Source organism: Mauremys mutica, chromosome 2 (genome assembly GCF_020497125.1).
Source record: "Mauremys mutica isolate MM-2020 ecotype Southern chromosome 2, ASM2049712v1, whole genome shotgun sequence".
Taxonomy (NCBI): Eukaryota; Metazoa; Chordata; order Testudines; family Geoemydidae; genus Mauremys; species Mauremys mutica.
In genome coordinates this window covers 214117704-214261882 of record NC_059073.1, presented here as the reverse complement: position 1 = coordinate 214261882, position 144179 = coordinate 214117704, and the positions used below count along the sequence as shown (strand labels likewise).

The 144179-nt window shown below is 44.0% G+C and overlaps 4 protein-coding genes, 1 long non-coding RNA gene and 1 other non-coding gene across 15 annotated transcripts in view; 4 read left to right on the top strand and 2 right to left on the bottom strand.

Moving 5' to 3' along the window:
* The window catches only part of LOC123364193 (C-C chemokine receptor type 5-like), a 13921-nt gene extending 13302 nt beyond the window's left edge, over positions 1 to 619 (top strand). For all 3 annotated transcript variants that reach the window (XM_045006093.1, XM_045006092.1, XM_045006091.1), the window contains one exon: positions 1 to 619. This exon is cut by the window's left edge and continues 977 nt beyond it. In XM_045006093.1, coding sequence (XP_044862028.1) covers positions 1 to 108 — 108 coding nt within the window. In that variant the 3' untranslated portion in view covers positions 109 to 619.
* A 29244-nt stretch (positions 620 to 29863) lies between these two features.
* Positions 29864 to 29935, top strand: TRNAC-GCA. The gene has a single exon. It is a non-coding gene; the product is annotated as a tRNA-Cys (tRNA).
* Positions 29936 to 44009: 14074 nt separating this feature from the next.
* Positions 44010 to 46478, top strand: XCR1 (X-C motif chemokine receptor 1). The gene has a single exon (XM_045003269.1). It carries the CDS (start codon positions 44118 to 44120, stop codon positions 45159 to 45161), a length of 1044 nt encoding a protein of 347 aa, XP_044859204.1. The 5' UTR covers positions 44010 to 44117; the 3' UTR covers positions 45162 to 46478.
* A 13281-nt stretch (positions 46479 to 59759) lies between these two features.
* On the top strand, positions 59760 to 141025 carry FYCO1 (FYVE and coiled-coil domain autophagy adaptor 1). Of its 5 annotated transcripts, none has more exons than XM_045007322.1 (18): positions 59760 to 59886; positions 61686 to 61790; positions 72731 to 72837; positions 76226 to 76351; positions 79744 to 79850; positions 81507 to 81650; positions 82296 to 82389; positions 83759 to 86389; positions 87947 to 88039; positions 88832 to 88950; positions 91479 to 91646; positions 94614 to 94763; positions 96115 to 96320; positions 96704 to 96848; positions 134455 to 134550; positions 136598 to 136808; positions 138909 to 139018; positions 139431 to 141024. In XM_045007322.1, exons 2-18 carry the CDS (start codon positions 61733 to 61735, stop codon positions 139504 to 139506), a joined length of 4641 nt encoding a protein of 1546 aa, XP_044863257.1. In that variant the 5' UTR covers positions 59760 to 59886; positions 61686 to 61732; the 3' UTR covers positions 139507 to 141024. The 5 variants fall into 5 exon arrangements, with proteins under 5 accessions (XP_044863257.1, XP_044863259.1, XP_044863258.1 ...); XM_045007324.1 differs by having other exon boundaries at positions 59765 to 59886; positions 61606 to 61790; positions 96115 to 96314; positions 96758 to 96848; positions 139431 to 141025; XM_045007323.1 differs by having other exon boundaries at positions 59765 to 59886; positions 61606 to 61790; positions 96115 to 96314.
* CXCR6 (C-X-C motif chemokine receptor 6) lies at positions 104031 to 110791 on the bottom strand. 4 transcript variants are annotated; one of them, XM_045007326.1, is made up of 3 exons: positions 110709 to 110791; positions 107500 to 107574; positions 104031 to 105546 (listed from the first exon to the last, which is right to left on the bottom strand). In XM_045007326.1, the coding sequence occupies exon 3, from the start codon at positions 105521 to 105523 to the stop codon at positions 104492 to 104494; it is 1032 nt and encodes a 343-aa protein (XP_044863261.1). In that variant the 5' UTR covers positions 105524 to 105546; positions 107500 to 107574; positions 110709 to 110791; the 3' UTR covers positions 104031 to 104491. The 4 variants fall into 4 exon arrangements, with proteins under 4 accessions (XP_044863261.1, XP_044863262.1, XP_044863263.1 ...); XM_045007327.1 differs by lacking the exon at positions 110709 to 110791 and adding an exon at positions 110546 to 110672; XM_045007328.1 differs by lacking the exon at positions 107500 to 107574 and having other exon boundaries at positions 110709 to 110744.
* On the bottom strand, positions 116354 to 133627 carry LOC123364857. Its single transcript, XR_006577315.1, has 3 exons — positions 133350 to 133627; positions 116613 to 116714; positions 116354 to 116474 (listed from the first exon to the last, which is right to left on the bottom strand). It is a non-coding gene; the product is annotated as an uncharacterized LOC123364857 (long non-coding RNA).
* Positions 141026 to 144179: the final 3154 nt, after the last annotated feature.

The following is a 144179-nucleotide window of genomic DNA, read 5'->3' as shown; positions in this document are numbered from 1 at the left end:
ATCTACCTCTGCAAACACTGTCCAGCTCTTCATGGTGATAAATTAGAACGGTTTAGCTCCACATACACCCCTTCCACTGCAGAGCATGATATCTCCATTGGTTTGTAAAGTGCATTAGAAATGTATCCAGTAAAAGTTTCATCCTCCTTTTAACTTAAAATGTTGTGGAATTAATCAATTTTTTATGGTCATTGTCCTTAATTTTTTTGTGGCATTGCAATATTTCTCATTCTCTATGCAGTGAATGCTACCAACTCCACAGGAAACCTAAATACTGCTTTTTGATAAGCATCCACTTCAAACATGGAATCCAATGCAGTAAGACTTTGTTCTCTGGATGTTGGCCAATGAACAAAGTGTCAATGTGATTTCCTCAGGAAATATAATTCAAAAGATGGTGTGAAGAGGGCAGAGAACGAGGTATGTCCTCTCTCAAGAACCAGTTACCTACATGAAAAGACCACAAGAAAAACTCTGGGAGGAAGGCAGCTGTCGGAGAGTGTATTGGTCATTTATATGGAGCTTGATGTGCCTTGTTTTACTTCAATATTTTTCATTAATGGGCATTTATGACAAAAACAGCTTTGCAACAAAATAAGAATAAAAGGATCTAAAATTATCATGAATTTTAAAAATTAGTGGTTTTTTTCATAATATAATCAACTACTATATGGTAGGGGGAGGTTTATTTACAGCTATGCTGCTACCTTATTTTTCCTATAGGGCAGGAAGACCTCTTAAATCACCATGAAAAAGAGGTTTTGGATAAACAGGGGAATAAAAGTTTGTGCACATTTCTGTTGAGGGATATGACTGACCTTCTGTTAACCAGAATTGCAGCAAACAGGCCTATGCTATTAACCAGTGACTATCTCTTTAAAATAATCCTTTTCCCTTGACTATTGCATTACATTACCTTATTTAGAATTCAGTTTTACACATGTAACTGAAATATTCAATTACTTATATCTTTAAGAGCTAACTTTCTTTAAAGGGGCTGTGACAGAGTGTGAGTAATCTTAGGCTGACTCACCACTTAGTAAGCTTCCCTACATGGGGCAAATTAGGGAGATAATTAGCTAAGACTAAATGATTAACCAATTAACCAGATGGCTCATCTCATCAGCTGAGGACAGCTAAAAGAGAGATAGGAAGAGAGGAGAGGGGTAGGCTGCAAGACAGGGCTTGCGAAGCTCAGGGTCTCAAAAAGGTAAGATCTCTTCTCCCCACCACCATGGTATGCCTAGGGAGTGTAGTACAGAGATAGAGAGACCCTGGAGCACGGGGCCTGGTGCAAGACCTGAGGCCTGAAGCACAGTTAGCAAAGCCAAGCCATGTCTTGAGCCAAAGTCAAGCCCTGTGATAAAGCAAATACCTGCTTACAAATTCACTGTCTGGTACATGAACTTGGCAAAAACATGTCTGACACTGCTAAAACACAGATGCTTCTAAGAAGTACTGGGTACTGGGTATTCATGAAGGCTAATACAGGTACACCCCAACATAGAGTTATAGTATAAACAAAATTCTTGGGAGATGGTATAGGAACACACCAACCCCCAGTAAAGACAAGGATAGGAGGACAGAATGATGAGTGGAGATGTTTTGTTTGAACCAGCATGTAGTGTCAATAACATGTTGGTAATACATCTGGAGTGTACGTAACTTATTTGTATCAATGTATAAAAGAGAACTCAAAGAAGGGGCACCTTTGTCCAGCCAAGGGGGCAGCAGAAAGTCCTGCTGCTGACTGAGCTGAGTCCATTATCACGGGCATACATGTGTTAACATACCTGTAGACACGGATCCAGGGAGCTAGGCCCGTGCTTCGTCAGCAATAAACCTGGCCGAGTGCCTTCACCCCGAACCGAACCTGTATTTTTTCTGGGTAGTGCTATCGACATCTGCTGGTCCAGCACAGGTAGAGAAGACACACATGCATGCCAACTGACAACAGGGAGAATGTAAGAACCTTGAGCTTTGAGGAACTTGTTCTGTTGTATTCACACTGTAAATAAAACATTTGGTGTTGAACTTGCCATGAGTTCTGTGTGAGAACTGTTTGCAGTAAGGAATTCAGGGTGAGGGAACCCTGTCCTGTGACAGCTCCTCAACTCAGCCTCCTCTTTTGGGAGTGAAACTCTGGAGGTAACCGAACATGCATCAAGTTGTTAGAAATCTATTGGCTATTAATTGCAGGAAAAAGTTGCACCTGCAAAACAGGATCTTGTTTCTGAAACAATAGCTTCCCGACAGTTGATAAAAAAGAATAAACCAAATACAGCAGAGTGAGAAATATAGATCAGTCTTGATGTTTGCAGCATATTAAATGGTTGTGTTTGTTGATAAAAAGAATGGCTAGAAATGAATGGCACAGGAGGGAGAGAGAGGTAAAATGGTTTTGTGGGCTGGAAAGGTCAACAGCTCTCTGGCTTTTTTAATAACTGCAAGAAAATGGGAAAGTGGAAAAAGATTTAAAATGCCAAAATTTCACAGAGAAGTCTGTTTAAGCCTTATATTCTTCTACAGTTTTTCTGTAGCAAAATACTGCATGTAGCAGTGCAATATATTTTTGCTTACCAAAAAAAGTTAGGAAAAATTATCGTGTATGCAAAATTCTCTTGTCCTATTTCCCTGTCAGCCTTTCAAGCAGAAATTAAACATGACTTATTCTCATGATCTAAAAGAGAATGATAAACAATTCCTCTGATGTACCTTGTACCTTCCAAATCAGTGCACCATTATTTTCCAATAGTATATTACCTTTCTTAATCCTCTGATGGGCTAGTAGGCCGTTGCCTGCTATCCAGCCATGGAATGCTCAGGACCCTAATTCCAGCAACCATTGGTGCCACAGTCAAAACATATTGTTTACTGAGGGTTCACCATCAGTACTGTTAGGAGTTGATGCATGCTGCACTAAACTCTCCTGGGCTCACAAGATGAAGAAATGTTATGGGATACCACAGAAAGGCTGTGTCTACTCTACAGTGCTTACAATGGCACAGCTGTATCGATGCCGCTCTCACGTTGACATAATTACACCACCCCAACGAGCGGCGGTTGCTATGTCAGCAGGAGAAGCGCTCCCGCCGACATAGCGCTGTGCACACCGCCACTTATGCTGGCATAATTTATGTCACTCCGGGGGTGGAATATTCACACCCCTGAGTGCCATAAATTTGCCGACATAAGTGGTAGTGTAGACATGGCCTAACTGACCATGGACTTGGAGGCCTGAATATATAATGGGAAAGAGAAAACCTGGAAATCAACAGATATCTCCCAGAGAAAATTTTTAAGACCTGACTCTTCCAGGCTTTACATTTAAATTGTTTTTTCCCCCTATTAGAAGCATGTTTCTTGGTCATAAATCATCTTTTCCTCCACATGAACCAATGTGAAAATTTCTTCCAAAAACAAGAATTTTTGCACCCAAGTGGTATTCAGGCAAAGTTAAAAAGAAGTGCTGGCTTTATTTGGGATTTGGAAATGTTTACTCAGCTAGAGTCCTAACATTTAATCCCACATTGTCCTTTGATGGGCAATGATTTTTCCCATAGATGTCACATGCACCTTGATTTTGACACCACAAACAATTCCAAATGAGAGTGATGTTATCTACACAAGATGATAGCAAAGTAGGAGTGAGAAGAAAATGGATGGTGTTTCAGCAAGCGCTTGCTTAAGCAATTACACTGATCCTGCAAACCCTTACTCATTCAAGTAGGCGTTACTCATGCAGACAGTCCCACTGACTTCAGTCCATTTGCTTCAAATGGCACTACTCATGCATGTAAGTCCTGCTCAGATGAGTAAGAGACAGCAGGGTCAGATCTTAATACCCGAGCACTTAAATAATGCTTTACAACTTCCCAGCTGCCTTTCCTCAGTCCATGACTGTTTTTGAATTCTTTCAGAAGAACAAAATAGTTAGGGTATTGCTTTGACAAGCTAAAATCTGTCAGGATCTAAAGGGGCTTTGGAAGAAAAAAAATATTTTAAATAGTGTACAAAACAGTGCACTAAAAGAATATCAAGGTTGCAAAATCCAGAGCTCAAAAATTAGGACATGCCAGAATTATGGTTGCTTGTGCAACCTAAATCCAGCCCTGCTGTGCATATGCATTCTGACCATCTTAATTACATGATCACATATTATTTTTTTCCACAGGACTCCTGCCATGTCCAGTGCACAGAGTAAGCATGCTCTGGGAATGAATCAGGGTTGTGTAGTGAAGGAGGCTGTTGTCTGTAGGACCCCGCCTCATTTGATGCGGAAGCGGGAAGGCATATAGTGAATGAAGCAGAGGACTACAGGAAGACTGAGAAAGGGGAGTCTCATGGTTAAGCTTGTTGAATGCTGCTCTGGAGAACTGGTTTCTATCCCTGTGTCTGTCATAGAGTTCCTATAGGATGCTAAACAACATAACATATGAACATAAGAATGGTCCTACTGGGTCAGACCAAAGGTCCATCTAGCCCAGTACCCAGTCTTCCGACAGTGGCCAGTGCCAGGTGCCCCAGGGGGAATGAACAGAACAGGTAGTCATCAAGTGATCCATCCCCTTTCACTCATCCCCAGCTTCTGGCAAACAAGCCTCTTAAACAAAAATTTCACAGGTGGCCACTAATTGTGAGTTCCTCATTTTCTGGGTGCCCAACTTGAGTCTCTGAGGTCCAATTTGTACAAAAAAATAACTGCATTAAAATAAAACAATGTAAAATTTAGAACCTACAAGTCCATTCAGTCCTATTTCTTGTTGAGCCAGTCACTCAGACAAACAAGTTTGTTTACATTTGCAGGAGATAATGCTTCCTGCTTCTTGTTGACAATGTCACCTGAAAATGAGAAAAGATGTTCGCATGGCACTATTGTAGCCAGCGTCGCAAGATATTTAGTGCCAGATACGCTAAAGATTCATATGTCTCTTCATCTTCAGCCACCATGCCAGAGGACATGCATCCATGCTGATGATGGGTTCTGCTCGATAACGATCCAAAGCAGTGTCGACCAACACATGTTCACTTTCATCATCTGAGTCAGATACCACCAGCAGAAGGTCGATTTTTTTTTCTGTAGTTTCTGCATCAGAGTGTTGCTCTTTTAAGAGTTCTGAAAGCATGCTCCATACCTCATCCCTCTCAGATTTTGGAAGGCACTTCAGATTCTTAAACCTTGGGTTGAGTGCTATCTTTAGAAATTTCATATTGGTATCTTTTGTGTTTTGTCAAATCAGTGAAAGTGTCCTTAAAATGAGCATGTGCTGGGTCATCATACAAGACTGCTATAATATGAACTACATGGCAGAATATGGGTAAAACAGAGCAGGGGACATACAATTCTCCCCCAAGGAGTTCAGTCACAAATTTGATTAACGCATTTTTTTTTAAATGAGTGTCATCAGCATGGAAGCATGTCCTCTGGAATGGTGGCCGAAGCATGAAGGGGCATATGAATGTTTAGCATATTTGGCGTAAATGTAAACAAACTTGTTTGTCTGAGCAATTGGCTGGATAAAAAGTAGGTCTGAGTGGACTTGTAGGCTCGAAAGTTTTACATTATTTTGTTTCTGAGTGCAGTTATGTAACAAAATAAAATCTACATTTGTAAGTTGCACTTTCACGATAAAGAGATTGCACTATGATACTTGTATGAGGTGAATTGAAAAATAAGATTTTTTTGTTTATCATTTTTACAGTGCAAATATTTGTAATAAAATAATAATATAAAGTGAGCACTGAACACTTTGTATTCTGTGTTGTAATTTAAATCAATATATTTGAAAATGTAGAAAAACATCCAAAAACATTTAATAAATTTCAATCGGTATTCTATTGTTTAACAATACGATTAAAACTGTGATTAATCACGGTTAATTTTTTTTAGTTAATCATGTGAGTTAACTGCAATTAATCAACAGACCTAAAAAATATTAACACCTCTGGAGCAACCCCATGATATTTTAATGACCAATTTCAGTGAAGTTCAGACTGAGCATTCTAGAGAAAAATCACACTGACAAGTCAAAGTTCAGAAACTAAGTCCAGAACAGAAACATTTTATTGTAAAACCCAGCCCTTGTCAACCTGAGGAACTCTTCCCATGTGACTCTAAGACAAAGAAATGCATCTTATTATGAAACTGTGAATGAAGCAAGATTATCAAGGTTATCAAGATTAGCAGTTTTCAGTAGAAAATGAACAAGCAAGAATTATTGGTATATAAAAAACCACTGATCTATTTCCCAACCAAAAGTCTAGAAACAAAGATTTTAGTTAAATGTTGTATACATGTTTAAATATAACTTTTCTGTGAAGATTGACTGCATATTGTGTTTGCATACTGATGGATAAGGTGGCTATGTTCTGATTTTCCAAGATGGCAATGGTAAGCAAAATTTAAATTTTGGAATCAGGAAGGGGGCCAGGGCTCTCAGTGGGAGAGGGGCTGGATCTTTGAGTCATGGATAAGGGAAAAGGAGAAAAGGGAGGGAGTCACAGGTCAGAGGATGGGTGGAGAGTATCAGTTGGATGTGTGAAAAGGGCACAGAGGACAAGAGAGTGTGGAAGGGGAGGGGAGGAAGCTGGGATACATAGAGATGACATGGAAAGGCTCAGAGGACAAAGAGGTGGGCAGGGCTGGTGATAGGAAGGCATGGAAGGAAGATGCAGAGGACTGGGGAAGGTATTGAAGTCAATGGGACTACTCATAGGCAGGAGTATTTGCAGGATGATGGCCTAAATTAGACTTAACACAGCAAGGGTTGGGGAGAGGGAGGAAAATGGGGAGTAAGGAATACAAATACATATGTAACAGGCTTGTCCTGCAGCTGGGATCCAGGGTGTAGGTGGGGGTGGTTCTAAAGAGAGAGGCTGGGGAAAATGGCAATTGAAACCCAGTGTTCTTGTGGTGGGTGGTGCCACCTGGTGCCAGCTCTAGGTGCTGCATGATGAGGGCTCTGGCAGCATTAAAATGTGTTCGATTTTAATACAATGTGACTTCATCTCATTCCTTCAGCTACCCCTGATGTTATATCATCTTAATGCCACCTTAATACCAGCTTACTGCAGAAGACACATCACCGCTGAAAGACACTAACAGACTGATATAACTGAGTGCTTTTGCAACCCCAGTTCTTGCAGATAACCCACAAAGCCCTCTGTCAGGTTTCTATAGGACATCAATCCTCTCAGCTACCCATCCCCTGTGCAACACCTGCTCTTTAGTCAAGCAAAGCCAAGAACTTTCCTGTGAGTCAGCCAGCAGAGGGCACCCAGGCAGTTTGCATACCATCTAACTGCAGCAGGTGGCATATACACACTTGTAATGATCTTGGAGTTTGTTAAACAACAAATAGTGAAAGAGAAAGGAATAAAGCTTTTACTAATGCCACTCTTCTGCCAGGGGCAGTCGGCAACAACTAAGGCTGGGTTCAATATCTAGGGGTTCCTCTTAACAACACAAAACAGAACTGGCTCAAGCCCCCAGCCAGTAATCTGGAAAGTAGTACTTCCCCTCTCACAAGCACTGATTCTGTGTATAAAATTCCTTTTAATACAAGGAAAAGGGAACCAAGGATTCGTTTGTGGAAAACACCACAATCACATTCAAAAGCACTCAGCCTTAATCATAACCTGATCCCACAGTGTGTTGGGCAGTGTCCTTTGCCTCACTTTCCCACCTTTCAGTGGGGAAGTCCAACAAATAAATGTCCATTTAACACATCACTCCCCTCTCCCTCCACTGTACCCCACTCTCACTTGACTCTCCTTGGATAATAAGGACTTAGAGGGGTGTTAACAGGGGTTCACCTCCCATCCCAGAAAGGGCAGGGAGCATCAATCAATGTCTCTGTGGTCACTGTGTGCCTCCTCAACTGGCTGGTCACATGTTGCTGCTGGTCACACGCTGCCACTGTTGAACACTCAGTGCCGCTTCTGTGACGCCATCTTCTGAGGTTCCACCACTTAACCTAGTTCTTTAGTGATTTCAGCTCTTAGTGATTTCACTGGGTAGCAGGGAGCCTCACTACCATACTGCTTCTGCATTAGCTTTCCTTTCACCACTGTCCCTCCGCCAGGTCTAAGGCATGGCCCCTAGACCTGCTTATCAGCATTTCATTTCTGGTAATCACCAATCAGAAACAATGACTCTCAGTTGAATCTAATTAGCTCTGTTGGGAGAGAAGATCAAATGGTGTCTAGAACTCTTTAGGCAGCATCCACACCACCAGGTAGAAACACCTGTCCCCACCCCCTTCTCTTTCACTGGGATGTGGCATTCCTACCCCCCTCTTAGTGAGTAAGGTTCAGTTTAGGGTCACCCCCTCATTCAGGCAGGCTAAGTGTAACTTTACTGCCCTTCACTCATATAATAACAATAACAACATTTCATTAACTCAGTCCGCATCTACTGCCAATGTTTTGGAACTTTCCTGGGATTGCTCTTAGATCCCTTCAGTTAAGCCAAAATGTGTCCCTTGGTGTGTCTGGACTACATAAAACCTTGGATGCAGGTATTCTTTAATGGTAAGCCTTTGGCCCCAAGTATTAGAGGTGTGATTTCTCAGGCGCTCTCTATCACCTGGGTTAAGAGATGGAACTCACTGACTTAGTACTAGTACTGTGCAGTGCGCAAATTTTGGGTTACAGAGAATAATAATCTGTGACTATTAAATAATCGTTTGATTGCCAGATAAATAAATCAGTGCCAACTTTCTCATAAGGTCTCTGGGGAACTGGGTGAGGGCTCAGTAGCTTTGCTTGTTGGCTTGGCTTGTGTTTCAAGCATGAAAAGCAGTTTCCTGCCGCATTAATAATGTTGTGATTGATCTGTGGCCAACACATCACCTCTTGTGCTCATTGCTTGCACTTCTTAATTCTTTATATAATGATTGTAATGACTAAACATTCAACACAGGATGCTTGATCCAAAAAACTCTACTGCAGAATGGGGATTTGGGACCAGGGGTGCTTTTGAAAATCCCACTAGGCGCCTGCCTAAATACCTTCAAAAATCTGGTCTTTTGGGCCTGATTTTTGGAGACGCTGAGCACTTCACCTCCCATTGACTTCAACTAGTTACCAGCACTTGTGAAAATCAGTCCTGTTCATGTCTCTGGGATTCAGTTCCCCATTCCATAGAATGGGGATAATAGACCTCCACCCCCCTCACTCTGCCAGTCTCTATTTGAAAAAATTTATGAGAGGCAATAACAGCAAGTAAAACATTGAGAAATGCCTGATATTGGCTATTGCTAAGGTGCCTAATAATACATAAGCACTGGACACCAGTTAAAGGTAGTATGAAACATGCCCCAAAGCAGCTCTATTCTGTCTTCCCTCTTCCTGTTTATTTACTTGTTTCTTTTTCCTTCTTTTCTCTTGCTCCTCACCATCTTGCGATCTATCTTTCTTTTCTCCTGGCCTTCCACTTCTGCCCTTCATAAATAAGTCTGTGAGTGTGCAGGTGTAGAGAAAGAGACTCTACTAGAAGAATACTTTTTCAAAGAGTTGGTCCTTGCATTGAGACCTGAATGTGGCAAGGTAATGTAGGGTCAAATTTCTATCACCAAGAAAGTTTTGATCCATTTTCCTGTATAGTGCAGTGTATGGAAAAAAACTGTGTAAAAATTACAAGCTACCACTTCAATTTGTGAGGGGTTTTCTGGTGTTGCTTGACAGCTAGGTAGGTCTGTAGGGAAGCATCAGCCTGAGAAGACTAATGTAAGCTGAGTTGAGTGGTGCTTCTCTGTTTTAGGGAGCAACCTGCTTTGTTTCTTTGTGTTTTGGGGTCCTTGTGGGTTTGTTGTTCTGAATTCTAAGATATCAAGTAGTGTTATCCAGCAACCTTCCAGCAAGAGGATTTTATGTTTTTATCTCACTTCTCGGTTTGTATGCTGTGAACTTCACAGTGATGCAGCAAATCTGTCTTAGTGTCCGTAGTTATCTTAATGGGTTGTGGGAGAATAAGCCTGTCTTGGAGAGAGCCTGGACCCACAAAGGACCTTGTAGATTATAACTAGGATTTTTTTATTCAATCTGGAAACAGATAACCTGAGTTGTTTATACAGACCTGCATGTGTTAGCTCTGGACCTCATTTTCATTGGGGCCAGGCACATCCAGCTCCTGCTAACTTCCGTTGGAGCTGTGGGTGCTCAGTTGCTCTGACAATCAGGGCCTGTGGCTTTGTTGCTCAACAGGCAGGCAGCTGAGTGAGCTCAATATTCATTCCAGCATATTTATGTTTTGCAGTGCCATAACAAAGGTGAGGCGAGTGAAGCACTGGCCTCAGTCGCCCAAGGCTGAGGGGTGCAGAAAAGCCCCGGAGCGTCCCTGCCGGAATGGCAACAGGACGCCAGCAGGCAGCCGGCTGAGGCAGCCAGCTGCTGCACATCAGGAGGGGGAGGAGGCACACATGTGCTTTGCAGTCCTCCCCTCCCATGGCACCCACCTGGAGGAGATGCTGAGGGGGCTTCTGGTGGGAGACAGACAGGATCGTCTGCAGCCAGTGGACCTCACTCACCTGAGCAGCTGCTGGGGCTTTGGTGAGTGTACTGTTTGACCCAGTGATCCGTCCCCCCCCCTGCAGCCACCACTCCTGCAAACTGGGCAAGGGGCAGCCCCATCCCCCACCCCCAGTGAGGCAATGGTGAGGGGCAGCAGGGGAGGAAGGAAGCCACATGTAATGGCAATCCCCTCCCCCCCAGCACCCACCACTCCCTCCCAGAGCCCACATCCCCTCTCCAGCCCCCAAACTCTGTCCCAGAGCCCGCACCCAGCCCTCTGCACTCCCTCCCAGAGCCTGCACCCCTCCACCCATCCTGCACCCCACCCCGTGCCCCAGCCCGGAACCTGCACCCAGCACCCAGACTCCCTCCCAGATCCTGCACCCAGCCCTGAACACTCCCTCCCAGAGCCTGCACCCCTCCACCCATCCTGCACCCCACCCCATGCCCCAGCCCAGAGCCTGCACCCAGCACCCAAACTCCATCCCTGAGCCTGCACCCTAGACTCCATCCCAGAGCCCAACGTCTCACCCCCAATCCCCTGCCCCAATCCAGGGCCTGCACCCCATTAATCTTCCCCCCACCCAAACTCCCTCGCAGAGCCTTAGGCAGGTGGGGGGCAGAGTTTGAGGGGGAGGGGTGGGCTCTGAGTATTCTGGACACCACCAACATTTCTACAAACCTGGCACCCCTGATACTTGGAGGGGGGGTGAGGAGGCTAGTGGCGAGTTGGTGGATGGAGGGGGGCAAATCTCCCAGATTCAAAATCTGGGACTGTTGGTCCTTTTTGCTGCTTTTTTCTGGTCTGGGGGTTGTCCCAATACTGCAAAGAGGGTGTTCCCAAAGGTAGGCGCTTGCTTCTAACCTCCGAGGCCGTCAGTATGTCCGCTCTTCTCTAGTCAGCTCACTTGACAAGTTTGATTGTCCTTGGTCTGGCTCCCAGCCCCTCTCCAAGGGTTGCAGCTGTCTGGAGGTGCTGCCTTCCACGCTTTCCTCATTCACACCTCTTTCATTCAACAGGGCAATTGATTATAAAGTGGGGGGGAAGATCTTATTCTACTTCTAGCAAAAAGACATTTTTCTTTTACCTTAATTATACTACCTTAGGGGCCTGCTATAACATATTACCAAGGTTCAATACAAAGTCATGTAAAAGTTATACAAAAATGCATAATGCAGAGATTTATCTACAACTGCATTGTTTGACTGCTGTGTGCAGTAATATAGTGACCCCTGGGTCTTTGAATGAGGCTTTATACTTGGGGGGGGAGAGAGGGGACGAGCGGCAAGTCGGGGGCGAGCAGGTGGGCAAGTGGCGGGTGGGCAAAGAGGCGAGCAGTGAGCCAGCAGGGGTTCTAGGGGTGGGCATGGGGGTTTCTGGCAGGGGAGGGAGAAGGTGAAAGGAGGCAAGTGGTGGGTTGGGGACTGACTAGGAGGGACGCAGCAAGCCAGCGGGGGATTAGGGGGTGAAGAGGGGTGTGATGGTGGGGCCGAGCGGGGAGGGGGCAGGTCCTATTTTACTGCTGTGATCTGGTCACCCTATGCATGCATCTTCTTATATGGAGGGGGGAGGGCACAATTTTATATTCTTGCCTCGGGCGCAAAAATAGCTAGTTACGGCTCTGTGTTTAGGAGCCAGTGTTCTACCAAGTGTGCCCCTCCCCATGAAAAGGAACAGCTACTCTACGTGTCACTTGTGGGAAGCTCTTTAGCAAACCATTAGTAACAGCAATAACAGTTATTCCAGTTCAAGAACTGTTGAGGTATGTTTGTGAAAGATTATAATTTACAGAGGCTCGCTCATAAGGGACTGAATGTAGGAATTTTGAGACATGCCCTGGAGGCAGGGTGGTTGAGAACAAAGGGTAGCTGTGCAGAACAGTTCACCATGCACACTCTCTAGTTTGTTAATAAAAGTTTTATTCCTTTCTCATTCACTGGTGTGTTGATTAATGAACCCCAAGGTCGTTACATGGTACCAGAAGTGCCAAATGAATTCATTTTGAGATTAACTCCCATGCTTGCAACTGAAAACTGAGCAAAGGGGAGCACATGCAGCAGCAAACAAAGATGAAAAAAGGTTTTTATACTTATTTTATGAGCACAATAGTAGCCTGACAAGCTTAAGAAAGGAAGAACGCCTTGGAAAGAAATGGATGTGCTGCAACCCTCATTCAGTCAACAATTTTCAGGCAATGTTGCAGAGAACTGGAAAAAATTTGAACTTAGAGGTGAATTGTAATTAACGGTGATATGGGCAGAGAAGAAAAATGATAAAGTGAAATCATCAATCTTTTTGCTTCTTGTGGGGAAGGAAACATTGGTTATTTATAACAACTTTAAATTTGAATAAGGTGAAAGCATGAAGTTAAGTAAAATACTGACCAAATCTGAGGAACATTGCATGCCAGAAAAGAATGAGACCTTTGAGACCAACATGCATGTAAAAATCTGATGACACCATAGAGCAATATGTCACAGAATCAAGAATATTCAGTGAGACCTGTGATTTTGATGGGTTGACAGAGTCTCTGGGCAGAGATAGAATCATTTGTGGCATTAATCCATTGTCTTTAGGTGACAGACTCCTCTGTGAAGGCGATTTAACTTCAGAAAAAGCTCTTAAGCTACGTAGGACAGCAGAAACTCAGAAAGCACAAGCCAAAGAGCTGAATTCACCAGAAGGGGTAATTCACATATTAAATACGAAGGTCAGTTCAAAACATGGAATCACCTGCTATCAATGCAGCTGCTGGGAGGAACTGGGCACAGATGGTTATGTGGAAAGTGTGGATTACAGCATGGCCCCAAGCAGTGTTTTGCCTTTGTCATAAACATGGAAAAAATAATAATTTTGCAAAATACTGCTGCTCCCAAATGCGGAAAAGTCAAGTGCATGCAGCTGGAGACAACCTGGTTGAGGAGTTTTATGCAGAGATGCTGGAATAAAGTAAGCTGATGAGAGGGACTGGATACTGCCAATGAAAGTGAATGAAACAATAATTCCACTCAAACTGGACACAGGTTAATATTCTGTCTGAATAAGATTATTACAGACTGTAAATAAGTCCGAAACGGACACCACCAAATATAAAATAATTGGTTATTCTGGAACAAATATACCAGTGAATGGGAGGTGCATTGCAGCATCAGATATAAAAACATCATGTACAGGCTTCCATTCATTGTAGTACCAAAGGAGAGGACACAAATTTTAGGTCTGGCCACCTGTGAAAAACTCAATCTGGTAAAATGGGTGATCTCACTACAAGAGCATACTGGGCCTGGCTATGAGGCACTCATTCAGGAATATCATGATCTGTTTCTAGGGTTGGGTTTCTTGCAGGGTGAACATACAGTCGAGATAAATAACCTAGTGCCTCCCCGTAGGAAGGTGCTATTTGCACTTCATGATAAATTTAAGATTGAGTTTGCAAGGATGGAAGCAATGCAAGTATTACAAAAAAATGAGGAACCAACAGAATGGGTGAGCTGCCTAGTCACTGTGGAGAAAAATAACAGCCAGCTACACATATGCTTAGAAACGAGAGACCTCAACAAAGCTACAAAAATAGAACATTTCAAACTGCCAACCAGAGAAAAGAGTATGGCTCAATCTGCCAATGCACCATAGTTCAATAAATTGGATGCCTCCTCAGGATTTTGGAGAGCTAAAATTAACTGAAGAAAGTTCAACTATGCACATTTAATACCCCATTTGGAAGATACAAATTCTTACACCTACCTTTTGATATGGTTTGGGCATCAGAAATGCCATACATATGATTTATGAACATATTAATGGGGTTGACACCGCAATAGATGACATCATCATCTGGGGCTCAATTAAAAAGGAGCATGATTTTGACTTTGGGAAGTCTTAGATGCAACTAGAGCTGCAAACGTGAAACTAAAGCAGTGGCTTTGAGGAAACTCCTAGAAAATAAAAACGTATGGTACTAGGATGCAGAATGAAAGGAATCATGAGAAGGTTTGAAACAATTGATGCAAGAGCCAATGCTGAAGTTCTATGCAGCAGGCAGGCCTCTTAAAGTTTTAGCAGATGCTTCACAGTCTGGGGGAACAGTGATTTTACAGAAATGTGATTGTTGCAATTGGTGGCATAGGCATCCAAACAGGGCTGGCTTTAGGCCTATTCCACCAATTCCCCCGAATCAGGCCCCGCGACTAAGAGGGCCCCGTGCCCTGGCTAGAGACCCTTTTTTAATTTTTACTCACCTGGCGGCGATTTGAGACTTCAGAGGCATTTCAGCGGTCGGTCCTTCGCTTTCTCTGGGTCTTCGGCGACATTTTGGCAGCGGGTCCTTCAGTGCCTCTGAAGACCTGGAGCCCCACATGTTTTTTTACATATGTTTTTTTTTTTAAGTCATCCCTGCCAAGGCCACATCGAAACTGTTTGAAATTGGACTCCGCATTTTCTAAAGCCGGCCTTGCCCTTAGGAACCCTAAAATTAGGGCGGGAACCCCTACCCATAGGAACCCTATCCCTAGATCCAAGTGCCTTACCCATAGGAACCCTAACCCTAGCACCATGTGCCCTACCCTTAGGAACCCTAACCCTACGGTGGGATGCCCTACCCATAGGAACCCTAACCCTAGCTCCAAGTGCCCTACCCATAGGAATCCGAACCCTAGGGTGGGAAACTCTACCAATAGGAACCCTAACCCTAGATCCAAGTGCCCTACACTAAGGAACCCTAACCCTAAGGCAGAGAGCCCTATCCATAGGAACCCTAACTCTAGCTCCTAGTCCCCTGCCCGTAGGAATTCTAACCCTAGGGGGGGAAGCCCTACCCTTAGTAACCCTAACCATAGTTCCAAGTGCCCTACCGATAGGAACCCTAACCCTAGCTCCAAGTGACCTACCCTTAGGAACCCTAACCCTAGAGCAGGAAGCCCTCCCCATAGGAACACTAACCCTAGCTCCAAGTGCCCTACCCATAGGAACCGTAACCCTACCTCCAAATTCCCTACCCTTAGGAACCCTAACCCTAGCTCCAAGTGCCCTGCCAATAGGAGCCCTAACCCTACCTCCAAGTGCCCTAACGATAGGAACCCTAAACCTAGCTCCACGTGACCTACCATTACGAATCCTAACCCTAGGGCCGGAAGCCCTACCCATAGGAACACTCACCCTAGCTCCAATTGCCCTACCCATAGGAACCCTAACCCTAGCTCCAACTGCCCTACCCATAGAAACCTTAACCCTAGCTCCAAGTGCCCTACCCTGAGGAACTCTAACCCTAGTTCGAAGTATCCTACCCATAGGAACCCTAAGCGTTGGTCCAGATGCCCAACCCATGAGAAGTCTAACCCTAGCCCCAAGGGCCCTCACTAAATGAACCCTAACCCTATGGCAGGGTGCCCTATCCATAGGAACCCTCACCCTAACTCCAAGTGCCTTACCCTTAGGAACCATAACCCTAAAGCGGGGTGCCCTACCCATAGGAACCCGAAGCCTAGCTCAAAGTGCCCTACCCTTAGGAACCCTAACCCCAGGGCGATAAGACCTACTCTAGGAAGCCTAACCCTAGCTGCGAGTGCCCTACCCATAGGAAACCTAACCCTAGGGCGGGGCGTCCTACGCTTAGGAACCAAAACCTTAGCTCCTAGTCTCCTGCCCGTAGGAACCCTAACCCTAGGGCGGGAAACCCTACCCATAGGAACCCTAACTCCAGCTTCACGTCCCCTACCGACAGGAACCCTAACCCTAGTTCCAAGTGACCTACCCTTAGGAACCCTAACCCTAGGGCCAGAAGCCCTACCCATAGGAACACTAACCCTAGCTCCAAGTGCCCTACCCGTAGGAACCCTAACCCTAGCTCCAAGTGCCCACCCACAGGAACCATAACCCTGGGGTGGTGCGCCCTTCCCATAGGAACCCTAACCCTAGCTCCAAGTGCCCTACCCTTAGGAACCCAAGTGCCCTACCCTTAGGAACCCTAACCCTAGGGTATGGCGCCCTACCCTTAGGAATTCTAACCCTAGCGCCAAGTGCCCTACCCTTAGGAACCCCAACCCTAGGGCGGGGCTCCATAACCATAGGAACCCTAACCCTTGTTCTAAGTACCATACCCTTAGGAACCCTAACCCTAGAGCGAATAGCCCTACCCATAGGAACCCTAACCCTAGAGCGAATAGCCCTACCCATAGGAACCCTAACCCTAGCTCCAAGTGCCCTACCCATAGGAACACTAATCCTAGGGCGGAAAGCCTTAACCATAGGAAACCTAACTCTAGCTCCAAGTGCCCTACCTATAGGAACCCTAACCCTAGCTCCAAGTTCCCTACCCTTAGGAATCCTAACCCTAGGGCGGGAAGCCCTACCCGTAGGAACCCTAACCCTGATTCCAAGTGCCATACCCTTAGGAGTCCTAACCCTAGGGTGGGAAGCCCTACCCATAGGAACACTAACCCTAGCTCCAAGTGCCCTAGCCATAGGAACCCTAACCCTAGGGTGGGGTGCCCTACTCATAGGAACCCTAATCCTAGCTCCAAATTCCCTACCCTATGATCCAAACCACTGGCTGATGCGAAAACCAGATAGGAACAGACTGAGAAGGAGCTTTTAAAAATATTGTTTATCTGTGAGAGATTCAACCAATATCTTTATGGCCAGTCAGTGGATGTTGAAAGAGACTACAAGCCCCAAAGCGTTATTTGGCAAACCGCTACATCACTGTATCAGCAGGGTTCAAAGAATGGTGATAAAGCCGCAAAAGTATGATTTCGTTTTGACCTGTGTGGCTAGTAAATTCATGTTTAGTGTGGATGTACTTTCTAGCGCAGTGACTCCCTCTAAGAAACCAGGAAAGACTTCACAGAGATATATGCAAGCCTATGCAAATCTGATTGTAAAGTCTATTCTCGTCACTAACAAAAAACTGCAACAAATAAGAAAGGAAACGGAGAAAGATAAATCATTGAGGATCCTTAAAGAAATGATAATTAAAGTGTGGCCTGAAGAACTAAGCAGTTGCTGACCAAACATAAGTCCCATGCGACATTCTGATTAATTAAGCTGTAGAAATGCAGGCTCGGCGGATCTACCATTAAGTGAATACGTGATTGGTTAAACAACCACAAACAAAGAGTAACTATTAATGGAATAATGTCAAATTGGAGGGAGGTCTCAAGTGGGATTCCACAGGGATCTGTTCTGGCTCCGGTTCTGTTTAACATTTTTATTAATGACCTGGATGTAGAAATAGAGAGCATACTGATCAAATTTCCTAATGACACAAAGCTGGCAGGTGGGGATGGTGCAGCAGTTTCCAACACTTTGGGAGATAGAGCTAAAATTCAGTGGGATCTTGATAAATTGGAGAATTAGCTATAGATAACAAAATGAAATTCAACAAAGACAAATGTAAGGTAATACACTTAGGGAAGAAAAACAAATGCACAAGTACAGAATGGGGGATAACTGGCTTGGCAGCAGCACTGCTGAGGAGTTGTGGTGGATCACAACCACAACATGAATCAGCAATTCAATGCTGTTGCAAAAAAAGGCAAATTCGATTTTAGGTTGCATTAACAGATGCATAGCATGCAAGTCATGGGAGGCGATAGTATCGCGGTACTCAATGCTGGTTATGCCTCAGCTGGAGTACTGTGTCTAGGTTTGGTTACCGGTATGTAGAAAGGATGTAGAGAAACTGGAAAGGATCCAGAGGCACGCAACAAAGATGATCAAAGGGATGCAATGTAAGCCATATGAGAAAAGGGTGAAGGAATTGGGTATGTTTAGTTTGGAAAAGTGGAGGTTAAGGGAGGACATGATAGCAGTCTTTAAATACTAGAAAGGCTGCCGTAAAAAAGAAAAGTTGTCTTCTCTTGCCACAGAGGGCAGGACAAGTGGCAATGGGTTCAAACTACAGCAAAGCAGATTTAGATTAAATTTCAGGGGAAACTTCCTAACTGTAAGGACAGTGGAACAGACTGCCTAGGGAGCTTGTGGAAGCTTCTGCAGTGGAGGTTCTAAAAAGGAGGCTGGATTGCTATCTGTCTTATGTTGTTTAGAAACAACAAATCTGGCATCTTGGCAGATGGGTTAGACTAGAATACCCTTGTGGTCCCTTCTAATCCTATGATTCTACGGCTCTATGACTTGCTAATGTGCCTGGAGAAGGGGTATTTGAGAAAAGTGAGTGGTAAAGGCTCACTCCAGAGTGATGTGATGGTAACCTCTCCTTTCTAGGTATATGGACTGTAGTTTATGGAAATGTACTATTTGGTTTGAGAATCTGATATATGTGTTATTAGCTATCTGGTAGCTGTTTATAGGTGTATATAAGAAGTAATTGATAGTTTTAGGAGGGAAGATGTAGAAATATGTTTGTAAAAGTTTATAATTTAGAAAGGCTCCTTCATAAGGGACAGTATTATGGATTATGAGAATATCATCAATATAGGGATATAAACATGTCCTAAAAGCAGGGGGTAGAGAACAAAGGTTAGCTGTGCACAGGAATCCACCAAAGACACTCTCTAGTTTGTTAGTGTAAGCAGGGTCTGAATGAGCTCTCTCCTGACATCTATTGATGAGTTGGGGGAAAAGACTTCAGGAAGAGACTATGTTTGCAGAGACTCACATACTCTGCCTAGGTATGCGGCAGGATGGGGCTGCTTTGCCAAATGATCACTTTTGGCTTGTGATGGGTTATAAATCACTTTAGCATTGAATGCCAAGTTAATGAAATGTTGGTAACTTTATTATATGAGTAAAGGGCAGCAGAATTGTACTTGCCTGGCTGAATGAAGGGGTCACCCTCAACTGAACTGCACTAAGTAAGCAGGGAGTAGGAATGTCAAATCCCAGTGAAAGAAAAGGGGTGGGGACAGATGTTTCTACCTGGTGGTGTGGCTGCTGCCTAAAGAGTCCTAGACACCATTTAATCTTTTCTCAAACAGAGCTAATTAGACTCAGCTGAGAGTCATTGTTTCTGATTAGTGATTACCAGAAATGAAATGCTGATAAGCATGTCTAGGGGCCATGCCTTAGACGTGGTGGAGGGCCAGAGGTGAAAGGAAAGTTAATGCAGAGGCTGTATGGTAGTGAGGGTCCCTGCTACGCAATGAAATCCCTAAGAGCTGGGGTAAGTGGTGGAACGTCAGAAGGTATCATCACAGAAGTAGCACTGAGTGTCCAACAGCAGCAGCATGTGACCAGCAGCCCCAGAGGAAAACAGCAGATGCAGCAACCGTCAGTCAGTCGAAGAGGCACACAGTTATCACAGAGGCATTTCTCAACACACACACCCCATTTCTGGGGTGGGAAGTGAGCCCCTGTGAACAATCGTCTGAACTCTGGGTCTTCACTAACCAAGGAGAGCCAACTGTGAGTGGGATGCAGGGGAGGGAGATGGGAGTGATGTGTTAAAAAGGTACTTTCATTTGTTGGACTGTCCCACCACAAGGTGGGAAAGTGAGGCAAAGGGCACTGCACAACGCACTGTCTGGTTAAGTTTTGCTTAAGGTTGAGTGCTTTTGAATGTGATTGTGGTGTCTTCCACAAACAAATCCTTGGTTCCCTTTTCTTTGTATTAAAAGGAATTTTATACACAGAATCAGTGCTTGTGAGAGAGGAAGTACTACTTTCCAGATTACTGGCTGGGGGCTTGAGCCAGTTCTGTTTTGTTAAGAGGAACCCCTAGATATTGAACCCAGACTTTGTTGTTGCCAACTGCCCCTGGCAGAAGGGTGACATTAGTAAAAGTTTTATTCCTTTCTCATTCACTAATTTGTTGTCTAACGAACTCCAAGATCATTACAAGTGTGTATATGCCACCTGCTGCAGTTAGATGGTGTGCAAACTGCCTGGGCTCCCTCTGCTGACTGACCTACATGAAAGGTCTTGGCTTTGCTTACCTAAAGAGCCTGTGTTGGGCAGCAGATGGATAGCTGAGGGGACAGATGTCCTATACAGTGGTTCTCAATCTTTTTTTCATTTGTGGACTCCTTTGGAAACGTATATATATTTACGTCTGTATATGTAGTGGAATTCTATTCATTCAGTTTTCAGTCTAAGTCTTTCACAGGCCCCTTAGCCATTGTCTGCAGACCCCTAGGAGTCTGCGGATCACAGGCTGAGAACTACTGCTATAGAAGACTGATGGTGGGGTTTGTGGGTTATCTCCAAGAACTGAGGTTGCAAAAGCACCCAATTATATCGGTCTATTAGTGTCTTTCAATGGTGGTTTGTCTTCTGCAGTAAGAACATAAGAAAGGCCGTACCGAGTAAGACCAAAGGTCCATCTAGCCCAGTATCTGTCTACCGACAGTGGCCAATGCCAGGTGCCCCAGAGGGAGTGAACCTAACAGGCAATGATCAAGTGATCTCTCTCCTGCCATCCATCTCCATCCTCTGACGAACAGAGGCTAGGGACACCATTCTTACCCATTCTGGCTAATAGCCATTTATGGACTTAGCCACCATGAATTTATCCAGTCCCCTTTTAAACATTGTTATAGTCCTAGCCTTCACAACCTCCTCAGGTAAGGAGTTCCACAAGTTGACTGTGCGCTGCGTGAAGAAGAACTTCCTTTTATTTGTTTTAAACCTGCTGCCTATTAATTTCATTTGGTGACCCCTAGTTCTTGTATTATGGGTATTACAGTGGTATAACATCAGGGGTAGCTGAAGGAATGACACAAGGCCATGTTGGATAAAAACCCACCACACTTTAATGCTGCCAGAGTGCTCATCATGCAGCACCTAGAGCTGGCACCAGGTGGCATGACCTACCACAGGAATGTTGGGTTTCAATTGCCATTTCCCCCAGCCTCTCTCTTTAGAACCACATTCACCTACACCCCGGATCCCAGCCGCAGGAGGAGGGAAAACTCATTACATATGTATTTAGTTACACTGCAGTGTCTCTGCAACCCTTACTCCCCCTTTCCATGTCCCCCTGTGCATCCCAGTCTCCTCCCCTTCCATACTCTCCTGGGCCTTTTCAAGGCATCCGACTGATACACTCCACTCATCCTGGGACCCCCTTCCTTTTCTCCCCTGCCCTTATTCCATGACTCACCAAAGATCCAGCCCCCTCCCACCAATGGGGTAGCAAGGCCACTGAGAGCCCTGCTGCAAGAATAGGGTAGGAGTCCCCTTCCCGATTCCAACATCTACAATTTTGCTTACCTTTGCCACCTTGAAAAATCAGAACATAGCCATTTTATCCATCAGTATGCAAATGCAATATGCAGGCTATCTTCACACAAAAGTTCTATATACACGTTTACAGAACATTTAACTAAAATCTTTGGCTTCTAGACTTTTGGTCAGCAAACAGATCAGTGGATATTGATGTACCAACTCTTCTTGCTTGTCCATTTTCCTGAGGGCATTCTGTGCCAAAAAATTAAAAATTCTGCACACTATATTTTAAAATTCTGTAAATTTTATTTGTCAAATGTGGTGCCTCCACCTGTGGTATTGGGGAGCACAGGCTGCTGGCTGCACAGAGGTCGGAGATCATTGTGCAGCTCCCCCCTATGAGACACAGACTCAGCGGTGAGACTGCACCCATTTCTGACACAGCACAAGGATGGGGTCTGCCCCAGAAACACCCCAGGGCCCTCCCCCTCCATGCCAGTTACACTAGGTGGGCAGGCAGACTCAGCAAGACAATATCCAAACATGGAGGGGCTTAGTGTGGGGAGATTCAGATGTGGGTTCTGTGTGGGGCAATCTAAGTGTGGGCTGCTCAGTGGAGGATCCAGGTACACAAGGAGATCTGGCTGCGCAGGGGCGCTGTTGGGGGGGCGGGGGTTCTGGGTGCAACAGTAATGGGACTCTGCAGGAGGTCCAGGTGAAGGTGTTTGGGACTCAGCAGATGGGAGGGTGTCTGGGCAGGGGGGGATAGAGATCAGTTGGGGGGTCTGGATGTGAGGGGCTCCAGAGGCTTGGGGAGTGGGGCGGGGATCCAGGTGCAGCTGGTTGGGGCTCAGTGGGGTGGGACTCTGGGAGTGGGTGGCTCATTGGTGTGGTCCAGGTGCAGGGGGAGTGGGGCTCATTGGGGGAAGGGGTTCTGAGTGTGGGGGGTGAGACTCAGTGGGGGGGTTGGGTATGAGGGGGTCTGGATGCACGGGGGTTGGGGAGCAGCTCCCTGTACAGGGATCCCTCCCCCTGCAGCTGAGGAGCGATGGGTGCAGGAAGTGGGGGAGGGGTTTGCAGAGCTTCCTGCAGCTGTGGAAGAAATCTGGGGGTGGGTCTGATCCAGTCCTGGATGCTGTGCACGGGAAGAGGAAGTCCCGCCCTCCCTAGGCCAGCCGGGACTAGCAGCTGAGTCCAGCGCAAGGGTAGGGGCCACCAGCCAGGTCTTCCCCAGTCCTGCTTCCTTCCCCACAGTGATTTACCTTTCTGCCAGCTACCCTGGGCACCCAAATGATACTGCTGGGGAGAGTCACTCTTGCGGCTTCCCTTTGTTTCCATATCAGAAAGTCATATTTCTGCAGTGAAGCAAAGAAATCTGTGGAGGACATAAATTCTGCACATGCACAGTGGCACAGGACTCCTCCAGGAGTAATTGAAAGAACTGCTAGTCTTGATAACCTTATTACTTGCTTCATTCACAGTTTCATAATAAGAATCACATGGGAATGGTCCCTCAGATTGACAAGGGCTGTGTTTTACAATAAAATGTTTCTGATTTGAACTTCATTTCTGAACTAAATTTTGACTTCTCAGTGTGATTTTTCTCTTAAAAAAAAAAAACCTCAGTCTGAACTTCAGTGAAATCGGTCATTAAGATATCCTGGGTTGCTGCAGAGGTATTAATATTTTTATTCTGAGCAGTCTGCTTCTTCTTGAGCACCATCAAGTTTAAATATCTTGGGGCTCTCGGGATTAAAAACATTTCAACACAGTTACTGCCAAATTTTTCCGTGACTTTGTCTCTGGTAGCTGAAGATGTTTTGGGCATATCTGCTGTTGTGATAGCGTTAAGAAAACCATCAGTTTTTGGCAGTTTTGCAATTTGCTTGTTAGTCTCCTTTGAGTTTCTTGCACATAGCAGCTCCACTCCGTAGTTTAGACATTTTTAAACAGTGCGTAAATTTCTAGCAATACAAACAAATACAGCATTTATATGTCAATTCATAAACTAAGTGGCAAAGCAAATCCAAAACACACATGTAATTAGTCAAAAAGCCCAAGTGCTTGAGTCACCATTGTCTTAGTCCAGTTTCAAGTTGATGCAATTCTACTGGAATTCAATGAATGGGGTTAGACTGCTGTAAAAAGGGAGTAATGCAATGGGGAGTCAAGCCCCAAATCTTTATATTTAAACTCACAATTTTGCCCATGGAAAAACTTGTAATTTAAGCACAAACAGGATTTGCTTTGCATTTACCAGTCTTGTGACTTGGCACCAAATACAAACAAATGTCACAAATATATAGCCCATTCTTGAATATGTGGTCTCTCACACAAAAAATACAAGGATCCATATAGCCGTGCAATTAAAAAACAAAGCAAAAAAACTATTAAAACAAATATCTCCTCAGCACTATTTAAAGGTCATGATACAGAGTCCTTTTTACATTATTATGTAAATCAGGCCCTTATGGTATGCCTACTTCCATATCATAAAGTTACCTGACCTAGATCAAAAGCTACTTCATAAACTCTGTTTAACTGACTGATCAGACCAGGTCAACAATGGTTTTCCATCGCAAAATGTTCCATAGGAGCTAGAGTGCACTTGTGAATCTAGCCTAGTGTCATAAATAAACAGATCAGGGTTAAGGTCTCTTTTCCCTGGAAAGGGTTAACATGTAGTACCTGGTGACCACCTGACCAAAGGACCAATCAGAGACGAGATAATTTCAAATCTCTGTGGAGGGAAGCCTTTGTCTGTGTTCTTTGTGAGAACTCTTTGAATCTAAAAGAGACCAGTCATGTCTCCAAGTTCTCCTGGAGTAGTTTCTACTAATTAATAGTGAGTATTAATTAGAAAGGCGAATTAGTCTTATGATTTGATTTCTATATTTGCAATTGTGTGTTTGCTAAAGGAAATGCTTTATTCCTGTTTGCTGTTATTGCTTTTACTGAGAAAGGGGGGAGGGGGAATTCTCTCCAGAGATTGATACGGTTATCCCCTATGAGTGTCCAGCTTGGGCTCATAGAGATTCTGTACTTTCTTTTTGTTCTCTTAATAAATTCTTTTCTTTTCTTTGGACTTGGTTAATTCCTTCTCTTGTGGAAATTCAGGGGAAGGGGAGGGGGGAAGTGAGTCCCTCTTTGTGTTGAGTCAAGGATTTGACTCGGTGTATATCTCTCCAAAGTGGCTAGGAGAAAGGGAGGGGGGAAGTGGGCTGCTTCCCTGTGTGTGGGAGATTCAAGGAGTTTGAATCAAGGTATCTCTCTCTCCGGAGCAGGCTGGAGAGAGGGAAGAGAGGGGAGGGGGAAGGTTCCTCCTCTGTGAGATGATCTGTGTTCCCCAGGGAGTGTCTTTGAAGGGAGACAGGGGGGAAACAGGGGTGTCCCGGCCCACGTATTGACCGCGGTGGTGGCAGCGAAGGAGACCTACCCTAGGATTGTAGGGTGGGGGAATACATGCTGGTCCTCACTTTGAAACCCCCCAGTTTCAAGTGAGGGTGCAGACCAGGACATGGTGGCAGCTTACTAGATCTAAACTAGGATGTTAGTTTAGAGGGAAACCAAGTCAGGTCCCCACATTGGAGCCCAACAGTTCCAAGTGGGGGTGAGACCTTTGACATGGTGGCATGCGGGTCCTCACCTTGAAAACCCCCAGTTTCAAGTGAGGGTAGACCCATGACACCTAGTTAGGAGAAACTCTTTCTAACAGAGTAAAAAGAGATTCATTCTGACCACCTGCCCTCTGCAAGCCTCCCCCAGCTCCCTCCACCAGGTCCAGGGACCCATTCCCCATCAACCCTCCCTAACCCCTGTATCCTTCCCCGGCCTCCTCGTCCTCCACCTCCTGGGGTTAGGGACCCCCTCAACCCTTCCCCTGGAGCCACTTAGCTCAACCACAACAGGACTTAGGCACTCCCGCCAGGCCCCTACACTTTGCTCCTCCAACTCTTCCCAGCCCATACCCTCTACCTGGCCCCCCAGCAACCTCTTCACCTTCCAGTCCGCCCTCTTTCTGGATGAGCTCCTCGCTGCTGAAGCAGCAGCCCCAGTGTGAGTCCAAGGTGGCATCCGGGACAGTGGCTTGGGGCTGCCTGGGTAGCAGGGCCCATGGGCATCTGGTGCAAAGCAGCAGGTGCAGGCTGGGTACCAACATGTAGCCATGCAGATTGCTGTGCTTGTGGCCAAAGCCCGGCAGTGCCGCCAGGAGCAGCCCCAAGCCACTCAGTGCCTCGGTGGCAGCTGTGATCTTACCCATGCCAGGGAGAGAGTGATTACCCTGCAGCCCGGCAGGGGGCCACTTTCTGATCCTGGCTAGCTATAGGTAGACTGTGGTGTAACTACAACGGTAGAGCAGCCTCTGCTGGTTGAGCCCCCATAGCCTCATGGGCCATGGACCTAGAGTTACCACCTGGCCTGTATTTGACCAGACTGGCTGGTTTTGGGGTTTTTTTTTTAATGGATTTGCTAGTTGCCAGGAAATTAATTTAATCTGCTGGGGTTTTTTTTAATGTGGATCTAACGCTTGTTGTATAATTACAGTTGTTTTTGCAAAGTATTGTGGCTTCATTGGGAAGGATTTCCTCTTTGAAGAGTCTGCTGTAAGGGCTTTACTGAACCACTGTCAACAGAGCACTGGGTGCCTACTTGGTGAGTAAAGCGACAATTCTATCATGAGCTCTGCATCTGTGGGCCTATATGCTTGGATGGAGCCCAAGTGGAATCATTGGAGCTGTATAATGCCACAGACCTGTATAGGCCTTATTGCAGGATAAAGGCCTAGGAGAAATCTGACATTCTGAAATCATAGTTCCACAATCATGTGGAAGTACTAATGAAAAATATCTTATGATCTCTTTATAAGAGACTGTGGTTACCAATCACATCGTTCTATAAGGAACTTCTGATTCTTGAGGAAGTGGTGGTTGAGATGGTACAACAAAGAGAGTAAGTGTTCTTGTTCTACAGCAATGGTAGAATTTTCTGATATAAATTACTAACCATGTTACTAATGCAAACAAGGCCTTGAATAGTAGGCAGTTGAAAAAGAAGTACTTAGTTCTGGAAATGTCCAAGGCAAAACAAACTCTTCAATTCTGCCTTCAATTTAAAATGTAGAATCTTAATGCATTAGTGTATAACTGCATTTCTAGATTCTCATTTGAAACATCCTCTGGTTATAAATCAACTAGTTTGAAGGGTTTCATCCACTCATTGAATCCTAAAATCAGGTCATTCTGATTACCGTTCTGTTTTTCTCCCTCCTCTTCAAATTCAAAATTACTTTCAACAGCTGGAGAAGGAAGGCAATACTTTGTATAGTCTGAAAGCCATTGGGAATCTTGGCCTCTAGTTGGTGTAGGGTATTGGTCTGTGGGTGTCTACCAGACTAGAAGGAGGTGTGTGAGTTGTGGTGGTTGTGGGTGTCTTTTTGTTTGTATTTTTTTTTATTTGGTTTGCTAACATGAGCTCTTCCGCTATATTTATTGTTAATTCTTGACTGTGTGGATCCTCTTGGTGGTCCCAAAAATTAAATGAAAGATGACAGACAGTAAGCTCTCTAGAGCAGCACCTGTAAAGCCCTGTGTGCACAACATGGCACAGCATAAATGGGGACCATGATTTGCAGAGGCCCACCCTAAAAGTCAACAGTTGCCACACACTGGCCTCAGTGATACCACAGTTCATTTTCTGGCCTAAAGTCAGGTGGGGGGGAGCATACTGTAGTATCTAAAGGGGCTAATCAAATTCTGGATAAACTTTGTGTGTATTGCCTGTAGTCTGAGAAGTGCAATGTAAAGAAATATAAGCATCCATCTCCAGTTTGATACTGAACTTGATTCTCCTTCCCCTGGCACCAGGAAGGATGATCTCATGTTAAGGCACCAGACTGTGACTGTGACTTGGAAGATCTCCGTTCAAATCAAGACCTAAAGAGTTCTCTGTGGCCTTGGACAAATCACTTAATCTTTCTCCCTCGGTTCTCCATCTGTAAAATGGGGTTAATGTTTCCTTTGCCTCATCTACTTTGATTGCAAGCTCCTCAGGGCAGCGGCCGTTGTTTAAGTATTTGTATGGCACTCAGTGCAATGGCCCCTAGTCTTGGTTGGGACCTTAGGCATTAATAGAGTACAAATAATGTAAATCAGGAATAACTCAGGGAGTTGCAGTGCTATCAACTAGGTGTGAGAATAACTGAGTCTACTGTCCTTAAAATATTACAGAATAGAATGTTAAGTAGCTACAATGTAAAGAGAGTGCACAGTCCTGGCTCTCTTACTCTTTTGAGACATTGTAAACAGAGAGAAAATGCAAAGGGAAACTAAAATGACACAGAGATTAGAAGGAAACATTTTAAATGTATTTTTGCTTTTTTCCTACATCTTTTCCTTCCTTCCACTAGCTCTACATTTAGCCTTTTATTTTTTGTAAACATGGCACAGCTAAGCTGGTGGATTTCACCTACTTGTGCTTCCTCCTTTTTAAGGTTGCAGCCTTCCTAGTTTCCTAGGACAGAGCATCAGCACTTGTTAATAAGGGGAGAAGGCCAAATTCTAATTAGCCACAATTACCTATGTGCCACTTATTTGAAAAAAAAAGAGGAGAGAAACTGATAGCCATCTGTGTGGGTTTATATGTAGGAACTGCACTGCTATTGGTTGGGAAAACGTAAATGATCAAAATATGCTATTTTCAGTGATGCAGTTCATAACTGCCCCTTGCAGCGTTTGTCCTTTGTCTTCAGGAAGGGCTTTATTTCTAACTTTTTCCTGCCACTGCCTCCCCTTCCTCCCCAAAGACCACTACCTGGGCAGCAATCTGGAGACACTACTCCAGTGTATAACTTCAGACATGCTATCAGGTTTTGTTGCCCTTGACTCACTGGCTGCATCAGCTCATCATTTTCAAGTAGTCTACCTCTCTTGCAATATAACACATGAAATAGCAACTGTGGCAATCCTAGTGTAGCCATGGCTCAGGTGTCTCTACCACCATATCATCTAAACCAGCTCAGAGAAAGTCCATAGGACACTGTGGTTAAAAACCCTGGCAGCTAGTCCACGCTAGCACTTTTACCATATTGTCTCCTTGGTTCCTCTAGAAAACTATCACATGGTTTCTCATTGCTTAAATCCATGGTTGTTCATGGAGTTCTGTTGAAATGGCATCTTCTTCTTGATGTTCTTTTCAAGACCAAAAAATTTGATGCTCAACAGGTATCTTGTGGTTGTATAAACTTTACTGATAAGCCTGAATTTCATTAAACTTAAAATGGGGGAGAGTTCTCAATTACCTTTCTTTAAAGGTAAAAAATGTGATCATTCACATTTAATGGCATTAAGAATGTGCGAAAGAACACAATAATGCACTTACCTTACAAATTGACTTATACAAACCTTCCATTAAATAACTTCTAGGGATAGTGATTATCTGAATGTGTAAAGTATTTGGTGAGCCCTCTGAGAAAGAGTCCGACCTTGCAATGTTTTGCAAGGTACCTATATTTCATTTCTTCTGAAAGTATATGGGCCCTATAGCTAACTGGTCTGCAGGTTTTCTGTGTTTAAAAATAAAACAAAGTTGATTTGTTCAGTTCATGTTGCCAAAAAACCAACAGTTAATAACTAAAATTGTTCCTTTTATGGTTGAATCGCACAGCATGTATGTTCCCTTTGAAGACAATGGGCAGTTGAGGATACATAGTGCTGCTGCCCCTTTGGCCCCAGCAATCAGCTACTGCTCAGGGCCTTGCTGGGTTTTTTCCATTATGAAAAATCAATGAGAGTCACATTCTTGTTTGTTTATAAAAATGTACCTAGTCCTGTTTCCCTGAACCCAGTAGAAACAAACAGGCAGTTTCCTTGCTCAGAAATCCCCCACATCTGCTACACTGGTGAGCTTTATGCTCAGGACACTGTCCTTTTGCTTCTTCTCAGGATCACACTCACAACCTCTCCTTGCAACTTTTTGCCACTAATGCATGTGTGCTGCACAGCCACTGTCCTAGCACCTGCTTTTACCCTCAGCCCACACAGCTTAGCTCTGAGCTACCATGTGCCTTGTAGCACTCTGGGGGAATGTCCACACTGCAGCTAGTAACAAGCCTCCCTGCCTGGGGTAGACAGACTTATGCTAGCAATCTAAAAATAACTGTGTGGGTACTGTGGCACTGGCAGCAGCTCGGGTTAGCCACCTGAACTCACACCGAGGGGCTAGTAGGCATATGGGAGCATAGCTCAGTGGTAGAGCATTTGACTGCAGTTCAAGCGGCCCCTGGTTTAAATCCAGGTGCTCCCTTTAGAGCTGTATTAATGAAAATATAGTTTGGGGGTTCTAAGCCCTGCTAACACAAATCTCTCCTCCAGGCTGTGAGTCTTGCTTTCAGCTGAAGTGTAGACATAGAGTCAGTTACAAAAAGAGTCTCAATTGCTCCTACCACTGAGTCTGAAAGAGTGCTTGCCATGCTCCTTGACTTTAAAGAGGTCCGTGATTGTCTTTGGCGCAAATACTCATCTGAAGGTAGCCATCAACACCTTGAAAACATAACAGTATCAACTACCATGATCTCATCAAAATGTGCAGTATTCTCTACTGCACCAGGTAAACAGGTACATAACCATATGCAGTTTACTGCACAACACAACATGATCTGTCAATGGATCCTTGATGACACCGCAATTTAGAAGCAAAATGCAATGATGGCTATGCCCCAAATGGCTTCTTTGGTGGGGGAGGGTCCTTCTGTTGATTCTAGAGAAGGCACCTAGGCAAGGGGAGCTGTGTGATGGCAGATCGGGTGTGATGTGGGAATGCTTTATGATATCATTAGTTCAATGCTGCTCTTTGTACCCAGAAGTAAAGGTATGGGGAGAAGAACAATATAATAATCAGAGAAAAACTAAATTCTAGATTTAATTTTTAAGTCCAGAAAGGGGAAGCTGTTATGAAACAGGACCAAACCACCCTGTAGTCTTTTTAACCTTCAGAAAAAAGAAGCTGAGGATGGAAAAAACACCATATCAAATCTTCTTCCTCATTACAACAAATGTCATTTTATATCTTTGTTAACAAACCTGTTGTACTGAACGGCTGCTATGGTAACATTGTGATGATAACACTGTAGCTATGATTGAAAAGTTATTCATTCTAAGACCTTATCCTGCAAAGAGCTAAGAATATATCACAGGGTGACATTGGCCTTTTAAGAGGGAGTAGGGCCAGTGCACCTGTGCCTTGTTAGCTGCCTCCAGATTGCTTTAAAGAAGGGATCTGTACCTAGAGGTGAGAGAGACTTGATGAAAGGAAGCCTGGGTGATTTGGGCAAGGGGTAGCAGACATGGGACTTTCTCTGCTTGCCTGGTGACAAAGGGACTTCTTGACTCAGAGCTCACAGGGTATGTCTACATTGCAATTAAAACCCTTGGGCTTACAGGGCTTGGGCTAAAGGGCATTTAATGGTGGTGTAAATGTTCAGGCTTGGGCTGGAGTCTGGACTCTAGCACCCTCACCCTGCAATGTGGGAAGGTCCCTGAACTCAGGCTTGAGCTTGAGTCAGAATGTCTACACCACAGTTAAATAGTTCTTACGCCTGATCCCTCAAGTCTGAGTCAGCTGTCATACACCAGCTGTGGGTGTTTAATTGCAGTGTAGACATACCCCCAGAGAGCAGATGGCTGGAGGAGGTATCTAGTGAAGGCTGTAAGGAGCACAGAGTTCTCTGTAGGCTCTCCCTGGAAAGAGGGAGGGATTAGCAGGAAGGCAGTGGAGGGGCTGGCCTGCTGACCTTCCTGAGCCAGCAAGTCATGGCCAGAGAAGGCAAGAGAGGGCTGAAGGCTGAGCAGAGCAGAGCAGAGGGAGATGCCTGCTTGCTCTCAGAGCCAGAGAGCTGAAGCTGGGGCCCCAGAAAGGGCTGAAGGCTGGGAGAAAGATGCGGTGAGGGTCACTGGGATGGCCTTGGAGAGCTGGAACATGGTGATGTACTGGTGGGACTATGCTTGTGGGAACTGGTTGCATGGGACTTATCATAATACATTAACTCTGTGAGGGCTATATTTATTTTCAGAGTCTGTTTGGACTTTACTGGGGACTCTGATGAAGGGGAAATCAAGGCAGGTGCACCAGTCATGCTGCAACCTGCTGGCAGAGCCACTCCAGTTGACAATGTGCTTAGCTCTACACACTGGAAGTGTGTGACCCTCTCCCCTTTGATTTTCATGGGACTTCTTACAGTGCCACCATTTCCACTCATACGTCCCTACAGCTGAATTGCTACAGGGCTAACAGTAGAGCTGGGCACAATTTTTCAGCCAAAATTTTGTTTACCTGAACTTGCATTTTTTAGGTCCAGCAAAACATGTTGTGGTGATTTCAGCAAATTGTTTAGGTGGGGGGGAGTCGGAGATGTCAAAATGGTTCACTTTGACATCTTTGAAACAAACATTTGAATTCTTCAGGCTACATTCACAAAGCGACCTAGGTGCCCACTGCCAATATTTAGGCACCATTCACAAGCCCCCACTGAGGTGGTGGGGATGCCCCTTTATGGCCTACAGCCCAATGGTTACAGCGCTCACCTGGCGTATGGGAGACGTAGGAGCAGGGACTTGAGCCAAGGTCATCACCTGCATCCCTGTTGGTGACCTAACCACCAAGTTATTGGCTGTTCTGGATGAGGGTGTCTGTGAATCTCTCCCACTGAAGCTGTTTTGCTTTGTTTTGTGAATGACACCGATGGTGCCATGTGAATCTAGCCCTTTTCCCCCAAATGTTTCATTTGATTCGAAGGGCTGGTCTACTCGGAGACTTAGTGCGTAGCAAGCCAGGTTGTGAATGAACAGTGCACTAGCCTAGCCACGTGGCAAGCTGCTGCGCAGCAGGCAAATGTGCTGTCCGTTCACACCCTGGCTTGCGACACAGTACGTTTCTGTGTAGACATGCCCTACATTTAATTTATCATTTACCAGAAATTTTGAAAAATGTTGGTGACATGAAACAACTTTTGTTTGTTTTTTTGGCACTGCCAGTGATCTGAAAAATCAGTTACTAGCCCAACTCTAGTTGGTAAAAAGCCATAGAGTTGGCAAAGCAACAGAACACAACTAAGTTCCTCCATTTAACTGGTGACATACTGACCTAGATGATGTGTTCACAAACGAACCCCATTCAACAGCAGATTTTGCTTTAAGAGGCACTTGCGGTTCTTAAATCTGTGAAATGTTGATTAGAGGGAGCTGAAGTCCAACTAACTTTCTATGTGATTATGGCTCTTGAATGATGGCCTTTTTTGAAAATTTTACCTGCACTCAGATTCTGCTATTATGTACAAAATCTTTTTAATATAAAGAACTGTTTCTTGACCAATGCACATGACAGCTTGCAGATCTGAAACTGTATTGTCCTCTGTATGCTTTCACATCTTCATTGGTGGTTTTTATCTTTACCCAATTCCTTTAAGAGGCTTTGCACTGACTATTTGTAGTGTTGTACCTATGTTGGTCCCAGAATATTGTATTATCTTTATATGTTGGTCCACTCCCAGAGAAACAAGGTGGGTGAGGTAATGTCTTTAATTGGACCAACTTCTTTTGGTGAGAGAGACCAGCTTTCTAACTTACACAGAGCTCTTCTTTGGGTCTGGGAAAGGTTCCCAGGGCTTGGCTACACTCAAAACTCCAAAGTGCTGCCGCGGAAACGCTTCCGCGGCAGCGCTTTGAAGTGCGAGTGTGGTCGCGGCGTCAGCGCTGGGAGAGAGCTCTCCCAGCACTGCAGGTACTCCACCTCCTCAAGGGGATTAGCTTACAGCACTGGGAGCCGTGCTCCCAGCGCTGGGGCACTGTTTACACTGGCACTTTGCAGCGCTGTAACTTGCTGCGCTCAGGGGGGTGTTCTTTCACACCCCTGAGCGAGAAAGGTGCAGCGCTGTAAAGCGCCAGAGTAGCCAAGGCCTCAGAGCATCACAGCTAAACACAAGGGGGAACAGATTGTTCAGTCTAAGGAATTAACATGTTGCAAGAGACAATTCAAGGTTAAGTGGGCAGTTAACAACTCTGTAGTCATAGGACAAAGGAGGGTTAGTGGGTAATAGATTGTTGTAATAAGCCATAAATCCAGTGTCTTTATTCAGGCCATGATCTTTAGCATCTAGCAAAGTTATGAATTTAAGCTCCCAGGCTCATCTCTTGAAGATGTTGTGCAGGTTTCCTTTGAGGACAAGGACTGAGGGGTCAGATACAGAGTGATCATTTTTTTTGAAAAGTGCTCACCCATGAGGCATATGGTGTGTTTGTCTTATCATTTTTCTATGTAAGTTCATTTGAGAGTGCAATGATTCTCGTTTCACCCACATTGTTATTATTGAGGCATATTGTGCAACTATTTAGTCTAAACACCTGATGCTAAACACCATCTTGTATTTAGCTGTGACAACTCTGAGTGTGCTTCCTAGATCTCAAGAAGAGCTCTGTGTAGCTTGAAAGCTTGTCTCTCCCACTGACGGATGTTGGTCCAATAAAATATATTACCTCAGTCTCTTGGTGCAGACTGAACTTCAGCCTAGTTATAGATTTTTTTTTTAATCATGATGTTTTTATTAAATTGATGTGCTTTCCAGATGCTCTTCTGAGTGGAGACTAAATCTTTGTTCACCTCTAAACTTTGAGTTTTTCACTTCAATAGTCATCCAACAAACAAAAAAGAGGAAAACACTTGACAAAGTGTTAAAGGCTGTGGGTATGTCTCTGAAGTAGGTAAGTGTTAACCTTATTTTACACATGGGGAGTGGGAGGGATCGAGACATGGAGAAGTTGTTACCTGCATGTGATCACACAGATACTTTCAAAGGTATTTATGCACCTCAAGATGCAGACAGGCACCTAGTGGATTCTTTTTTAAAGGGCCTAGGTGCCTAACTCCCATTTATGTCAATCAGTGGCCAATCAATTTGGGGTTGGAAAATCTACATGGGCAGTGGTCATCATCCAGGTGTGCAAGACAAATAAGCATATTCTCCTGCACAGGCTAGTCATGTTGGGCAACGTCCATGAAATAGATGGATTTGTTGACAAGGGCTCCTAATTGTGATGGGGTGATAAATGGGACACACATCTCGATTCTGGCCCTTCCTTCCTCCTGCCTTGTTTCTGAATATGTAAAAGGAAAGGGGTACTTCTCCATGGTCATGCATGTGTTTGGTGGATAACTTACTGACACTATTGTTGGCCAGCTGGGGAAGCTCCATGATGCTTGTATCTGTAGGAATACAGGACTTTTTGGTAAGTTGAAAGTAAGAACATTTTCCTGAGGTGCCCTATTGACATTAATGGGTTGCAAATGAGGTTGCAATGCTAATTGTGATTTTTCTTTTTTTCCCCTTCCCCAGGGACCCAGTCTGCTCTTTGCTTTCCCTGCTAATGAAGCCACATTCCTGGCACCTGGAAAGAAGTGAGGAAAGATTTAACTATTGCCTGAGCAGATGCAGGATAGTTGTGGAGTGTGCATTTGGAAGACTGAAGGGCGGGTGGAGATTTCTGATGACAACCTCGATCTCAGTGACAGAGAAATGCTACTGGCCGGGTAGCAGGGCGAGGTTAGACAGGCACTGTACTGCTTCAGTGTAGACACTATCTACGCCAACAGGTGGGATTCTCCTATCGGCATAGGTAATCCACCTCCCTGAGAGGCTGGATCAATGGAAGAATTCTTCAGTCAACCTAGTGCTGTCTACACTGGGACTTAGATTGGCTTAAGTATGCTGCTTGGGGGGAAGGGTGGATTTTTCACACCCCTGCCTGAAACAGTTAAGTCAACCTAATTTTCTTGTCTTTCTCTCCTCATGCATACACTCCTGCCAGAGCTGTCCCTTTGGTATGGAGAATCGGGGTGACCACTCTGGGCCCCATGCTTTGGGGGGGCCCGAGCATCAGTGTGCGTGTGTCATGCAAGGGGCACTAGGCCGGCCCAGGAGGGTAAGGTTAGAGGTGCCTGTGGGTCCAGGCCAGCCTGGGAGGTGGGGTTAGGGGTTTGGGGGGCCAGGCCGGCCCGGGAGTGAGCGAGGGGGCTGGCGTCGGCAGTGGGGGGTCAGGCCCGCATTCACCAGCAGGAAACTCACGTTGCTTCTTTTTCTTGCTTGCCTGCTGCTTCCCCGGCTGCCAGAGTCCTAGCACCATTGGAACATGCCAGTGCCAGGCTGACTCCATCCATTGCCCTTCCGCCCCAGGGGACCCATACAGGCTGATTTGTCCCAGGCCCTGCACTCGCCTAGGGACAGCACTGATTCCTGCCATTCCTGAGTCTTGTGGGCTCTGGGTGAACAGTCTGGACCAGTTTAGAAAACACGTCTTCCCTTGTCAGTTTCCTTCTTACCATAATGAGTTGGTCAGCCCGCATAGAAGGGATGTGCCTCCAGGATACTCCAATCAAGATCAAGGATGGACAGAGTCATTGTTAAGTGTTTGTGTGGGGAATAACTGCTATAATTCTGTTTTCCCATGTTGGTCTTTTTTTTGTTTTAAAGGCTCACGGTGACCATTGTTTCATGGTGCAGCATGCAGCATGGTGAGTATACAGTGTATGTTTAACCCCTTTAGCCATAAGGGTGGGGGCTGGGAGTGGACGGCGGGGGTAACTTTCAGGGTGATATAGTAGAGATTGTTAAATTCCAGGCAGCCATGATCCTTGAGGATATATCCCTTTTTGAGGGTCTCAAAGGGCCACAGCAGGGTCCTGCTGGAAAGGGTGGGTGGTCAACCAGAGCCCTACTCTGCCAGATTCTTCACAGGGATGATCCAGTTTGTACAAAGTGGCGTGGGAAGGTGCCCTATTGTGGTGGATAAAAACAAGGCAGCTCTGCCTAGAAATGTTTGGGCAAAGATTAAATGCTAGTTGCTGGGAAAGGCTTGTGAAACGGTGCCACAGGAGTGCAAAGCTGTGCATGCTAAGGCCTTCTCTGCGAGCAGCTGAGGGTTTCGATATCTAACAGTTAGGGATGTGAGCTGAGTCATGAGTCTACCACATATGGCTTCTTCTTTTCTGACTCTAACCCCGGTTTGCATGTAATGTATTCTTACTCTTTGGGTCTCAAAAGCTGCATGAAATCACACAACACATGTGCTGTAGAAGAACGTATTGGGAATGCTGGTTGGAATCCGTGCAAGTGCTTAGCTTCTGTTTCGCAGAACTATGTATTTAGGAATGCTTCTTAGCTGGTTTCTGACTTTTTGGGGTACTGCCGTTTGATGCTTATTAAAATAAACAGGCTAGTCCCTGGAAGCAGTCGACTGCTATTTTGAGAAGTGGGTGATGTTTCAGGGGCTCTAGGATAAACAAACAAAATGGCCTGCACTAACGGGCCAGTCCTACTAAGTCACATCTATCTGAATCCCCTTCCTTAGTGATGAATTGGCTCTGTGGGTCCAGCTCGGTCTGTCTGGCAGGATCTGTGGGTCTGTTAGTCAGTCTGGCAGAGTCCGTGTCCCTGCTATCAGTTATCTCCTCTTCGGTTGCCACTTCAAGCGGGAGTGCCCACTGTGCTTGTCAGGAAGTTCTGGTCAGTATGCCATAGAGCTGTTTGTAATGGGGATGGTCCTGGGAACAGCATCAGCCTTGAGGCTGTTCTCAGTCTTCTGGATGCCTTCTGCAGCTCCTTCCCCTGTGCATGGCATCGGCCCTTGTCTCTGTACCCCAGAGGCAAGGGTAGATTGCTAGGTCAAAGTGCCTTGGTTTGGTTTGCCCAAAGACACAGGCTTCCTTGGCATTTAATTACATGAAGTTTTATATTTATTCTCTTCCTAACCTGAGATAATACTATCTAATACATATGTATGTTTCTGCTAAGAGGCTAAGGTTCTAAAGCATAATCTTAAAATAAAGACTGGAGCACACATCTAAGTACTCAAGTTGATCTCAGACCAGCTTTACCATGCAAATAACTCCATTGACCTCAAGGGCATGACTCCTGATTTACAGCAGTGTAGTTAAGAAGAGAATTAGGCCCACAACTTTATTTTTGGAGTTCATTTTTTCAGAAGATGTTAGCCTTCAGTTGCATGCTTAACTAAGGCATGCAAAACTGCATGTGCACAGTTAGAATTATTCTTAGTTCTTTTAGCTACGTAAAATTACTTTCATGAAAAGAATTCTAAGCATTGCATTTGAAGTATGCCCTATGCACAACCTTCTCAGCCAAATGAGTGGCTGATGCTAAGGGCTTGTCTAAAGACAAAAGTTGTACCATTTTAGCTATTCCTGTATAATGAAAGAAGCACAGCCCCCTTGATGTATAAGCAGCTATACATCTGTAAGGAATCCTTATACCAATATAACTGTGTTCACACCAGTGGGTTGTACTGGTATAACTTTTTTGGGTTAAAAAAAATAACACCCTATCCAATATAGCTGTACTGACACAAAATCTGTGTGCAGACTTGGCCTACCTCTTGGAGATCTGAATATGAATTTTCTTAGGCCTTGTCTACATCCAAACTTGCACTGCTATAACCAAATCATTTAAAAAAAAAACACCACCACTTTTAAATTAGTGCAATTTTATGTGTAGATGATTATGTACGGTGCATGTTGCCTCCAGTCTAGACCATCTATCTATGGTAAGGTAACATGGATGAGAAGAAATTAAAACATTTATCAAACTGCAAGAGCAGCTACAGGTTGATGAAGATAAACAATCAAATTAAAGGTATGAAAAGCTACCACTAGACTGTACATTGTATGCATCTCTTGTACTAGATCAGGGGTCGGCAACCTTTCAGAAGCGGTGTGCCGAGTCTTCATTTATTCACTCTAATTTAAGGTTGAATGTGCCAGTAATACATTTTAACGTTTTTAGAAGGTCTCTTTCGATAAGTCTATAATATATAACTATTGTTGTATGTAAAGTAAATAAGGTTTTAAAAATGTTTAAGAAGCTTCTTTCTGGTTTTCGGCCAAAAAAACCTGAAAAGTCCTGTCTCCTCCCCCTGGCTCCCCAAATGAAAAGTTTAAAAGGAAAGCAGACATTTTCTGTGAAAATTTTAATGTAATCAAAAACTAAATTTGGGTTTTGACAGAAACTTTTCAGCCACATAAGTGTTCACTTTCAGTCCCTGTTCATGTTTATTTAGGATTGAGTTGGCAAACTAATGTGTGTCCCTGCATATCCTTGTAACTCCACTGGCTTAAATGAGCTTACAGCAGCTGCCCATTTGCTCCTGAAGGTTTTAAAACAGACAAAAACCCACACAGCAGGCAGTCTAAAGGCTGTTTAAAGCCTAAAAATGCCTATAATTGTGTCTTGTAAGTGGATGGTGCTTATTATACAACCACATTGTTATTACATATCATTGTGCTGCAAATCTTTACACTTAAATTAATCACCATCTTTAACACATAGTTCATGTAGTTTTGAAATTATGAATGAAACTGCTAGAAGAAAATGTGAGGTTTATTCTAAAACATCTTCCTATATTAGTGAAAGTCATATTTCCTCATTTGTGACATTACCAGAAGGTGTGTTGAAGGAAAAAAAAAAAAGAAGTTTGGAACAAAACAATATAACCACTGAGAACAGCAAATGTAGGAAAAAGAAGGTTTTTTTTTTTGGTATTAATTAATAGCTGAAGCTAATGTTACCACCTGTGTACAATTAAAACAATATTCGTAAATGTGCAACAATGGTAGGAATTATTCTAACTAGAACAATGTATTTTGTTCTCTTCATATGTGTCCTAATGGCAAAAATTAGGGAAATTTCTACCTTCAGAGCCAAATTCAGTTTGGTTATATGAGTATAAATCCTGAGTAATTTCACTTCCAATAGTGGTGTTATCTGCATTTAGCTGGTAACTGAAACATCAGGGCCAAATGTGTGTTAATCACCCCCAGTGTTTCCCTGCCCCATATGCATTTTAATTGATACCCCCATGCACAGTAGTGTGTTCTTAGGAAGAAAGAGCAAAGTGAAGAAAGACTTGGGGTTTGATCCTGGGAGTCTCATATTGAACGTAAAGCAAGGAGGACTGACAATCTGGCACTTACAGGTATTTAGGTGCCTAAGGCTGCAGAGAGGCGCTTTGTGGGATTTTCAGAAGTGCCTAGGTGCCTAACTACCATTTTATTAAATAGCAAGTACCTGTGCCTCTAACCAAAGATTGCCTGGATTGTGATGTCTTGGGTTTTCAGTGCTCTTTGCTTGATGTTTGTGAGGATAGAGCAGGAACAAGTTAGTTTTCATCAAGCACTATTTCTTGTGAATTATTTGGTCACAGGGTTATGACCTGCTCTAAGGCTATTTTAAAATGTTTTTACAATGACCCTGCATGTCTGTCTCCTCTCTGAAGTCCACAGGCCCAGCCCAGTCATCACCTAGTTATTTTCCAATTTCTGTTTCTGTGTATGCTGGGGTTCCACACATCTTTGGGTGTCTCTTGGAGGGAACCTAGAAGCCTTGCTGATATCCTAAGGAGGGTTAATGAGGGTGAAGCAGTTCTCTTTTCCAGAACTGCTAACCAGAATCTAAGGTAGGGAGCTCTGAGGAAACTTAAGAGCTACTCTGGAGAGCTGATACTTTTTAGGTTTGTATATTTTAGTTTATTGCTTGTAAAACAGCATAGCAGGAGAACGGCTAGAGACTGTTGCCAACTTTTTGTCAATTTGGGTTTCAGGCCCTCCTGAAATGGCTAGTATGTCAGCAGCAGGCCCAGAAAGCAGGCCAACAGCAGTTTTGGCAGGCCCAGATAACAGCACAACAACAGCAAGAGCAGTTTCAGAAGCTATTATTTCAGGGGCATGTCACCATGGACAAGTTGGCTACTTCAAGCAGCAGTTCCAGCTCCACCCTGTCTAAGTACAGAGGCCTGTCTGATCAAGTTTGAGTGAGTGGCTACCATAACCCAGGGGTGTCACAACCAGGTCTTGGGTGGTCAATCAGACCTAGTGGTCAGAGTAGGAGTCAAGCTGAGTCAGTACCAGAAGATCAGAAGCTGAGACAGGCAAGAGGGCAAACCAGGAGTCAGGTATCAGCAGGCAGGCAGGGCCAGGTACTGGGAAGTCAGAGTCCAAGACAGGCCAGAGGGTAAATCAAGAGTCAGGTTTGGGCAGGGCCGCAGGCTCAGAAGCTGGAGTCTGGGATCTCCCACACTCAGGGTCTGAAGCAAGGCAGTCTGAATTGTTGCTCATACAACTCCCTGTCATGGCTTCCTGGCTTAAGTACTAGTGCCAGCCAATCAGTTGGCTGGGAGGAGCTGCTACTCAGGTCCTGCTGTGCGGTTCTTCCTGCTAGTCCCAGCTTCACAAGGTCCTCTGGCAAGAGTCTAGCATAACCTTCCTGGGGTGATGTGGAGGGGTCAGTGGGCTAACACCCCCTAGGACTCCCACTTCTAGTCCTGCAGGTTCTTACAATGGGTTACTGAGCCATGGCCCCCTGAGTGAAGAGGCCACTGCTGCTGACAGGGAATATGCCAATGACTGATGGTATTATTGTTTAGGGCATACCCTGAGAGTTACTGGTACAAATTCCTCTCAGAACTGTGACCTCCCAACACCAGCAAATAGGTCAGTGTCTGAGGTGTGCATCAGGGCAGAATTTTGCCCTTTAATTTTAGGTCTTAATCAAAGTCAGGAGTTGTAAGGTTCAAACATTCATCTGTCACGTATTTATTCACTTCCATTTCATTTGAATTATACCAGTAAAAGATCCCAGTTTCATAATCATTTAAAAAGAAAAATCACCTTGCCCTTCCTATAAATCAATGTGTAGCAGAAAAGGGAATGGTGGTGTTGGTGTCACTAGGCCTAAGTAAACCAAAGTTGTGACTACAGGCCTGAGTGAACCAGAGGTCTTCCATGCTGTGAACTTTAACCAGCCTAAGCTGCTAAGAGACAGCAAGCAAAATGTGTAACTGTCAGCAATTTCAGCTTGCAGATGCAGGGGAGGAGGGGGAGAGAGGGGGAGAAAAGTCTACATGCATCTGTTCTGTGAAGGCCAGAGATAAGCTTGTGGATGAGAACTTTTTCTAACACGCTGAAATGTAATGCCTAATGTAGCTGCTGTTGGGAAGGGAGGGGTGAGGGGGAAAACCGAACAAAAGGCTTACACAAACAAGGGGGGTATAAATGCTGGGATCCCGCCTGCGCGCGGGTGTGCAGGATTTGAGAATGCTTTTCTCCCTGGCACCTTATTTTGGGCTCAAATAAACCTGGTTTTGCTTCTCCACCCTGGTGTGATAATTAGTGCGACGCACACCGGGCAACGAACCTGCTGTTGCTCCGCCTCGGGCTCTTTGAGCCGGCAACAGTGGCATCACTCACAGAAGCTATCAGTAGTAAAAATGGTCATTTATAACAGAGGCCACACTTGAAATGTCATAGACTTGATATTCAGAAGTGCTGATCACCTGCTGTTCCCGTTGACTCAACTAAGGCTCTGGGAATTTAACACTTCTGGAAGAATCTGGCTATAGGTATCCTAAGTTGGGCTCACCAGAACTGAAGCATACAAAATCAGAGGCCACTTTTGAGAAGTTGGTCTTAAAGCGATAAACTCTGGGCCAGTTCCTACAGGTTGCCTTCTGAAGTCAATGGTCATAAGAGCTTCTTTTAAACATCGGCACAGAGGAAGTCATTGGCAGTACACAGGTTTTACTGATCCTACAGAACCTAGGAACTATGCTCCATGTTCTTGAGCACCATCCACTAGCACTTTGTCTATTAACTATTTACATATACACAGCCATAGAGCACTCCTGCAACAAATAGGACTACTTGTGTAAATAAGGAAAGCCCGTAAATGATCCATGAGATTTTTTCCTTCAGATTTGCATTACTGTAAAAGTCAGATAGTGAGTCAAAGGGAACAACACAAGGAAAGACCCAAGGAGAAAAGTTCAGGAAAGGAAGGTAGAGAAGAGGGAAATGCAGCAACATCATGAGTCTGCTTCTGCTCCTATTGAAATCAGTGACTAAATTTCTGTTGACTTCAACACCATTGGATCAACACAATTGTATCTTTTAGGATCACCTTTGTCTGGATTGTCCTCATCCATCCCTCCACGAACACAAGTTGACGCCACACCATTCTATTTTGTTGTGAGCACATTCTTTCCATTTCTAGCCAAAGAGTTTTGTCATGGGATCGGCCCAGTGCACTTTCGGTCTGACCAGCGATCGCTTGTGGTCTCTGGGGATCCAGTCACTGATGCGGATTGTCCACCTATTGTCTTGCCTGCAGACTACATGACCCGCCCATCTTTGCTTTGCGTCATACATCGCCTGCACTACATCATTCACCTCTGTACACCTTCTGATCTCCTCATGTGATCACGGAGTGAAATCTTACATATTTGCCTTTCCATTGCTTTCTGGGTGACAGCAAATTTTTCTTTCTTCACTTTCATTGTTGACCAGCTTCCTGCTCTGTATATCAAAGCTGGCAGAACATTGGAGTTAAACAGTTCTTTCCTTTTCTTCATGGGCAGTTCACCATCCATTAAAGACGTCTTTATTTCGTTGAAACTTGCCCACTCCACCTTTCTCCTCCTACTGCATTCCCCTTTGAACGAGTTCTCTTCTCAGCTGCTGACCAAGATAAATATATTTGTCAACCTCCTCAATTTCTTTCCCATTTACAGTGATGATTCCTTCTGAACAATGCTCATTCTGCATCCACATTGTCTTCAACGTGTTCACTTCCAACTCAATATCATGCAAAAGTGTTTGCAGTTGCTGCAAGTTGTTCTCTTTTAGAATACCAATTTGAAAATCCTCTCATTACTAATGTTAATCTATTTGTATTTGTTATCTATTTCTATACTGGCATTGGAAATTTGCTTGGTTTTATAAGTTTCTGCAGAATTGAATCTTGAAACAGGATCACGTGTTGGGTAAAGAGTGTAGAATTCAGAGAATTTTAAATGGAATTTAAATATCTTTTCAGAACAGTATAAAAACTGGGTGGGTTCTGAAGTCCTGATAACTGTTCTTTAATATAAATCAGTGTGCACACAATTCTAGCTGGAATTATCCCAGGTAAAATATTCAATTGTTGGCAGCTATAATGTGCAAACTGATTAACTTGCTTTTGAGACTTTGAATTTTAACTAATTAAAAAGGCAAGAATTAAAGTCTGTGCTTAATATTCTATTAATATAAAATTCCATTTGTGATCATATTCCAGTTTCTCACAGTAAATACATAACATTACCACCCCCACACTTTCACTTCTCTATTTTTGTTTCATTGCAAGCTACAAGAGCTTGAACCCCCGCAAAGCAACCAGATTTCTGCTTGCATCCGAAGAAGTGGGTATTCACCCACGAAAGCTCATGCTGCAAAACGTCTGTTAGTCTATAAGGTGCCACAGGATTCTTTGCTGCTTCTACGGAACCAGACTAACACGGCTACCCCTCTGATATTTGACAGATTTTTATGATTTTTCTGTGATCAAGGGTCTTCTTGACAGTTCCATTTGTGTCATTTAGGTTCATACATCCAAATGGATGAATCCAACTTTGACTTAAACTCATTTCCAGACTACTTTGATGAGTATGGGAACTTCACTAATTATAATGGCACTGGTAATGTGTGTGAAATGGATGACCTCCACGCATTTGGTGCCCATCTCACTACCATCCTGTACTCTCTTGCTTTTGTTCTTAGCCTGCTGGGAAATAGTTTGGTGTTATGGATCCTAATGAAGTATGAAAGCCTTGTGTCTTTAACAAACATCTTCATCATGAACCTTTGCATCTCCGACCTGGTCTTCTCTTGCATGCTGCCCTTCTGGATCGTGTATCATTTGCATGGATGGATTTTTGGTGATTTTCTCTGCAAGGCTGTGAATGCTGTTTTCTCCATCAGCTACTACAGTGGTATTGTCTTTTTGACCATAATGACTATTCTCCGGTATATGGCAGTGGTGAACCCCTTGTCGACCTTGAGTACTCAGACACGCCAGTGTGGCATTCAGGTGAGCTTGGCCATTTGGGCTGCTAGCATATTAGTTGTGGTTCCTGAGATGATTTTCACCCAAGTGCAAACTGATCTGGATGGTTTCAGTACCTGCGATTACACTGACTCCTATTGGAAAAGGGTAGAAATTTATCAGCGAAATGTCTTCTTTCTCTTTTCCTTTGCTATTATTGTATTTTGTTACATCGAGATACTGAAAATTCTGCTCAGAACAAGATCTCATAGGAAGCACAGAACTGTGAGACTCATCTTTACCATTGTGGTAGCTTTTTTCCTGAGTTGGGCACCTTATAATATATTCTGTTTCCTGCAAACTTTGCCAGCTCATTACATCTTTCTGAACTGTGAGATTCAAAAAAACATTGCATATGCCTTCTACATCAGCCGCAAAATTGCCTTTTCCCACTGCTGCCTCAACCCTGTGCTCTATGTATTTGTTGGGGTCAAATTCAGAAGACATTTGATGCACCTATGCAATTACCTCTGGCCATGCAATAATGGGAAAATCTCCAGCCCCAGGATTTATTCTCATGGCAAATTCCACTATGAAGATGCTTCCATTTACTGAAGGCTGCTCTGCAGTGCTAAGCATGAGTGAAATGTTAATGGCTTTAAAATCTGAATAACAGTTGATTTTAGAGGCATTCACCTGATGACACAAATTTATTCTTTGTGAATATTTGAGTTGTGGAGAAATAATAGAAAATGTATTTCCATGGGGAGGGGGTAACCATCTATTTTATTTACAGATATCATCTCTAGGCTTTTCTAGTTAAGGGGCCAATTTCTGCTCTCGCTTACATTCCTGCAATTCCATCATATCCAATACCATTGAAGCAGAGTAAATGAGACCAGAACTCACCCAATCTCTACTTGGGATTAAGCCAGGTTTTATTAGTTTGGCAGTAGCTACATAAATCAGAATACCTGATGTTTTCAAGGTAAACTTTTCACTGTTGCTGTGTACAAAGCTATTAATATTGTAAGCTTAACACAAACCCATTTTCTGATCCTCAATAGGAAGTTTTGGTGGTTGATGCGTGGTAGAAGGAATTAAGTTAATGAGCGTGTTAATACTTTCTTAATTCTTGTAAATTCATAGTATAGAGTGAAGAATCAGTCGGCTTCATTTCTTGTTTTGATAGTGATATCTCAATAGATATTTTCCTTTATTTGTAAAATAAATGTTTTTTCTCTAGAAAGCTAGAATAGTAGGTCTTAATGTAAATGCTTGTTTTGCAGTTCCAGCTGGTTTTTAAAATACTTCATCTATAACCCACGAAAGCTTATGCCCAAATAAATTTGTTAGTCTCTAAGGTGCCACAAGTACTCCTCATTCTTTTTGCTGATACAAACTAACATGGCTACCACTCTGAAACCTGTCACACATGTTTGAGTATACCAGCTTATGCATACAAATACGAGATGTGACTATGCAACTCGGGTATTTGCATCTTCGTCTAGCCAAGTTAGGCACCTACCTATGTGTGCAAATACCTGATTTGCTGTGTGAGCTTTTTGATATTTATATGCAGCATTTAGGCATGTGCAAACACTTGCATGCACACAGCTTTGTGCCCAAAGCACAAAGCTTTCAGGCACTTCCCCCCCCAGCCCCTTGGCTGGGAACGGGAAACCGTGGCTAATGGGAGCTGCTGGGGGCAGTGCCTGAAGCAACAGCCACACATACCCCTGCACCCCTCCTTCTGCAGGGTCCATCAGCTTCCCAGAGCGCCGCAGGGGCAGGGCAGGCAGGCAGGCAGCCTGCTCTGCCCACAGTGTGCATCACGCCGGAGCCTGCTCCCTGAGCCCCTCCTGCAGCCAAACCCCCTGCCCTGAGCCCCCTGCCACGCCCCACACTCTTCCTGCACCCTGACCCCCTGCTGCACCCTGCACCCCAACCCCCTGCCCTGATTCCCCCTGCCGCACCCTGCACACCCTGACCCCCTGCCACACCCATCACCCATCCTGCACCCCACATCCCAACTCCCTGCCCTGAGCCCCCGCCACACCCCACATCCCTCCTGCACCCCTTGGGGGCAGGAAGGGGGCGGAGTTGGGGTGGGGATTTCGGGGAAGGGGTTGGAATGGGGTCAGGGAAGGGGCGGGAAGAGGCGGGGCAAGGGCAGGGCCTCATGGAAGGGTTTGGAGTGGGGGCAGGGCCGATGGAGGCGGGAGGGAGGTGTCAGTACATGCAGCCCTCTGGCCAATGTACTGGCCCTCATGGTCATTTGAGTTTGAGACTCCTGATCTAGTCTGACCTCCTGCAACAATCATTTTAAATGCAAATGTATTTTTAAATTGTTAATTCAATTGACTTGGGTTTTTTATGTATTTTCAATACAAAACTATATATTATTGCAATGGGATTATTGAGGTGTTAAACACATAAGTCAAGAAGTATTAACTGAAGATTTTCAGGAGAACTGACACTCTGCCACGTTTTCAACCTGTATTTTCCCTCCAAGCCACGAGTATTACATTTGTTGCCTACTCACATTACAGATGCTCTGGAAACCAGTGCTTGCAATTCCTTAACCTTGGTGTAGACTCTCAAACATAACATTGAATTTATGTAGTTCTTTGCAATGAACCCTGAACTAGTTCTTGATTCCATTTGGTGACCCCCTTTCCTAAGCAACCACTTTACAGCATTCCCATGTGGTTCCCACTACAGTTTAATCTGATCTGTAGTTAAAGTTGACCTTTAGTAGGCAACAGATTCTGGGGTGGTTGTTTGAAGAAATGTTTCACTGTACCTTTTTAGTCTGTGCCTGAATTCAGCTACCACAACTAAATTCTCAATCTGTCCACCATGCATTTGAGTTACTCTGGGGAAATCCATCCATCCCATTAAACATGAGTGAGTTTACCCTTTCAGTAAAGCTAACACTTTTGGGATGATAAGCCTTTCCATTGTCTTTAGCTGAGGTATCTTGGCTTGGGGTGGAGGATTCCAGCCAAAGGAACTCATCAAAAGACCACTGAAATCAAGAAGATTCTTTCCACTGACTTCAATAGACTTTAAATCAGGGCAAAAATGCCTTCAGCTATACAGATGAAGACTACCCAAAGGAAAATGGGTCTGATTCAGGAGTCCCTCCAGGAATAGTTCCATTGACTTCAACAAAGCTACACCAGTATAAACAAGAGTAAAATAAGTCCTTGTTTGTCTGCATCATTCAAAAGATTCTGAAAACTTAACTATGACAGATGCTATGAGGCACCCTTTATAATTCTTTCTTTGGTTTTATTTCATACCCTATATAAGGCTGGACAATATAATAGAGGAATAAGATTAACCATGTGGATTGTTTTTCAGTTTGGTTTTTTGTTTCTGTTTTTTAGCTTTAAACAGTTTAGTTAAATTTGTTTGATTTTTAACTTGTGTGTGTTTTGGTTAGGATATCTGTATTTCTGAAAATGGAGTATGTAAAGAAAATTGAATTTTACTAATGCAGAATAACATGTAACATTTTGTATTTTCTGTCTTTGATTAATTCCTATTAAAACTGTACCTGAAGTATTTGCAGTTTGTTCTGTGACTGTGAGCTTGTTACTTGCCTGTACAATGCCTACCTCACTGGGGCCCTGGTCTGTAACTGGGGTTCTCAGATGCTACTATAATATAAAATATCTAGCTCTTATATAACAGTTTTTACACCCACAGATCTCAAAGTGCTTTACGAGGAGGTTAATCTTATTATCCCTATTTTACAGATGGAAAAACCAAGGTACAGAGAAGTGATTTGCCCAAGGGTTAATGACAAACCCAGCTCTCCTGAGTCCCAGTCTACTACTCCATCTACTAGGCTACACTGTCTTTCTATACATAAATGTATTATCCAAAACAAGAATATGGACTATAAGCCACTACAAGGAAGTATGAATTCTGGGTAGACCAAAGTGCTACCTATCTGAGCCAAGGTATGCACTTCTGACTCTAGGTTTGAGTGATGTGAGTACTGCAGCTGTATTTCCTTTGGTAATTTGCAGATAATTGGCTAAATTACATTATTAGTGTTCTCCAGTAGTTTATACGTCAGAAAAGGAAAAGGAAAACTCTTTCAAATAATGGGCAGGGCCAAAGACCTTGGAACCACACTTCCATTCACCTCCATTCATTTGTTTGTGTGAGCAATGGCTCACATGGATGTAGTGATACCTGAGAGTTCTGCCACTGATACTCAAGCAATCTGGAGAGTAGCATAAAGGTTAAAAAGGATCTTCATTGGTTGTATGTGAAATTAGGTGAAGGCCGGTCTTAAGGCAAATGCCATGTACATCTACAGAGGAAAAATGCCCCTTTGGAAATGCTCGCTCCCATGCTGGGGCCACTGGAAAGTTTCCCTGTGCCCTTGCTAGCTAGGTGTTTTCATTTAATTTTTTTTAAGTTAAAAACTTTTGTTTTAAAACCAGAGGGATGATATATTTTTCTGCACACATGTCTACGTCATCTAAGTGCCATTTTCCACCAAAAAAGTTTCAACAGTCATTTTTTGACCAGCTCTACTCACCTTCTATTCTGACAATGATTCTGAAGTAACAAATTCAGCATCAGTATTGCCTTTATTGTAGGACCAACTTTGCCACAGACCTGCTGTGTGACAAGTCACTTTGCCTCTTTATGCCTGAGATTCCCCACTTGCAAAATGGGTGGGGGAGGCGGGAGGACTGGTGTTCACACAACTTAGCAAAGCGCTTCGAGAACTGCCGATAAAAAGTATCCGGTAAGAACTAGGTATGATCAGTTTTCAGAGTAGCAGCCGTGTTAGTCTGTATCCGCAGAAAGAACAGGTGCCACAAGTACTCCCGTTCTTTTTAGGTATGATCAAGTATCAGAGGGGTAGCTGTGTTAGGCTGGATCTGTAAAAGCAGCAAAGAGTCCTGTGGCACCTTATAGACTAACAGACGTTTTGGAGCATGAGCGAAGTGGGTATTCACCCACGAAAGCTCAGGCTCCAAAACGTCTGTCTGTTAGTCGATAAGGTGCCACAGGAGTCTTTGCTGCTTTCAGGTATGATCAGTTACTCCCTGCAACTAAAGGGTTAAAGAGAGGCAGGGACCAGGGACTCATGGGAGCTGTAGGCCAGGGGAATCATGGGAGTTGTAGTAAAACCTCCTCAATGTATTCCTATGTAATGGCTGCCTAGGCGGAGGTAATGTACTTTCTCCCCTCTGTGGACTAGACTTATTTCCCCCCGTGTAACTACAGTGCCCCCCCCCCCCGAGTCATGGCCTGGCTGAGGGGGCGAGGCAGGGGCCGGCGGGGCCAGGCAGGCTCCGTTCTGTGGGACAGGAGACGTCACTTCGTTTTGTTTTGACTTTGTCACTTGGCGGCTGGTGGTTTCTCGCCGACCCGTGCTGGGGGGGGTGTTGCTGTAGGCAGACACCCCCCCCCCCACCCCGGACTGCACGTGCCCGAGCCCCCCCGTGTGTGGCGGGCAAAGCTTCAATTCCGCAAAACTTTGCCCCTCTGCCGCCCCCTCTGCAGCTTCCCAAACTCTGGCTCTCCCCGGGACTGTCACTTTCAGCGCTTACTTCAGCGCCCTGCTCCCCCCCCCCCCGTCCCTATTTGTGACTCTCACAAGTTGGCAGGGGTGTGATACTGTTCCCCAGCAAGTTTCCGCGTGTTGTGTAACAGGTAGATTATTTTTCTTCTCGTCGCCAGCTAACACTAAACAGCTTCTGGCGGAGCAGCCGACAGTCGTTTTTCATGCCTGGTTTAAACCTTGTCAGGAAGCAGAATAAACGACATGAAGACGTGTCGCCCAGTCCATTAGCAAGCAATATGCGGGATGCTACGTCAAAGCTCCCCTGCTTTCCCCTGCCTTCCTCCCGTCATCATTCTTCTGTCACTCCCAACTCTCCCTTGCTGCCGCTTCTGCCTCGCTCTCGGTCCCTTGTTCACACTGAGGAGTCTTGCTCTCTTTCTGTCCCTCTGTGAGGTGCTCTCTGTAATAGTTCAGTTCTATAACTGATGTTTGGATTGGAAGATTTTTTACGGCAGGGAAGTGTTTTTACATGCCTGTGAAATGCTGTGGACATCAGAAATAATAACAATGTCTATCTTTCTCCCAAATAGAATTGTGAAAAAGTTCTGTGTTTCTCCAAAGTGTAAACTTGTCTTTGATTGTTCATAATCTAATCATTAGAGGAGAGTTTGGCAAATTTTCTGGAGGAGCAACTTGTTTGGACATTTTGTAGAAAATGTGCACACCAATCTCTCTCTACCCCCGCCCCTCTCCCGGACTTATGAAATGCTGACATGTAAATGTTCACCGCAGTCCTTGTGTAGGCATATTTACTGATGACAGGGAGGATTTTGTCTGCACAAAGCCAGCCTGGTCTCACTCCAGAACGCCTGAGGATTTAGCTGCAGCACTCCTGCTATTGTTTACCCTGTTGCACATACCTGTTAGACAGGTATAAAAAAAAGTGATAGCTTTAAGAAATTATGATCTGTTTTTATTGGCATGCACTTTGCATTCTTCTCGACTAGAGAGACCCTGTTCTGGCCAGCCGGCATGTGGTAGAGTTATGCTGCATATACGAAAAGAAGAAAAGGCTGGTGAATTCATTGCACTTTTAATAACATATACGGAATTTAGTGCCTGATTCTCCTCTCACACTGTTTAAACAGCCATGTAACTTCATTGACTTTCTTGGAGTTACTCCTTTCATACTGGTATAAATCTGAAGTATCAGGCCCTGCATTTCTGATTCTAGAGCACAAAGAGTGGATACTTGAGTTCTTCAACTCTGATCCCACCCGTCACTTCACCACCACAGATTGTGATTAACTTTCAGTGCACAAAAATTGAATTTATGTTGTCCTGATTAATTCTACTGTAGGTGGATTTATCTTGTTACACTGATCACACACTTGGTAAAGCAACCTCCATCCTTTCATGTATTTACACCCACTCCTGTATTTTTCACTTCATACATCTGATGAAGTGGGTTCTAGCTCACGAAAGCTTATGCCCAAATAAATTTGTTAGTCTCTAAGGTGCCACAAGGACTCCTCGTTGTTTCTACTGTAGGGGTGTTCTTTCGTTCTGAATCTGCATAAATGGAATATGCAGTAGAGAAGATAAAGTCCCTGGAAGGGGGCATTTATATTTTAACAGATTTAAGAACAATGTTTAATTACACAAATGTACTACTGTGTACAAGATGTCCTTCTTGCAGTTTTCCAGAGATCCTTAAAGGGGCACCTTCACTTAAAAAAATCATAGTTCTGTTATGAAAAAAATTGTTTACTGTTGTTAAAAAGTAAAATTACTATGACTGAAAAAAGATTAGAGGAAAATATTTTTTCAAATGTTTCAGTTTGTTTACTTTATGCATTTGACCGCACTGAGTGTATAGTTGATTTCACATTTTCTTCTAGTCAGTTAGTCATGAAACCTGAATCTTATTTATACAGAAGCCCCTTTATACACCTTTCTGACAGTGTAAAGTGGCCTTAAAGTGGGTGTAATACATTTATATTGCCTGAGAGGTGTAGAAAGGGGCCTTAATGTAAATGGGAATCTGGCCCATAGTGTAAAGTCTTACTCGCATCCAGAAGTATTTCCAGGACCACGGCCTAACACAGAAACTCAGGAGAGTAGTCCATTAAAAATGCAAGCAAATGTGATTGTAAAACTACAGAATTTTCTAGGTGGACACCAAGGCAAGGTAGTACCTAAAACTACTTTTAACTCGAGTAATTTTATTATTAGATTTTTAAGCTGACAGCATCCTTTTAAAGGGACATGGTTGGGTAAAATTTTATGAACCTCGTAGACTTTATCAACTAATACTCTTTAGTTGATTAAAATGGAGAGAATTTTTCAAATCCAATGTAATTTTCACTATTATTTACTTTTTACGTTTTTCCTTTCTTGGTCAATGAAAATAGACTAATTCTTGCAATTCTACTTTTGTTACTAGTCAGTTTTATTTTTAGGATCTCGTGCACTAACTCAGCTGTTTTTAGGCTGCAAAACCTGCAGATGAATAATTTAAATGACAATTTTTTTCCAAAATATAACAAAAAAAAAAGGAATCACAAAACTCAGGGCAGGGCGGAGGAGGTGTTTACACAATCTAAAAATTGGTTGCTAAATGTGGGTCTCTAATATGATTTGTTCAGCTGCAACAGTGTTTGCAAACTTTTGTTACACCCACAATCTTATGTTGCGTCTTCTATTCTTTGATTTAACCTTTTTCAGCCATTGCTATATTGTGGTTGCCATCTATCTGTCTAATCTAAGGTACTTATAGAATGCCAGTCACCGGAGTGTATAAGCACCAGGGTAACGTCACTTATTGCTGCAAAGTGCAAGGGATATGCAATGCCATGCTGCAGCAGCAGCAACCGAGCCTGCTTAGTTTACCAAAAGCAACTTCCCTTTTGATAGCTGATAAAGTGGATCGGTAACACACTGAACAAAAGGATCAGGCTGGCTTAATACAGGCTTCTGTTATCTATGTGTCTGTCTGTCCTAAAAGGATCGTGCTTGTAGATATCCCATAGCCAAATTACTTTTTAAAGTTCTTCATTTTGCAACCCAAACGAACAAAATGGAGGGCCAGAACAGGCTCTGTACTGTAAAATGGTACCATGAGAGCACTCGATCAGTACTTCTGGGGCATCACCACAAACCGATGGAGCTGTGGAGAGGTGAAAGTAGAACATGAGGGGTGCTCATCCCCTAGCCCTTGTGATGGCATGATTAACTCAGTGGGAACAGTTCAGGTTTTCTCTGCATATCTGTCCGTTCTTGATTTAATTCAACTGCCTTCTACCTGCCCCACTCATACTCTGCGATGGTTTCCACATCAGTGCCCAAACCTAATCTTTTCACTATCATTTGGTACTGATTCCATTGGGAGTTCTGTATAGCATAAGGAGTAAGGATGAGGTCCCATAGTGTCCTGCCTGCTGCCATCATCCTGGTGGTATAGGTGATGTAAGGCTGCATGCCCATCTGCCAATATTTGAAAACTATAAATAGGGACACCCCTACCCCTTTTAGCACCACTGAAATTCACTGGATCACAAGAGATTTTCAAAGGGACAGCATGTGGAAAGAGGAAATATTTGGGTAAAAATCATAATAAGGACAGCTCTCCTAAATAGAGGCAATGGTTATTAATATTTATTAGTACCTATTATGTTGTATTAAAGTATCCAAAAGTACGTGAGGTTCCTCGCACAAGGGAATAGGCCCAAAATCTCAAAAGTGACTAATGATTTTGGGTGCCTCAGTTTTTTTGAAGCCCAACTTTACACACCTGAAAGGGGCTTGATTTTTTGCAAAGTGATGAGGACCAGCCCTCTGGAAATCAGTCCTCTTTAATATGTTTCAGGTTGGGCACCATAAATCACTAGGCACTTTAAAAATGTAGGCCATATATTTTGTCTTTCTAGCTAGGTATCTTGATGGCCTCCATCACTAGAATAGCTCCAGGGATGTGGGTCCTGCCTTGGGGTATATCTACACAGCAACTGGGACGTGTGATTCCCAGCACGGGCAGATAGATACATGCTAGCTCTGCTCAAGCTAGTGTGCTAAAAATAGCCATGTGACTGCAGTGGCATAGGCAGTGGCTCGGGCTGCCTGCTTCACCCTCTGGATATATACTCGGGTGACTAGCCTGAGCCTCCATCTGTGTTGCTGTGGCCACACTGCTATTTTTAGGTGCTAGCTCAAGCAGAGCTAGCATGTGCACATCCACTTGTGCTGGGAATCGGACATCCTTTGGGAGCTTGCAAGCTGATTTCAGACATGACTCAATGAAGGAGGTATCAGAACACATGCAGGGAGAAAAGGGAGGAAGAGCAGGTTTTCCAGCAATGGGATTGCATAGTTACTCAGCAAAGGTTTGCGCTCATCATAGAAGTATAAGAAAAAATCATTCAATTTTTTGTAGATAAATGTCTTTGACTTGACATGCAGGCATCATGGTAGAGGTAGGTCTGAAGGAGGGATGAGGAGAAGGAAATGGTCTTGCACAGCAGCTCTGGAAGGCTTCCATGCAAAGGGGGCGGTGTAGAATAATAATAATAGGAGATATACCAATCTCTTAGAGCTGGAAGGGACCTTGAAAGGTCATTGAGTCCAGCCCCCCTGCCTTCACTGGCAGGACCAATTTTTGCCCCAGATCCCTAAGTGGCCCTCTCAGGGATTGAACTCACAACCCTGGGTTTAGTAGGTAAATGCTCAAACCACTGAGCTATCCCTCCCTGAAAGGTGTTAGAGATGGTGGTTTGAGAAGTGGATGAATAAGGTGTTGAAGTTACATCACTGGCAGAGTAGCAGGGGATGGCATGTCAGAAGAAACAAGGTCAGATAAATATGCTAACAGTGTTATCACTGTCTTTTCTTTCAGCAAAAGAGCCCTCTTCTCTTTTAACTGACTGCTTCCTCAAGTGTGCAGTCTTTCTCATAGTGAAATCTGCTATGAAATAGTGGTCTCTTTGTGAGATAAGCACATCCATCTCTGCCTCTCCGTTTGCGTGAAATGGTCATTACACCTCAGCATTGTTGGTGCGAAGAGCATTACGGGCAAAACACTGCACCTCCAAATCATGGCAGCATCCTTATAGTGCATCAACTCTGTTCTGTTTGTTTTTTGTTTTGAGAGCTTTTAACTTGCATCTTAGTTTGAGTGTCAGGCCTGTTTGCTCCAGTGTTGCAGAGTAAAAATGGGTTCTTTTTTTTTCTACCTTTCAAATGCCCTTCCTGTCACTTCACTCCCCCACTGAGTGTAAAAAAATTGGCTTATAACGAAGTATGTCCCACCTAATTATTATTGAATCAGTTGTACACCTGTGCCTTTTGTTTAAAAACAAAAAATGCTCAAGTTACCGGTATGTGGAAAAAACCCCAGTCTTCTGTGAAGGCACTAGGGTGACCAGATGTCCCGATTTTATAGGGACAGTCCCAATATTTGGGGCTTTGTCTTATATAGGCTCCTATTATCCCCCCACCCCGTCCCGATTTTTCACACTTGCTGTCTGGTCACCCTAGCAGGCACATTAGCTAGTTTACATACATTTTTATATTTGAACATTTAAAATGGAAAATGTATACTGTGGATGGATGCATGGTTAGATATTATGCAAAATCTCATTGATCTTGCTGAGACACAGCACTCATGCTGTAGTAGATCCATTCATGTGGTATCATGATGTAAGTGACAATACTATATCATGTCACTGTATGGTGGTGTTATTCTGCAAAGTGTCTGCTCTCCCTGGAATGCAAGATCTTGGCCAATAGAATAGGTGTAAAGTGTTCTAAGGTATTATCATACTATTCCTCTACCAAGATTTTGTATAACAGTTATATGTTTGCATACTTCATCTGGTTACTATGCATTGATATGCTATGGTATTTCGCTTGCCATGATTTTTGTGTGTTCAGTTTTTCTACAAAATCTTTTTTTTTTAAATAAAATAAGTGATACTACCTGCCCTACTATACTGCCCTAGAATGAGAGGGCAGGAGGGGGAGGATGTATGCAAAATCCATAATGGTTTTCAGCTCACCCTCTCATAGCAGGTTTGCCTTTGCAATATTAAACAGGCGTGAAAAGTACTGAAAACTTATTTTTATAACTGTGATTAGCAGATACAAGTGATTGAAATATGGAGGGAGAAGATTTGTTCAGTAAGACAGTAGATTTCACTTCTCAGAGTGGAATCACACTTTAAGGCTCTGGGAATTCTTCATTGACATTCAGACTTAAGGCTGCCTCTCCATTCGGAATGTGCCCTATCGAGCGTAGGTATTTTCTCACATATATTTATAACTTTGTTGAAGAAAATCTGATGATAAAGCATAATGGCCTTTTAAATGTTTCTGTGAAAGGGGTCATGTTACTCTCTCTCTCTATTACTCAAATTCTTAATCACAGCAAACAGCGGTCATTAGTTTTTGTGAGTATAGCAGCTAAATGAGCCAGTAACATACCAGTCATGATACTATACGAACTGAGGCAGGATATCAGAAATATACATTGGAACTGTATGCTTCTTGTAGTGTCAGTGTAAATATTTAACATTTTAAAAAAGTATTAAAGTCTTCCTGACAGTTATAGAAATGGCAAAAATCTTTTTTTTATTCTTCAGAATTGCAGTGAGATTTCTGCTCAGTGACTCTTCTGCATTTCTAGTAGCTCACTCATGCATGCCTGCTGTTAGTGTATTTATGCAACAGTCGCTAGATTTCTTGGGTCACCCTCCAAAAGTGCTCTTTGCAATTAGTGGTCCCTGTCTTCTATTATGGGACAAATCTTGCTCGCTTTATTCAAGGGAGCAGTACCTTTAAAATCAATGGGACTACAGCAGTAAGGGGAGTAGGACTGGGCCCTGGAGTATCTTCAGTTACCCATTATTTCCATACAGGATGCTATCATAACCAGGTGTTGAATACTTAAAGGTCGTATAATATTGGCAAAGAATGTGTGGTGAGGTACCTGTGTGGTGAGATACCTGCTCCTATGCTGCTCTATGGCAAAAGCATAGATTATGTAATAACATCAGCTTAAGATACTTCAGTGGATACTCTAGCAATAAATTTTGTCCAAGAGGTTTAACAGTATTATGTAATTAAAGCAGTCCATTCTGTATAATTTATGTAGCTATCTATCTATCATGTCATTGATCTTTTGTGGGAGGTATTTGGGAAGAAGGAGAATAAAGGAGCTGTCTTCAGAGCGTGGTTTTTCCATAAAAAATATACTGTGAATTTCCATAGCTACCGTGCGACTAAACTCTAAGTGACCTATAATCATTGCTCTTCTTTGTTGTTTTGTTTAATTCCCCTTTGGGGTAAATTTTTCTTCTCTCCAGTGGATGAGTCTGGGCTGATGCCCATCTGTTTCCCAGTTTAATCTCACAGCTCTTCTCCTCTACAAAGCAGATTTAATCACCCACACACTTGTATTTAAAAAGGGATGACAAGAAATGCGGCCTCCTCCCAGACTCACTGGGCACTGCCACGTGAGTGTATGGAGAGAGCAATAAGGTTCTTTACCTCCCTCTTTGAAATCACATGCCAGATTTCCAACTGGTGTAAATGGGTGTCATTCCATTGATTTCTATTAACGTCAGTGTCATTAGAGAGGAGCTAGCTCAGAGTTTTGCATAAATGCTGACGTGACCAAAGCAGGTTGTGTGGGTCTGTTGTATACTTAAATTATGATTGATTAATATTTCACCGATCCCACAATTGCTGCCCATTTCAGATAATTTTACACTTCTGCAACAAAACAGCGGTGGGGTGGGTTGTATCCTAAACAATAGGATGTGAGAATCTGGATGAAATACTATAGCCTGTGTAATGCAGAAGACCAGTCTAGACGATCAGAAAGGTCCTTCTGGCCTCTAAATCTCTCATAGATGTTTTGTGAAGCACCCACGGGGCCATCAATCTTTAGTGTATTTATTCTCACAACACCCCATTGTGGTAGGGAAATGCTATTTATCCCCATGCTATAGATGCGGAATGAGGCAGAAGCAATTTAAGTACAATCTTTCCTTGCAAAATCTGCCAGGGTTGAATCATCCCCTCTGTGAGCAGCAGAGACTCAGAACCCAGACATATCTCCACAATATCTTCCTCCAACCCCCAGAGGCCTCTCTGTGCAGATCGAACTCCGAGAGATGGTGAGCCAGGAGTATGACAGGTACAATTCCTCCTGGAGTTCCACCCAGCCCAACTGAGTGCAGCCACAGTGCTATGCTATGAAAGATTGCACTGTATGCTGCCCCCTGCTGGGCTGTTGCACAGTTAAGGGTGCTGGGTCATAATGTAAACCAGGGGTGAGCAAACCTTTTGGCCTGAGGGCCACATCAGGGAATAGAAATTGTATGGCGGGCCATGAATGCTCACAAAATTGGGGTTGGGGTGTTGGAGGGGGTGAGGGCTCTGGTTGGGGGTGAGGGCTCTGGGGTGGGCTGAGGTTGAGGAGTTTGGGGTGTAGGAGGGTGCTCTGGGCTGGGACCGAGGGTTTCGGAGGGCAGGAGGAGGATCAGGGCTGGGGAAGGGGTGCAGGTTCTGGCTGGGGGTACGGGCTCAGGTGGGGCAGGGGATGAGGAGTTTGGGGTGCAGGACGGTGCTTCGGGCTGGGATTGAGGGGTTTGGAGAGCGGGAGTAGGATCAGGGCTGGGGCAGGAGGTTGGAGCATGGGGAGAGGCTCAGGGGTGCAGGCTCTGAATGGCGCTTACCTCAAGTGGCTCCCAGAAGCAGTGGCATTTCCCTTCTCTGGCCCCTGCTAGCGCTGGAGCGGGGCCATGCTGCCGCCGGACCTGCTAGCGCTGGAGCGGGGCCATGCGGCTGCTTCGAGAGCCACGTGGTGCAGCGCCCTGGCTGGAGCACTGAAGTGGGGCAAGCCCCAGACCCCACTCCCCAGTGGGAGCTCGCAGGCCGGCTTAAAACGGCTTGTGGGCTGGATATGGCCCACGGCCCATAGTTTACCCACCTCTAATGTAAACCCTCTGCTCTGCACCTTTTTTGGAGAGGTTTGTGCTGCTGTAGATGATGGTCTCGTGTGGCCTTTGTGCTTCCCGAGCTCAGAGATTGTGATTATGCCTGGCCCCTGCATAGGGGCAGAAGAGGGGACTAGGGTCACCACCTGTCCAGGTTTTCCCAGGATCATCCCTTTTTAAGTGGTGGCTGTTCTGGGAAATCGGTAAGGGTGCTCAGTGCCAAGGCTGGATGTAGCCTCCCAATTCAATAGGTGCCCTAAACTACCGTGCTGAAGGGGCACACTGACCACCCACAGCAGCACCTTCTGCCCCAGCACCACAACTGTAAAGTGGCCTGATGAAGGTGGGAGGGCCCTGTGTTTGTTATATGATATGGGATATCTTCTCTAATGCAGAATGCTTTATCATCTTGATGACCATAACCAAACACAACCAGTGACCAAAAAAACATGGAGATGTTATTGTATGTAACCCCTAGCCAGAACTAGGGTAGGAATCATTACGTCATGAGGCTAAAGATAAGAGTATCAGAAGAAAGTGGGGGAGTTGGTTCTGATCCACCTTGCATTGACTTTTGCTGATGTAACTCCAGTGAATTCAATGGAGTTACTCCTGGTTATCACCAGTGTGACATCAGAATTAGACCCAGTGTTCCAGAATCTCAACGGGTGTCAATTGGTATAGCTCCATCAGTGCAATTGTTCCAATTCACACCCGCTGCAGAGCTGGCTCCGTTTTTTGATTGTTGGCATTGCATCCAGCATGTTGCCTTGAGAACAAAGGCTGCTTTTAAATTGCAAAGGTATATTATTATTATTGGATTTTTATATAGGAGCATGTGCATGTTGGGGACTTCACAGGAACAAGTGTGCTCCGTAGGACAGGGAGATTTACCCCAGCCTAATAACACGACCAATAGACATCAAAGCATGGCAGTGGACATTGACAGCACATTGACTAAATTTGGATATTAGGAGTAGGGCACTTGAGAGAACAATTTTAGCCTTTTATTTATTTGTCTGTCAGTCTCTTTGCTAAGGTTTATTTTAAATACCTTTATCTTGTGTCAAAAAGGCCAAGGACTTGGTTGTGACAGGTACACAGCCAAGCAGCATGTGGACACATAAGATTTAAAGTGGCACCTCTATGACTTATCTAGGGTGACCAGATGAGATGATGAAAATATCGGGACACATTGAGGGGGGAGGGGTCTGCCGGCGGAGTTAAAAAAGCAAAAACAAAAAACAAAAAAAAACCCCAGTGCTGCCGGCGAAGCGAAATACCGGGACAAATTGCGTCCCGACCAAAGATCGGTCGGGACGCGGGACAAACACCCAAATATCGGGACATCTGGTCACCCTAGACTTATCTGGTCTCTCCCAAAAACCCATTGGAGTATGTCTATATAGTTATATACAGAATGGAAGAGATGTATGCAGCTATTTAAAATTCTCACACCAGGGCTTAAAAAGACTGTGATCATCGCAGTTACATAAAATAACCCAACAGTTATATATGCATTAAAACATATACAAGTGGGGCCAGATTTTCAACAGACTCAACATTTTGGGTGTTGAGCTCTTTTCAAAATCTGACCAGAAGTGTCACAACGGGAGCTGCTGGTTGTGCAGAGCTTTTGAAAATCTGCCCCTTATTAGGTGCCTCAGTGGGAGCTGAGCTCTTTTGAAAATTTACCCTCAATTGTGAGCACCGAGCACTTGAAAATTTAGCTGTGAATGTTTATCCATCTTTGTAAAATATTTTGAAATCTGTGGATGAGAAGTGCTACTCAAAGGTTGTCAATTATTATTATTTATTATGAATGAACTTGCCATTGTGACTGAAGCAGAAAACTGAATAGGAACCCCCCAAAAGGCCCTATCTATAGTGTACTAGCCAGGGATGCTGTAACATACCTTAAAATAATGTGGTACTGGAAACTGAGTAGTAAGAAGAGGGAGGGAGACCAGGCTGTTTTGAAAATAATCTGGAGGTTTATGACTCAAGTAAAACAGTGAATTGACCATATCAGAATGGGAATATCTGCCGATCCCAGAGGAGACAATCAGACCATGCTCATTCTAGGACACTAAAGTTCATTCTTGGTACTCTGGCTAGTAAGGTTGCTGCTTTCTGGAGTGAAGGAAATGTGCTTGTAACAATGTTCTATGTCCCATATAGAAAAGGTACGGCGTAGAGATCCTGTAGGGACTCTCTCATGTTATCAGAACTTCAGTCAGGATCAAAGGATCAGCTATATAGAATCCTAGCTTGGACTGGACAGTAAAACTAGCTTGTGTCATAGCTCCAATGGGGAAATGAAAATTTGTCAAAATTTGAAAAGGGGAGACAGGGAAGGTTAAATTAAAAAGAAAATAGTAGTGCAGGGTTACTAGGGAAAAAACTCACTATGGAAACATGATTAAATGTGATTTAAAAATCCAAAGCACCACAGTTAAGTGTGCTTGTGTGCATGTGCTGTTTGTACCAGTTTATATATAAATAGATTTTCTTCTTTCAGAATTGCAGATGCCACAAAGGAAACTAATCTCCACTAACTGAATGGTCGTCAAGGATGTGAACTCTGCTCTTTTTTTCTAGCTGTGTGAAAAGTTTAACCCCCTGGGCTTGCACCTCCTTTGGTTTTCATGATGGCAGCAACTAGTGGAGAAAGCCAGCTACAGAGGATTATCAGAGATTTGCAAGGTATGGTGCCTGTTGCAGATTAATTCTGTAGGCTGGGCTGCATTCCTCATGTTTTAATTGAAGGTGAGGAGTGTTTGTCTGATATTTGTGTATAGCACTGTAACAGGAAATTGTACCGTTCTGTATAGATGTGACTCTGATTTCAAATGTTACATAAAGTTTACTAAGCCTTTTTGTAGGATCTTAAATTATGTCTGTTTTACAACAAAGAAAAAATTCTCTCTGGTTAGGATCTACTCTTTCTGTAAACAGTGTGTTGGATTCTTCTCTCAATCACAGGAGAAACGCCACTGAAGTCAACAGAACTAAACGGTTGCAAATAAGCGCAGTGTGAGAGTGAGGAGGATCAGATCTGATTTCTTTTTCCCTTTTTTTTTTAATGCACACAATGGGTCATTCATTGTTCACTAAGACAAATACCTTGTTCACAATACCGTGCTGCAAACAGTGATGACAGGCCTCCATGGGAGGGGAAGAACGGGAAGGAGGATGAGTGAGGATTTTTCCTCAGTAATCAAATATGGGCATGAGGAAGAAGATCCAGGAAGGATGGTCTTATGGTTAAGGCACAGATTAGTTAGGAGACTGTTGTTCTTTTTCCAGTTTTGCCACAGATTTCCTGTGTAGCCTTGAGGAAGGCACATAGGGCAAAATGTTCAAAACTGATCAATGGTTTTGGATGCCCACCTCTAGGCCTATTTTTCATAAGTACCAAGGACCCACAACAAGCCCAAGTTTGGCTTTCAAAAAATGAAGCACCTTAAATCAGTGGCCAGTATTCCTGTGCCTCAGTTTCCTCATCTGAAAAATGAGGACAGTTGCGTAGCTCGCAGACGTTGTCAAGCCTTAATTCATTAATGTTCATCTAGCACAGGGGTTCTCAAACTTCATTGCACCGCGACCCCCTTTTGACAACAAAAATTACTACACAACCCCAGAAGAGGGGACCGAAGCCTGAGCCCCCCTAAGCCCCACTGCCCCGGGCTGGGAGAGGCCAAAATCCAAGCCCTGCTGCCTTGGCAGAGAGAGCCAAAGCCGAAGCCTGAGCACCATTGCCCTGGATGGGGGCGGGGGCCACAGCCAAAGCCCAAGGGCTTCAGCCCCAGGAGGGGGGCCTGTAACCTGAGCCCTGCCACCCAGAGCTGATGCCATTGAGCTTTGGCCCCGGGCTCCAGCAAATCTAATACCAGCCTTGGCGACTCCATTAAAATGAGGTCACGACCCACTTTGGGGTCCTGACCCACAGTTTGCAAATCCCAAAATCTAGCAGATTGGCTCCTAAAACAGAAAGTGCGATATAAGGGCAAAGAACTGTATTGCTTTTTCTTTGTATGTGACTGTTCAAATGGTCAACAGCTGCAACGGAGATGAAATTTAATCTTTGTTTTATTTATATCATTACAATGAGAATCTTCAACCACTGTTGTTTTTGACAGCTCAAGGGGAATAGAACATGATATATTAGAGCTGTGCCTTACACCTGTCATTGCTTCCTTCTCCAAATAATCCTTTTTCCCTCCCCCTTTCTTTTTTAGATTAAAAATATAAATTGGTGAGGGGGGAAAGGCAAAGTCTTTTCACAGATTTAATAAACTACAGGAGGAGATTTAGGTAGGGAAGATGTCATTACGCAATCTGGAGATTAGAGTTCTTGAAATGTATTGGAGACAACTTTTTATTCCAGAAAGTGAAGGAAGTAACCCGGGGAACAGCCATTTTAAATTGATTCTGACCTACTGGGAGGAATTGGCAGTGAATCTGAAGGTGGAAGGCAATTTGGGTGAAAGTGATCATGAAATGATTGATTTCATGATTCTTTAGAAAAAGAAGGCGTGAGAACAGCAGAATAAAGACAATGGAGTTCAAAAAAGCAGACTTTAACAAACGGAGAGAACTAATAGGTAGGGTCCTATGGGAAGAAAATCTAAGGGAAAAAGAAGTTCAAATGAGCTTGTAATTTCTCAAGGAGACAATATTCAAGGCACAACTGGAAACTATCCTGATGTGAAGGAAAGATAGGAAGAATGGTAAGAGGCCAATATAGCTCCATCAGGAGGTCTTTAATGACCTGAAAATCAAAACGGAATCCTACAAAAAATGGAAACATGAACCAGTTGCTAAGGAGGAGTACAAAAGAGCAGCGCTCATGTAGGAACAAAATCAGAAAGGCTAAGGCGCAAAATGATTTACCCCTAACAAGGGACAGAAAAGGCAATAAGATGAGGTTCTATAAATACATTAGGAGCAAGAAAAAGACAAAAGCAAGTTTAGATCCTCTACTTAGTATGGAAGGAGAGCCACTAACTGATGACATCAAGAAAGCTGAAGTGTTTAAGGCCTATTTTCCTTCAGCCTTCACTAGAAAGGTTAATGATGACCAGATACTAAATACAATTAATATTAACAAGGGGGAAGGAATGCAAGCCAAAATAGGGGAAGAACAGATTAAAGAATGTTTAAATAAGTTAAATATATTCAAGTTGGCAGGGCCTGATGACATTCATTCTAGGGTACTTAAGGAACTAGCTGAAGCAATGTTGGAACTGTTAACCATTATCTTCAAGAAATCCTGGAGAACTAGTAAAGTTCCCAGAAGACTGGCGAATGGCAACCACAGTATCAATCATTAAACAGGGAAACAGAGGACCCGGGGAATTATAGACCAGTCAGTGTAACTTCAATACCTTGGAAAAATACTGGAACAAATTATTAAACAATCAATTTGTAAGCACTTGGAGGATAATAGTGTTATAAGGAATAGCCAACATTCCAAATCAACCTAATTTCCTTCTTGGACAGGGTTACTGGCCTAGTGGATAGGGAGGAAGCAGTAGATGTCATATATCTTGATTTTAGTAAGGCTTTTGACACAGTCCCACATGTCATTCTCATAAACAAACTAGGGAAATGTGGTCTGAAGGAAATTACTGTATGGTGGGTGCACAACTGGTTGAAAGACCTTACTCAAAGAGTAGTTATCAATGGTTCACTGTCAAACTGGGAGGATGTATATAGTGGGGTCCTGCAGGGGTCAGACCTGGGTCCAGTAGTAGTCAATATTTTCCTTAATGACTTGGTTAATGGAGTGGAGGGTATGCTGATAAAATCTGCAGATGAGCACCAAATCTTGAGGGATTGCAAGCACTTTGGAGGACATGGTTAGTATTCAAAACGACCTTGACAAATTTTGGTCTGAATTCAACATGATGAAATTCAATGAAGATAAATACAAAGTACTTCACTTAAGAAGGAAAAATCAAATGTACAACTACAAAATGAGGAATACCTGGTTGGATGGTAGTTCTGCTGAAAAGGATCTGGAGGTTATAGGGGATTACAAACTGAATAAGAGTCAACAATGTGATACAGCTGCAAAAATGCCTAATATCATTCTGGAGTGTATTAACAGGCATGTTATATGTAAGACACAGGAAATAATTGTCCTATTCTACTTGGCACTGATGAGACCTCAGCTAGAGTACTGGAGTGTCCAACTCTGGATACCACATTTTAGAAAAGATGTGGACAAATTGGAGAGAATCTAGAGGAGAGCAACAAAAATGATAGAAGGTTTAGAAAACCTGCCATATGAGGAAAGGTTAAAAAACTGGGCATGTTTAGTCTAGAGAAAAGAAGTTTATGGGGAGCCTAATACCAGTCTTCAAATATGTTAAAGGCTGTTATAATAAGGATGGTGATCAACTGATTGTTCTCTGTGTTCACTGAAGGTAGTGAGACAGCTTTATGTTACCAATCTGCCTGAGGCTTTAGGTGATTAGGCTGAGGCCGCAGGATTGTTAGGGGAGGAGATGAAGGCGCATACCAAATGACTAAGGGTATGTCTACACTACAAGAGTAGTTCGATTTAACTTAGGTCGAATTTGTGGATTTGACCTTATGAATTCGAATTTGTGTATCCACACTAAGGACACTAATTCGACTTTGTGAGTCCACACTAACGGGGCAAGCGTCGACATTGGAAGCGGTGCATTCTGGGCAGCTATCCCACAGTTCCCGCAGTCCCCGCTTCCCATTGGAATGCTGGGTAGAGCCCCCCAATGCCTTCTGGGGGAAAAATGTGTCGAGGGTGGTTTTGGGTAACTGTTGTCATTCAACCGTCACTCCCGCCCTCTCTCCCTGAAAGCGCCGGCGGGAAATCTGTTACCGCACTTTTCTGGTCAGTGACAGCGCGGACGCCACAGCACTGCGAGCATGGAGCCCGCTGCGATCATCGCTGCACTTATGGCCGTTGTCAACTCCTCGCACCTTATCGTCCACCTCTTCCACAGTCAGCTGCTGAGAAATCGGGCGAGGCGGCTCCGGCAGCGCGGTGAGGACATGAAGTGTCAGAGTGGCACAGACCTCTCACAAAGCACGGGATCCCGCGCCGCGGAGATCATGGTGGCAATGGGTCATGTTCATGCTATGGGACGGCGATTCTGGGCCCGGGAAACAAGCACGGACTGGTGGGACTGCATAGTGCTGCAGGTCTGGGATGAATCACAGTGGCTGCGAAACTTCAGGATGCGTAAGGGCACTTTCCTTGAACTGTGTGACTTGCTGGCCCCTGCCCTGAAGCGCCAGGACACCCGGATGCGAGCAGCCCTGAGTGTGCAGAAGCGAGTGGCCATAGCCCTCTGGAAACTTGCAACGCCAGACAGCTACCGGTCAGTAGCGAACCACTTTGGCGTGGGCAAATCTACCGTGGGGGTTGCTGTGATGCAAGTAGCCCACGCAATCGTTGACCTACTGCTCTCAAAGGTAGTGACCCTGGGAAACGTCCAGGTCATCATAGATGGCTTCGCCGCGATGGGATTCCCAAACTGCGGTGGGGCTATAGATGGGACTCACATCCCTATCCCGGGACCGGCCCACCAGGCCAGCCAGTATATTAACCGAAAGGGCTACTTTTCAATGGTGCTGCAAGCACTGGTGGACCATAGGGGACGTTTTACCAACATCTACGTCGGGTGGCCGGGCAAGGTTCATGACGCGCGTGTTTTCAGGAACTCTGGTCTGTTTAGATGCCTGCAGGAAGGTAGTTTCTTCCCGGACCACAAAATAAGTGTTGGGGATGTGGAGATGCCTACAGTGATCCTCGGGGACCCAGCCTACCCGCTAATGCCCTGGCTCATGAATCCCTATACAGGCGCCCTGGACAGTGACAAGGAGCTCTTCAACTACCGGCTGAGCAAGTGCAGAATGGTGGTGGAGTGTGCTTTCGGATGTCTCAAGGGGAGATGGAGGAGCTTACTGACTCGCTCGGATCTCAGCGAAACCAATATCCCCATTGTTATTGCAGCTTGCTGTGTGCTCCACAATCTCTGTGAGAGCAAGGGGGAGACCTTTATGGCGGGATGGGAGGTTGAGACAAATCGCCTGGCTGCTGATTACGCTCAGCCAGACACCCGTGCGATTAGAAGAGCCCAGCGGGAAGCGCTGTGCATCCGGGAGCTTTGAAAGCTAGGTTCCTCAGAGAGCAGGGTAACCTATGACTGTCCAGTCTCTTTACAGAGAAGCTGAACCTGCCCCTGTTTCAGTTACTATTCACTTTTTTCAGCGGTTACATACCCCGTTCACCAGGTTTCCCCCCTTCCAACAGACGTTTAAAAATAAAGTTATTGGAACATTTTTAATTAACAAAGTTTTCTTTACTAACGAATTCGCGTTCAAGGGTTCAAACAGGGACGCAGACTGTGGTGGGTACGGTGTGCAGTGATGTACAGACCGCTTCTACACTCGAGGACTGACAGGCTCCTGCTCCTACACCGGTCTCTGGGGGGAGGACGGTTACAGGAGGGTGTGCAGGAAGGGGTGGGTTTGCAGGAAGGGGTGAGGGGTGTGTGGGAAGGGTGAGTAGGTGTGGGGGGATGATGGCTCTGGCTGGGGCTCAGGGCATCAGAGAGGTTCATGGCTAGGGTGGAAGGGCATGGTAAGGGCAGCCTGCCTTGGCATTTGTGGATGACAGGCGCTCGGACCCTGGGGCAGCATACACCTCCCAGACTGACTTGGGGCAGCAGACACCTCCCAGAGTGACCCGACCCGGGTGCCTAGTGACTGCACTCTGTGTGTGACCTGCTGTTGATCCTGCCCCCATGTCTGTACCCTGTTAATGGTGGCTTTCCTATGCAATTAACAAACCCCTCCCCCCCCTTCACACAAAGTCTTCTGCAAAGAAACATGACGGAAACAGTAATGAACAGCAAACTATTTTTAATACTCAACTACACAGTTAGGGGATGAAACTGGGATTTGGGATCGGGTGATCCAGGAAGGGAAGCAATTCTCATACTTTAGGGAATGAGAGCTGTTTGGTACATGAGCGCTCTGCTGGGGTGGAGTGACAGTTTTCATGGCCCCTAGCGCCCCTCCTTCTTGTGATTTTGGGTGAGGGGGGGACAGGTCTTTGTGGCGGGGGAGGGCGGTTGCAGATACAGTTCAGGGGGGCTCTCTGCTCCTGCCTGCGGTCCTGCAGAACATCCACAAGGCGCCGGAGCGTGTCCGTTTGCTCCCTCATTAGTCCAAGCAGCGTTTGAGTCGCCTGCTGGTCTTCCTGCCGCCACCTGTCCTCCTGTTCGCTGTGTGAGCGCTGCTGCTGAGAGAGGGTCTCCCTCCACTGGCTCTGCTGGGCCGCCTCGGCTCTGGAGCAGGCCATCAATTCAGCGAACATCTCGTCCCGAGTCTTTTTCTTTCGCCGCCTAATCTGCGCCAGCCTCTGTGAGGGGGATGCCGGGGCAGTTCGGGAAAGAGCCACAGCTGTGTGATGGGAAAAAGGAAGTGATTTCCTTCCAAAGATACATGTTTGCGAACACTGAACACAGTCTACTCAGTTTCTGTGAACAAGACCATACAGGGCACCTAATCTCATGTGCTCTCAGGACAAGTTCGAATTTTCGGCATTCGCTTTCATTGCCTGGGGTCTTGCACTGGAGATCGGACAAGCGGGGCAGGACAGCAGAATCCGTGTAGCAGCCTGGCCTGGTAAGCTGTAAACTTTAGGCTGATTAACAGTTAATGGATAGCATTGCCCTCCTGCTGCAGGCAATCTGGAAAGCATAAAGTCTGACCCTGTTCCAGCCCCTCGCGGCTGTCCCCGTGAAAGATCCCTGTATGCTTTTCCTCTGCAGCCTCCACCACGTGGCTGTTAAACGACGGTCATTGTTATGCAAAGGAAAAGTCAAGCATTCACAATAGTAACATTAAAGTAATTCCCCTAATTAGATGCAGCAGTCGCCGAGCGAGATCACCCTGAGGCGGGTCACCAGGAGAAACAGAGAGCGCATGCTGCGTGAATCCCTGCACAGACCAGGGCCCTATGCTGCCATGCTGGTTGAGGCAATGCTCCCACTATACCTCAGGATGGCCTGGCGCGGAAGAGTGTGCTTCCACGGAGCACCCAATAAGGCACCTCTCCCCAGGAACCTCCTGCGGAGGCTTTTCGAGTACCCCTCCGAGAGCTTCGTGGAACTGTCCCAAGAGGATTTCTGTTCAATCCCTATATGCATTGACCTTCTTTTCATATAGTTTTTATTCCTGTTTTTTAAAAAATAAATGTTTACATGTTTATAGCACTTACCGACTGATCCTTCCCCTGATTCAGAGTCCGGGTTAACGGCCGGGGAGGGTTGGTAGGGGATCTCTGTGAGGCTGATGAAGAGATCCTGGCTGTCGGGGAAAGCAGTATTGTAAGCGCTGTCGCCTGCCTCGTCCTCCACAAACCCTTCCTCATCTTCCCCATCGGCGAACATCGCCGAGAAACTGCCCGTCGACACTATCCCATCCTCAGAGTCCACGGTCACTGGTGGGGCAGTGGTGGCAGACCCACCGAGAATGGCATGCAGTGCCTTGTAGAAGCGGCATGTCTGGGGCTGGGCTCCGGAGCGTCCATTTGCCGCTTTGATTGTTTGGTAGCCTTGTCTCAGGTCCTTGATTTTCACGCGGCACTGCGTTGCATCCCGGCTGTATCCTCTGAGTGCCATGGCTTTGGAGACCTTCTCGTAGGTCTTTGCATTCCGTTTTTTGGAGCGCAGCTCCGAAAGCACAGACTCATCGCCCCACACAGCGATCAGATCCAAGACTTCCCGGTCAGTCCATGCTGGGGCCCTCTTTCTACTCTGAGATTGCATGGACTCCTCTGCTGGAGAGCTCTGCATCGCTGCCAGTGCTGCTGAGCTCGCCCCGATGTCCAACCAGGAATTGAGATTCAAACTGGCCAGACAGGAAAAGGAATTCAAATTTTCCCGGGGCTTTTCCTGTATGGCTGATCAGAACATCTGAGCTCGGACTGCTGTCCAGAACGTCAACAGAGTGGTGCACTGTGGGATAGCTCCCGGAGCTACTAAGTTCGATTTGCATCCACACCTAGCCTAATTCGACATAGCCATGTCGAATTTAGCGCTACTCCCCTCGTCGGGGTGGAGTACCGAATTCGAACTAAAGAGCCCTCTAGGTCAAATTAAATGGCTTCCTGGTGTGGACTGTAGACCAGAGTTTTAGACACTTTATTAATAAAATAACAGCGGTGAATGTTGGGTGCTTCCCACATTACTTAGAGGAAGAAAGAAAGCATTAGCGCCTGCGCCCTAACCCACTTTCATACTTACACATGCACAACCCAAGGCTGGCCAAGCCTGGGTGTAACGTAAGAAGAAGAGGGGGAAGGGTGGATGAGAGTTTTGTCCTGTGCACAGGCCGTCCAGGGTCCGCTGTTGATCTCCGATTTGCTTTAGCTTTTAGGAGGGTTTTAAGTCCTGGGGTTTTTGGGGGGCATTTTGTTTAGGGACCTCTGTCCCCCGTGCTTTTTGTACCAGTTAAAACCAGCCTTTTGTGGCTTTCTTAGCTTTTCCAAAACACACCAGCTTTAGGGACGCAAAACTGTTGTTTTCCCCCTCACTGGTCTTTACTGTCTCACTAGTTTTCGCAGCCCCTGCAGTTCTGTTTAGCTGAATTCTTTTTTTTTACGGCTGGTTGGGGTTGGAATCCAGGCCCCTGTCTTTCTTGGCAGGCAGCTGAGAGTTAGTTGTGTGCCATGGCCTTGGGCTGGAGTTAGCATCTTATCTTCAGACCTAGCTGGAGCATCGAGTTAACCCGTTTCCTTCTCCCTTCCTCCCTCTAGGCCTCTTGTAACCTGTAAAGAAACCTTTTTCTCCACACTTTCACCTTCAACCCTTCCCACAATATACTTCAGTACATATACAAGCGCTAGCAACATGCCATGCTAAACTGCTTACCCAGGGGTCTCCATGGGGGTGGGGGGCAGTTATATTGTGACAGTAGGACAAGAAGCAATGGGCTTAATCTGTAGCAAGAGAGATTTAAGTTAGATATTAGGAAAAACTTTCTAATGATAAAGAGAGTTAAGCTCTGTAATAGGGTTCCAAGGGAGGTTGTAGAATCCCCATCACTGGAGGTTTTTAAGAACAGATTGGACAAACACCTGTTGGGGATGATCTAGATTTATTTGGTCTTGCCTCAGTGCAGAGGATTGGACTTGATGACTTCTTGGGGTCCCTTCCAGCCCTACATTTCTATGATTCTATTATTAAGACCTTTCATCTTGAGAAAAGTGTGAGGGATTTTTAATGAACACACATGGTCTAGGCTTTTGGTTCATGCCTCATGAAAGAAAAGGCAAAGCCATGAGCTGGGACTCTGACTCTCTCTGACACAGTATAGAGACCCCACTTGAGTTCCAATAAGAAGTGTTTTTGTTCCTTCCTTAGATTTCACGGAGTAATGAATAAAGCTGGGCAAAAAACTTTTCAGTGAATAGTAAATTTACCAAAAAATGATTTTTTTCTGGGCACTGAAACTATTCACAAACTATGACTTTGGCAAATAGTTTCAGCAGAAAAAAAAATGAATATTTTTTCCCAAAAAGAAAATCCATTTTGAAAAGAAACATTTTAACTTTTCATTTTGAAACATTACATTTTGAAATTTAGCTATCTTTATTTTTTAAAAATCTAAAAAACAATAAAAAAGGATAAAAACTACCAAAACAAAAAAACTGAATAAATTAAATTTTGGATCAAAAACACCCCAAAAATGAAATGGAACAAAACAATAAAAAATATTGTTTCATTCTAGTTTTTCATTTCAGGGAATTTTTATCTAAAACTTTTTTTTTCTTCATTTTACTTTTGGTGAAGAAAATCTCAAAAATACCAGTTTTGGTTCAAAACAAATGTAATTTTTTTAATTATTGGTTTGGTTTGGCCCCCAAACTGAGAAGTCGAGTATTTGGTCAGCCCTCCTTCATTACTAGAGCTGGAGACTGAAAACCCAATTAGGCACTGAGAGCGAATACAGAAAACCTGTAAAATCAGCCATTTATGGTGCTACTCAGAAGGTTAGCCCTTTGAGATGGCAGAGTCCACTTGGAGACAGCAGAGTTCCATACTTAATTATTACAGGATTAGTCTATTTATTTTCATTTGTATATTGTAGCCAGTGCACTCTGAAACTTCCAGGAGGTAAATATGCTGAAGGAAGGAGATCCCTGCTCAGGGATGCGAGAAGCCTGGGTGGCTGCCCTCTGCTCCTGGCAGAGAGCAGGGAGGTGAGAAATGCAGCTGGTGATCCCTTGCTCCTGGCGGGGAGGCGAGAAGCCTAGGGGAGCAGGTGCACTCCCAGTGAGGAGCTGTGCAGAGCTAAGAGCTTTCAGCCCCCCACAATGCCCCTCTTCAGTTGGTGAGGATACACACCACCAATCAAAGGAGGGTAGTGTGGACATCAGCCACCACAGGCTGTAAGTGACCGAACGTAGGTTGACTTCAGTTTGTAGTGTAAGACATCCCCTAAAACACTCTGACTGAAAAAGTGAATACACACACACAGTGTAAAGAGAGACAGCCCATTTATTTATTTCAAAATGTTTGTGCATTCAACCCCAAACATCATCTATCTTTACTCACTTATTCTGGTGTCTTGTTTTAAAGATGCTGTGACAGAGCTAAGCAAAGAATTTAAAGAAGGAGGGGAACCAATCACCGATGACAGCATCAACTTGCAAAAGTTTTCCTACAAGCTTGAGTACCTTTTACAGGTAAGTGACACAATCATATGTAGGGCCCTAGGAAATTCATGGTCCATTTTGGTTAATTTCACCATCATAGGATTTTAAAAATCATACATTTAATTATTTCAGATATTTAAATCTGAAATTTCCCAATGTTGTAACAGTAGGGCTCCTGACCCAAAATGGGTTGTGGGGGGTCACTAGATTATTGTAGGGGGGTTGTGGTATTGCCACCCTTACTTCTGTGCTGCTGGTGGTGGTGGTGCTGCCTTCAGAGATGGTTGGCTGCAGAGCGTCAACTGCTGGGTGGAAGCCCAGCTCTGAAGGCAGCGCCGCTGCCAGCAGCAGTGGAGCAGAAGTAAGGGTGGCATGGTATGGTATTGCCACCCTTACTTCTGCGCTGGTGCTGGCGAGGTGCTGCCTTCAGAGCTGGGTGCCCAGCTAGCAGCCATTGCTCTCTGGCCACCCAGCTCTAAAGGCAGCGCAGAAGTAATGGTGGCAATACTGCAACCCCCCTATAATAACCTTGCAGACCCCCCTCCTTGTGGTCCTCTTTTGGGTCGGGACCTCCAGTTTGAGAAATGTTGGTGTCCCCTGTGAAATCTGTATAGTACAGGGTAAAAGTACACAAAAGACCAGATTTCCCAGTCTGTGACGTGTTTTTCATGGCCATGAATTTAATAGAGCCCTAATCATATAGGAGAACTGGACTTTCCTTCATCTGTATTGTTCTTTTATATTTAAGGTTCAGTATTGAATCTAGCTATTAATAAAAAAAATCAGAATGTATTAGAACTAAGTACAGTACAGACCTCTTTCTTTTTAGTTATTGGGCTCCCGTGTGTCAATACTTATTCCACCTATTACAATAGAAAGTAAATATGCATATATGAAAAAGCAGTGTATCATAACTAGTAGGTTGCTTTTGAGAACACAAGGAATTTTGCATTGTATTGGGAGCTTTTATAACTTGACTTTGAAACATGCCATTTTACATTATCACAGAAACTCTTTTTGGTAAAAGGAATGATGACATGTTTTAAGGGGAAAAAATATTTCATAAATATAATTACCTGTATAAAATATAGGATTTTGCCAGCAAAAACATGACTTTGCTATGAAAAATAGTTTTATAACATCAAAAATATAATACAGAGAGTAAGCTTTTTTAATGGAAATGTCTGGGGTTTTTTATCCTTGATCAAAAACCAAGTAAAAAGGAAAAGCTACTTTGCTGTGAATACCTTCAGTCTAGTTAGAGAGACAAGATGGATGAGGTAATATCTCTTAGGGTATGTCCAGACTACCCGCCCTATTGGCAGGTAGCGATTGATTTTTTGGGGATTGATATATTGCATCTCATCTAGATGCAATATATCATAGAATATTAGGGTTGAAAGGGACCTTAGGAGGTCATCTAGTCCAACCCCCTGCTCAAAGCAGGACCAATCCCCAGATTTTTACCCCAATTCCCCAAATGGCCCCCTCAAGGATTGAATTTACAACCCTGGGTTTAGCAGGCCAATGCTCAAACCACTGAGCTATCCCTCCCCCCGACTGCACGCCCGTCGTCTCCAGAACTCCACCGGAGCGAGCAGCGGTAGCGGAGTTGACACAGGGATCCGCGGACGTCGATCCCGCGCCATGAGGACCCGAGGTAAATCGATCTAAGATACTTCGACTTCAGCTACGCTATTCATATAGCTGAAGTTGCATATCTTAGATCGATACCCCCTCCAGTGTAGACCAGCCCTTATTGGACCAATTTCTGTTGGTAAGAGAGACATGCTGAAGAGCTCTGTGTGGCTTGAAATCTTCTTTCACCAACAGAAGTTGGTCCAATAAAAGATATTACCTCACCCACCTTGTCTCTCTAATATCCTGGCATTGACACATAGGGTGAACAGATAGCAAGTATAAAAAATCGGGACAGAGGGTGGGGGGTAATAGGTGCTTATATAAGAAAAAGCCCCCACACAATCGGGACTGTCCCTATAAAATCAGGACATCTGATCACCCTATCGACACAGCTACAAGTATACTCCAGTCTGCTTAGTCATTTTGTGACTCATAGGCTCATAGTTCTCCACTCCATGAGATCTGGATTCATTTCATGATTCTGTAAATGACTCACTCTGTCTTTGGGAAAGTCACTGAACCAGTCTGTTCCTCAGGCTGGTAAAATGGGGATACCCACTTTTTGTAAAGCATTTTGTGATCTATGTTGAGTTCATTGTAAGCTGTATGGATTTATGTACCTATTTTTCAGTACCTTATCTTCAGTGTATTGACCTACATTTGTGCAATGTATTAGTATTGGAAATGCCGTAAATCCCAGTGATCAGTTTATGACTTCTGAATAGATTTGAATGGCTATTCTTTAATTAAGCTGATTATTTAAATTAGGGCTGTCAGTCGCAGTTAACTTGAGCGATTAACTCAAAACAAATTAACTTGATTAAAAAAATTAATTGCAATTAATTGCTGTTTTAATTGCAAGGTTAAAAATAATAGAATACCAGTAGATATGTATTATACATATTTTTTGATGTTTTTCTACATTTTCAAATATATTGATTTCAATTAGGGCACAGAATACAAAGTGTACGGTGCTAACTTTATATTATTATTTTTATTGCAAATATTTGCACTGTAAAAAAGAAACAAAAAAAAGTATTTTTCAATTCACTTTATACAAGTACTGTATGTAATCTCTTTATCATGAAAGTGCAACTTACAAACGTAGATTTTTTTTGTTACATAAATGCACTCAAAAACAAAACAATGAAAAACCTTTAGAGCCTACAAGTCCACGCAGTCCTACTTCTTGTTCAGCCAATTGCTAAGACAAACAAGTTTATTTATATTTACAGGAGAGAATGCTGCCCACTTCTTATTTACAATGTCACCTGAAAGTGAGAACAGGTATTCGCATGGCATTTTTATAGCTGGCTTTGCAAGGTATTTACGTGCCAGATATGCTAATCATTCATATGCCTCTTCATGCTTTGACCAACATTCCAGAGAACTGTAGACTGTATATTCTGTGTTGTAATTGAAATCAGTATATTTGAAAATGTAGAGACTATCCAAAAATATTTAAATAAATGGTATTCTATTATTGTTTAACAGTGTGATTATAACTGCAATTAATCACGGTTACTTTTTTTATCTTGTGATTAATTTTAGTGATTTGGGAGCCCTAATTTAAATTTGTATTTTGAACTATAGAGCAGCATTTAAATCCATCAAATTGTATTGATATAGAATGATGTCTATTCCCTTTATTGATGTGCACACGCATCTCCTATTAAAAAATTAATAGCTTTGAATGTGACTATCAATGGGAGAGAAACATAGAATAATTCTGTGTTTCAGTGTCTTAAATTTGTCTAAGTGTTTATTCCTTTTGAAGTTTGACCAGAAAGAAAAGACCACCCTGCTGGGGAACAGAAAAGACTACTGGGATTACTTCTGTGACTGCCTGGCTAAAGTCAAAGGAGCTAATGATGGGATCCGCTTTGTTAAGTCTATTTCAGAGGTAAGTAAAGCAGACTGCTTAATCATCACAATAGGCAGTTCATGTTTCTGCATGTCCATTGGGAATGCTACAGAACTCAAAAGAAAAGTAGGAGAAGGAATGGGACTTTTTTTCTGTCTTTGCAGAATGTGAAACCAAAAGATAACTGACGCTTATTGTTCATCAAATTTCTTAGGGCTAGATTGCACAATCCTTATGCATGTTGGTGTGCTCTTCCTTGCAGGTGTAGTCCCATTGACCTCAGTCAAGTCCTGAATTATTTGAAATTACATTGGACAGGAATGGTGTCACTAGCCTTTGTTTGCCAGAAGCTGGGAATGAGTGACAGGGGATGGATCACTTGATGATTACCTGTTCTGTTCATTCCCTCTGGGGCACCTGGCACTGGCCACTGTCGGAAGATAGGATATTGGGCTAGATGGACCTTTGGTCTGACCCAGTAGGGCCGTTCGTATGTTCTTATGTGTTTTCAGTTACACTAGAAAAAGAAAACATTTGATGAATGGTGGGCAAGGTCTCTGTTTAGGGTTAATGCCTACGATTTAACAATGGGGATACAGCAGAAATAAATCAAGGGTGCAGTTCCTGCCCTCATGTGCACAGGTTTCCTGAGGGCAGGATTTTATTGAATGCAAGAGGAAAAAGTAGTAGAGTTTTGCCATTCTTGTCACTTTCCTGTTGATCAATATGGTTGAATGGGAGTCACTGAGTAGAGAATTGGGTCTTGTGTCTATACTCACTTAATGCTTGTACAGTGTGTTGGAGATATAAAATACCATGTGACTCTTGTGGATTAAGATTATTGTTATCGCTTGAGGTGAGCTGACATGAAAGGACTCAAAGTGAAATGGTTCTTATTGGGCTAAGCAAAGTACATGTTAGTATGTAACACAGTAATAAAGCCTAAATCCAATATTAACAGAGTAGCAAACCTTAATCTCTAAATCTATTAGTCAGTGAGGTAAACACTGCAAGAAGTTTTTAATGTTGATCCTTTCTGAGTCATTAGAGTAAATTTAAATCACTCGAATAAGGACTTTCCCCGTGGGTAAATGGAGCACTGTTGTTGGCTCTGCTGATTGTTGTCCTGTTACCTGGTTCTGATGACTCCTAGGCAATTTTATTCCCAGGCTGCACTTGTTGATAAAGAAGTTTTCATCTATTCTGTCAGAACTTCCTGACAGCAGCCTTGACTGCTGTCATCATGCAACTTCTTCTCTGGATGATCAAAGAACCAGCCATGAGGCTAGCATGGCTGCCCTAGCACAGACAGCCCCTGTGTTCCCCATCCCACTTCTTTCTCCTCATCCCCTTCCTTCAGTCTTCCATTTGGTTTCAGGGGAACCCCCTCTCCCCACCCAGCTTTCTGTCTTGGCTTTGGAGTATCAAACATTTCCCCATCCCCTCTTTCTCCAATCTCCTCTTTCAACTCCAAATCCATCTTCTTCCCTTTGGTTCTTTAAATGAAAATTCCAGTGCATTTATATTGTACAGCTAGATGAACACCAGATTCTGATGCATCTTGTTTGGCTGCACATGTTTGGAGGGGCAGAGACACCAGAAACCTTCCACCTCCGCTTGTACAGCCAGGCAAGAGCTTCCTCCAAGGAGCTCATTTGATGCATTGCTTTTTCCATCTCTGTGGTAGTTGTACTTGAATTTTGGTTTGAGAGCAGAGACATAACTAGTTATAAATTCTGTCTCCTCTCTATCCACTGGATACCAAAATCTTCCTTATCTACCTTAAGATTTCTGTCCTTTTTTAAAAACTATGTAAGATGTTGTGATGTTTCCCTCTGGTGTTATCTGGACCAGTGATCTGCTAGGTCACTAACCTTACCCTGTTCTGCTGTGAGAACTCCCACTCCTGGGCTGTTCAGGCACAGCCTCTGGCATATAAGCTGCGCCCAGCTACTTGCAGCCGAATGACACTAGCCAATATCTCTGGTCCCACACACAACCCTAGGAACCTCTGTCTTGCAGTGTCCAGTTATGCCCGCTGAACACTGCAAGCTTATATGAGTTTGTCAATTTAACAAAGAAATTGATATGTACCAGGCTTGTTATCCCAAGGGGAGTTTCTGTCATGCTTCAAACCAAACACACGGCTTCAGGTAGAATAAACAAACAGATTTATTAACTACAAAGATAGATTTTAAGTGATTATAAGTCAAAGTATAACAAGTCAGATTTGGTCAAATGAAATAAAAGCAAAACACATTCTAACTGATTTTAACACTTTCAATGTCCTTACAAACTTAGATGCTTCTCACTACAAGCTGGCTGGTTGCTCTTCAGCCCAGCTCTCCCCTTTGATCAGCACTTCAGTCGCTTGGTGTGGTGTCTGTAGATGTAGGTTGGAGAGAGAGAGAGAGAGAGCGTGGCAAATGTCTCTCCCTTTTATCATGTCCTTTCTTCCCTCTTGGCTTTGCCCCCACCTTTAGAGACAGGTGAGCATTACCTCATTGCAGTCCCAAACTGGCCAAAGGAAGGGGGGTGACTCCCTCGAGAGTCTAACAGATTCTTTTGTTGCTGCCTAGGCCAGTGTCCTTTGTTCCTGTGAGGCTGGGCTGGGTTTGTCCCATACATGCCCCGATGAGGTGTGAACTACCCCTCTGTTCTTGGAGAGTTTTTGCCTGGGCTTATTTTAAGCCATGAGGATACATTTTCAGCCTCATAACTATATACATGAAATTATAACCTACACCCTTGCTATAACATTACAGTAACAACAATTACTATAACATCCCACCATGCTCAATGCATCATGAGCCTTCCGAAGACACCCAATGTGACAAATTTTGCATTGGATACCACACAATCATTTTATAAAGATGAACATGGGGGTGTAGGGTGTTCCCCCAAGATTCATAGATTCTAGGACTGGAAGGGACCTCGAGGGGTCATCAAGTCCAGTCCTCAGAGCGTCACAGTTGTCCTTAAGTTTCAGCATTCAAAAATATGTTTTATGTTCTTTAATTTCATAATAAACGCAGCTTCATGTAGTTGTTATGGTTTGACTGTCAGAAATTTCCTGTTTCACTTTCTATGGAGCCACAGAAATTTGCAGGTGGAATGATTTTTTAAAATCATTTTGTTTACTTGCGGTTTATGATTTTTAAAAGAATCAGTCAGCTGTTTCAGGTAACACGTTTGTCGGATTGTGTTCTTGAAATGAAACTGCAGAAATCAGAGGAATGAACTCCACTATTAAGATATTCGGGGAGGGTGTCCCTCAGGGTCACCCCAATATCATTTCCTGGAGCCCAATTGCTATACATGTTCTTGGCATATGTGCATAGAAACATTAATAGCTGGCTTGTCAGTGTGCCATTTATATATGTTTATAATTGGTGCTTAAAGGTTATCTTCCTTTGGCTTGTTTTTCCCAGCTCAGAACATCTCTTGGTAAAGGAAGAGCATTTATACGTTACTCCTTAGTACACCAAAGACTGGCAGACACTTTGCAACAATGTTTTATGAATACCAAAGTAACAAGGTAAATGCAAAGGTACTGTTGTGATGCATGGAAGATATCTGGAGATGAACAAACAGTGAAACATGGGACTGATTCAGTGCCATGTGAAATAAATGGACAACCTTCCATGTGGTTGGCTCAGAGGACTGATAATAGGGTATAAAGCAGAGGTGGGCAAACTACAGCCCGCGGGCCACAGCCGGCCCGCGGGATCGTCCTGCCTGGCCCTTGAGCTCCCTGTCGGAGAGGCTAGCCCCAGCCCCTCCCCCACAGTCACGCTGCCGCGCGGGCAGTGCTCTGGGCAGCAGGGTTGCACACTCCTGCCAAGCAGCGTGGCAGCGTGTCTGGCTCCGGCCAGGCGGCACAGCTGCCAGACATGCTGCTCTGAGGGGCATGGTAAGGGGGCGGGGAGCGGGGGGGTTGGATAAGGGGCGGGGGGGACCTAGGGGGCAGTCAGTGGACAGGAAGCAGGGGCTGGTTGAATAGGGCAGAGGTTCTGGGGGGCAGTCAAGGGACAAGGAGTGGGAGGGTTGGATGGGTTGTGGGTTCTGAGGAGGGCAGTCAGGGGGTGGGAAGTGGGAGGGGTTGGATAGGGGGCAGAGGCCAGGCTGTTTGGGGAGGCACAGCCTTCCCTACCTGGCCCTCCATATAGTTTTGCAACCCGAATGTGGTCCTCACGCCAAAAAAGTTTGCCCACACTTGGTATAAAGCCTGTGTAATCTAGGTCACTGTTTCACACCCACCTTAGGTCAGTAAATATTGACAGTTGTTCAGTGGCCTATATGAAATGAGTTACTGGTCCAAGTCCAGTTCCTCTTAGACCAGGGTCAGTATTGCAAACTGCCATTACAACTGGTCCTAGTCTGCACCTTTGTTAGTACTCTAACTTGGGGGACCCTACAAAGGGGTTTTTGCACCTCGAGTTCATTATAAAGCAGAGTGCTTTGTGCCTGGAACATTAAAAACTATATGGTGTTTTGTGCATGGTACTTACACACCTTAAATTTTTCAATCTTTACAAGTGCTGGACATCTGGGTTCAGATATGGCTAAATTCATATGTGGAGATTAATTTGGAGGTAGCACACAGAGCCCCAAATGATAACTGTATATCACTAAGTATCACACAGTGTGGTACAGTGTAACCTATTGTCTTTCTGGTCAAGAAAAACCAAAGACTGGAATAGCAAGAGTTTAGCAAGTCAGGATGGATATTCGTAGAGCTTTCACGGAAAAGCTTTCAGTTTTTATCTTCCTTTTCATTGTATCTAATTCTGACTGCTGCTACCAGTCACTTGTTGTCATGAGCATTCAGTTTACTCACATTCAAAACATAAATGTGAGCTTACAGAGTACCATGTGAGTATCCATTATACGGCAAATCCTTCACCCTCTCTAGTTGCCTGCCTGAGCCCAGAGTAAAAATGTTTTGTGCAGGGTTTCTCCACAGGAGGAATCCATAAGCTTCATTAGCTCTTACTGCCACCAGGAGCTGCCCTCACTCCCAACAAAGAGGTTGTGTGTGTGGAGGGGTAGTGGATCTGATTGATGTCTATTGCATTTGCAGTGGATCCTCCTAATTTTTATGGGAAGTAACAAATAATGTTTCATTTTCTTGAGAATGTTGCAGGTGCTCCTCTTTTATTTATAACTCCTTGTCATTTGATTCTTCTTTTAGTGACTGGTACTATGCAAGAAGTCCATTTCTGAAGTCTAAAATGAGTTCTAACATTGTGGGTCAACTCTATGAGTTAACTGAGGTTCAGTTTGACTTGGCATCAAGAGGGCATGACTTAGATGCTGCTTGGCCAACATTTGCCAGGTAATGTAGTAAAACTTTACTGTTTTCAATACAGTTAGAGCCATAACACATATTCTGTGACTTGCAAAAACTTCTGCAATTTTTCTATTTAACATAAAAGGAGGCATAAGCCTTCACCTTGTAACATATCTGCAGCCAACCTGGACTTCATGGTCATTACTGGGCTGAATGCCAGGGGCCAGTCTGATGCTCATTCAAGTCTGAGAGTCCTTCCACTGACTTCAGCGGGCATCAGCTCAGACCCCCCAGGGTCTGCTTACATCTTCACAGTGATGATGAGAAGTTAACTTGGGTCCCTCTTCTCCAAAAGCTGCGTCCCGTACCAGCTGAACTAACCATGAATCTCTTTCATTTGAGCAGTAAGAGAACTCATGACACACACCTGTTTCATCAGGCCTGCTTCTGCTTGAAAGAGGGTAATCCTGCATGTAGGGGTTGATCCAGCTCCACTGAGGTCTGTAGGAGTCTTCCCATTGATTTCAATGAATGTTGGATCAAGCCACATGCACGCTAGCCAGTAGGACATTGCCATATCCAGTGGTTATAACTAAAAGAATCCATAAAGTCAGAGCAGACAATTATGTGTGTGCGCGCGTTTAGCCATTATTAAAAGATTTCTTTTTTGTTTTTTCTTACGGTCTACAGGAGGACATTGTCCTCACATGGCTCTTCAGCATATTTGTGGAAGCCTCCAAGTCGCAGTTCAAGCATAAGTAGTTTAGTGAGCAACTATTTGCAGGTAATTGAATGACAAAGAAGTGCATGCAATGTAGGCCACATTTCCTTAACATCAAAGATCTTTAGGCCTGGGAGCTGTATAACATCTTGTGACTTTAGTGGGAAACTACAAAAAAACTACAATAAATATAAAGGAAAATTGTCTCATAGCTGTGTGATGGGCTGGAGAGACTGCACACTGATGAGGAAGGTGCCAGAGAGGCCCTGTGTACCCACCCATCTGTCCCTGTCAGTCGGGGTGGTAGGAAGGAAGCCTTTAAAAAGGAGGAAACTGCAGGCAGCTGGCAGGAGAGATCACCCTGAGCAGGAAATTGCTGGAGTGACTCTTGACACCACAAGGGGAGCTTCCATCCGGGAGATCTCCACCACCAACCCTGTGGAGAGTGCACCGAATTCCCAATATAGGCCTGACAGAGTGACCCTGATTCAATAGCCCAGGCAGCAGGTCTCCACAAAAACTGCTACACTGATAGCACTGAAGCGAGACGGTACTGTTTGCCTTTTTCCCTTTCAGTTGGATCAAGGAAAAAGTTATTCTTGGGGTGCTGAGACATTTCATTTTCCTTTTATGTCCTCCATCAGAAGAAATTTAAGAAGACCTGCAAAGGGTGGGATCCCCTCTTTGCAAGGACTAGGAAACTGGGGCCTGTGTTTAAGCCACTGGGTGTGGCCAGGGTCTTCCATCACCTGGGAGAAAAACCTAAGTTGATTAAACCTAACATTTAAGTCGTCTTTAAAAAAAAACAAAAAAAAAAACCCCAAGCTTACAAAATCTCACTACAGAAAGGTTTTCATTAGTATCAATGAAAATAGCCTTCTTTCCTTTAAGCTTTCCTTTCACAGTTTTGTGCTTCCAACCACAACAGCACTGTGCTAGCATCTGAGAACCAGAAAGTGAAATTATCCAAGACCCCCAACACAGCAAAGCACTTTAACTATATATTAAAGTCAATGGGTTTTAAGAGTGTGCTCAAATGCATTGCTGAATCAGGGCCACAATACAAACTGGTGTAACATCACTGGCTAAGATGCATAATATACAAAGAGTAAATAAATAATGAATAGAACTTTATTTTGTTCTGAGATGTCAGATGCTGGAGTGCTGAGCCCTACAGAAATGCTTATAAATGAATAAAAGTAATTAATAATCAAGAGGACTAACAGTAGCATGGATTAGGATTTTTTTAGTACTGATTTTTATCTTGACAGCATCCCTTGAGTATTCATTTTATTGTTACCACCACCACCAGGTATTAATCAACAAAAACAGTTAAGCTATCACTGAGTCCTGGAACATTCATAAGCTTTCATGCATAAAAATACACTGTTTCCAATTTAACTTTTCTGTTCTTCCCTTCCCGTTCTCTTAGACACAAGAGTTTCCAGGTAGCCCTGATGCAAATAACTCACTAAATGCTGAACACTTGGAGGGCTTTGAAGAGATGCGTGTGGAACTTGACCAGGGAGAGCTGAGGCAGAGGGAGCTGCAGGACCGGATTAATCAGCTACAGAAGGAAAACCAGGAGCTGCAGGCAGCTGTCAGCCTTCAGAAAGAACAAGTGCAAGTGGAAAAGGAAAAGAGCAGCAACTTCAGCGAGGAGAACTCCAGACTGACAAAGACGATAGCGGAGTTACAGAAACAGTGTGAGGTTTCCCACTCCACTCAGAGCACTGTTCATGACCTACAAAAATGTGTGCAGGCATTAGAAGTGAATGCAGCCAAGCAGCAAAAGGACTACCACACAAGGCTTGAGCAAATGGAGTCGAGTAAGAAGGACTATGCCTCAGAACTGCAGCTCTTGAATCGGGAGCTGGAAACCACCAGGGCTTCGGTCAGCATGAAGGATCTCTGCATCAGTGAGCTCCAGACCAAGCTAAGTTCAACAGAGCAGAAGAATCTAGAGCTCATTGCAAAAGTCGATGCCGTCTTGGATGAAAAAGGACAACAAACCTCTACCCGGTATGAGACTACCCTAAAGATCCAAGAATTGCTGGAGAAAGTTCACCAGGCAGAAAAGGAAAAGGCTGACATCCAGAAACTAAATAACGAACTTCTGTCTCAGGTAAAGACAGCGAGAGAGGAACTGCAGCTGAAAGAGGGGGCACAGAAAGAACTGGAATCCAGATTTAGTTGCCTCACCACAGACTCCAAAAAAGAGACTGAAAAACTGCTCATGAGCCTGGAAATGATGGCAAAAGAAATGGATACAGTGCAGGAGGCGCTGACTGTGAAAGGAAAGGAGGTGGCTGAACTCCAGATCCAGCTGAAGGGCTCACTGGCTCGTGTGGGGTCGCTGGAAAAAAATCTTGAAGAGACCAGACGAGCAAAAGAGAACCTTCAGGAAGAGTGCCGCTGCAGGGAAGGTGCGCTGAAGCAGGAAGCCAGAACCTTGGCAGAGCAACTTGAGCTGCGGGAGGATCATTTATCAAAGCTGAGTCAGAAGGTGCACAGCCTAGAGGAGCAAAACCAAAAACTCCTCTCAAGCAATGATCATCTCCTCCAGAAGGTAAAGGACATGGAGGAGCTCACAGGACAACAAAGCTTGGCACTGAACGAAATTGGTGAAGAAAGCAAGAAACTGAAATCTGAGAATGCAAATCTGCACCAAACCAAGGAGAAGATGAAAGAGAAGCAGAAAAACCTGGAGGCATCTAAAGCCTCTTTGGAAGCTGAGTTGGCCAGGCTGAGGGCATCAGAGAAACAGCTCCAGAGTCAGATTGACGATGCCATGGTGTCAGTGGATGAAAAAGAGAAAAAGCTCCGGGAGCAGAACAAACAGTTGCATGAAGACTTGCAGAATGTCACAAGGCAAAATCAGATCCTGGAAGAGAGGCTACAGTCTCTGCATTCTGAATACCAAGAACTGAGGCAAAGAGAAGATACCATCAAGGAGTCTTTAGCTGAATTGAAAACAGAGCACAAGAGTGCCAAACAGCATGGTTTACAGGTGGAAAAGATTCTGTTTTCCTTGAAGGAGTGTGAAGAGTCTCTTAGGTCACAGGTTACCGAGAAAGATGTGATACTGCAAGGCATAGAGAGCCAATGCAAGCAGTTACAGGCAGAGATTGAGATGTACCGAAAAAAAGCAGAGTCGCTTGAGGTGGAAAAGTTAAGTATGGAAAAAACATACCTTCATCAAATAAAATTAATTGAATCCCTTACTGGAGAGAAGGATTCAGTGGAGAAGGCCCAACTGGAGCAGGCAGCATGTCAGGAGAAAAAGGCACAAGAGTTGGCTTCCAGGCTAGCCGTGTCTGAAAAGCAGCTGCACATCAACCAGAGTGAAGTGTCCAAGTTGCAGGCAGAAGTGATTGACCTTCGAGCCAAGTTTCAGGACACAGCTGATGAGAGAGAGAGGATGCAAGGCAAGCTGGATGTCACGGAGGCGGTTCTGGAGGAACAAAAGACACTGGTCCAGCAGCTGAAAGAGCAGAGTGAGTCACTCAACAGAAACCATGTGCAAGAACTGGTACAGTGTAAAGAAAGAGAGGAAACTCTGAAAAAAGAGCGGGAAAGGGAAGCCCATCAAAAGGCTGAGCTGGAGAAGAATGTGCTGAGTTTCAGGGAAGAGCTGTCCAAGGTTAAGCAGTATTTGGAGACTGTTAAAATGGAAAATGTAGAAACCAATGACTTGCTCCACAGAACCAACACTGACATGGCTGAACTTGGTATTCAGATCTGTACTTTGACCTCTGAGAAGGGGGATGCAGAAGAGAAGCTGGCCCAGGTCACTGAGAAGCTCAGGGAATTGGGTGAGCAAGCAGCAAAGGAGCAGGAGAGGCTGCAACTTGACATCTCCATGCTCAGGCAGGAGAACCAAGGCCTGACAGAGAAACTAAAGGATTATCAAGTATGCATTGCAGCTGTTTCCAGCCTGCAAACACAGCTGGAGGTGGCAGAGAAACAGGCCCAAAGCTTCCAAGAGACCAGCAAAGAAGAGCTGTCTGCAATAAAATTTCAAATGAGCACAGAGATTATAAATTATCAGACAAAATTCAAGGTAAATTAATATAATACTCTACATGCTATTCTACATTCTACATGCTTGACAGTGTTCACTGACATGGTAAGGAGAAGTAATTCCCTCCTCTGCAAGAATTACGGGGTGAAATGCCCTGTGTTATGGAGGTCGGATAATCGCAACAGTCTCTTTTGGCTTTAATCTATGCACATATGAATTTAGGGGGAATTAGTCCCTAACACCTACTGAGCCTTGCTCTTCAATATGCTAAGTAACTTTGATTCCCTTTGATGTTTAACACTGAACTAGTTACATCCTCTTTACTACACTGGGTCAGCAGAACAATGCTATGGATGTGTGAACCTCCTTTCTTTGCAGAATATCGAAAAGGTGGTTTTCAGACCCAATGGTTGCTCAACTTTCATGAATATTACTCATCAAATAACTATGAATATTTCAGCTTACGATTTGTCATTATTTAAAAGTACCTGTAATACAATGGGCCCAATACTGCAAGGTGCTGCATACCTCCTGCACAGAGCTAAGTGGCCTCAGTTCCCATCGATTCCCTGATAACAGTAACACCCATACTGGTACTCTCCCAAAATCCAGTCACAACCCAACATCCGCCCACTCATTGCTGGAAAATAAGATGCTCACAGTAGATTTTGCAGCTCTGATCACATGAACCCTTTCTTCTCTATCCTTGTGTGCAATGATCAGCAGTGAAATAGTTAATATTTGTAATATTTACATTGTTGTGTCAACATCTGTTTATATGAATAAGGGCAACTCACCCCTCTATTAGAGGCACTGTTTCAGGCAGTCTGCAGACTCCAACATAGAGCACAGCACAGGTTACACTGAGTTCACACCTGGAAGTTTATCTATTTGAACATAAGGGCTAGAGGCCCATGGTGGGATTTTCAGAAGTCTGAGTGTGGACCTGGCTCCGCTCCTATTGCAATCAATGTTGATTTCAGTGAGAAATCAAAGTTAGAAATCCCAGCCTGAGTGGTAATTTTACTGTACAAGATACAGCCACCGAAATAAAAGTCTAGTTTCAGGAAGCGGTCATGAGCCACCCCGATTGAACTCTGGATCATGTGGGGAGAAATTCCTGAAAGATAAAGAACTGTGTGTCTGTTACTGCAGCACTGAGGCTGAGGCTGCCAGTTGATCAGACGTACACACTTCTGTGTATGCTGAGATTCTTCTAACATCAAAAAGTGGTGTGCGCTTACTTTCTACTTTCTTTGCCCCACAGAGCATCTCCTAATTCCCAGCATGACTTGTGCTCCCTTTGTACTTTCAACACATTTACATGCTTAGCAAGTTGGGCCATTTTTGTTTTGACCCATAATAATGGCTGGAAAAACATCATCCGACTACCACAACGGGCGGACTTTTCCCATGAATTAGGCCCCAAGTTTCCTGGGATGCCCATTTGAATTGATCTGCCATCAGCCATGCAGAGGGCCAAATTTATCCCTGTTGTGGCCCAGTATATTTTAATTGTCCATGCTGCATCAGCAGGAAACTTTAAAACTGGGTGATGACTTCTATGTGAACTCTGTGCTTTATTGACTACACTAGGCTGTCAGTGAAGAATGCGAGAAAGTAAAAGAGCAGCTTGAGGAGCAGAAACGACAGCTGTGTGCTGCGGAGGAAGAGATTGCAGAGCTTCACGTAGGTGCTTAATCTGATTATAATAAAGAAATGTGCTAAAGTATTTGCATCAATAGCCACTTGTGTTAGAATTTACAAGGCAGGGGATCTGTCTGGCAGCTGGCTGGGAGCCTGAGAATGCACGTGAACAAATAATAGACATGCAGGTCAAAATTCTCAAACTAGGGGGAGATTTTCAAAGGCACAAATAGCAGTTAAATACTGAGGTTCTCCCCCCCCCGAAACAGCTGACTTTTACTTAGGTGCCTAAATACAGATATAGGGGTGTACCCAAGTCTGAAAATGTTATCTCTAAAGTTTAGATATACAAGGTGCTTTTTCACTTCCTTTCATATTTAACTCTGTTTTAATGAAGAAGCCATAAATTTGACATTTTCCCCCTCATGAATAATTTAGTTTCTTTTAAACTTTTTGTTTTCCTATTGAAGCACTTATTTCAGACTGTGAAATAGTTTTAAACACTGATGTGGTTTATTCTTTCATCGTTGTGTTTGGGACTTTATTCTTTGATAAAGAGACAAAAGCCACTCAAAGCCCTTCTGCTGTGACTAATAAGAATTACTGGCATGGTTTAATACTTTACAATTGATCCCTTATTCAATGTGACATAAGTAATCAATCCCCAGTACACAACTAATTAGTGTCTGATTATTCAATAGTAATGTTTTAATTAATGGTTGGACTTCTTAAACTCCCCTATCAAAGCACTGTTTGAGTGACATAGTAACTAAGTTACAGTTGATACAGTGATGTTTTGGTACGTTAAATAGAAATATTTTATTATTTTGCTAGGCTGTAAACACAGATCTGTCTAGCAAACTGGAGCATGCAACAGAGCAATTGACTGAATATGAATCCACCAGGTTAAAAAAAGACGAGGAGGTGATGTCGCTGAAAAAACACTTGGAGAGGTTAGCACTTTGGTTATTTCACTGTACTGTTTGTAAGAAGCCAAGCAGGAGATAAGTCACCATTGTGTGTACACCATACTCTTGTGTACAGTATATGAGGCAGGGGAGAGAATACATAAATATTGAGTAGGAAGCGTTGAGTGGCCTTTCAGATAGAAAACATGGAAATTACACAGAATACAGCTTCCCTTTGTTCACTTATCTGATGTTCTTTAGTCATCACATTTCTTGTTTCCTTTGTGAAACTATTCTACGTGCTGCTAGGCTTTGTAGCATGGGTTAGGTGCAGCATTCAAAGTACAGCAATGTTGACTGCTGTTTAAAAGAGAACTGGAACATTTGCACTGCATTTTACACGGAGGGTGTGTTTTATTTTTGCCCCTGTGGTGTCTCAAGAGTAAAGTAAGAATTGCTGATGAAAGGAACACACTCTGCAGCTCTTGCTCAGGCAGATCTCCTATTGAGTTCAATGGGCATTTTGCGTGAGTAAGGACTTGGTGACAAATACTAGCACTAAATGACTTTGCAGCACAGAGCTGGCAAGACCAAGCCAGCCTGGCCTGATTCCAGGGCTGTGGATCTCTGCTTGGATCAAGAATAAGGGGAATCCTTTTAGGGATGGCTGCATAACACCTACATGGCCATCAAACTCTGCCCCATGCCTTGAGGCAGGAATCTGTGACTGTCTCATTGGGCTCTGTGACTGCAGCTCTGGGAGGGCAGGTCCCCCTGGTTATCAGTCAGCTACATGAGTCCAGAGGATAGTCAGTTACGGAATGGAGTTGTCAGCTGGAAAGTGCACAGTGTCCATCAGGGCAGTTCTCGCCATGGAGACTGCAGGTAGGGGTGGGAGGACACAGTACTCCCCAGGATGCTTCACACCCCAAAAAAAAGTACAGATGTTGGGCCATATGCTCAGCTGGTATCAATCACTGTTGTTCCATTGGGGCACTAGAAACAGCAAGTCTCAGAGCCGGGATCTGCAGTCTCGGGCTCGCGCTACGGCACTAAAAATAGTCGTGTAGATGTTTGGGGGTTGGACTGGAGCTTGGGCTCTGAAGCCTGGGGAGCGGGGTGGGTTTCAGAGCCCAAGTCCATATGTCTACATGGCCATTCTGAGAGCTGTAGTGTGAGCCCCATAAACCCGAGTCTGTAGACTGGGGCTCTGAGATGTGCTGCCGTGGGTTTCTGCTTGCTCTGTAGATGTGCCCTCAGAGACCTCATTTACATGGAGATTCTGCCCCTCAGCAACTTGATGAGCTCTGGTCATGGAGCAGATCTTCATTGGGCCTGACCTTGTGCAGAGCTGTTACCTGGAAGTAAGGAGCTAATGCTTATCTTGCTCCCATGTAAAAGAGAGTTGGGATATGGGCCTGAATGAGGACTTCAGAATCGGGGCCCTTAATTCCTTTTTCAGATTTCTGTTTGTACCCACTCTAGTTTCTTACAACTAAGTGTGCACTAGTTTCTTCTTTATGGGCCAGATGCTCATCTGGTGTCAACTGAAGTAGCTCCATGTATAAATCAATGTCCACTGATTTAAAAACTGAGTGTCTGATCCAGTGAGTTCATCCCTTGTGCCAACTGGGAGTCTATTGATTAAGCTAAGTTGACTGTAGTCTGTCAAGTTTACCATTGAGACTGTGAGTAATTCTCCAGTTTTAAGTTGCTCTACTGACTGAAATTAATACACCAGAAATCAAATCAAACCTCATTAAGTCTTTCACTCTGTCCACTTGAAATCAGAGGCAAATTTGTCTGGATGAGACTCTCAAGTGAAGTCACATTAGCAGAGCTTGTCAGAATTTCTTGTATTCAGTGGTAAAGGGTTTTTAGCTCCTTTGTAAATTTTTTTGTTTTGTGGTACTGCAAATTAATAGCTTACTTAGTAGACCTTTCGTGAACATGTAAACCACTGATATGTTTGTGCTCTGGATTGTCCTCTGTGCCCAGTCTGCTGGGGTTATGGGTCTTTACAGACTCACCCAGAGAGCCTTGGCTCTTAGCTTAAGCTGTAGCAGTTCATGCTATCTGATTCAATCCCTGGTGTGCAGCCAAGAGGGCAGCCATCACAAACACAACTATCAGAGGGGTAGCCGTGTTAGTCTGGTTCTGTAGAAGCAGCAAAGAATCCTGTGGCACCTTATAGACTAACAGACGTTTTGCAGCATGAGCTTTCGTGGGTGAATACCCACTTCTTCAGATGCAAGACCCACTTCTTCACTTGCATCTGAAGAAGTGGGTATTCACCCACGAAAGCTCATGCTGCAAAACGTCTGTTAGTCTATAAAACACAACTATGAAAAGGGAGCAGGAAATAGGACCCTCATCCCCAGAAGTTACTGATTGTCAAAGGTGCCCACAGGTAATGTATCTATGCACAGCTTCAAAAGTGTCAAAAAACTAAAGCACGTTGTTCTATACAATATTGTGTTCACATTGAGAAAGACTTCACTAAAACTACAGATTTCGTCAAGATAAATGGCTGAAGGGACTTCTTTAAGAACAATTAATTTGCATTTAAACAGGACCCAAAAGGAAGTTGACAAAGCGAATGAGCAAGTCAAAGAGTATGGTGACAAACTCAACAAGGTGACTGCAGACAGAGACAGCAATGATCAGAAGTTGTTGGCCGAGCTAGACGATCTAACTAGAACAAAGCAATTCCTTGAAGAACGCTTGATTGAACTTCTCAGGTTGGTATTTAAAAAATAATTAATAGGTTCTATTGTGGAGGATTTTAAATGGTGCTGTGTGGAGGGATTAATCTTTTATTCCTGAACAGAAATAAATGTAATGGCCAAATTCTGTGACACAACATTGGCAGTGAGATTCAATGGTTAGGGCACATTATGAGAAGTAAAATAGACAAAATGTGATCTAGCTCTTTCTCTGCTTGTATCTGTTTTGCAAAGTCCATGTCATTCTATATATAGCATATGTTCTTCCCCCTCCCTCGCCAAAAATATTTCAGTATGTTTGTCTAGCAAATATTTAACTCCAGTATCCATCACTTACAGAGAGCACCTTGCAGTCTGCCCTGGATAAGAGACTGGGCTGGGACCAAATTGTTATTCAGAGAACAATGCTGACTGGTGCATTGTGGGGAAACGGAGGGTTAAAAATATGAGAGAGGCTCCATCCATTGCTCACCCATGCCCCCCATGTCCCATTCACTTGCATGAGTGCAGGAGTAACAGCTCAGCAGCAACTGCCATCCCACCTACATTCTGATCCATAATGTGGGTAGCCCACACAGGGAAGCAAGGAGTCATCTCACCTCCTTAATCCTCTGTCCTGGCCCATAGCCTGGCCCACGATTGAGCCCAGTGTGCTCAGCCTTTAAATAGCAAACTCAACAGGCAGATGCTCAGCTGGTTTAAATTGGTGCAGATTCATTGAAGTTAATGGGTGCTGACAAGTGTCACAACGGGAGCTGCTGGATGCATCTCTTTTGGAAATCTAGCCCTTATTTAACTACTAAAGGAAAGCTTAGCAGCTTTGAAAATCTGACCCCAAGTGGCTTGCCCAAGGTCACACATGTGATCTGGTGCAGAGCTGTAAACTGAACCCAGCTCTCCTGAGTCCCAAGTCCTGTGTCTTAACTACAGACCGGCCTTGCTTTTGAAGGAAGACTCCTGTAGGCTCTCTATGTCTATCAGAACAATTCTGGACTAAACAAGACAAATACAGATTGTGGTTTATGTTAAAAAATGGAGGGTTTTGTCTGTCAGCAAGCCAAGTGCTGCAGACATAACTTGCAGACATGCAGCTACTTCAGTTAATGGTGTTAAATTGCCATTACAAAACACAAACCATGTATTAAATAGCAACCAAGTACTAACTGTGGTTTCTCACTTCTGGTCTGTGTATTCTTGTCTTCATGCAAAAGCTTGTGCATGCTGCAGAAACCTCTCCACCTTTACTAGATGAAGAGTGAAAACCCAATGCAGCTTTAGACATTAACTGTTCATCAGAGGATCCTTCTACAAAGAAGTTCCTTTAACTGTGTCATTCCTTTCCTGAGCCACTCTATCTACCTGAATCTGGTAGCTAATACTGGAGTTCTTGCCTCCTTTTAATCTGAGAAACCTATAGCAGATATTTCTCTTCCAAATATTGTCACAACTTTCAAAAGTTTATTAGCTCATAGTACACAGCCAGGGCATTAGCACATTCTTCTGATCAGGACTCACAGAAGCTTTTGGTATTGTTCAATCAGACAAGAGAATGTGGGTTTTCTTATTAATGTCTGTTTTCTTGGCCTTTCCAAGGAGTTATGATCTCAGCTGACATCTGTTTTTAAAGTGCAAGAAGACATAAACCTGTGAAGTCACTGAAAAAAAATGAAGTCCTTTCTTTATTACCTTTCCTGCATCTGATGGTGTTGGTGACTAACAATACAGTAGGGTCAAGATAGGTAGCATTTCTTTCTCACTTCTTGATTCTTTCCAGAGGTCAGATTCACAGGTGATGCATAATGAAGACTCCCTTATGCTAATTTAGAATCCCCTTGATCTCATTACAGCTATGTACAGGTGTGTTAGAGAGTCTAAATTGGTGTAACTTATATACTGAGGAGCCGGAAGAAGATGTAATTGAGAATAAAGTTTGGCTCACATACTTAGCCCTTGATATCACTTAACATTTTCAAAGAGTGTCTAACCATTAACTAATTGATCCTCATACACTCTGTGAGGTATTTAAGTATTTCCATATTTATTCTACAGATTGGTAAACTGAGAAACAGATGTTAAATGACATGACCAAGACCTCAGAGCAAGTTAGTGCCAGAGCTGAGACTATAACTCCTAGTCCTTCTCTTTGGCAAATATATAGTGCAGCCTCCCTTGTAAATAGGGAGTAAGATTCTGCTTTTATGCCCAGCTGCAAAAAGTTGAGCTAAGACATCAGGTAGTGATGGGTGTTGTGAGATGGTTAGCGCTGTGTTGTTAGCCTTTGTGGTTTGAGGTTTCACTTGACAGTTTACCTCAAATGCTGCAAAACTTTTTTTGCTGTTGATGCACCTCCACGTCGGCCTAAATTCCACCCGATTGTACCCTTTGAGGGTGGACTAATGTGAGAGGGAATCTCAACCACATCCTTTCAAAGGATGACAGAACACTTCAAGTAAAATGCACCCCACCCCCCCAACCTGATCCCCAGGTGGAATTCTGGGTGGGTCAGCTACAGGGCAGCTCGCCTCACTCTCCCACAGAGCAAACCATGGCTTACAGCTACAGTCTGATCCAAATGTGCTTCTGGGATATCTTTGATAGAACTCGCTGCAGTAAGGAGAATAATGTGCCTTCAACTGAAGCCTTTTAGGAGTTGCTCACTGAGTGCAACTTAAAATTAAGTGCACACATAAGTGCTTTCCTGAACTGGGGCCATGGTACTGATCCAGTGTGGCAATTCTTATATTCTGAGGTTCTGTCTGCAAAGGCCAATCACACCTTTCGGTGGTGTATATACATTTGTAAATCATGGTGTAACTTAGTTAAAAGTGCAGGGAGTGGGCTATTTCAGATTTGTGTACTTACGAGTTAAATAACAGTACTTTACGGTATAGAGTTTTCTTCCAGGGGCAGAGTTGAGATTAGTTAAAAACAAACAGTGATGTTTCTAAAATGTATTGCTCTTCTTTACACGTGTCTCCATAGGGATAAGGATGCCCTTTGGCAGAAATCAGATGCTCTGGAATTTCAGCAGAAGCTCTGTGCAGAGCAAAGATGGCTTGGTGACACGGAAGTAAATCATTGCCTGAGCTGTCAGCGAGAGTTTACTTGGATGATGCGCCGACACCACTGCAGGTCAGTTTCTTGACCTATAACACGTTATTAAAAACGTGGAAATAAATATGATAGGTTCCATGTAAAATATCTAGTGTTTCAATATTTTACACTGTTCCCAGACATACATTGTTATAATATGTATATTATATGCTGTCTGCACTTGGTATATATGCTTTTAAAAATTGTTCAGTACAATGGTACTATTATTATTTTATTACAGTACTGACCCAATCAGGATTGATGCCACATTGAATTAGGTTCTGTACAGACATAACTTTCACTACTAAAAGATATGTTGAGAAACAATGACTCTAAATAGCAAGATTTGATTTTGATGTGGCCTGTTCAAAAAATCTGACAGTTGATTGAATTACTTGCTGCAAATTTTAACCCTTTTCTATTTGTGAATTAATAGTTACATGTTTGTGATTTCTCCAGATATATTCACAAAGTTTGGATGAACAAATTTCAGGCAGTGGGGTGGCATGTGACTGCTCACTCTTTATTCATGATGTGTGATTAGTCACTTAATAAATGACATTTTAAAGTTGTGAATACCGTGTGGTCATTAATCGGTAGCTAATAACTTACTTCTAGTATGATTTTTCAGATGAAGAATGTTTTCTACTAATATTTGTGAAATTTGCAAACATTTTCACCAATACCCAGTGGTTGTCTGAATACTTACGAAAAACAGCTAGTATTAAAACCTAATGAATAGAAGCAAAGTGAACTGGGGTCTTTTAATCAACACTGTTAACAAATCAATTTAAAAACTATTTGATTCTTATAATGACCAAATATCCTTGTGTAGCTCTCTTTCTGACTCACAGAAATCAATATTTTATATTGCTGCTTCTTCCTTTTTTTGGAGGCTGTGCAGCTTATGCAGTGAAAGATTTAGGTTAGGGATGGTTTGAGTGAATATTGATACGTGGCCTGTTTTTACTCCCATTAAAATCAATGGGTGTTTTGCCATTGACTTCAATAGGAACAAGATCAGGCCCATCGAAAATCACTAAATTTGTGTTCTTTACTTGTTGTCTTGTTTGTAAAATTGTATTTTTAATTGTTTTTACCCTCTGGAAACTTCTGTTCCTGTGTAATTTACTTGTATTGAGACTATAAAGGAAAAATATGCCCCGCTGAACATTCACGATCCAGTAAGTCTATCTGAACTTTAAAAGACAGAATTGTCTGGGTTGTGATTTTTGCCATGTAACCTACAAAAAACTTCATGCTTTCCCAGGGTACATGACCTTCATGACCAAAACCCCAAGCACTGTCAATGCTCACCTTACCTACTTCTATTTTTAAGCCATAGGTGTAACATTCTCATACCTTTGCATTTGTTCTTTTTAATTTCTAGACTGTGCGGTCGCATTTTCTGCTATTACTGCTGTAACAACTACATGATGACCAAACACAGTGGCAAGAAGGAGCGATGCTGTAGAGCTTGCTTCAATAGACCTAGGGTGATCGTGGATTACACGGATGACTCTGGATCCCGTGCGAGCCAAGAAGAACCATCAGCTCTACTAAATTCAGCAGTGTCTCCGACCCAGGAAGGTACAGGTTAGTTCTTTTCATGTGCAAATGTGAGATAAATGAGATTATTGGGCTTCCTGCCCAGGGCTTATGTGGTCAGATCTTGCTCAATTTACACTCTGTGCAACCCCAGTGAGGTTAATGGGGTGTAAGTCCAGGCGGAACTTGTCCCAGAGTAGTGGTGGAGCTTGTTAGTATATCTTAATATTGATAGATTGATACAAATACCCATTTATATTTTAATGCAAGTGAGTCACCCTGGAGAGTCCCTCTAGCACTTGCAGTATGTGAAGACTACTGTGTAGGCAGAATAATAGTCCGGACACATAAGCTCTGTTTAAAAAATAAAAACACTGATGCTGCCTGTTACGTTATTACTGCGTTTCTTTTGATGTACTTTTATGGCACAGTTACAAATGAAACCTCCAAACCACCAGATGATGCAGTGTTTGATATAATCACAGATGAGGAACTGTGCCAAGTGCAGGAATCTGACTCTATCCATAACGAAAGTCAAGCTGAAGTAGAGTCTCTGGACCAGAGTGACACAGATCTGTGAGTAAAACACTGTTTAATTTAAAACTGGAGCCTCATTTTACGTTTTTCCTGTCCATAAAAAGAAAACAGACACTCTCAGTCATATTGAACTTCATTTTAGATTAAGAGAACAATACAGGGGAAAACCCATAGCAAAGTCCAATGTTTCTCTTATGACAAGCTTTATTGAACTGAACATAAAATGGCTGCCTGTCCTTGCAGACAGCACGGTCTGTAGAGTTATAAAGATACAATACCCAGAAAACAAAGGAACAACAGTTATATAGCTAAATCCCCCACACCTTTTTTTTCCCCCAAGAGAAAGTGGAAGGACGCACATCATAGTGTAGATTTCAGTCACATGTTCCGTCTACTCCCGCATAAATCAGCAGTAGAGAGGAATTGATAGATTGTCTCTTATAATTTGTAAGCTTAATGTTGCATTAATATATTTTATGCCTATTTCTATATTAATTAAAAGTTTCATTTTGTTTCAGTCATTTGAATATTAAGAACAATATCCAAAGTAAAATATATTTTACCCCAAAAATAAATGTATACAATGGTACAGGCTGTATGTTTGCTAATATTTCTTCCTGACAAAATTTTGAAGTTTAATTTTTATTTTTATATATTTCAAAAGAAAAAAAATGTTTATTACTGTAACCCTCTACCCACATGTTGTTCCTTAGTATCAGGGAAGAAGAATTGTAGTGACAAATGTTCTCAATGCCAGGGTAAAAGCAGCCCCAAAGTAACAAGTCTGTAGTTCAAAAAACAGAGCTAGATTGTTTTGCCACCTATTGTATGATTAGTCCCTGTGTAAACCACACTTCCTTACTATGTGTGTCTAAGGTAGACTAGACATACTTACTTATCTGGAACAAAATATGTTTAAATTCTGGCTTTTGTTTCTCAGCTAGTATACTATGCTACACCTCTACCTCGCTATAACACAACCCGATATAACACGGGTTTGCATTTAGCGCAGTAGCAGTGGGGCTCCGGCGGTGCTTTAAATGGTCCGGGGCTCCGGCTGCTGCGGGGAGCCCAGAGCCCTTTAAATCAATGCTGGAGCCTCGCTGCCGCTACCCCGGGGCTGTGGCAGTGGAGCTTGCTGGTTATTTAAAAGGCCCGGGGCTGTGGCTGCTGCGCAGAGCTCAGGGCCCTTTAAATCACTGCTGGAGCCCTTCTGCCGCTACCCCAGGGCTGCGGTACCAGGGCTTGCCGGCGATTTAAAGGGCCTGGGGCTCTGGCTGCTGTGGGGAGCCCCGGGCCCTTTAAATCACCGCTGGAGCCCTGCCGCCCCTACCCCAGGGCTGTGGCAGCGGGGCTCCACCGGCAATTTAAAGGGCCTGGGGCACCCCACAGCAGCTGGAGCCTGGAGCTCTTTAAATCACTGCCAGAGCCCTGCCGCTCCTACCCGATATAATGGGGTTTCAGCTATAATGTGGTAGGGATTTTTTGGCTCCCTATGACCGTGTTATAGCGGGGTAGAGGTGTATTTTGCTAATATACTATGCTATTTAATTACCCACCACCATAGCATCTGTGTGCCTGCAATGTCTCAAAGGACCTTGAAGCATTTACAGATATGCGTGAATTAAGCCTTGCAACTCACCTGTATGTTGGCATTGTCATCGTTTTACAGATGGGAAAAGTGAGGTGATGCAAGTTTTCCCAAAGTCATATGTTGACCTTCATCATGATTCAGCAAAATTGGATTGTAAGACATCTTGAATTAGGAACCCAGGAGCTTTCACTCCTGTTGGCTGAGGAGGGCCAGCGATGCAAAATATGAGCCCTTGGGAACACAACAGTGAGAAAGAGCACGTGAGCTATGAGGTTAGGACTGGGCTCGCTGGTCATCTTGCTGTCAGCCTCTTGCTGAGGAAGCCACCAAAACTGTAAGACCATTATTGAAGGCATCTGGATGTATCATTAGAATTCTGCATTACCCTGTGGCAGTGTTGTTATTCTATTCCCATCGTTCACAGTCTATAGATAAGAAAACTGGAAAATAGTCTTCTACTTTATCGCTTTCCATAGGCTAGTCAGAACCATTTATGCACTGCCCTTGATTCTTTAGTATCATGATCTTAAAGGGCCGCAGGGTGGCTTAGGGCTATTTCAGTCTCTCCTCTCTCTGTTTACTCTAGCCCCTTACCTCTGCTTAGTCACCCCTTATGAGGTCAACAGACAAGGATGGTAGATATCCCCTCCTACATATAACTGGGATAGAGAGGGAGACAGAGATCTCCCCTTTGTCCCCTTCCTTCATGTGAGTATTGAGAAAGAGCCTGGCTGATGGACCTTCTTCCAGTGTAAACCAGCAGAAAACAAGCTGAACTTCAACCTGCTTTTAGCACAGATCAGCACACTGAGGTATTTATAGACCACATGATCCCATGTGAAATTTGAGGTTCTCCTACAAACTGGAGGTCCTTCTTGACCATGGGTTCTGTAGGTACCCAGGACTAGCTCTAATTATATCAGGGATCGGCAACCTTTCAGAAGTGGTGTTCCGAGTCTTCATTTATTCACTCTAATTTAAAGTTTTGTGTGCCAGTAACACATTTTAACATTTTTAGAAGGTCTCTTTCTATAGGTCTATAATATATAACTAAACTATTGTTGTATGTAAAGTAAATAAAGTTTTTGAAATGTTTAAGAAGCTGCATTTAAATTAAATTAAACTAAAATGCAGAGCCCCCTGGACCGGTGGCCAGGACCCAGGCAGTGTGAGTGCCACTGAAAATCAGCTCACTTGCCGCCTTCGGCATGCGTGCCATAGGTTGCCTACCCCTGGATCTACTGATCAGCTCCACCTATGTATTGCATGCAACTATGGGTACTAAATGTTAGTCAGATATAATGCATTTTGCTATCTGTGGGTCATATGTGAATTTTTAAATTATTCTGTGGTTTTGTGCTCTGAAAAGATATTAGAACATGAACAGGCAGCACTGCCTTTTACAGCGCTAGAGATTTCAGAGCTACCTCTGTGGTGAGTCAGATACGTGCACCAGAAATATAGGTGTCACAGTCAGGCCTTTGCAGCACAGCTCAGCAAACATAAACCCACAGAGCAATAAATTTTGAGGCAGGGAAGACCAAATTTTTAGCTGTTGTAAATCTGTACCGCTTCATTGATTTCAGTAGAGCTGTGTTGATTTATACCAGCTGGGAATCTGGCCCAACCTGTTTATCAGCAGACTATCAGATAGGAAAGAGCAGAAATAATATACTAAAGATTTTCATTTTTAACCACTAACAACATTTTATATCACTGGGGTAACCATAAAAAAGAACTGTGACAAGGAGGTCAAACATTAATGACATTTCAAAATGGATTGAAACTATAGGTAGTGAAATACTGTCCCATACAGTGTCTTGGAAATGTACATATATTGCATACACTGTCTCATTATGCTGAGATTCTGTTGCAGTCCCCTAAAATAATTAGTTCTGATATCACCTAGATATTATTTTATCTTCATTTAAAAACTCTGTTCCTCAAATGCATAAAGATGAACAATCCCCATTTATTTTTTATTTATTATTTGTTTAGCGGCAACTTTTGTTATTTGTTTCACACTGGGCTGTACAATACAAAGAATAAAGACAGTTCCTGCTCAGCAGAGTTTATACCTTTAGTTAACTGGCTTGTAGAAGCAGGTGTGGACTTTCCGCAAATATTTGATCCAGAACTGAGCTCAGCCTAAAATGGACCACAAAATCTTATGTCGCGATACAAGCATTTCTTTGTGGAGGGTCCACACTAGCCTTTAGCTCCCTAGTCTTTATGGGCAATCAGTTATCTTGGAGTTAAAACCCTAGTGTTGGCAAACCCTAAGTGTTTGCAAGGTCCTAAAAGATGAGCACACTATTTCACCCAAAGAAAACAAAGGCCAGATTCATCCCTAGTGAAACTCCATTGAAATCAATGGAGTTAGCACCAATCCACCTCAGGGCTGGATTCAGTTCTAAGGTATTTAGTTTAAAATAGAAAGACAAATAAGGGCCTGATTCTCCACTTCATTACACAGTGTTATACTGGTGTGACGTCACTTTCCTCTGGGGAATCACAGTGATGTAAAACCAGTGTAACAGTGGAAAATCAGACCCTCAGTATTTTACTGGCCTGATGGGTATATGCCTCTTCTGTAGTGCTGTATGGGACCTGATAGAGTTGGGCAGCGTTGCAAGTAGCTTTAGAAATGAATTTTCACGCTGGAAATACCAAAGCCTATAGATGAGAAATAATTTGCTCAACCAGTAGTTTTATGTGTTTCCTTTTCTATTATGCAAGATGTCTGTACTTGAGTGACAGTTTTCTCCTGTACAATGAATGGATGCCTGAAAATCTCCCTTATCATGTGAAAGACAGCTATTCAGGTCTCAATCCTAACTGCAGACAGACCCTTGCAGAGTCAGGGGAGTTCTGCAGAGGGCAGGGGTCCACTCACATGCATCTTGTTGCAGAATCAGGCCCTTAGATTGTAATCATTCTCAGGCAGGGCCTGTCTTTTAATTATATGTATGCATAGTGCCTAGAGCAGTGGGGCTTGATCTCTGAACAGGGTCTTTAGGTGTCACTGCAAAACAAATACATTAGTATCATGATCATGATGATGAATTATGTGCTAAGTATCACTAGAATTCATCCTGCAGCAAAGGAAATCCCCACATGGACAGGCAGAATGTTAAGGACTGTTTTTATTTGTCTTCATGTTTGGGTTTTTGGTCCAATAGTCACATCCAAATAAATACAATATTGGGTCAGAATCATGCCCTAGTTTCCTGCTAGAAACAGTTCACACCATCTGTCCTAGGCATCCTCTGCAGACAACGCTGTGTGCAAACCAGGCTAGATTTTAAAGCTGACTTACTCCAACAGAGCACCTTAGGGAGGGGGAAGATGGTGATACTGCCACAGCCTACTCTGAGTGTGAATCCCCCCGGTGTAACTGCCCTGCTCAGTGCTGGACATGCAAGTTGTGCCCAGAGAGGCGAATCTAGCCTGTTGCCTCTTGCAGCAGTATAGAGCAAGAATTGTGGCTTACTTGTTTTTGTCTGCCCCTCTTTATTTTCTCTGCCTGCCTACCTGCTTTCTATTTGTTTTCCACTCTCCCTCATAGTCACATTGATCCTGCCTCCTCAGGTCTTTCCTTGAAATGATGTGTAACGATTGTCAGTGTCATTTCATAATACTGAGAGTCCTCCTTTCTCACTGTGCCTGTTGGTTCAGGTCACATTCAGCACCTACTACTAATGGTGCTTGGTAATGATTTCCAGAATTATTTCAAAGGATAAACCACCTGTTGTGCCATCACAGCCTGATGCAAACAGGATTCAACTTCCTAGTTGTAATTAGGAATGAGGACCACTCTCTCGGTGTCATATTCTGCTCTCGTGAATCTGGAGTAACTCTATTGAAATCTTAAGTGAGAAATCATCATAAGTTTAATATTCTGTCTGCCCCTAGCCAGCTCAGGTTTTGTTCATTGGTGTTTTCTTTTTGTTTATTTGTTTTTCTTTGTTTTCTTTTCTAACTTTTAAATGTTTTGATATGTGACAGTTTGTAGAGTGTGTCTACAGTGAAGGCTGGGCTGGAGTTCAGCACTATATCCGAGTCAACTGGGTACACATCTTGTGTTAATTATGATTTTCCCTTTAGTGGTAGATATCATATATATGGAATAAGTAAAGTATTGCATGGATAGGATCAGGTAGGGTTAGGTGATGTAGTGGTTAAAAACGTTCTGTCACCATCTCACATTGGTAGCATCTGGGAAACTACACCACTGCAAAAAATTGCTTATGAATTTTCATAGTGCAATCAAAGGCATAGTGCAATCAAAGGCATGAATTAATTGTAATTCAATTAAAAAGGACAGCAGACGACTTCACTGCTGACAGAACTGTAGTCACGCTTTTGAAAGGCCTGATTTTGCTCTTGTATGAATCAGGAATTAAATCAATGTAAAGCTGGGATAAGTGGGAACAGAGTAAGGCCCTGTATCTTCAGGTATTGTTTTGTTTGAGAAAACATTATAAGCTATTAATAATAAGATAAACTGTTGACTGTTCTGTTTAGGAAGTGTGTAGCCAAGTAAAAATTAGTCAGGGATTATATATTTTTAAGCACTCCAGGCATATGTTATAATTTAACAATTTGTTGTGCATCTTTATTCATGGTTTTATTTTTCTACTTTAAACATTTTCTTTTTGTATAGAAAAGTTGTTGGTAGAGCTGAAGAAGTAAATAACAAACATCCTGTAAAAGCGGCTGAGAAACTGACTGTGAAACATAGAAACCTGTTTTTGTTAGTTAACACCTTCTTGACACTGGCATTTGTGGTTAAGACAGCGATCATTGTAAAGCCATGTCTACCCTACCATTATAACTTTTTTTTAACCAATTCATGACATTTTTTCCTCACCTGATTACAACCATGACTGACTTGTGCCCGCACAGCTGCTTTATTCAAAACACAACCATATATCAGCACCCTCCACACTCCCTAGCTTAGTTTGTATTGCTGTTTTCTCACCGCAGTCTGGTAAAGTCTGAGCAGCTATCTCATAGGGAACAGAACGCCTTAGGTACATGCACAAAGTAGGGCATCGGTAGCATGGTAGGGAAGTGCATTCTGGGATGCACAGAGAGTTAGGAGGAAGGACCGGATGTTTATATGGATCACAAGACTGTCTAGAGTTACAACAGTTAATGCTAAAAGAGTACTGGAAGGGTTTAAAACTTCATGCTTCAGGATGTATATTAGGAGGAGACCTTCATGGGGACAGATTATCCCACATCTGCCTACTGTAGGGTTTATTGGGCCTTCCTCTGGAACCCTGCCGCTGTTGGAGACAGGATACTCAACTAAATGGATCATGGGTCTGATCCAGTCTGTGGAGTCCAATATTTTTATGTAGGAAGTGGGACCAGCCAAACTGGCTACACCAGCTCTGTTATGGGGTGATATGTATTGTTGTGTGTGACAGAATCAGGTGTTTTATGCTTTGAGTTTTTTTTGTTAGAGAGACTTGATATTTGAAGACAGATTAATTTTGTGCTGTGACCACAGAAATCTCACTCTGCCTTTGAAGGCAGACAGGGACTCGGAGGGATCAAAGAAAGGGAAAACACAGACAAAAAGAAAAAAAGAATCACATGAAACTACAATGGGAAGATTGAGCATTTAAACAAATTACATTTTAATATAAAAAGTCAGGTTAAAAGTCACAACAAACTACAACTTTTCTCTTAGCCTCTTTAAAATAAAGCTCTTAAATGTCTTTTCTGCTTACAAACATCCCTCCTGGGAGACTAACTGTCCAGAGGGCTAATACATTAGCTTTCCATCGCTGCAACCCTGAGTTCAAACCCAGCCTTAGATCACACATGAAAGAGTTTGATGATCTCATCCTTAAACCTTTATGTATGCCCATCATAAAACTACTGCAGAGTTTCACCCAGTTACCAGTCTTTGCTCAGGAATAGCAGGAGTGCTACAATGTCAGGACTGAGATGCATGGGAAGCTTACATGTAGCCTACTTGTACTATATCAGTCTAATGTGGCTGTTACATAAGCCCTTTCATGACTGTGAGTACATTTTAAAATTAACAAAGCTGTGACCCTCTATGCAGTTTTTATAATGGATACATGCTTGTTGCTTCTACATTGGGTGAGGCGGTACAAGTTTTCGAGCCCTCCTCTTCAGTGGTTTGCCATTGCTTCACGATACCTTGGCGCTTAACACATGTGATGTTCTTAATGATTTTCTGGAAGTTCTTCCTGAACTTCACCCCAATAAAGAAATACAGAACGGGGTTGAGACAGCCATGGAGATAAGCAATTGCTTCTGTTATGACCACCGCAGAGTCGAAATTGTAGTCCAGGTTGAATTCCACATGTATATTGCGTATGAGTATCAGTAAATTGTAGGGTAACTGAGTAAGAATGAACACCACTACTATGGAAAATATGATTTTTAAGGATTTGTGCTTTTGGAAACTCCTGGCATGAAGTAAAGTTTTGATAATTATTGAGTAGCAGATAATCATGGTTAGCATGGGGATAAAGAATCCAAGGGTCATTTGGATTACTTTAAAAGCCAGTTCTATGAGATGTGAAGGGTATACTGCATGACAGACTGACTTATCATAGTTCGATTGTGTACTGTATTTAAATTGTGGTATTGCAAATACTAGTGAAACCACCCAAACTAAAATGCAGATGACTTTCCCCCAAACCATTCTTTTGGCTTGACGCATGTGGGCTTTTGTGGCTTGGGCAATAGCAATAAACCTGTCAATAGTTATACAAGTGAGGGTTAACATTGAAGTGTACAGATTCAAAGTGTACAGGCCCCGTATAATTTTACACATTAAGGAGCCAAAAATCCATTCGTGAGCAGCAGAATATGCCCAGAATGGCAAGGTGGAAAGGAAAAGCAAGTCTGCTGTAGCCAAGCTCACTAAAAATACATCTGTCAGTGTCTTCAGTTTCTCACAGAAAATGTATATGATAAGGACCAAAGAATTCCCTATCAGCCCAAAGGCAAAAGCTAATGCATACATACAGGGCAGAAAGATTTTGCTGGCCTTGAGAAAATGTTCATTCTCATTGTAATCGTTGCACGTGAGGTTAAGGTCTGGGTAATAACATTCTGGAAGCTCCATGTAGTCTTCTTTTTAAAGGCTATCTGTAATCACACACATCCAAAATTATTTTCTCAACAAGTAAAACAATTATTATGTCATATCTAGAGGACGGGCACAATGTTATTAAGCTGTTAGCTAAAAGCAGAGAAAGAATTGTTGTGGTGAAAACCAACATATATTTATTTGTCTGACAGAAATCACATTATCTTTGTGGCGTGGTATAATCTGAACACTGTTTGCTCCCGACAGAACAGCTGTTGAACCTGCATGTCCTGAAAGTAGATGCATCATTTTTAGCACAGATTTACACTGACTGGGACTGAGAGGTTTAATATTTCAAATGCCTCAAATTTCAGAATAGTTTGGATCAAGACTTTGGTGTAGGCCCTTCTCTAAAATTAGGGCTTGAGTCCTACTGAGTTTGATGATATACTTCAGCACAAGAATGTCAACCCCTGTTAGAAAGTGTCACTCGGATCCCCCTTCCTCTCCAACACTGATTGTGACAGTGGACTGTACCTTCTTGAATTCAGGGAAAGAAAACCCCTTTCATCTACCATTTGAGCTTTGATGGGGGACATCTCTTCCTTATCCTGATTTTAATGTATAGTTTTTAACCATATCCACTGTTTTCACATAAATGGCCACTTGTCCATCAAATCCCAGCCACACCCATCCTATAAGTATCACTAGAGCCCTGCAAATCCACGGATATTTGCTTTATATCCATGGGTATCTGCATCCGCAGATGCGGCTATCCGCAGATGATTTTTGTGGTTGGTGGGTCAGATGTGGATACAATATTGTATCTGCGCAGGGCTCTGGTTATCACTTCTTCCAGAGCTGGCTGGATTGTGAGCTCCACAAGGCAGGCAGCCTGTCTTGCTATGTGTGTGGACATGGCATGCTGTGGCCACAACCAGGACACAAATAATAACAACAAATAAATCCCAACAGATTCCCAAATAAACTCTGCTGCTATTTTTCATGGGATGATATTATTAATTTGCGAATATTCAGATGTTTGCAAATTCTGACAGTTTAAGAGGTTTTAACATGAATATTTTTTTCACCCCAGAACTGCATTATTCATTATTTGCCATTTGTTTTCCCCCTGCTCAAAAGTTTTAGGCGTCCACTTAGACAGCAGAAACAATAGTGTCTATTTTTGGTGACCCATCACACACCACAAACAGTAGAACTATTCACAAAGTGAGATCCTACTCCACATGACTAAGAATAGAATAATCTGGCCCCCACTGAGAGTAATATTCAGTGTGAATTTAGCTCTCTTCTCTGTTCATGAAACATTTGTGACTGATTTTCTGCAAACGTATTCATTATTCACACTAGAACGTTTTGGCCAAACAATTTGCAGCCTATGGTGTTTGTAAACAGTTCAGGTCAATTATTCCTGCCATGTGATTGGTCACTTGACACTGTTTCTTCTTCCTGAGTGGATGACTAAAACTTTTTCGAGTCAATTGTAAAGCCATTGTCAGATGCCCTCTTGAAACTCAAATGGCAGATTTCAGTGAGAATACTCATGCAGCAAAGTATTTCTAAATATAAGTTAACATAAGATTAGCAGAATTCAACCTGGAATGATTTGATCTTCTGGATTGGTTCAACAGCATCTATTATTTAAATAATAACACATAAAGCATATGATTAACTGGTGCTACCTATAAGCTTTGAATGTGTGTTGAGGCCAGAAAGCAAAGTCAAAAAGGCCTTCGGCCATCAGAGAAGTGTGACGAATCCTTGTGTGACTTCTTGAAGAGTTATTGGCTTTTTATACAATGGTTTCTGTTATCCTTTCAAATCATGCATTTTTTAAATTTAATAATAACCCCCCTCATAAAAGAGTTGTTACATATCCAGATATATTGGGACAAGGGGGAGGGGGATGATAATCAGCAAAATAAAATCATGGCCAACAAAACCATGACAAATATATATTGAAACAAACTGATAAGCCTTATTTTACGTACTATTTCAGGCACAATTGGTGTTCCGGTTGATGTTTCAATACCCTCTCAGGGAAGAAAGGTTTTTTTTCCAGTGAGCTGAAGCAAAATAATGTATACATATTCAATGATATAATGTGACAACATAACATATTGTAGGTAGCCACATTAAAAATATTACAGTACCCTAATGTAGCTAAGGAAAGTGTCTCATTTGAAAGATATTTTTCAACTGAACTGTCTCTGCTTTTGAAGGCTCAGAGCATCATTTTTAAGTTAAAGAATTTCATTCTATACATGCCACAAGATAGAATGTTGATCCTCTTTATAGCCTAAAAATATTTAATGTCTAAAAACTCATTTCTGCCACTAAGCTGTGTTTTTCTAATTTCTGATGACTTTGTGTTTTTTGGATAGGATAGTCAAAAGCGCTCAGCACTGGCCCAGTTCTGCTCCCATCTAAGTCAATGGGAGTTTTACTAGTGATTTCAGAGGAAGAAGAGTTGCACCAAATTTTGAAACACACACACACATATATATGAATGTGTGTTTCAAAATCTGGTCTTAATATAATAAAAATATGAATTAGGGCATAATTTCTCATATACCCTTGGCAGATCTTGGCTCAAATTATTCTTGCTTCCCTCCATGTGCTGGATCCCCATTGACATCTGTAATCTGCACATGTAGAGAGAACAGAATATTGGAGAAGAGATTTTAAGAAGATCTGAGAATTGCATTTGGCCTTTAGAAGGACCATAAGTTCATTCATTTCCTAGTTAGTTAGTTTTACTGAGGAGTTTGAGTCATGATTCTTCATATAAATTGGATAATTAACATAATCAATCAGATAAGAAAGGATTAACTGAGGTCATCAATGGTGACCTTTAAATAACTTTTTAAAAATTGGTGATTTTGACTTTTGTAATGTTGAAAGAAGATCCGAAAGTTTCCCTCCCCCCCCCACCACCCCTTTTCTGGTTCTTGTTCTCTGAAAGAAAGAAAAAAGACTCTTTTCTTCTTATTTTTACCCAGAGAGAACCCAAAATGACTCTGGCAACCACAAAAAAGAGCACACATGCCTGAGAATATGCTGATCTGACAAAACCAAACATTCACCTTGAGGCTGAGATCAAGCATGGAAAATTTCAGGCCCAAATCACTTTTTCCGAGGAACTTATGAGCTACTGAAAAAGGAAGGTGAAAAAAAGAAACCCACTTCGTAATCTTAACTAATGTGTTTCCCACCTGCTGGTGATGTAATATTAAGTCATTAAAGGTGGATGTTTTAAAAGTTAATACTTCATTATCATTACAGAAGAGAACAATTCCTGAAATATTTCAAAATATTTCCAACCTATTCTGTTAAAAAAGTGATAGAAGTATATATAAACCATGAAGATTAGCTGTTATTGAAATGAAAAATACTGGGCCAGATCCTCGACTGGTATAAATTGGTGTAGCTCCTCTGAAGTCAGAAAAGCTATCATGTTTAATACCAACTGAGGATCTGGCCCATTCAACCCACTAAAACACAAATATTGGAACTGCTACCTTTCATCAGACCATCGATCCAGCTGTACCAATTAAAAAAAAAAAAAAAGAATTGTGATCCTGGCAGTAACCATCCCGGCAAGTGTAACCTCTATTCTTAGTGAGATAATGAAAGAAATATTAAGGGGGCAGTGGGGAGTTATTGAAAATCTTGAGGATAATGGAACTGTCCAGGAGCACTGTAGGTTTATAAATGAATGCGATTGTTTTTTGGGACAGATTTACAGAAGTACTGCATGAAGCAGATGTGATATATTTGGATTTTAAAAGTCTGGAAGCTTACTTAAAATTTGAATTCAAATTGGCTTGGGTAGGAACAAACGATGTGGACTGAAAGTGATTGAAATACTGTAAGCTTTAAGTAGTGATGAATGGCAGTGTAGTCCTTGGGGAGCAATGGAGGGATCTGGTACATATTAATGAAATGGAAAAGGGAGGAAAAAATGCAGGGCCAGATCATATCACTCTGTTATGTGCATGGAATAGACCTTCTGTGCATGGATCTCACCTCTCCTGTCAAGAAAACAGGGTAAGTCATCTCTACCATCTGAAGATCCATGAATGGGAAAGTCTAATAGATCTTTTTGATCTCTAACTTCTATTTTTCTATCCTGCCTCAGCAAAAGAAGTGGGGTGGAGGGAATCATAATACACCTGGCCAGTTGCTCAGTTCCTCCCTAGCAGGGATCCAGGAACAATAACACCGTCCAGCTATTTAAATAGTTCTTACCCTGAAACAGAAAATGCTCAATGATTTTTCTGGTCAGGAATACTCTGAGCTCAGTTGACCCTTTGGCATATAGGGGTGTAATTTTCACCCACTGATACCAGTGATGAATTAGCTGTATCCTTAAAGTATATACCCCCTGTGATCTGACCCCCATCCCTGTGATTCTAGGGCAGGGCAGCGTTAAACTGAGGAGTGAATCACTGCATTGGCATATTTTCTTGGTGCCTTGGCCGCACAGTCTGGTTGGTCATTCCCATCCACTTCCTGGGATGTGCTGATCACTACAGGGTTCCCAGCAGAGTGAGGCTAAATTGTGCCTCATTCAGCATGAAAAAAAACCCAACAAAACAAACAAACAAAAAATCCACCACCTGTTATGTGATAGGTTTAAATACATATTTCTAATAAACATGATTATTTGCCCCCATTATAAAGACCAAAATGACTCAACAGGCTATTTCTAGTACCCTGTTATTTCTGTGGCTTTAAAATCTGTCTCTCAAGCACAGTCTTTCCTACCAGGGGCTTTTGAGATCTGAGCTATTACTGTGGTCATTATGATCAGATGAAGGTGAAATTATTTTACATCCTTCTTTTGTTTCTAAGCAAGCCCTAGCTGAAAAAGATAGATTGTTTAGAAAGATGTTATTAAAAACACCTCCATCAAACTTCTGTATCCAAAAAAAATTTGTTTGATTCAAAGTGTTATTTAAAAAAACAACATTAGAATATATTTAAAAGGGATAACAAAGTTGAAATATTTTACACAGGTTTGAAAGAACCTACCTGTTCTGATAGAATTCCCATTTTAGACGTAGGGGATGCCTCCAGAAGTAATAGAATCTTTCAAACCAGTGGGTTTTTAAGAAATGTAAGATGGTCTGTATTTTGTTCTACCCTCCGTATATGTTCCTCTTCCAGTTTGAAGTAAGAGAAAATAGTCACTTACTGGAAGACGGTGTATGGTGGTGGAGAGTGTTGTCACCTACGTTTCAAAGGAAGTCTGAAGACGGCAGGGACTCTACATATTTATCGTTTTATCCGTCTGTGATGTTTCCTGTTGGTGTTCTGGGTTTTTTTGTGTTGGGTTTTTTTTTAACACCAAAAATAGCAGTTTATGACATTCTTGTTGAAATTACATCTTTATCTCCAAGTAGATCTTTCTCAGGTAAACGATACGGCCTAAAGTTGACTATACAGTACATCTAAAAAGACATGGTGAAAATATCTGACTGTCCAAATCACAAATGCAAGTTCCACTGAAGATCAGGGATTCTTGCATATTGAATTTTTTTTTTAATCATTTGCAGGACAGTTTCTCCCATTTCTTCCAGTTACCAGTTTCCACCATCTGTACATAGTTCATGGCAGTTAATCATGAGTACGCAATATTCCAAATTTCATCTGTGTTGGTTAGTCTTGCTTGGACATGCAGATCACATAGGAGTGTTCTTGTTCTTCAGTTGGAACATTTAGTTACCATGTTGATGTACACTACAACTGGTTAAAAAATGTTTTCCAATTTTTCATCAAAAATCAGCTGGGGAAGGAGAGGGGAAGACACAGAATTTTCAATTAAATATTCTGTGATAATTTCATCCCATTTTTTGACCATTTCTAATGGGCACTATAGAAAATGCTACAATAGTGTTATGAGTCTTTGATCCTGAAACAGTCACAGACCTTGTTAGTCAATGGATATGCCAAGCCCTCCTTCAGGCCCAGTGGAAGGAACCATTAAGCCTCTTTTATGTAATAAAGACAGCTGAAAACAATGGAAGAGCTGCCCAACGCATGTGGCAGGACAGCAATAAGCCATGTGGGCTAAGGAGTTTCCCTAATTGTAAAGACAGGAACTAGAAGTTTGAGTTTGCAGTCTTTCTTGGAGAAGGCTGAGAGAATCAGATATGAGAAGGACTCTGAGAGGAAGCAGATCAGTGGAGCCTCTTGGGGCACATTCAGGGCCAGTGTAAACCACTAGGCGAACTAGGCAGCCGCCCAGGGCACCAAGATTTGGGGGCACCAAAAAGTGGTGCCTAAAATTTTTTTACACTATTGCTCAGTCTCCAGCTCTTGGGCCACACCAGCAGCCTCTTCACCTCGGAGTCTCCCCCACTTGCCCAGGGGCCACTCCTCCTCTCAGGCTCCCCGGCCATGGCCGCCCGAGAGGAGGAGATGCAAGGAGCTGGGCTCGGCTGGGGCCCACACCTGCCGGCCGAGAGCAGCAGGAACCGGGTGCCGCTCAGGGGGAGCCGGGTGGCCCGAGCCTACGGCAGCAACAGCCTCCGGAGCAGCAGGGGCAGGCGGGGAGCGTAGCCCGGCATGGAGCAGGAGAGGCCGCGCTGCTGCTGCTGCTGTTTCCCAGCCCTGCCGCGCGGCGCAGGAGAAGGACAGCTGTAGGCGGGAAACAGCAGCAGCAGTGCGGCCTCTCCTACCTATGGTGGACAATGCTCCCTGCCTGCCCCTGCTGCTCCGGAGGCTGCTGCCACCCTGGGCTCGAGCCACCCGCCTGCCCCCAAGCGGCGCCTGGTTCCTGCTGCTCTCGGCCAGCAGGTGCGGGGCCCCAGCCAAGCCCGGCCCCTTGCGTCTCCTCCGCGGTGGCGCCCCCCACTGGCGTTCTCCTGGGCAGCAGCAGCGGCCGGGGAGCTTGAGAGGAGGAGTGGCCCCCGGGCAAGCGGGGGAAACTTCGAGGTGAAGAGGCTGCTGGCGCAGCCCGAGCACTGGAGACTGACAGGTATCTGCCCCATCCCGGCACCACCTGCCCCCTAGCCCAGTGAGTGTTACCTGCCCCACCAGCCTCAGTGCCCTGCCCCATACTGTCAGCCACCCCAAGCTCACTGTGACACCAGCACCCCTTGGCAAAGGGCCCCCTGATCTTCACAAACAGCTGTCACTGCAGGCCTGACAAACTCACTGCACCCCACATGTCTCTTAGAGGGCACTTACCCACAAAGAGGAACATGGAAGGGATCTACACAAGTCTGGTAACTTGTCAAGAGTAAGAACCTTTGTGAGATGTGTGCATGGGTAATATTGAAGGAATAATGTATTTACCTTAAAAGTCTGCTTTATAGACTTGGAGTAGAAATTAGTCGCCAGGGGATGATGGCCCTTTGAGGTAAGGGGGATTTGTCTCCCTGCCTAACCTGGCTGGTGATACAATGCAAGGCTCAGTTGTTTAGCTTTGCACAATAGTAAAACAATTGAAACGTCTTAAAGGTAAAAAAGAAACATTACAAAGCTCTTACCCGTTTTGACAGGCTGTTTATAATGCTAAGTTTACTAGTTTTCAGAGGTTGTCGGGGAGGAGGGCGGAGGGGGGCGCAAGGTGGAAGTTTTGCCTAGGGCTGAAAGTAGGTGATCCCAAAGAGATGAGCCACTCACTAAAGACCTCTAAGAGTCCCTCTAGTGAGCCCAGATCGAGCCAGAAACAATCTGTGGCTCCTTCAGTATCTTTGATACTGATGGCGCTAAAGCCGTCTAGAGTTGGTACCCAGCGCACGCATATTATCAAGCCAACAAAGTCAGTCAGCCGCCCAAACACCCAATGCTCACGGGCGAGGAGTTCCAGTACAATGGGGGCATGAGAAACATAGATTTTCCACTCTAGGGAAGGCTACATTGACTACATGGTCAGCACCGGCACCAACCTCGGTGCCCCTGGCATCAGTGGACCCCTCGGCACTGACAGCTATCGGCACCGATACCAGTACCACCTGCACCCACAGACTGCAGGTGTGCATCAGATCTCTCAGTCTCTGATGCATCGGACTCGCCCCTTCTCGTTACCAAGACTCCAGTACCAAGCTCACTGGGAGTAGTGGACACAATGGCATCCCTATGCCATGCCCCGCCTCTCTCCTCTTCAGACTCAGTGAGCGAGAGGACTTGGGTTCTCACTGCTTGTTCTGCCCACCATACGGGTCACAATCTCACCATGGGCACCAAGTGTACCAGCCCGGCCCTCAACCTCCATGGTTTGGGCAGCCATAGTTCCAGCTGCCAGCACGCTACCCACAGTGGCTGTACTGAGACCTCTGGAAAACCCAGTGGCAACAAGCCTCACAGCCCCCTAGCAAGGTATATCAGGAGGCAAGGAGGCACCCTCCTTCACCAGCACCTTCAAAGGTGTCAGGCCCTCCTGAGCTATTGGGGGAACGAATGGAAACAAAAGCAGAAAAAGGGGATGTTTCTCTAGTTCATCACCTACCGAGGGGGTGATGCTCCTCCCGCCCTCCCCCTGCCATCCTTGGAGGATGACTTTAAATCATTCCAGGACCTAGCCCAAAGAGTGGCTGAAGCCCAGCAAGTGCAGCTGCATGAAGTAACTGAACCCCATTGTAAACTGGTGGGCATTCTCCACTCTTCAACCTCTACCAAATTGGCCCTCCCAGTTAACAAGGCATTCCTAGACCCTGCTAGAGTCGTATGGCAGACCCCTGCATCTGTCCCGTCAACATGCAAATGGATGGACAAAAAGTACTATGTGCCAGTAAAAGGCACAGAATTTTTGTTTTCCAACTGTCTCCAAATTCCATCATCGTGGATACGGTTAATTCCAAGGGTCATCAGTACCAACTTAAATCCACCCCCTATGACCACGATGGGAAGTGCTTGGACCTGTTTGGCAGGAAAGCTTATTCTTCAGCCACCCTTCAGTTCCAGGTAGCAAATTACCAGGCCTTGTTGGCCAAGTGTGACTATCAGAACTATGCAAAGTTAAATTCCTTTATTGACCAACTCCCAGATGCTTACAAGGACCAGTTCATGGCCATCATTAATGAGGGCCAGCTGATGGCAAAAAAATCTCCAATACACACTGGACACAGCAGCACACTTGGTTTTCACAGCTGTGGTTGTAGGAGGGCCTTAGGAGGAGCTTCCCTAAGGAGGTCCAAACTACAGTAGAGGACCTCCCCTTTTGAGGGAATGAAGTTGTTCGCCAAGAAGACAGACGCGCCTCTTCACACATTAAACGATTCTTGGGTGACTCTTCGGTCCCTGGGGATATACACACCAGCCTACAAGAGGAAATATAGCCCTCAGCCACAGTTCAAACCCCAGTCATCACAGTACACATCTCAATACCCATTGCAGAGATCATACGAGCCACAGAGAAAGAAATACAAATTCGCTAAGCGTAAACAATCGGGGCCACAACAGTCTTTCATCTCAACTCTCAACTTCGAAGCAACAGTTTTAATGGGTTGGTTGAGGTGCCAGTAGAACACTCTTCTCGTCACCACATTCTGGGAAAGCCCACTCCTCCTTTCGGAGACCGCCTTTCTCCATTCCACAGCACCTGGGAACAGATAACCTCCAACAAGTGGGTGCTGGAAATCATCCAGCATTGATATGCCATCCACTTCTCCTCCCTTCCACCTCCTAAACACCCTTCCCCATCCCTCTTCAGGAACCCTTCTTACGAAAATCTACTACGTTACACTGAGGAGATGGTTCACCTCTTAAGAGCTATAGAGCCTGTTCAGGGACATGTTCAGGGACAAAGGTTTTTACTCTCGTTACTTCCTGATACCGAAGAAAAGGGGAGGCTGGAGACCCATACTGGACCTCAGAAAGCTCAACAGATATGTGAAAACACAGAAATTAAAGATGGTCACCCTATCAACAATCATCCCGACTTTAGAAGAAGACTGATTCTTGGCCTTCAACCTGCAAGATGCTTTCACATCTCCGTCATACCGAGGCACAGGTGTTACCTTAGATTCACACTGAGCCAGGACCACTACCAGTATAGAATACTCCCTTTTGGCATCTCATTGGCCCCCAGGGTATTCGCTAAAGTCCTTTTGGTAGTGGTGGCCCACTTACGCTCTCAAGATATCATGATTTTTCCTTACCTGGACAATTGCCTTCTCAGGGAATGATCCTTCATGGAGGCCCAACAAGACACTCAAGCCACACGTCACCTGTTTTTGAGTCTGAACCTACAGATCAACGAACAAAAACGGACCTCAACACTGGTTTAAAGGGTAGAGTTCTTAGGAGCCAACCTCAACTCTATTCAGGCGAGGGCACTCCTGCCATATTACAGATTTTCAGTCTTTCATTGTTGATAGAGACTGTACAATCCAGCCCTCAAAACTTGGCCAGTCATTGCCTTCAACATGTGGGGCACATGGCCATGGGCACTTCAGTCATTGCTTATGCCAGGTTACACATGAGATGCTTCCAAGCATGATTTCGTTCAGTGTACAGACCAAACAGACAATAAAAAGAAGCTCCGAGTGATAGAAAATGTGTGTGCTCACTTCCTCCTGCTGATCGAGGACACACATACGAAGGTCATGATGGACAACGTGGCCTGCATGTACTATATAAACTGGCAGGGAGGTGCTAGGTCTCATTTCCTGTGCACAGAAGCATGGAAATTATGGAACTGGTGCATCTCCCACAATGTCCTAATATCAGCGGCCTACCTACCAGGAGTACACAACACCATGGCCGACCATCTCAGCCACAAATTCCCATTCAACTACGAATGGGAAATAGAGCCGACAACTCTACATGGCATATTCCGGCAATGGAGGACATGGGTAATAGACTTATTTGTTACTTACCAGAAAAAGAAATGTCTGCGGTACTGCTCCAGAGCAGGGATTGTACGTCACTCCAAGGGAGATGTTCTCTTCCTTCCTTGGGACAAGGGCTTTCCTTACGCCTTTCCCTGTTCTCTCTATTGCTGAAGGTCCTACTGAAGAGAAAAAGCAAGCACCATTCTGATTGCGCCCACCTGGCCTAGACAGACGTGCCCCCGCTTGCCCCAGACAGATGTGGTACCCAGTCACAGATGGCTTTATGTCCACCGATGACCCTGCCAATCACGCCCTACCTCCTGTCACAGAACGAGGGTCACACCTCCACCCGAGTCTCCAGGTTCTGCATCTCAAAGCCTGGCTTCTTCATGTGTTCCAGCACATAGCAGCATCTTGTTCTGAGAAGGTACAAGAAGTACTATTGCACAGTAGAAAGGATGCTACTCGTCGCACATAACTACAGAAATGGAAGAGATTCCAGATATGGTGCCAGCCCATGGATGTCAACCTGATTCAGCCAACCTACTGGTGGTTCTTGACTACCTGTTATCCTTAAAGAAGTTGGGTATCTCTGTTAGCTCGCTGAAGGTTCACTTGGCATCAATCACAACCTTCCGCCAGCAGGTGGAAGGCTACTCAATCTTCTCCCACCCAACTATGAAGAGGCTCCTTAAAGGAAACCTCTTCCCACAACCCAGGGCTTCCACTATGCAATGGGACCTCAACCTAGTGTTAAAGAACCTAACTAGACCACTATTTGAACCCATGGCCACTTGTTTGTTAATTCTCTTTTCCATTAAGATGGCATTCCTCGTTGCCATTACCTCTGCCAGAAGGATAGGGGACATAGCGGCCTTGATGGCACATCCCCCATTTACTGTGTTCTTCCCTGGCAAGGTCACACTCAGACCACATCCAAAGTTCACTCCAAAAGTGACTTCTACATTTCATGTGAATCAACTTATTCAGCTCCCAACATTTTATCCAAAACCTCATACGGATAATTGAGAGGTCATCCTCCATATGCTAGATGTGTGAAGAGCCTTTTATTTGGACAGGACAGAGTTCTTTAGAAAATCTCCAAAACTCTTCCTCTCCATTGTGGATAGATCGAAGGGTGCAGCGATCTCAGCTCAGTGCCTCTCCCAGTGGGCCTCTGGCTGTATTAAACTCTGCTATCAATTTTAGGGAGTAATCCTCCCATCCTCAATACACATGCATTCCACGAGGTCCATTTCCTCGTTGATTGCCTTTTCCAAGCTACATGGGCATCTGCCCATAACTTTGCAGATCACTATGTCATACTGGGGGATTCGGCTTCGGATGCCCAATTCGGGGCCTTAGTACTGTCATCTATATCAGACACAACTCTGAAGTTCCAGCCTCCAGCAGCGTGTGCTGCTCGGGAGTCACCTACAGTGAAACACTCACAGGGACACTATTCGAAGAATTTACTCACCTTGTGCAGGAATGATAGTTCTTCAAGATGTGTGTCTCTATGGATGCTCCATGACCCACCCACCTCCCCTCTGTTTCAGAGGTCCATTATTGACTCTGCCGTAGAGGGGAGCCATGCGTGTGCAGGTGGGATGGACTACTATTGAAATTCTCTGATCGACAGAACAGAGGCACACACACCTCTACAGTGGAGCACCTATAAGGATACTTATAGTGGAGCACCCATAGGGACAGATATCTCAAAGAACCATCATTACTGCACAAGGTGAGTAACTTCTTCCCTAAAACTTAGCATGTCCCTCGAGGTAGGGAGTGCCCACTTATCCCCCGTACCCCCCTGCTTCAGGTTTCCATCTGCTTATGTACAGACCATGCCTCTCTTTCTTTGCTTCTAGGGATGCTCTTTTAACAGTTCTCAAGTTCTTTAAGATTTTCTTCCCCTTTCCCAAACTGAGAGATTGCTATGCTCTTCTAGAGACCAGACTTCAAAGGCTTTGACCACTGTACTGTCAGTTGAGCACCGGTGATCAGGCTATCTAAACCACCTAACTTTGGTTCTGCAAATATGGAAAAACCACTTAAGAGTGTTTGAACCCCTCATTAGCCTTTGGCAAGCAACACCCTAACCATCTAACAGAGTGATGTAATATTCATAAAAATAATACAGGTATCTCTCACCTTCTTCACAAGTTGTTTCATCGATTTCTCCTCCTAATGAAAACAGTTTTACAAGGCCCCAAATATTGACTAACACTCAGACAAAAAGGGGCAACAATAGATGGATGAATACACATAAATCTTACAGTCAGGTTTCTGGTACAAATAATTGCATTTTGAAGCTCAAATACTCTTTTCATTAATACCAAGTGTAACAGTCAGATCTCATTCAGATTAGATAAAACAGTGTATATATTTGAAGGTACAGCAAAAAAAGCAGAAAACAAAATTTTTTAAACAATAACTGCTTAATGGGACATCCGCGGAAAGATCGTTCAAGCTAATTTATCAATTTAGCTACGTGAATAGGCCAATTAACCCAGTTCAAACCATGTCTGAAACCTGCTTGCTATCTAACAGCCAAAGATCTCTCTCCCTGAGATCACATGTGTGGGAGTGTCCTTCACTCACTGACTCATGCCCGTCACCCCAATCGGGGTATGGGCCACCAACTACAGATCTCCAGAGTCCTCTATCCTGGGCCATTCGCTCTAGCTGGTTCCAGGTATAGCCCATTTTTTTGCTATCAGCCTGAAGGTCACGTCTCCAGGTGTTTCTTGGACGGCCTCTTTTCCGCTTGCCTTGGGGGTTCCACCGCAGTGTCTGTCTAGTGGTGTTAGTTGGCTGCTTGCGTAGTGTATGTCCTATCCAGCCCCACCTTCTCCTTCTGATTTCTTCCTCTGCTGGGAGTTGACGGGTCCTCTCCAAGAGGTGGATGTTACTGATGGTGTCTGGCCAGCGGATCTGGAGAATCCTTCTGAGGCAGCTATTAATGAAGGTCTGGATCTTCCTGATGGTTGTTTTGGTTGTCCTCCAGGTTTCAGCTCCATACAGTAGGACTGATTTCACGTTGGAGTTGAACAGTCGAATTTTTATTGCCAAAGACAACTCTCTGGAGCTCCAGATGTTCTTGAGCTGTAAGAAGGCTGCTCTTGCCTTACCAATCCTTACTTTGATATCTGCGTCTGTGCCACCCTGCTTGTCGATGATGCTACCTAGGTAGGTGAAGGACTGCACTTCTTCCAAGGGGCTTCCATTCAGTGTGACTGGGTCGTTGCTGATGGAGTTAATCCTAAGGATCTTGGTCTTGTCCTTGTGGATGTTGAGGCCAACCTGTGATGACGTGGCTGCCACTACATTAGTCTTCTCTTGCATCTGCTGTTTACTGTGCGAAAGGAGTGCAAGGTCGTCGGCAAAGTCCAGGTCATCAAGCTGGGTCCACAACGTCCACTGGATTCCGTTCCTATGCTCGTAAGTGGATGTCTTCATAATCCAATCGATGACGAGGAGAAAGAGAAGTGGTGACAACAAGCATCCTTGTCTGACTCCAGTTCGCACCTGGAAGCTGTTTGTGAGCTGCCCTCCATGGATCACTCTACAGTGTATACCGTCGTATGAGTTCTTGATCAGGTTGATCACCTTTGCTGGGATGCCATAGTGCCAAAGGAGCTTCCAGAGGGTCTCTCAATCCACGCTATCAAACGCTTTTTCATAATCAACAAAGTTGATGTACAACGAGGAGTTCCACTCCATAGACTGCTCGACTATGATGCAGAGCGTTGCTATCTGGTCCGTGCAAGATCTGTTCTGCCGGAAACCTGCCTGTTCATCTCGTAGCTGTGGATCGACGGCATCCTTCATTCTCTCTAAGAGGACTCAGTTGAAAACCTTCCCTGGCACCGACAGGAGTGTGATTCCTCTATAGTTGTCACAATTGCTGAGGTCTCCTTTCTTGGGGATTTTGATGAGGTATCCCTCTTTCCAGTCTGCCGGAATCACTTCTTCTTCCCATATTTTCTCAAAGAGGGGGTACAGCATTTCCACTGAAGCATCCAGGTCTACTTTCAGGGCCTCTGCTGGGATGTTGTCAGGTCCAGCCGCCTTCCTGTTCTTCATCATGGTGATGGCTTTTCTGATCTCATCTCTGGTTGGTTTATCGCAATTGATTGGGAGGTCCTCGTTGGCTGGGTCGATGTCTGGTGGATTTGGTGGTGCTGGTCTGTTCAGGAATTCCTCAAAGTGCTCCGCCCATCTGTTCATCTGTTGTTCTATTCCTGTTATAGACTTTCCCTGCTTGTCTTTAACGGGACGTTCTGGCTTGCTGAACTTTCCAGACAGTCGCTTGGTAGTATCGTACAGCTGTTTCATGTTGCCGCTGTATGCTGCCTGCTCCGCTTCTGCTGCCAGTCCATCCACATAATCTCTCTTATCCTTCCTAATATTCCTCTTCACTGCTCTGTGGGCTTCAGCATACTCTTTTTGAGCTTTGGCCTTTGCTGCTCTAGTCCTGCTGTTGTTGACTGCTGCCTTCTTCTTCTTTCTGTCTTCTATCTTAGTCAAGGTCTCTGCTGTGATCCACTCTTTCTGCTGGTGTTTCTTAATTCCAAGCACTTCCTGGCATACTGACCTAAGTGTCTCTCTCACTTTCTGCCATCTGTTGAGTACACTGTCTTCCTCTTCCTCAGACCGATCCTGTAGTACTGAAAACTTATTTTTCAGTGTCAGTCCAAAATCTTCCTTGGTCTTATGGTCCTTCAGAAGGCTGACGTTGTACTTCGCTCTTCTGTCTGATGCGTCTATCCAGTTCTTCTTCAGCTTCAGCTTCAATCTGGCCACCACTAAGTGATGGTCGGACGCCGCGTCTGCTCCTCTTCTAAGGCCTTGTCTACACTACAAGACTATTTCGAATCTACTTAAGTCGAATTTGTGGATTCGACCTTATGAAGTCGAATTTGTGTATCCACACTAAATACACTAATTCGAACTTCTGAGTCCACATTAACAGGGCCGGCGTCGACTTTCGAAGTGGTGCACTGTGGGAAGCTATCCCACAGTTCCCGCAGTCCCCGCTGCCCATTGGAATGCTGGGTAGAGCCCCCAATGCCTGCTGGGGGAAAAAATGTGTCGAGGGTGGTTTTGGGTAACTGTCGACATTGAACCGTCAATCACGCCCTCCCTCCCTGAAAGCGCCGGCGGGAAATCTGTTCGCGCCCTTCTCTGGTCGGTTACAGCGCGGACGCCACAGCACTGCGAGCATGGAGCCCGCTGCGATCATCGCTGCACTTATGGCCGTTGTCAACTCCTCGCACCTTATCGTCCACCTCTTCCACAGTCAGCTGCTGAGAAATCGGGCGAGGAGGCTCCGGCAGCGCGGTGAGGAGAGTGGCGCAGACCTCTCACAAAGCAGGGTACGCCGCGCCGTGGAGATCATGGTGGCAATGGGTCAAGTTCATGGTGTGGAACGGCGATTCTGGGCCCGGGAAACAAGCACGGACTGGTGGGACCGCATAGTGCTGCAGGTCTGGGATGAATCACAGTGGCTGCGAAACTTCAGGATGCGTAAGGGCACTTTCCTTGAACTGTGTGACTTGCTGTCCCCTGCCCTGAAGCGCCAGGACACACGGACGCGAGCAGCCCTGAGTGTGCAGAAGCGAGTGGCCATAGCCCTCTGGAAACTTGCCACGCCAGACAGCTACTGGTCAGTAGCGAACCACTTTGGCGTGGGCAAATCTACCGTGGGGGTTGCTGTGATTCAAGTAGCCCACGCAATCGTTGAGCAACTGCTCTCAAAGGTAGTGACTCTCGGAAACGTCCAGGACATCATAGATGGCTTCGCCGCGATGGGATTCCCAAACTGCGGTGGGGCTATAGATGGGACTCACATCCCTATCCTGGCACCAGCCCACCAGGCCAGCGAGTACATTAACCGAAAGGGCTACTTTTCAATGGTGCTGCAAGCACTGGTGGACCATAGGGGACGTTTTACCAACATCTTCGTTGGGTGGGCGGGCAAGGTTCATGACGCGCGTGTGTTCAGGAACTCTGGTCTCTTCAAACGCCTCCAGGCAGGTACTTTCTTCCCGGATCACAAAATAACGGTTGGGGATGTGCAGATGCCTACAGTGATCCTCGGGGACCCGGCCTACCCGCTAATGCCCTGGCTCATGAAGCCCTATACAGGCGTCTTGGACAGTGAGAAGGAACTCTTCAACTACCGGCTGAGCAAGTGCAGAATGGTCGTGGAGTGTGCTTTTGGACGTCTCAAGGGGAGATGGCGGAGCTTACTGACTCGCTCGGACATCAGCGAAAAGAATATCCCCGTAGTTATTGCTGCTTGCTGTGTGCTCCACAATCTCTGTGAGAGCAAGGGCGAGACCTTTTTTGCCGGATGGGAGGTTGAGGCAAATCGCCTGGCTGCTGTTTACGATCAGCCAGACACCCGTGCCAAGAGAATATCCCAGCGGGAAGCGCTGTGCATCCGGGAGGCTTTGAAAGCTAGTTTCCTCGCAGAGCAGGGTAACCTGTGACTGTACACTTGATTTTAAGAGAGCCTGATCATGGGCCTGTGTCTGTATGTGTCGAGTTAGATCTGAGCTCACAAACCCGGTTCTCCAAGTTTCCCCCACTTCCAAAGCACGTTTTAAAACTAATGAAATGTTACAGTAATTAATAATAAATCTTTCGTTGACTTTGCATTTCTGTTCCTGGGTTGAAACATGGAAGCATACTGTGCTGGGTTCGGTGTGCACTGATGTACAGACCGCTTGTCCAATACAGGACGGACAGCCTCCTGCTTCTACATAGGTCTGTGGGGTGGGGGACGGTTTACAGTGGTTGTGCATGTAGGGGTGGGTTTGCAGGAATGGGTGGGTTTGCAGGAAGGAGCGAGGGGTGCCGTCTTTGGATAGGGGTTTGCATGACGGCAGTGGGCTGTGGGTTTGGGCGTTGGAAGGGGTGAGGGGTGTGGGGGAAGGGTGAGTATCTGTCCCTGGATGAGGGCTCTTTTTGGGGCTCAGGGCAGCGGAGAGGCTCGTGGCTACGGTCGAAGTGCATCATAAGGGAAGCCTGCCTTTACATTCGGGGATGGCAGGCGCCAGGACCCTGGACAAGCATACACATCAACGAATCACCCAGGGCAGCATACACCACACAGACTGACCCTGGTGACTAGTGACTGCAGTCTGTGTGTGCCCTGCAGTTGACCCTGCCCCCAAGTCTGTACCCTGGTAATGTGGGCTATGCACTGCAATTAAAAATCCCCCCCACACACACACAAAGTCTTCTGACACGAGAAACGTGACGGAAACAGTGAGTAACAGCAAACCGCTTTTAATAATGTTATACACAGTGGGGGGTTGAAACTTGGATTTGGGACTGGGTGATCCTGTAAGGGAAGAACTTCTACAAATTTAGAGCGCGAGAGGTGTCTTGTACATTAGCGCTCTGCTGCGGTGCAGTGACAGTTCTCACGGCCCCTACCGCCCCTCCTTCTTGTAACTTTGGGTGAGGGGGGGACAGGACTTCTTGGCGTTGGAGGGCGGTTGCAGATGCAGTGCAGGGGGGCTCTCTCCTCCTGCCTGCGGTCCTGCAGAACATCTACAAGGCGCCGGAGCGTGTCCGTTTGCTCCCTCATTAGACCAAGCAGCGTTTGAGTCGCCTGCTGGTCTTCCTGCCACCACCTATCCTCCCGTTCGATGTGTGTGCGATGCTGCTGACACAGGGTCTCCCTCCACTGTCTCTGCTCTGCCGCCTCTGCTCTGGAGCAGGCCATCAGTTCCTGGAACATCTCGTCCCTAGTCTTTTTCTTTCGCCGTCTAATCTGAGCCAGCCTCTGCGAGGGGGATGCCGGGGCAGTCCGGGAAAGAGCCGAAGCTGTGTGATGCGAAAAAGTAAGTGATTTCCTTGAACAAATACAGGTTTGCGGACAGTGAACACAGTCAAGTCAGTTTAAGAGAGCAAGACTATACAGGGCACCAAGTCTCGCGAGATCTCAGAACTAGTTCGAGATTTTGGAGTACGCTCTCATTGGCGGTGCCATTGCACAGGAGAGCGGACAAGCGGGGAGAGACAGCTGAATCCGTCTTGCAGACGGTCCTGGTAAGCCTTACAATAGATAATGCTTATCAGTTAGTGGATAGCTGTGCTCTCCTGCTAAAGGCAATGTGGAAAGCAGAAAGGATGATCCTTTTGCAGCCCCTCCCGCCAGTGCACGGGAAAGATCAATGTATGCTTGTTCTCTGTGGCCTCTAGCACGTGGCTGTTAGGCGAGGGTCATTGTTATGCAACCTAATTTTAAACCATTAACACTAGTAACAATACACTAATTGCCCTACTTAGATGCAGTATTTCCAGAACGAGATCACCCTGAGGCGGGTCACCCGTGCCCAGAAAGAGAGGATGCTAAGGGAAGCGCTGCACCGACCAGGACCATATGCAGCAATGCTCGTGGAGGCGATGATACCTCTGTATATTCGGATGTCCTGGCAAGGAAGAGTTTGCTTCAACGGAGCGCCCAACAAGGCACCTCTCCCAAGAAACCTCCTGCGGAGGCTTTTCGAGGAACTGTATGACACCTTCGTTGAATTGTCGCTAGAGGATTTTTCTTCAATCCCTCTTTGTGTGGACCTACTTTTCTTATAGTTTAATATTTACAATTTTTTATATAGTGTTTCTATTTTTTCTATACATATTTTATAAAAAATAAATGTTTACACGTCTATAGCACTTACCGCCTGATCCTTCCCCTGATTCTGAGTCCGGGTTAACGGCAGGGGAGGGTTGGTAGGGGATCTCTGTGAGGGTGATGAAGAGATCCTGGCTGTCAGGGAAAGCGGGAGTGGGTTCGCTGTCGCCTGCGCCGTCCTCCAAAGACCATTCCTCATCTTCCCCATCGGCGAACATCGAGGAGGAACTGTCCCGGTGCACTATTCCGTCCTCGGAGTCCACCGTCACTGGTGGGGCAGTGGTGGCAGACCCACCTAGAATGGCATGCAGTGCCTCGTAGAAGCGGCATGTCTGGGGCTTGGCTCCGGAGCGTCCGTTTGCCGCTCTGACTTTTTGATACCCTTGTCTTAGGTCCTTGACTTTCACACGGCACTGCATCGCATCCCGGCTGTATCCTTTGTCTTTCATGGCTTTCGAGACCTTCTCGAAGGTCTTTGCATTCCGCTTGCTGGAGCGCAGCTCCGAGAGCACAGACTCCTCGCCCCACACAGCGATCAGATCCATGACTTCCCGGTCAGTCCATGCTGGGGACCTCTTTCTATTCTGGGATTGCCCGGACTCCTCTGCTGGAGAGCTCTGCATCGTTGCAGGTGCTGCGGAGCTCGCCCCGATGTCCAGCCAGGACGTCAGATTCAAAGTGCCCAGACAGGAAAATGAATTCAAATTTTCCCGGGTCATTTCCTGTGTGGCTGGTCAGAGAATGAATCCAAGCTCGGACTGCTGTCCAGAGCATCAACAGAGTGGTGCACTGTGGGATAGCTCCCGGAGCTACTAAGTTCGATTTGCATCCACACCTAGCCTAATTCGAGCTAGCCATGTCGAATTTAGCGTTACTCCACCTGTCGGGGTGGAGTACCAAATTCGAACTAAAGAGCCCTCTAGTTCGAATTAAATGGCTTCCTGGTGTGGACGGTTGAGCGGTTAGTTCGAATTAACGCTGCTAAATTCGAATTAAAGTCCTAGTGTAGACCAGGCCTAACTTTAACATCCTGCAAGGATCTTCTGAACTTCTTGCTAATGCAGACATGGTCGATCTGGTTGTCTGTCGTGCCTGCTGGCGATACCCAGGTATTCTTGTGGATCTGCTTGTGAGGAAAGATGCTACCTCCTATGACCAGGTTGTTAAGTGCACACAGATCCACAAATCTCTCTCCTTTCTCACTAATCTCTCCCAGAGCATGGGTCCCCATGACTTGTTCGTATCCTGTGTTGTCAGGTCCAATTTTGGCATTAAAGTGTCCCATAAGGATGGTGATGTCTTTGTCTGGGAGAATCTCTAATATTTTCTGGAGTCTGTTGTAAAAGTAGTCTTTATCCTCCTCTTCACTGTCATTAGTTGGAGCGTAGCACTGAACAACATTCATCTTAATCCTCTTCATTTTAGTTCTGAAGGATGCTGTGATGATCCTGGGACCATGTGCCTCCCAACCAATCAGTGCTCTCTGTGCCTGCTTGGACAACATGAAGCCTACTCCCTGTGTGTGGGGTGTGTCGCTCTCTTCATGTCCTGAATACAGCAACAGCTCTCCTGTCAACAGTCGTCGCTGTCCAGCTTGCGTCCATCTTGTCTCGCTACTGCCTAGTAGGGTCAGGTTGTTGCTCCTCATCTCTGCTGCAACCTGCACCGTCTTTCCTGACTCATACATGGTCCTCATGTTCCATGTACCGATGGTAATCCTCCTGGTTGCAAGAAGGGTAATCGGCTTAGTGGCTTCCTCGTGGCTTTCACCACCCAGCGTCATGCGTCTTCGAGTTGAAGACCCTTCTTTTTCCAGGCTAAAAGTCTCTGTTATCTCTATTGTTGGTGTTTCTGTAGCAAGTTGATTTTTTATGGGGTGGAGTTGCTAGCCCCACGCCCAACCCTCCTCCTTTACCCTGACTTGGGACAGGCAGATGGCCCCAAAGGACCTCTCTGGTGGAGTTGGGAGTGTCCTTCCCCTGGGAGGAAATATTTCCCCCATACCACTGTTGGCCCTATTTCATGTATGAGGCATCATGCCTCTGGGATTCCTCAGGGAGCCCATTCCTGTGTGACTTGTGATAAATCCTTTTACAAGTGGAAAACACACTATTAACAATATCAAAACATCTACTGTTCTATCAAGAACAAAGAGCAATTCACCACTCTAGCTAAATCATTATTCTAATCTGTTTCCTCCTTTGACTCGTGAATCACATTTCCGCAAATCACCTTTGATCATCTACTCTAAGAGGCATCTCAGCAAATAAAGCATGGAAATTGCTGACTGCTCAGTGTTATCTGCTATATTCTAGTGACTGCCCTCTGTACGGTTTGTCTGTATGGTACTGAAGTGTGACTGAATGGCTGCTGAACCTCAGGACTTCCACTGAAAATAAGATGTGTGTCCATGAAGCTATCCCAGTAAGAAAAAAATTAATATTAATTGTATTGTTACAGTAGCATTGATCAATTCAGAGAGTGTTTAGTCTTGCAGTCATTAATACCTTCATGCTAGGAACTGTGCTCTTTGTTCAATGAACGAACGAACAGCTTACTGAACGATTGTGGCTTTAAGCCACTGTCCATGTTGTCAGTATTGAGCGACAGTGGCACACTGGCAGCTGCTCCCTCCTGCAAGTTCTTCACTCTGCAATGGTTCATGACCTCTGGGCTAAAGTTTTAATGCTGCTAGAAGCTAACAGCTCTAATCATTCCCCAGTGGACCCAATCAAACACAAGGGTTCTCCTTGGCCTAACTGCTCACTGCATAGACAATGATTGTAATAAACCAATGTCCTGAACCGTCTGCAAAGCCCCTTGTCTTAGGAGCCTACATTTTGTACCACTGCCTTTTACCCCACAAAATTCACTTTCCATTACAGCCCATCATTAGAATAATGAACCATACTTTGCATTTATAGAACACTTCCCGGGCCAGGATAAGTTTCACCTCCCTGTGCCAAGCTAGCCCCATGTGCTGGAGTGGGACTTCAGCCCACATTGCTACTGCCTGCCCTCCATCAGGGCTTCAGGGTTAGAGGGCAGTTTTGAAATCTGCCAGCATCTCCGCAGGAAACCCACGCACAAGGGCTGCTAAGGAGATGTACTGAATCTGTGTATTCACCAACTGCCCTGGCCTCACCCATTCTCTGGCCTGTGACAAATGCTTTTTAGGCTGTGTCTCCCCCTGAAGTGGGGAGTTTGTCATCAGCACAATCTGCCCTCCCACAGCAGACGTTCTGTCTCAGGGGCTTTATTCATGGGAACAAACTGACTTCTGGCCTAAGCAGGATTTAACCCTGCAACTTCAAAGCACAGTTCAGAGTCTGAGTTCAGACTAGAACCCCAAAGTTGCTTATTTGAAACTCTTCACTGCTTCTCTGAACCTCCAGTGTACAGTATTTGGCTGGAAATGAAGTTTGAACAGACTTTGTTCCTCCTTCAAATCCCTCCTTAAAACCTTCCTTTGCCATGGTGCCTACAAAAAACTTGGCAATGTTTACGCAGCTGATATGCTGAGACTACTGCCTATCATGCTGACTAGTACTGTGTCTTTGTTTCTTTGTGCTTCCCCATCTGCCTGTATCCACTTGTTGTCTCTTGACTTGTACTTTGATTGTAAACTCTTCGGGGCAGGAAGCATTTTTTGGTTCTGTGTCTGTGCAGCACGTAGCACAATGGTGTCGTGGTCCAAGGCTTGAGCTCCCAGACACTGCCGCATACAAATAATAACTAATAATCGAGGCCCTACTTCATTCATGACATTGCGGAAATTGTGGATCCCACAATATTAGGCTTCCACTGACATTTTGATTTTAATTAGCTTACTTTGCACAGGCCACAATTTTGCCTATATTTTGAGTATGCAGTTAGTACTGCACTAACATTCAAAGCCTATAAAATGTAAAAAGCTTAAGTGACTGGACTTGGTTTCTACAGCAGTTGTATTAAGACATTTAGTCTTCTGAATTTTATATTGTACCAGTCAGGTTTTGTTTTGTTTTTTAAATTAATGTAATATAGTTGCAGCAAAATGTCTGGTTACTAAAAAAAACCAAAACCCTAATACTTGAGTGTTTGTATTGTTCCAGCCAGGGATGCCAGAACGGGGGGGCCATGGCCCTCCCACTTCCTGGGCAGGTGGAGGGTTTGTGTCTCCCCAGCCTGGCTCCAGCTTCTGCCTTGGCCCGGGGGTGGGACCTCTGGAGGAAGAGAAGAGGAAAGTGAGGGGCCATGGAGGGGGCAGGGCACCCTGCTCCCCCACTTTTGAGATGGCTCCGCAGCCCCTGCCAGCAATTTTTTCTTAAACAAATAGGTCTACCTTGGCTTTTCCAAATTACCACTATTAATAAAGGTCCATTATTAGTTTCCCGTGATTTTCCATGTCTTGTCCACACTTCAGCCGCAGTTATTTGAAGATCATACCACAATTCAAGTAGGGCCTTACTAATAATAATCATGTCAGGTAAATTCTCTTTGGACAAGAAATTCTGTGAGGAGTTCTGTGAGTATTTCTTCTTCCAGGTGGAAGCTCAGATGCTTGTGAAAATGGAAAATGATGGGGTGGGGGGAATTAAACAAGCAAGTTTTATTCAACTTTGGCTTGTGAAATTAGCAAAAGCTCAATTGTTTCCTATTTTGTTCAACTGGGGCACTAATCCTTACTGAAAATGCTATCATAATATTTCTAGTTTAATTTCAGGGAGGGTTGTGAAAAATATTTTCCATTCTTTAGTTCTTTATTTTTATTAGCCATGTTAGTTGATCCATTCTGCTTTTAAAAGAAAGAAAAGCAAAACAATCTGAACACTCTTATATGGCTGAGAAAGAGTTATGTGCATCATGAATACAGTAGGAACAACCTTGCTCAAAGAGCGATGGACTGCCACCTAGTGAGGTTAGATAAATATACAGAATTATATTCTGTGAATTAATGGAAGACCACTGACCTCTATAGGCCACATTCTTCACTGGTATAACTCCGGTGTTCTCAATGGAGTGCTACCAGTGTTGAATTTGGACCACTGACTTCAGTGGAGTAGCATCACAGTAACTGAGGTGAGAAGTTGGCCAGTGAGTGACAAATATAGTGGGGAAGATGTCAAGTCAGGTGTAAGCTGTCAGAAAATGAGTAAACATGGCACAGTGTACCTGGCACTGCCTTGATGCTCAGTGGGTGGGCAGAATTAGTTGCATTTACCAGTTAAATTGCATAGCAAGTAGAGGAGAGGGCCAAGTGATACAGTGTACAAGGCCAGCAGCCACAAATAGCAAGGACCTCAACAGAATAGTAAAAAGTGTGTGTTTGGTCAGGGGATGGAACATGCCTTCACATGTTGCCCCCGTGGTTTAATTTATAGTCCAAGGGGCCAGTAAAGAGTGTGGGATTAGTGGATTAATTAGGGAATGTTAATCCCATGGCACAAAACCGGACAGCAGAGTCTGAGCCACTTATAGCAAAGCCAGAAGAATGATTTTTGCTGTGGCAAATTGTTTAAGGATGTCTCTGCTGTAAAACTAGAAGTAACAGGAGGAGACAGAGCAAAGGAAAATTTAGGCTGAGTAAAATGGAAAATAGCCCAGAAAGAGGTGGTGGAAGCCACATTCCTTGATCTCATTAAAACTAGACTGGGTAAAGTACTATAGAATATACGATAGGGAAAAGTGTTACATTGGCTGAGAGCTGGACTAGCCAACCTAATAGATCTTTTCCATCTCTAATTTACTTAGCCACAGTTTTGGAGGGGGCAGCAGTAGGCCAAGGAACTACAGGAAAAGATGAATCATAGTTCTACTGTATGAGAAGCCATTATGAGTTAATGTAACTTGCTTGTATAATGCATGTTGTTTGTAACGCACTGGGGTGTCGTTGGTGTGACCTACTGGTTGGAACAGGAGTCTGGCCTAGTGATTGGAGCAGAATCAGAAAGCAGAACCAGAGGTGTGGTCAGAGAACAAGCCAGTCATCAGATCCAGGAATCAATAGTTCTGAGGAAGGCAGGGACTAGGGCAGGAGCAGGGACAGGGCTGGTACAAGAAGCAAGTCTGGCACAGCTGCAGGTATGGAACACATTGATCAGACACTGTGTTGCTGTTGCTATCAGGCTTAAACAGGGATCTGTTGGCTCTTCTGTCCAATCAGGGAGCACAGTCAATTAGTGAGGGTTCATTGGGCCCAGCCAAGCTCATTGGGTTACTAGGTGACCGTGCAAGTAGCCACCTGAGTTCCTGACAGTTTTGCCCCTCTAATGTTTAATCCATAGTGAAGATAAAAGCCTACTACCGCTTCCCACTAATGGAGTTACTTCTTTACAGTGGTGGGTGTCTGTGCATTGGTGAAGGTGACACATTCATACCCTCTGATGACCTGTGGTGAGGTTTGTTGCACTTAGCTGCATTCTCTGCATTGCTGCAAGCCTTAACCCCATCATCTCCCTTATCATAAAGTTCTATAGAATTTCATAGAAAATGAACTTTTCTGTAGCTGTTTGGAACTGGCCTATAGAGTGTTTGAGAGAGTGAAATCCTTGCTATACAGTTCTGTAGGATGGTTCAGAAAATCATAAAGAGAGATGATGCTCTATTACATTTTTTAAGTTTTTGCAGAAATTTCTATACCTTTTTAGTTTCTTACATATTAAAATCTACAGGATTTTCCCATAAAAATGGCAGCCTAACTGGCTCAGTTGGCACGTTACTGTTGGCTCCCGTAACACCTCTGATGGGGCAATGGAGTATGTAGGCAAAGTTGATACATCTTAGAGTAGCATTAACTTACATGGAACTGTCAATGTGTGTTCCATGACTTTCAGTGGGGAACATGGTGGAGACAGGCTGCTTTCAGATTCCTTTTCCTCTGCCTCTCTACAGCCCCCAACCCGGTATTTCACAGGCTACTCTGGTATGTGAAATTGATGCAGAGGCTATACTTCCCTTACTGCACCACTTTTTGCACAAACTATGAGGTCTTCCACTCCACTCACTGTAGCATGTAATGGAGAGAAGCATATGGGGGGTTGATTCTATGATAATTTGATGTTCGATATAGTCCTGTTCCTGATTCACCCATTATTTCCAATAGGTGCAGATGATTTAACTTCTTATCGTGAAGATACTTCCTGTAAAAGTATTCCAGGGTGGAGTAGTACTTTGAGTGACATCATCAGAATAATGAACCATTTATAGAACACTTTGTGGGCTAGATCAAGGATAAATTTACCTCACTGTGCCAGGCTAGCCCCATGTGCTGGAGAGGGGAATCAGACCACATTGCTGCTGTCTGCCCTCCGTCAAGGGTTCAGGGTTAGAGGGCGGATTTGAAATCTGCCAGCAGCTCCGCAGGAAACCCGTGCACAAAGGCTGCTGAAGGGAATCCCTTGAATCTGTGTATTCTCCGACTGCCCTGGACTCACCTACTCTCTGGACAATGGCAACCACTTTTGAGGTTGTGCTGGCTCCCTGAATTGGGGAGTTTGTCGTCACCACAATGTTCTCACCCTTCTGCAGACTTTGTATCTCAGGTGCTTTCTTCATGGAAACATGCTGACTTCTGGCCTCAGCAGGATTTAACCCTGCACCTTCAAAGCACAGTACACCTAGACTTATGTGTATATTATGGTTGCCAACTTTCTAATGGCTCAAAACCAAACACCATAGTCCTGCCCCAGTTCACTACATTCCCCCTCCCTTGGTGGTTCGCTCTCCCCCGCCCTCACTCACTGTCATTGGGCTGGGGCAGGGGGTTGGGGTGTTGGAGCAGGTGAGGGCTCTTAACTGGGGTTGTGGGCTCTGGAATGGGGCCAGAAATGAGGGTTTCAGGGTGCAGGTGGGGGCAGGGATTTGGGGTGCGGGAGGAGGTGATGGCTTCGGCTGAGGGTTCAGTCTCTGGGGTGAGGTTGAGAATGAGGGGCTTGGGGTGCAGGAGAGGGTCTCCAGGCTGGGTGTGGGGCAGAGGGATTCAGAATGTGAGAGGGGGCTGTGGGTTGAGGCAGGGGGTACAGGCTCTGGCCTGGGAGTGCGGACTCTGGGGTGGGGCTGGGGATGAGGGGTTTGGGGTGCAGGGTGGGGCTCCAGGATGGCAGGTGGGGCTGAGGGATTTGGAGTGTGGGAGGGAGCTGTAGGTTGAGGCAGGGGTTTGGGGTGTAGGAGGGTGTGAGGGCTCTGGGCCGGGGGTGCTGGCTCTGGGCTGGGAATGAGGGGTTGGGGGTACAGGAGGGGGCTCCAGGCTGGGGCCAAGGGATTCGTAGTGTGGGGGGGGCTATGGGCTGAGGTAGGGGGTTGGAGTGCAAGGGATGAGGGCTCTGGACTGGGGGTGCGGGCTCTGGGCTGTGGCCGGGGATGAGGGGTTTCGGGTATGGGGGGGTAAGGGCTTGGGGTTGGGGCAAGGGCTTACCTTGGGCGGCTCCCGTTAGTGGCACAGCAGGGCTAATGCAGGCTCCCTGCCTGTTCTGGCAACACCCTGCACCCCGGAAGCAACCAGCAGGTCTGGGTCCTAGGTGCGGGGGGGCACAGACAGGAAGCTCTGTGCCTCACCCGCAGGCACTGCATCCCCAGTTCCCATTGGCCAGAAACTGGCCAATGGGAGTGTGGAGCTGGTGCTTGGGGCAGGAGCAGCACGCATAGCCCTGTGGGGCCCCCGTCTAGGAGCCGTACCTGTTGGTCACTTCCGGGGCACAGCACGATGCCAGGACAGGTATGGACAAGCCTTCCTGAGATCCACAGCACCGCTGACCGAACTTTTAATGGCCTGGTTGGCAATGCTGACTGGAGCCGGCAGGGTCCCTTTTCAACCGGGTGTTCCGGTCGAAAACCGGACACCTGCTCACCCTAATGTGTATACTGGTAAATGCCATGTCTTCCACTAAATATCTAAGTATCTTGGAGACCTTGTCTGCTTTGTTGTTGTGCTCAGTCTTGTTTAGGGATATGCAGACAATGGGCTGGATTCTACTGTCACCCAACTGTAACTTAATTGATTTCAGTGAAATCATGTCTTGGTTCACATTACCATAAGTGAGAGAAGAATCTGGCCTGTTCAGTATAGTTCATCATTTTACCCCTCACGGTGGATTTTCTCACTCTTACTGAGGGGAAGCAGGCCTTGGAAATAAAGGATAGTTTTGGGACAAGGTTTGAGCTTGATTCCTGGATCTGTCCAGACTTCCTGGCAAATCACTTCAATCTGTCTGTGCCTCAGTTTCCCATTCCAAAAAATGGAGCTAGGCAAAGGGTAGGAGAAAGGAATAATTGCTATCTTCTCTATTTACTCTTTGGGGCAGGAACTGTGCCTTACTGTATGTATGTACAGTAGCTAGCACAATGGGGCTGCAGTCTTGGTGCTGTGTTAAAGTAGCAAAGATAATCAAGTTTGGCCCACAGTAAATGAAATGAGCCCACTGCTGGAGGCAAGGGTGCAAGGGGTACTACAGTGATTACTTGTCTCTGTGTTGGGCTGTTTCAGAGAATATTTAATATGTTTTTTTTCCTTCTTGCCACAGGAACAGCACATGTAATTCTTCAACCTTGGATGACTCCGAAGAATTGCAAGTGCCCCAAGATGCTGAGATATGTTTGCTGAAGTCAGGAGAACTGATGTAAGCAGAACAGCTTCATTACTGCCCGGTTTAAAGAATAACTGCCAAATCGGCATCTTGGATATCATCTTGGTCAACTCTCATTGACCTCAGTGGGAGCAGTCCGTATGCATCTGAGGGCAGGACTTGGCCCTAAGAACAGCACCATGGGGATATACCTCAGTTAAATAATGGGTGTGGGGGTGATAAGGAGAGAATCAGCTTGCCCTCCTGCCTGCCCATCCGTTTGGGGCCAGGAAAATCTTCAGCGGGGACTGAGACCTGTAAACAGAAATTGGAGAGAGGCTTTTAGCACTTCAGTACCTGGAGGAAGACATTGCTCAATGCTCAATTAATATTCTGTGTTTCGTGAGCCTTTGGGGGAGTGGCTTATTTCCCATAAGCCACCTCTACCCAAAATGGTTCTGGCATAGCTACTGCTGTCTATGGCTTCTGTCCTGATGAATACGTATATGCCACAATAAGAGTAAATCTTCAAAAGAGCCCCAACCCAGCCTGCACTTGTGTGCCCACAACCCCCTGCACACACACGACTTGAGTGCTAACATTTACACGCAGAGGCAATAGAGTGTGTCACTTGCACAATAGCTAATAGAATTGATGTGCACAAAACCCAACATTCTTATCCCTACCCGTAGATGCCCCTTTTTGAAAATTTGGCTCAGCTGTGAGAAAGGTTTATACTTTGACTACAAGAAGGTGATTTGGTCTGTGCTGGGATTTTGTTGTGGTCTTTCTGAGAGCTCAAGCAACGGCAGCTGTAACAAAATACACACCCAAGCAACAAACTGAGGGGTGGGGGAAAGAAATGTCATTAGCTACTTAAACTCTGTCAGGCGACCCTTAATTTTAGTAGTTGTTTCACCTTAGGTAAAAACTAACATTATGAATAAAGCTAAACATTTCTCCTTGGCCTGGGAACAGTAGTTATCATTAAAACTCAGCATTTGCCAATGGATGGCTGAGATACCACAGTGATCCCCATACTTAGAGTTGGAAATAACTATGGGTATCTGCTGGCAAGTGCTGATTTTTGATGGCTGACAATGAATGTATTACAGTGTATCATAATACCAGAGATCATGGTTAGCTCTTTGCTTAGATAATTTCTCTTGATTCTAAATAATGATATATCAGACCAACTCCAATGGAGATACTGTGGGCTTGATCCTCCTCAGCTGGTTAATTGGTGAAGCTTCATTGAAGACCATGAGCTGAGGATCTAATTATATAGATGTGAAATATATCAGTATAGGCGGTCTGACAAAATGTTAAAGGGCTGAACCTCCCAAGGTCCTGAAGATAATTCAGTTTTAATCTTAGGTTCCTAAAGGTGGTACTTAGGTAGTTTGCTTGTTCACTGACAATGTGAGCTCCAGGGTTAATTACCCCAAAAGCCCCAGGACAGAGCACAATGTGACATTTAGTAGAATGTCTGCTCATGTTCACTTGCTCTGTAAATCTCCCTAAACATCCATTTCTTGGTCTGAATGATGTTAGTATGGTAAGTGACGTTGCTTACATATAAAATGGAGAGAGCAGAGGGCAGCAGTCTTTTTCATGACATCTTTTATTACAAACATTAAGTCATATACTTGCTGATCAAGAGAAACAACAGTGTTAAGTGAGACTGAAATCGCGTATCTGTACCACACTCAATATTACTTCTTTTTAACTACACTGGAATAAATGAATGAGTGCATCTGATGAAGTGGGTATTCACCCACAAAAGCTCATGCTCCAATACGTCTGTTAGTCTATAATGTGCCACAGGACTCTTTGCTGCTTTTACAGATCCAGACTAACGTGGCTACTTGAATGAGTGAAGTTGCTGAATGCCAGCAGCAATAGAAAGCACTAGGCTGTGATCAACTAGTCCTTGCTTTCATCCAGAGTTGTATAGCTGCATCTTCTAGACATGCCCCAAAGTCACTGAGGAGACTGCAGGAAGTAGGTCAGGCAAAGGGAAATAAAATATTAGTGCCCACTGTTCAGATGTCTTCACAATCTAATTTGATCCTCTCCAATGGTTATGTTTGTCTTTCAGGATAAAATTACCCCTTACAGTTGAAGAGATTTTAAATTTTGGGGAAGACAACAGGGAGCTGTTCATTAAGTCCAGCACCTACAGCACCATCCCTATCACCGTGACAGTGACTGGCTTTACAATCAGCTGGGTGTTTTCATCAGACCCAAAGAGCATAGCATTCAGCGTTGTCTACCAAGAATCAGAAGAAGCAACACTGGATCAGTGCAAAGTAAGGCAGTTATTTCAGGGTGGGATTTTTTCCTCACTGAGCTACCTCAGGAATTGCATTTCACCACATGAGGTGAATGAGTTTGTCTGGTGGAACCAGCAAGCTTACTTATCATGACCCCAACAAATGTCACTGGAAGTGCATCGCTGTAGTAACAAATATGAAAGTGTCAAAATGTCTCATCAGGAGAAGTGTTCCTTGTCCAAAGTCCATCGCACTGTTGCGGTGGGAAGAAGTACACCTTTAATTATTTAGTGTTGCCTGGGGAAATAGGGTGACATTGCACTGACTGGCACTTTAGCTTGCAGTGTTTGTATTTAAAGTTAAATCACTATCACTAAGCTAAACAATCGGCTCCTTCAGCTCCAACCTGAAAAATCTGTGTAGTGTTTAGTTTTTTTCCTTACGTTTAATGCAAAAGATAAATATTATTTGTAAATAGCATAGGACTCGATCCAGCAGGACTCTTAAACACAGGCCATCCCTTGAAAGATGAAGTAGTCAGTGGAACTACTCACAGATTTAAGATTAAGCGCATGCTTCAGTGCTTTGCTGGATACTACCCAAAGTTCTCAACATTTTGCAGGATCAGTGCAGAAAGCCCCACACTACTTTCCTGATTCACACTGCGTGTGTCTTTTATAGGAAAAAAGGGGTGGTGTTAATCCTTGTTAAGCTAACTTATGTTAACTAACCTGTGTTAAAATTATAGTGAAAACAAAAGCAGTTGTAGTTTTAACTCATGATGCTGGGGAGACCTAATGTTTCCCATGACCAGCTAACACTGATTAAGGCCATGTCTATATGTACAGCACTGCAGTAGCGCAGCTGCACCAATACAGCTCTGCCGCTGCAGCACATCTGGTGAAGGCACTCTATGCCGACGGGAGAGAGCTCCCTCCACACCAAGTTACCAGAATTTTTTCAATTCAGTTATATGTACAAGTCCGTCTTCCATTACATGGTGAGAGGGATAAATGGAATATCTCAGCAGTTTCCTGCTTGGAGAGTTAAATTTGTCCTGATGATTGATTGAAGTACGACAGTAACTAGTTTGAGATATTAGGCTTCCCATAGTATCACCTACAGAAATGGTCTCCCTTTTCAGTAGCATGGCAACTGCCAGCAAAAGGCTCAGAAATGCCAGCTTTTCTTAGGAAAACCTTCCATTTTAAATATATTTTGATGGGGGATTTTTGCCTTTGTTTTTTTTAATTCAGTATGTTCCACTGAGCAAAAACAGTGGGCATTTTTTGGATAAAATATGAATAAAACATTCATTTGATGCTGTATTAAATGTGCAGTAATTTAAAAGGCCAAATTAAATTAGACACCATTGGAACTAATTTAGTACCCGCACAATGTTGGTTTCACAAATCCACACATGGGAGCTTTGAATTGAGTAGCGGGAGGTCAGGTCAGATCAGGCCTAGCTGTGTCTCGCTTAATGGGAACAAATGTCTAACCCCTTTCCACACATGTAATGGGCCTGTTTCTCCTCTCTGATCAGTGCAGATTGGAAGCATGAAAGTCAAGGGACTAGACTGGTGTAAACCTGTTGTATGGGAGAGGAGACTCAGGCCAAAGCTGTTTATGTGGCTTGACTGTTCTTTGTATGTGTTTTGTTTTTAATGATAGAAATATTAATGAGTAGCACATATGTATCTTTGAAATGTTTTATAAATATTAAATAGTCAGTGAAAGCTTATCACCCAGGGTATGTCTACACTCCACAGTCACTATTTTTAGCCGTGAGATGTCCCACTGCCAGATTCTTTCACTGCAGTATGTACACTTCAGCGTGGACACTGCCTGCTTTTCACCACAGTGTGTAGCTACATGTATGTTATGCACCACCACCATCATTGGTGTGCATTCCTCCACATGTAGATGTCAGAAGAAGGTTGTCACAGGGAGACGGCTGACATATGACCTGACATTCACTCACAAGAATAGATAATGCAAACCAAGAGAAATACATACACACAAGGAGGCCCTCTTGTTGCCCCCCTAGGAAGGTATAAGTCCAAATATCTCTTCCAAACCTAGAGTAGAGGTGGAGCTTTGAAACCAAGTTCTATTTTCATTTTTCAATTCCAGGTACTTATTCCTATGACCCGCTGCAACTCTCATAAGGAAACTATCAGAGGGCAGGTGAAGGCGAGAAACTGTGGTATCTACATACTGATATTTGACAACACTTTCTCTAGGTAGGTAGAGTCAATGTAGAGATTGAAATAAGCAGTGTTTCATCACTTGTAGACTTTAATAGAATGATTAAGAAAGAGGTCAAAAATTGGTTCAGTGGCCTGCGTTTCAGATTTTATTAAAGATCGTTTCCTGTGATTCTGTAACATTGTTCCATCCTTTGATACTCTTGATCGCTGAGACGGTAAATAACAGAAACTTACCACATGATTATTTTCAGCCAGTTCAGAGTCAGGATTGTCTTCTTGTAGTTTATGCTCCTACTGCATCCAATCCTGCAGTCCTAACTCACGCAAACCTTCTTGAAGTTCAATGGATGATTTGCCTGAGTAAGGATTGCAGGGTTTGACCAGCTATTATGATCTTACTTTTACTTGAGATAGACTAACATAATCTTCTGTTTGTTTTGTACAGGTTTATCTCGAAAAAGGTATTTTATCACTTGACTGTTGAACAACCTGTGATCTATGATGGAAGTGATTTTCCATAGCCTTGAATATATGGTGTCCTTTTTTAATTATATTTTTAAGAAACACTATTATTTATACGTATGTAAGCACTAAAAATATCATTGTTTGAACACTTCCTTAAGCTATGCAGTAGTTACAAAACAAAGCACTTACAGTGTGTTTACACAAAAGAAAGAAGCCCTTCACGGGAACACTAATGGCTCAGTACTGTGTAGAGATTGCTCAAAAGCCATGTTGTTCCGTAGAATTGGTCAAAAAAATGTTCAACCTTTTTTCAATGAAAACTTGGTTTTTGACAAAATTAAAATGTTTGATGTTTTTAATCAAAAAAATAGTTGGCTGAAAAATATTATTTTCTTGAAAAGCTTATATTTTTTTCTTGGAAAATTTTGATTAAAATAAAAGTAAAAAAATTGAAGTTTTCAGTTGGGGAAAAAACATTTTCTGACCAGCTCATAATTATAAAAAACTATAAAAAAATGCAACTGTGCAATACTCCAGACGTTACAGCTATGTATTATTAAAGGATCATATCTTTTTTTAGACTTATAAGCAACAAATATACTTTTTAGATGTTCAGTTTTGGTTTAAAAATGTCTAACTGGGTTTTAAAAAACACTGACATTTAATGTCTGTTACCAAAAAAAAATGCTGCAACAGTTCTAAAATTAATGATTATTTCTTCCACTCTTGATCGCTCTTCTCTGTAAGTAGATCCACTGAAATCAATGGAAGCTCTTGCAGAGTCAGGTATCTCTCGAAGTAACTTACAGTGGCAGAATCTGGTGTATAATTGGCAGAAAAAACTCAGCAGTTCTCGTGTGTGACACTAAAGAAAGGGAAAGGGGCATGTTTCTTTTTTCTGCTTTGGCTCTTTTAAACCACAGTGATCAACAAAAATGAAAACCTCTAAGGATATAAATGACAAGAATGATTCCTTTCTATAGACTGAGTGGAAGGTAGCAATCGGTGAGCCTCATTGGGTTTGATCCAATCTAGATAAATCCACCCAAAACTGGATGCATATCCAAACCTAGCGAGGAGCCTCGTCCTTCTCCCCTGTCCTCCTATCCTTCTCTCTCCTGCTTACCAATTCAGTCAGGTCACTTTCCTTTGTCCTTCCCCTTATTCCTGCTTCCTCTACCTCAGCCTACCTGCTCCTCTGCTCCTTCTCTCCAAGTACAAATGATTTCCTCCACATTTTCTGGCTAAATCTGGCGACTCCTATTACCATTCTCCATCCAGCCCTCATGCTTCACTTTCTCCATATCCTCTCCCCCATGTTTATTTCCCCAGTACAAACCAGCGGTCTGCAGTCTCTGCTGGGCCCAGAGTGGCTCCTGTATTCAAATCTTATGCACTCGTGGGCCAGGCTGGTTCAAAGTTTTCAATCAAAACTGGTTTTGGTGGAAAAAAAATTTTTTTATTTTAAACAAAAATCTCCATAGAAAGTGTCTGCTTTCTGCACAAAATTTGAGGGGTTCTCTTTTTTTGTTTTTTTTATAAAAACTAGGAAAACAAAAGATTTGTGGGCTTCAGTTGAAAAGTTCTCAGTTTATCAATAGAAAGTTGAACTTTTTTTTTTTTGAGAAGGATCTGGCTGGTTGACTGTAGAGAACTTGGAAGGGGGAGACAAATTTGGGTACAAAAGAGCATTGTATGGGGGTGTGAGGGCTCTTTATCAAAGGTTCAGTTCAGTTTGGAAGAAGGATTGAGGTTCAATTGGGTGTGTATATTTTTCTGGTGCTGTTACTCAGCCCTAATGGATTCTCTTTGATGGGGATAGAACTGTTACTGTGAAGGCACAGATTGTTCATGCTGATTGTGAGCACCGAGGTTCTGGTCACTTAACTACTAATGATAAAAGCCCAGGACATTTCCTGGGGATTAATGATCAACTGAAAGGAGAGGAACCCATGTCCCAAGGTACAGCTGAAGGCCCGTAATCCCTATTGCTGAGGTCATTATTGCTATTGTAAACGACAGTGAAAGGGGGTGGATGTTGTTTATGGGTGATGCACTTTTTAATTGGTCAATATAGCATATTTTTAGACCATAAATGCCCTCGCTATGCCCCCCAATCCAAAGCCCACTGAAATAAATGTAAATCCTCATTGATTTCAACAGGCTTTGGATTGGGCCCTATGTTAACTTGCCAGAATTCTGACTCATCTCGAGACATTCCATTGAGTTGACAATCCAGTTAATCTTTCTTATTATATCAATACTACATGTAAACTGCCATGGGAAGATGTGTCAAAGAAAGATGCAGGGTCCTTTTCTTTGTAGGAACAGAGAGGTCAGAGACCGTCACAACTGAGATCGATACTGCTGAAAATATTAAATTTAAAAGCAGCAAAGAATCCTGTGGCACCTTATAGACTAACAGACGTTTTGCAGCATGAGCTTTCGTGGGTGAATACCCACTTCTTCGGATGCAAGACTTGCATCCGAAGAAGTGGGTATTCACCCACGAAAGCTCATGCTGCAAAACGTCTGTTAGTCTATAAGGTGCCACAGGATTCTTTGCTGCTTCTACAGAACCAGACTAACACGGCTACCCCTCTGATACTTAAATTTAAAAGATTCTAATCAAGATGGAAATGAGATTAAAGTGAATAGCACATAAGCAATAAACAAATTATACACTGGCAGTTTCATTTACCAGCATATTATTTTAGTGCTGAGGTTATGTTTTATTCTTATTTAGGCAATGAGAGTTTATTTAATATTTAAAAGTGGAATACTATGTACCATACACTATGCAATATAATGGCTGTTTTACTGAAGTCTACTGCAATTTTCCTTAAACTTTTAGGTGTGATTTTAAAAGCATTTTGCTACTGTTTAGCTAGAATACTAATTTCACTAAGATATTTTTCTTAAAATGCCAAACATAAGTTAAAGGGACACTGTCAAGTGGCAGGCCAACTGTGAGCTATAATATTATAAATAATCTGGTGAAGGGTGGCCTCTGGATTTACTTTTTCTCTGTCTTTTTTAAAATCTATCACTCTGTTGCAAAGATTTTTTTAAAAATGCGCTGTTCATGTATGGCCCAGAGTAGCTCTGCTTCTGCAAAAAAACAATATCGCAACCTCAAATATTAAAAAACATGAATCTGCCCCCAAAATCTAGAGATTTATAAGCCGGTCATGATATTTTAATATTGGTCTTTTTATTTACTTCTTTTGCTTTCGAGTCTTTAGGGTTCATTTGCATCACATTTTTGCACTTCTCTGCAAGCATCAGGGGTAGAAACTTACTTATTGAAAAAGGAACACTGAGATACTCCTGCAACACCATGACTCCAGCAGCTGGGGCTTAGTGAAAAACACTAAAAACTGTAAGTGTTGGCAACACTGAGAAACAGCCCTCCAGCATCAAAAGCACACATTTATTAACAGAACTCTGTTATCAGAGCTGTGCTAAGATTGTCAGTTATGTTATCAATAAAGCTGAGACACAAACGAGATAAGAAATGTAACAGTTGTACAACACCTGAAATGCAGGGGTGTTTGTTTTTTTTTTAAACAAGCATTTTCCAATTGAAAAAGTTGAAAAACACCAATATCCCAGAGCTTCACTCTAGTGGGCTGTTACGCTGACTGGGGAGCAACAGAGTATGGCCTGTGCTCTGGCCACACCCCGCACATCAAATGGAGATGTGGCTAGGAGGGGGTGGCAGCGCCACAACCGCCACCTGGGCAATCCCCAGCTGCTCCACTAGGGTGGCCTTGGAGCCCCTTTGATCTCTGGAGCGCTGCAGAGGCAAAAAAATAAATGCTATTTTCAAGCCAATACGAGGGTTTTACAAATAATATATTTAGAAACAGGAGGTTTATACTGTTAACGTTCGATGAAACATTCTTAATTAAAGTTTATGGTGCGGTTTAAACTGAACAGGAATCCAACCATGCAAGCCAAAAGTGTGGAGTGTTGCTACATATCAGGCCAAGGTGCTGTGGGAAGAGGATAGTGACAACCTGTTAACCTACCTGGTTTTCCATTCGTACATTAATAAATGGAGGCAAAGCAGCCCCTAATGGACTATACAGCAAACAGAAAACAAATAGTCCAGAAGGATGTTACAAGAACAGCCGTCAGTCAAGTGTCATAAGCCACAATTCAACAAAGTGCTTACGCACATACTTAACTTTGTAGTTATTGGGATGGTTCGTGTACTTAAAGTGAAGCACATGCTCATGTGCTTTGCTGAAATTAGCCTTTTAAGAACTGGTGACCAGCAGCAATGGAAATAAGACAAAAGACAATTTAATCTGTAATGAAATTAAATTAAAAGTGAGTGGTACTTTTGTTACACAGACAGTACACATTATAGCACAGCAGAAGCCAGTTACCCAATAACACAATGCCCATTACTGGGCTCAAATATTTACACATATTTAAGTAGCAGTAACAGTAATGTGCAGCCAGGTGTTTTTTTCTGGGAGTCTGAGGATGTGGCTAATGATTCTCTCCCACCCAGAGTTTTCTCTGCATAGGGTAGAATTTACTTTTTTTTCCCCCTCTCTCTTTTTGTTTTTTCATTGCTTGACAGTGTTCCTTTACATTTCAATAAGTGTTACAGAAAATTGGTTCATGAAAACTTACTGACATGTATTGCATAAAAAGAGAGTTTACAGCTTTGTAAAATGCTGAAATTGTAAATCTGCAATACGTGACTTTCCTT

What these genes read in the sequence shown, in the direction of transcription:
- XCR1 (XM_045003269.1), top strand. Translation starts at nt 44,118, where the DNA reads ATGGATGAATCCAACTTTGACTTAAACTCATTTCCAGACTACTTTGAT.
- FYCO1 (XM_045007322.1), top strand. Translation starts at nt 61,733, where the DNA reads ATGATGGCAGCAACTAGTGGAGAAAGCCAGCTACAGAGGATTATCAGA. An exon ending in ATGCGCCGACACCACTGCAG is followed by an intron (nt 94,764 to 96,114) that starts GTCAGTTTCTTG and finishes TTTAATTTCTAG; the next exon opens with ACTGTGCGGTCGCATTTTCT. An exon ending in CTGAAGTCAGGAGAACTGAT is followed by an intron (nt 134,551 to 136,597) that starts GTAAGCAGAACA and finishes TTTGTCTTTCAG; the next exon opens with GATAAAATTACCCCTTACAG.
- CXCR6 (XM_045007326.1), bottom strand. Translation starts at nt 105,523, where the DNA reads ATGGAGCTTCCAGAATGTTATTACCCAGACCTTAACCTCACGTGCAAC.